This window comes from Crinia signifera, chromosome 2 (genome assembly GCF_055691185.1).
Source record: "Crinia signifera chromosome 2, ASM5569118v1, whole genome shotgun sequence".
Lineage (NCBI taxonomy): Eukaryota > Metazoa > Chordata > Amphibia > Anura > Myobatrachidae > Crinia > Crinia signifera.
The window spans coordinates 357,314,419-357,458,597 of NC_139218.1; the positions used below are offsets into that span (position 1 = coordinate 357,314,419).

A 144,179-nucleotide genomic window follows, 5' to 3' on the forward strand; every position below is an offset into this window, starting at 1 on the left:
GCGAGCTGCATGCTGAAATATACACAGGTCTTTGGAAGGAGTCCACTGGAACAGGAGTTAATAGCACAGCAAGAGTTTGATGCTGGTGGGTAACAGGAGTACAAGGAATCAACTGGAGCTGAAGGAGTTATGGCCCTCCATCTGTTGTGAGACTGCACATCCCAGCATGCCCTGCCACATATTTTATATAATGGATTGCTAAAACTGTGGCATGCTGGGATGTGTAGTTCCACAACAGATGTAGGGCCATGAGTTTGACACCACTGGGCTAATATTTCAGTTATAACCATTGAAGTCAAACATATCGGCTAGTTCCTCGTTAGTCAATGCCCTAGTTCCAACTCCAATAGCACTAATGAATCACAAGTGAGCCCTATATATTATTAATGGAAACTCAATGATTATCTTTTTATAATTAACTAAAGCCCAGATGCAAAAATCACAGGTAAATATAGGATATAGGATCAGTCTATCTAGTGTTTGGCCTGGCATTAATGAGATCCTGTCTAATTCTGGAAAAGATGATCTTTAAGAAACGATTTCAAGAGCACATTAATTTAGCTACTTAAACATTATGGGTATATCAAGTTAAACAAACCAAAACTCACTTAAATTGCTTACTGATACACAAAGCGGCCTCTAGAGTGGAGTTAAATTCTACTTCAAAGCTAATAAACTAGATAACATGCTGGCTTTCAGGTTGTTCAAGAAGGTTCAAGAAGGTTAAAATCTACTCTTCAGTTCCAACAAAATATCAACAGGGGAATATTATCTGTGATCTGGAGGTTGCTTAAGAGGGATTGTTTAAGTTTGTAAATGGTTGTATAAATGCCTTACAATAATGTTAAAGGTTTAAATATTTTTCTGTATAGTTTAACTATACATAAGTTAAACGAGGAAACACAATAAATACTTTGACAAAGATTACAGAGAAGAAAGTAATGCTACTCAACAAATCTTTAAAAAAAATCCCTGCACTGGCAGGTGAATATTTATTTTGGCCTAATTTAGGGATACTGAATTCAGTCAGGAAAAATAGATTTTTTACTATCACTTCAGATAGACACAAATAAATAATAAAACAACTATATAGCTGAAAATGAACATTTAATGTTTCTCTGCAGATGTAAAACATTCTCATTGTATATGTTTATAAAATATTAATAAAACAACAGAAATGTTTGAAAAACTGAAGAAACAGGAATTTACAAGCCAAATTAGCCGTAATCTAAATAAACAATTCCAAATCGACCCTAAAATTCCCTTATTTACGGGTCAGTTTTGTTGAAACTCGGCTACCGATTGGCTCATGGGTGGCCAATCACGCAGTCCAGGGGGAGGAACGGAGAAAGCTAACAAACATTCCGCTACTCCCGGTCCGCTGGCTTCACGTGCTGACTGGTTTTTATTTTACCTGTCCAGGATGCCTACATGGAACGAAGCTGACGATCCTTGCTGGAGGAGTCGGTAAGCATAATTTCCTTCCGCAAGTACACACACTTGGATTCTACTGGAGAAGGGGACATACCACCGGTGGACCAATAGGTAAGTATCGTGTGTGAATGATTGTAGCGTGTAATACATTTTAAATTTTCTTCTTCTAATTTTCTTCTGTGTGTGTGTGTATTATTTATCTATTTATTATGTTGCAGAACTACAAAATCCAGTGGGCCCATTAATGTTCCACATACAGTGCAGGATTGTTGGGACTTGTAGTTCCATAATATACCACAATAGTTTATACTATTTTTACACTTAAATCCTGGGGCATCGAGGACAGCTCCATGCTTCAGTAATTCTGGAGGTGGGACCCTTTCATTGGGAATGTCCCCACTTCTCCAGCCCAGTCAGGGGGCTTAATGCTTTGGCCGGGGGAAATAGTATAGTCTCCCCCGACTGTGGCATTACCCTGCTGACTGTTTGGGCCCAGTGCTGGTTCTCAAAATACGGTGGACCCCTACTCATTTAGTCCCTTGTATTTTGAGGACATGGACCGACACCTTGAGCTCTTTGGGTCCAGGGCTGGTTATAGCGTGGGGGTACGGGGACCCCACACCTTTTATTTGTTTTAATTTTTTTTTTTATTTTTTTTTTTTACAGTGACTTCCTATTAAGAGAGTTACCTGCCAGTCACCACCAGGTCAGGCAGTACCATTGGGAAGTGTTTCCTTCTTCTGGGAATCAGGGCCGGTGCCAGGTTCCTCAGCACCCTAGGCAAATCTATCTCCTGCTCTCCCCCCCCCCCCCCCTCACCTCAGCCAAGCCACGGGAGACCTCCCCCCTCGGAGGCTGCTGGAGCCCTCTCTCTCCCTCCTTCCTCCCCCCGGTGCTCAGAGTGGCTGTGGGAGCTCTCTACCCCCCCTGGCTCACCTGATCACAGCCCAAGCGCAGGAGCTCTCTCTCTCCCCCCCCCACCTCTGGTGCTCGGTGTGGCTGCTGGAGCCCACTTTCTCTCTCCCTTCTCTTCTTCCCCCCCCCACCCCGGCGCTCAGAGCGGCTACAGGAGCTCTCTCCCCCCACCCCCACCCCATGCTAACCTGATCACAGCCCAGCCGCAGGAGCCCTCTCTTCCCCCCCACCTCAGGTGCTTGGTGTGGCTGCGGGAGCCCTCTCTGCCCCCGGCTCACCTCGGCACAGTTCAGCAACAGGAGCCCTCTCTTCCCCCCACCTCAGGTGCTTGGTGTGGCTGCGGGAGCCCTCTCTGCCCCCGGCTCACCTCGGCACAGTTCAGCAACAGGAGCCCTCTCTGCCCCTGACGCTCAGCGGGAGCGGATCTTGTACAGGTAACGGGTATGCAGCGCACATGTCATTTTTTTTTTTAATCAGTGCCGCCCTTGCAATGCTGCCTCCCTAGGCAGGTGCCTAAAGCTGCCTAATGGTAGCTCCGGCACTGCTGGGAATGCCAAACTGGGATACAAACATTTGGTCACTGAAGTATTAATAGGAACAAGCTAGCGAAAGGATACAAGTTATCCATATGTGAACATGGGTGAGGTATCTGCTCAGACTGTACAATTGACATATGAATGTCTTGCTGCTAGTGTATATACAACTTTTATTATTGCTTTATATTTTGATATAATAAAATCCGAATCTGGTTCAATTGGTTGCTGCTGATGCTGTCCAAAGAACTGTTGATTCTATGGTCAGGGCCCCAATAAGTATTGGAAACTACTATGTACACTCAGGGGGGTATTCTGGTTGATTCGCAAGGCTGTAAATTCGCAGTCCACCAAACCCTGACTAGAGAATGGTGGTATGCCGGGCCACCATTCGCAGGGCTCGTACGTTCGCACAGCATGCAAATGGATGTTCAACATAAATATCCATTCACACGTCAGTGCGAACCTCCCACATCTTTCAATGGTCGCCGATCATCGTAAGATGTGGAACGTGCACGCATATGTAAAGTTGCTCTAAGCAACCCTTCATATGCGTGCACATTCAGGAGGAAGTAGGTGGGCAGCTGACATGCGGTGATCCGGTCTGTCACAGCTTCATTAGCATGAGAACACCCACCATTCTCATGGGAACACCCATGAAACGCTGGGTGTTCCCATATGCTCCTGGTATAAAGCCAATTAACTACAGGTGCATTGCAGAGCCCCATTGCAAGAGCAGTGGTCACCCATTGCAAGAGCAGTGGTCACTCTTGGATCCCACTGTGAGCCTTACAGATGCTAATTTACATACAGAGGCCCCTTTGGGGCTTGGAGCCCAGAGGCTGGAGCCTCCACTGCCTCTTGGAGTTACGCCGCTAATTCCTTGGGTCACTGATTATAACACACATAGCAGCATAATTAAAAAGACAAGTACATAAACTTTGGCCAATTATTAGTCAAAATAGATATCATCACGTTAGGTGTTTTGACAGGTACCTATAGGGCAGTGGTTTCCACACAGTTCACGTTTTCCAGGTCACCCGACAGGTGCACAGGTGTATTCATTACTCACTGACACATTTGAAAATATCCCCCAGTGGAACTAATTATTTTACTTGATTCTGTGAGGAGACCTGTAAAACATGCACCGTGTGGGGTCCTGAGAACTGAGTTTGAGAACCTGTGCCCTATGTTGCTTCAAATGCATCAATTGCATTACCTGTTGCTCTTTGGTTAGCTGTGAATTTTTTCTCATGCATTACTGGATACAAAAATCTTTATCAAACATTCTCTCACTTGTACCTTGAAATTTGCAATATACATGATTATTTGCCCTTGCATTAAGAATTATACTGTTAAAACATAACGCATGTTTAATGAGTGTATAGTGCTACATAGAAGTGCAATTCACTTTTCATTACAATGGGCCAGTACCGAACAACCAGTAGCAGCACACTTTCTGTCACACAAACACAATTTGGCATCACTCAGGTACCGGATCATCGATCATGTACCAACTCTTTTTGTTGTAAACCACATTAAGGGCCTTATTCTAGTTTTCTTTCTGACAAAATCCTTCTTAGATGGACAAAACCATGTGCACTGCAGGGGGGCAGATGTAAAATGTGCAGAGAGAATTAGATTTGGGTGAGTTATTTTGTTTCTGTGCAGGGTAAATACTGGCTGCTTTATTTTTACACTGCAATATAGATCTCACTTTGAAGTAATACCCCACCCAAATCTAACTCTCTTTGCACAAGTAACATCTGCCTCACTTGCAGTGCACATGGTTTTGTCCATCTAAGAAGGATTTTGTCAGAAAGAGTGAACTAGAATAAGGCCCTAAGTGACTTATTACTGTCATCAGTTATTTGTATGCTTGTGTCTCCGATGCCATTTAGGAAAGTTTTTATTTTATGTAAGTGCAGCACAGACACAAAACTATATATTGGAGAGGATTTGGCACCTGTCAGGCCTTTGATCAGCCATCCACTAGTTACAAAATGGCCACCATCAAACCCAACTGAGCAGCACTATGGTCAAGAGCATGCATGCCAAGGCCAAACAGTATTAGTTCCCTCAGTACACTGCACTGCACCCTACAACACTGACTTGTGCTCCCTTCTCCTGCTTCCCCATAGACACACATACCTTTGCACTCTGCATTGCTAGACTTAAAATAAATAAAAAAAAATGTTCCTAAATGACGGGGTGACCAATTATTCATTTGGGCCTCTGCAAACCCCCCCCCCCCCATTACCCTTGTGTGGATCTGGGGTGGGGGTATATTATTGTACGTATAATAACTCTATGCAAATACACTGAATGAAAACCAAACTTTAAATGTTGTTTTTTTTCTCAGACTCTTTTTTTTTTATTATTATTCTATGAAAGATCGGACCAAATTCCCCATGATAAAATCCGAAATAGTCAAGAAAATCCGAGAGGGGCCATTCCTTATTCATGACATTATGGGTGAAATTTAATAGGAGGAGAGATTCAGAAAGTGAGAGATTTGAGATTTGGTAAGAAATCTCCAGTTTTTTTGAAAGCGGCAATCATTTACACTGCAAACCCAGTTTGATTTTGCCTTGTAAATGATTGCCGCTTTAAAAAACCCTGGAGATTTCTTACCAAATCTCAAATCTCTCACTTTCTGAATCTCTCCTATTAAATTTCACCCGCTTTATGCACTCCAGTACTCAATTATATGTCTTCTATTCTGCTCTTTTGAGCTTCCAATTAAAATACTCCTTTTTTCATTGTTTTAAGCACCTTTTCCCTTCAAAGACTGTTGAAAACCAGTAGGAGATCTGAGCTATGAAGACAGATGTGGACAATTTAGCATACCTGCCTTGTCTATAGCATGTTACCCCACTACCAATGATTCTTCAGATCTTAAGATCTAAGAGCCTTGAATATATTTAAAAATGTAACGTCCATAGCAATTCACTGCAGTCAGGAAAGTTCCTGAACAGAGATGAAAGGGAGACAAAAACACGATCAATGCATTTTAGACGGTGCTCCCTTGTTTTCACTACAGTCATTTCTAACTCCATGAATGTGTAGCATCCAGGCAAATGGTTTCGTGCTCACACATTGTTCCTGCTGAGTGTGCACAACTTTTGCTTCACAAGGTTGAGATCTTACAGGTTAAACATAGCAATTTTAGCCTTTTCATGTGCATGCTTGGTCTAAACATCTAATTATTTGCCAGTGAGTTATTGCTGACTGTCACTGTGCTTCTAGAATTGGTTTTAGTGCAGAACACCCCCCACTGTTTTTGAAAGAGGAACTACGGTTTAATTAGGTATAGTGTAATAAAGTACAGCTATACAGCAGGATTTTGCATCCATTCAAGAGACAGAGATTATTAACGAAAGCAGTGCAGATATACACACGGATATTTAGGTACAAGCATACTGTTTTTCTGTTTGCAGCAGCCCTCTCAGCATATAGAGGATTAGGTGTGTGCTTCATAGATTATTATAGGGTGCGGATCCTTTCATTACAGCAAAAGTGAAGACTTCAGAAAGAAAAATGAAATTCGGAAATCCAGTAATGCCCAAGACACATCCTCAATTACATTAAATGATCCCTGAGCACTCACTTACAACGTGAGTGGGTGCAACATCCAGCCCCGTTACAGTGCTTCAATGAACCATGCATACCTCCCAACTGTCCCGCTTATCACGGAAATGTCCCATTTTTTTTAATGTTCTCACGTCCCTCCCGGGGCCGGCAGTGTCCCGCGGCGGGGTGTGTGTCAGCTGGGAGTTCCCCCCCCCCCCCCCCTGTGTGCATGTGCACAGCATCTATTCCTGCAGCTAGAGGGGCTGGGGGCATAGCCAGCAGCTCACGGAGCTGCTGGGCATGCCCCCACAGTGACAAAAAACGGGGCGTGGCCTCACAGCAGTATCGCGAGCACAGGCCATGCCCCCTAAAATTTGCCACACTCCTACGGGGCGCAAACTGTCCAGCCTGACTGCCTGCAAATGTTGGGAGGTATGCTCAATGTGCTGTTGTGGCCCCTCCCCCTGAGAAACTACTGTCATAATGCTGAGCCTCAGGGGGTGGGTGTAAGTGCCATGAATGGAGCAGCGAGGTACTGGCCAGAGGATCCCATGAATACTGCTGCAATGATACATAGTTCAGGGTGTGGTTACAGGAACCCTGATTGCCAGATGCAGGGTTGGAGGGTCTGTACCCTCTGCAATGTGCAACAGCACTGTGGCCCCGGGAGAACCGTAACTAGACATTTTAATGCTCTGTGCCAGAATAATGATTGTTCCCCCCCCCCCCCCCCCCTCTGTATTATAGAGATAGTGTGTGCCTAGGGTGGCTAATGCCAGAATCAGCAGGATCCTGGGATTTGTCTCTAAATTTGACAGGATTTGATTCCTGGGATTGGAGTTTCCAATCCTGGGATTTCGGGATTAGACTGCGCATGCACAGTATAATGCCAGGCAGCGTCTGAGCCCCTATTTAGACACTGCGTGGCAGCTCCCGATTCTGGCAGTGTGGCTCTGCGTAAGGTGGTTAGATGTATCAATATCGGGGAGCATCGCATAAGGTCCTGGGTCTACCTCCATTATGTCAGAAATCGTGGTGCGCATTCGCATCTGTGACCACGTCCGTATTCCTTACCCGCACGCTGGTGCATTCTAGGCCCCTGTCCTGCGCTGTCCCGGGGTATTCTCCATGGCAAGATCTGGGTGACATTACTTTGGAATCTGGTCAGTGTCCCACGCTACATGGGCTCCACCATGACACCTGCGGTCACATGACTGGATCTCCCAATGATACTCTGACCTGTGCACTGACCAATGTGATCAAAGTGTGCACAGGTACTTCCAGGAGTTAATTGATGTTGCGACTTGCAGCCAATCGCAGGCAAGCAGGAGGGGATATAGCTGAGGCCTAAGGCCCATCCTCCCCGCCTTGAACAACTAGTCTGATCCCTGTGTTCCTCCAAAAGTCAGCGTTCTAGACTTCAGGCTCCAGGTTCCTGTGCAATCTGCTACTAGCTCCCTGGTACTTCACCTGCCAGGTCACCTTCCAAGCTGCTTACCATCTTCAGCGGCCAAGGGAAGAGGATAGAGCACTCCAGCATCCTTCAGCAGAGTTTGCTACTGGTCCTTAAAGGGCCACTAACATCTTCGACTCTAGTCGACTCAGTCATCAACTCTACAGCCACCTGTGTCGGCTCCCAGGCTGTCCACAGCCCGTGCCGGCTCCCAGGCCCTCAACAGCCCGTGCCGACTCCCAGGCCCTCAACAGCCCGTGCCGGCTCCCAGGCCGTCCACTCCCCGTGTCGGCTCCCAGGCCATCGACATCTCACCGGCTCCCAAGCCATCGACTTCTCACCGGCTCCCAAGCCATCGACTTCTCACCGGCTCCCAGGCCAACGCAGTCCACTTACCAAGCTCCAAGTTTATCTGGTCCAAACTCCAAGCTCACTGGCACTAATCAATATCCATCTCCTGTGATTGGCCAGTTAGGTGTGGGAACTCAAAGGGCCGCAACCTCACCACCGAACCCAGCGGAGTCCAAAACTGTCAGAGGTGTTAGACTCTGATCAGAGTCTCATCAAATTCCCCACCTAGCTGTGTCTGCAGTGCCAGTGATATATGAACTGTCTTTACCTCAAACCCCCAGTGTTCTGGTTTCCAGCATCTACCACTGGCTCACTGCTGCCACAGACGGGAACACCAGAGACCCGAGCCCTGACACATTCTAAGATAGTGGTAGCCCATCATAGCCCATGGGCTGCAAACCGCACTGTTGGGGGGCAGTGGAATCAGCGGGTACTGTTTTTTTTTAACCCTAATATTTGCCGTCGGGATCAGGATTCCCCTTGCCAGGATTGTGACCAGATAGCAGACCCAGTTTAACTTGACAGGAAGCCAGCGTTTAGGGGCGGAAACATGGCGTGTCCTGTCCAGGGAGGCTTCCTGTGACAGCTGTCACCAAGGAGAGGAGGAGGGAGAGAATAAAGCCTCCCTGTATGGTCTGGGTATGTAGCATACCCTCCAACATGACCCATTGCATTCGGTACACAATGCTCTGTTTCTGGACGTCCCTGATAATGTAGGATTGTCATCACCTGTGTTGAAACACCCTTCTCATCAATTACCTAGTTCCACACAGGTGCTGGCAATCCTACATTATCAGGGAAGTCCAGGAGCAGAGCATTGGGTACTCTTTACCTAGAACGGCGACCATCGTATGCACTAAAAAACAGGTGCGATGCGATGCCCGCGATTTCCCATAGGGATCAATGTTAAAAGTCAGATTGGACGCGATTTTAGTGTTAAATGCCTCAATGCCCGTGATTTTTCCATAGGAAACAATGTTAAATTGGCCACAGAGCCCTAATAGTCCCCCTGAAGTCTGAAATGGCCCCCACAATTTTTAACGGCACCCCACGATCAACGTCAACCCGAAGCGTGGCGAGCGCAGCGAGCCAGCGAGGGGCGGCGGTACGCATCCTCCGACCTTTTCATACCCCCACTATCCACATCGGCGTGGAGTTGAGAATAGAATAGTGTGGCGAGCGCAGCGAGCCACCGAGCCCGAAGCGTGGCGAGGGGACGCGGATACCTTCACAGGTAAACGCGTCCCCTCGCGGGCTTCACAGGTGTCCGCGTCGCCACGGACACCTGTGAAGCCCGCGAGGGGTCGCGTATAACTGTGAAGGTATCCGCGTCCCCTCGCCACGCTTCGGGCTCGGTGGCTCGCTGCGCTCGCCACACTATTCTATTCTCAACTCCACGCCGACGTGGATAGTTGGGGTATGAAAAGGTCGGAGGACGCGTACCGCCGCCGCTCGCCACGCTTCGGGTTCACGTTGATCGTGGGGTGGCGTTAAAAATTGTGGGGGCCATTTAAGACTTCAGGGGGACTATTAGGGCTCTGTGGCCCATTTAACATTGTTTCCTATGTAAAAATCGCGGGCATTGAGGCATTTAACACTAAAATCGCGTCCAATCTGACTTTTAACATTGATCCCTATGGGAAAATCGCGGGCATCGCGTCGCACCCGTTTTTTATGTGCATGCGATGGCCGCGATTTTTTACCCCCGACGCTAATCGCGGGCGCCGTTCTAGGTAAAGAGTACCGAGCATTGTGTACCGAATGCAATGGGTCATGTTGGAGGGTGATGTAGCAAAAAAACGGAATGGTCCAAACCACACGGGGATGCTGTAATCTCCCCTTCCCCATGTCCCTGGTGAAAGCTATCACAGGAATCCCCCCCAGACATACTTGCATACCTGAGCCTCTCCATAAAGGGAAATGCTCTGTTCCTGGACTTTCCTGGTGTTTCACCTGCGGTGAAACACCTTTTTTATCAAGTACCCAGCTCACCACAGGTGATGGCAATCACACATTACAAGGGAAGTCCAGGAACAGAGGGAGAGGGTCAGGTAGGCAAGTACAAGCTTAGGAATGCATAATTTGATGTCCGGTCCGGTTTTTACTTGAGGTGCCCATACACTAGAAAGATTTATCTTCAGATCGGGCTGGTTGGAACAAAAACATGGTTATGGATAAGTGACAGTTTGTCAGTTTTCCAGCATTTCCAAGCAAATGGTCAACTGTCATTTGCTCTCATCCATAACCATGTTATTGTTCCAACCAGACAGATCTGCAGATATATCTGCGTGTGTATGGCCACCTTAAGTCTGCTCAGCCAGCACCTGCACATCATTACACCTGTTCCCAATAATTCGCAGCATTTCAACAGCTGATACAATTGTGAAATACTTACAGATGACAATAATATTAATATTTCAAATAAATCAATTTGCAATTAAAATGGGGATGCGGATACAGACTTTCATGGACAATTTTAAAAACAAATATGTGTTTGTGACAGTTATCCATGAGGGAGCAGAGAACCAGCTCCTCCTCCCCGGGCTGCTCATGTGTGCAAGCCGCAGCCCGCATCCATGACAACGCTCCAAACACAACAGCACAGTCCAGGAAAGGGACGCTGGTGCTCATTCCCCTGATAACAAGGAACCGGCGGAACACACAGACCCAGCAGCACACAACGACCACCGGTATTTATCTATCTGCGCCCGCCCGCACAGCATGAGAGCGCTGCCATCACCAGCTCCACTCCATCAGCTGTATCACCAACCCTGGGATATAGCCGTAGTGCATGGTGGGAGATGTAGTTCTGTCTGCATGCACTGAAAGTAGATTCGGCACGTACAGGACTACAAGCCCCAAGTGGCAACGCGGCAGAGAGCCTCCATCCTTATCCCATAGTAGTGCATTTATCCCTATTGTAGTGTATACACTGGATCAGCACACCGGAATCTGAAACTGCACACGGAGAAGGTGAGCCTGGGATCATCATAGTTATAAATAAACTAGAGACAATGGTTACAGTGGACCCTAGATCCCAGTTACTCCATGCAGTATGTACTGTTGTTACAAGGGGTTCAATGCTTGATTGTTAATTGTTTGATTTTGCATTATGTTTATTTTACAATTGGGTTTGTTTTGTTTTTATTATAATAACGTGGTAGGGTCTTAGCTGGAATAGTGCCCCATGACAGGTAAGAAGCGTTGCTGCCACTGGTTGTAGTTTAGCGAGTCCTTGCTTTGAATTGGACTCATAGCGCTGCAGGGTAGGAGGCAAAGGTGTAACTACCATAGGTGCAAGGGGTGCAGCTGCTATGGGGCCCAGAGCTTAAGGGGGCCCATCTTTACGGTTTTACATACATTTATCACCATCAGTTGCTAAATAGGGGGCCCTTACAAACTTTTGCTATGCGGCCCACAAATATCTAGGTACGCTTCTGGTAGGGGGCGCTGTTGGCAGGCCGGGACTACTTGTAGCTACCCTTCTGTTTGTGGCCCAGCATCTCTTGACCACTCCCATCTTCTTTCCCTAACCCTTCTGTTGCTAATACCTATGCAACATTAATTAACTTAACTTGATGGCTCTTTGTTATTCAGTCACACTGTCCTTTATGGCAATTCAAGATCCTGACATAGCCGGGATTCAAACTCATTGCATGTGATATTGCAGTCTGAATAAAGCGGAAGAAGAGCTCTGAAGTTAAGTGCATGGATGTAGTACAAAGAAATTTTGTATCCATGTTAATTTTCTTATGATGCTCTCTAAATGGATGTGTTTAATATATGACATACCTCCCAACATGACCCACTCCAGGAGGGACACAATGCTCTGCTTCTGGACTTGCCATCACCTGTGTTGAAACAGCTTTCTTATCAATCACCCTATTTTAATCAGGTGATGACAATCATAAATTAAGAGAGAAGTCCAGGAACAGAGCATTGTGTCCCTCCTGGAATGGGTCATGTTGGGAGGTATGATATGAGGGAAGGGGCATTATAGTATGGGCTTTTTCTGTTGGTCAATTGTCAAGCCCCTCCCCTACCGGACCACGCTCCTCATGTCCCTGTTTGAAAAATGGAGGGGGAGGGGCAGGGTCCAGTTACAATTCTCTTTCTGGCACAGGGCACCAAAAACAATGGTTTACTTTTTATTGATCTGCACATGTGCAGGATCTGTAATTATCTGTGTCTGCATCAAAATACCAGCCGTTTTCAGTAAACTGGGGGCTTTTAATGGCCAATGTTCAAGTAGATTATCAGAGCTGCGTCTCTGGACACAGCAGTGGATCCGAGAAGCCAAAAGGAGACCTCTATTTACACAAGATGCCTCTTGAGGTATTCGCATATTAACGCACAGCTGCTGCATACAAAAACACAGTGCATAAAGGTTTATCTCTGATGCAATCCAAGGGGCCTTGATAAAGCTACTCTGCGAAACGTATGTCGGTTAGCGGGTGCGTGAGCACAGTGGCACACTAATGTAAATTGTACTTTCATTTTTTGTTGTACAGACCAGCGCATGGCCCCACAGCCCTTATCAGGGAAGAGGTTGTCCAGGTATCACTGGCGTGTCTCTGACATCCTGGCAGGCTAATACACAGCCTGGTCAGGAGAATAACGTGTCTGCCTTACTATACCAATTTAGCCTACTACCCCGCACTTACTGATGCCCGGGCAGACGATTGTGCGACAAATGGGATTAGTAGCGCATATAAGCATAGGATATTTATTTTACACTAAATAGTCTGTGGCAGCTTAATGAAAACAGAGCTGAAATATTATCTGTATCATACCTAGTACATGCCGGGGCTTAACAGTAACGACCCGCGCAGAGCTCTGCATTAATTATTAGCTGCTATACATCCCGGACTGTGAATAGGCAACCATGTTCTAAACTTTTACTAATACCATTACTATATCCAGTGGTGTAACTATAGCACCGCAGCCCCTGCGACAGTGGGGAGGCACCGGGGAGGGGGGTCTGCGGGCGCTATTGTTGCTCCCCCCTCCTTTTGGGTGCAGCGGGGAGCGAGCAGGGGGGTCCGTGCGGCACGGGGGTACCTGCGGTCAGGGAGAGCCTGGAGGTCCCTGCGGCGCTGAGTATGACGTTGCCGGGGTCCCTGCAGTGACCTGGAAATAACGCGCTATCCGCCGTGCGGCAGCGCGGGAAGCGCTTCTGAGTTTGAAAACACTGGGCGCACGCTGATTGGCTGAATCTCTGATCTGATTTGAAGTCAGTGTTTTCAAAGTCAGAAGAGCTTCCCGTGCCGCCGGGCGGCAGATAGCACGTTGTTTCCGGGTCCCTGCAGGGACCCCGGCAATGTCATACTCAGCGCCACAGGGACCTCTCCCTGAACGCAGGTATCCCCCCGCCGCACGGACCCCCCTCCCAGCTACCCTGGGGGGTCTTGTCTTATCTGGGTAGGGCACCGAAATTGTCCCGGCGGGGGGGCGAAAATGTTTTTGTTATGCCAGTGTCTATATCTCTGATTACTGTAGAGTGGTGCCCAAGTGCCCACTTAAGTATCACTACATCAGTGTGTAATTGCAACATTGTTGTTAATTGAGGCAGCCAGTGATTCCTCTATAAAAAGGCAACATTGAAATCATATTGCCTCACCTCAGTATTATCACATGGGACTTAAGGAGCCCATACACGCTCCGTTTTGGGCGTACGTTTTGTACTTAAATAGTACACATCGCATCGCATGCAATGCGATGCAATGAAAAGTTAGTACAAAAAGTATGTGCAGCACATACTTTTTGTACTGTACGATGAGATGCGCGGGAGCACACATCTCAAAGTACAAAACGGAGCCGCCGCGATAGCAGCGTGTATGGGCTCCTTAAAAGTGAGACTCAGTTTTGTGTCGTGAAGTGTTAAGCTACATAGCTATTACTGTGAAATCACACATGCATTCAAACTGAGATAAAAAAGCCCACTTATAAAGACACTGGTTCAAACTCTTTATTAAGCATTTAAAGTGTAATCGAATGTGCCACCTGCTCGCCACCTTAAAATAATTTTTAATAATAACACTGTTCTTTTCTTTGTGTGTATCACTACATGTATGTTTTTTTTTTTATCACAGAATTTTATATATTTTTCAATAAAAGTAAATTTTTAACTAATCTCAGTTGCACCACAATTAGGACACTCCTTTTTTTTTCTCTCCAGTTTACGTTCATATTATGTTGTCCCTTGGTAGCACACCCTCATTCAATGGCCTTTATTCAGATCTGATCGCAGTACAAATTTGTTTGGAAAATGGGCAAAACCATGTGCACTGCAGGTGCCACTTGCTGCAGCAGCATCCTGGACCGACGCTCTCCACAGACCCTCGTCAGTACTGGCTCCCCCAAGCTGCCGCGGGGTCTACCTCACCATTGTTACGCCACTGCCTGTCATGTCCTAGGAAGGAGACAGGTCTGCCTGCAACCCCCACCGCTCATGTATTCCCCCCTGTATCCCCATAGGCCACCTGGCGCCCCCTTCCCCTCCATAAGGATGGAGCGGCCGACTTAACGGTACCTTAATGGCTCTTCCAACTATGTACTATCTGGGGTGTACCCGTCCCAACTTTGTAGGTATGCAACCACACCACTATTATTTTGGTACCACCTGGGGCATGCCCACCTCAACCTTGTAGGTAAACGACCACGCCCCTGCCATTTTGGGATCAGCTACCATCCGCACAGCACTTTCACCTGGCGCACAAGCCATTCACAGTCTTGCACAGGGCGGGTTTTCACTCTGGCGGGGCAGCAGCTATCTGATCACAGGGCTCTCGAAGATCGCAGAGCAGCGATCAGGTCTGAATAACCTCCAAACCCCTATGTGTATGCATGGCTAATGACCGCTATAGTGGCCAAGGGGTAACCTAGCTGGGCATATGAACCAGGTAAACAAATGGCATCCTGATATGGAATTCATATATATTTTTCTCTGCTTAAAAGATAGCTCACAGCAGTCATCCCTGTGACTTAAGGTGCCCATACACGTACCAATTATCCGGTACTTTTTGTGCTAAAATAGCATCGCATCGCATCGCATTCACAACGATGCTATTTTAGCACAAAAAGTACCGGGTTATCAGTACGTGTATGGGCACCTATAGGGCTGTAAGCTCCTGTAACAAGGGCAACAACAGAGAAGTCTGACTTCGGCCTCCTATGACTGCGGCTGTTCCTCTGTGAATGCAGACATTTTACTGACATGCTCAAGACACTCCCATACCACGCTCTTGAGACCGTTTTCTTTAAAGGCATAGGGGGAACGAGAGAGGCAGTGGGTAAGAGATTGAGCGTTATGAGTATGAGGAGGGGAGGCAGAGGGTGAGGAGGGGAGGCAGAGGGTAACGGAGATAGTGGGTGATTGGGAGAGGAAGTTAGTGACTGGGGATACAGAATGTGACATAGTGGGTGATGAGTGGCAGCAGTTGGTTACTGGGGAAGGAAGAGGGTGATGGGGAAGGCAGATGGTAATGTGGAGAGGCGGCAGTGGGTGACAGAGAGATAGTGGGTAATGGAGGTAGACAGGGTGACAGGGAGATAGGTAATATGGAGAGACAACACGTGATTGGGGACAGGAAGTGGGTGAATGATAGTGGTGAGGTGGCTTCCCTGCTGTAACCAGGACCTGAATGTGTAAATATAGGTTCTAGTGCAATGTACATGACTCTTTATATCAAAGGAATCTTACTCTACATTTAAAATGAGTCCTGTTTTTAATGTAAACATAAATAATACATTTTTATACAAAGTACGGATTTAATTAGTCATGTTTAAAAACAGTGTCATTTAAAGCCTAGATGAAATGTTGTACTGTGTCTTAATTACAACTATGTGCTAGAAACACCTTCATTGATGAATCTTAAACATTCCTGTCAGAATAGTAGACTATGCATTTAAATCCTATTTCCAAATATTGACGAATCAGAACGGATGACCATAGCTTTGTTGTGGATGTGGCCACTCCACTGAAACTACGGATGGATATAGGTGGGCTATCCACTGATGGTACCATTGATGGATAACCTCAGTGATGTGAAACCATTTGGAAAGCTACCATCATTGGTTTCACCCATCAGTAATCAACCCTCCTTCAGTGTGCAATGAGTTGCCGACCAATCAGAGCCTGTTGGTGGGGAATTGTGGGAATCAGGAGTGGCCCTTGGCTCCATGTCCCCACACTTTTAATAACAAATAACAATAATCTGTAGCTCTGTTTCATGAGTGGGAAGCCATCTGGTTCTCCCTTATTGATGGTAAAAAGTGGTTACCATTTGTTCATGGACCATCAAAGATGTCAAATGTAGTAGTAGTAGTAGTACGTTTATTTATAAGGTGCCGCAAAGTGTCCGCAGCGCCGTACATAGCAAACAAAAAACAAATGACAAGGTAACGTACAGGGTGTGTTGAAAAATACAGTATAAATAGGGGTATAGCTGGTAGAAATAAAATCAGCATCAGTTCAGAAGTAGGTGTCAAAATTGTCGAGGAGACTGAAGATGAAGTAGAGGAAGGGAAGAACAGGACAGGAGCGCTGGTGAGGTAAAGAGGTAGGGTGAGTACGTGAGGGAGGAGGACCCTACTCATAAGAGTTAACAGACTAAAAATAGGTGGGTGGACGAACGAAAAACAACAGGATAAGTAGGAACGGAGGGGAACGGAGGCAGGATAGGAGGATCAAAAGAGGTTAGACGGAGGGATAGGCTAGTCGAAAAAAGTGGGTTTTGAGGGAGCGCTTGAAGGAGGTAAGGGAATCAGAAAGCCCGATGGGTGGCGGGAGGTTGTTCCAGTGCAGGGGGGCAGCAACTATCATCAATAGTTGATTGCCATCATTAATGGTAGCACATTTTGCGTGCCCATGGAAATGCTTGGCGGATACCTACTGACGCAGGTGAGGTCCTGCCTGTTTGGGTTGGATGACGTCACATGATGTCAGCGCATGCCTTGAATTCGTACAACAATGTCCATCCTTAAAGCAAGTCCAGGCTTACGTTTATGTGCGAAGAGAGGAAATATCATTCAATGGTGGGTAACCATGCAATGCTTTCCAGTATGCGGCCGCATGTAAGCGCACACATCTGCGGAGATTCAGGCGGGGGTGTGCTTTGGAGAGGCCGCTCTACCTGCTTGCTAGGTAACGAATATATGCAGCCTAGCGTGCAGGCCTGAAATGCCCTCATTGTTCTTCGTGTTATTAGAGTTATAGAGTATTTTATAATGTGTCCATTTTTGTAACATTTTGATTCTTTTTCTTTTCTCCCTGTAGGTTCACAAGGATGAACCTGGCTGAGATCTGCGATAATGCTAAAAAAGGCAGAGAATACGCACTTCTGGGAAATTATGACTCATCGATGGTTTATTACCAGGGAGTCATTCAGCAAATTCAAAAGCACTTTCAGAGCATTAGGGATCCAGTGGTGAAGGTCAAGTGGCAGCAAGTGAGTGGTGTAATTTATACTAATCGCAGCACATTTATACCAAGTCCGACCTCATGCATTCAAATGGTTTAATAGTAAAATCCAGGTACTACAATTTCCACCCTGGTAAAATGACAACAGGCAAAGCAGCATGTTTACAGTTATACAGGTTTAGGGGGTATTAAAATCCCGGGTCAAGTTATAACCCGACAGCCACGACCCTGGCCCGTTTTCGTTTTGCTCAACCGCAAATCACCAGGCAGGATTGAATGTCCCGCCTGCCGGTCGGCAAAAAGGGGGCGTGACTGCGTAAACGGCTGTGGATTGTCGAGATCCAGCCATGATCGCGACAATTCAAGGCTGTTCTTGGCAAAACGGGCCGACGGCTTTTAAAGTTGGGCCCGTTCTGATGATCTGCCTCTTTAATGCAGTCAGGTAAGACTGCATTGAATAGGCACCTGCCGCTATTTCCACCATTGGAAATAGTGGCAGTGGCAGTGATTGAATACCCCCCCTATGTCTCCCATATCAAAAATGCTTAGTACCAGATGTGTTTTAAAGGAATCGGAATGATAGGCTGACAGTTAATAGGTCCACATTAACAAAAAGTCAACACAAGCAAAACATTGACATGTCATTGGTCGACACACAAAAATGTCGACATGGGGTTTTCACAATTTTTGGAGAGAATTTTCCATACAATTGGGAACAGTAAAGTGTTCCGAGCGTAGTGGTAGAGGCACCTTGCCAGAAGCTTCGTGAGCCATGCAAGGGTACGCGGTACACTAATTGGGGGTCCATGTACTCAGGTGTTGACATTGACACCGGAAAAAACTCATGTCCTTTTAATGATTCAACTTTTTGCTGTTGTCAACCTTTTGTCAATGTGGACCTTCTAATTTTGATATATTGACTGTCGCCCCTTCTTTCTCTCTGTGGGCGGGATGTTATAACATCTGCAGCCCAGCTCCGCCCCCCTTCGCCTACATAATTATCGCATATGCTCTAACATATGCAATAATTATGGCAAAGGACAGCTCTTGCGTTGAGTTGTCCTTTGCGATGGGAGACAGTGGGTCCCCCCTCCGACGGCTCCCCCATCCCTCCCTTACCCGGCGGGGCTGCTGCTGCTGTGCCGGGCTCCTCTCCTCCCTGCACCCTGAAGAGGATCATAGTGCAGGGAGGAGGAGGTCGGGATTCCGACAGTCATTACTCCGACGTCGGAATCCTGACTGCTGCCTCGTGGGGGTCCACGACCTCCATAGAGGGAGAATAAAATAGGTGCGCCCCCAAGCGTGGCGAGCACAGCGAGCCCGCAAGGGGCTTCATTGCGCTCCCCCCACTGTGCAGTCGGGATTCCGAAATCTGAGTAATGACTGTCGGAATCCTGACTGTCGGGCAAACATACCACACCCGATGCGGGGCGGCGGTGGGTCGCGGTAGAAGCCCATAGGCTTCTATAGGGCATCACCAGATTTTTCTGGCGATAACCCGGCGGGGGATTACCAAAATGCGGTAAAAACCCAGATAACAGGGTTTTTACCGCATTTTTAGTTTAGAGAATCTCTCCCTGTATGCTTTAAACAGAAAGGGAAGCCATGGAGATTTTCAGTATTGATTAGAATTGAGCCTGTTTAAGGCAACCAGCTGGGAGCATCCATTCATCCACATTCATTAGTTTTTTGTTTCTATCTACAAAAAATATATTCTGTGGCTTTCTGCAAAATGTGGCTACAAATGTTCTCCATAGCCATGAAAGCTTCTGTTTAAGGGCATAATCCTAACATTTCATCCCATATCAATGGATCTGTCTAACTCCGTTATTGCCAACGGGTAGAAATTAAAGTGCCTTTCACCTTCATAAGACCCACCCACTAACTAAAAACCAAACCCACTATGACACTCGCACCCAATCTGTACTTGGCCAAACATTTCCACCATGCTCAGACATTACACATCCACTATGCTCCTGATTCAGACCTGCTCGCTAAGCTGCATACCTGTATATCCGCTGCCTATTGAGGTGACATCAGCCGCCCACCCTGAGGATGCATGGGCATACCCGTAAAATGCTGGGCGGTCCCCCATGAGCAAAGGCCCCATCGTCAGTCGGGGTAACAAATTTGGACCTGATCATCAGTGATCTCATTAACACATGCAGGGCTAGGGCTGGATTAACAACCTATTGTTGTGTCACGATCCAGCAGCATTCAGAATCCCTGACAATACACTACTATCTCTGGTGGAATCCCATCCAAATACCCCTTACCAGCGACCCCCACCCCCTGGGTAAGCTCCCATTCCACCCTAAGCTTTATTGTAAGGCCATGCTAAGCTGTTCTGTCAGCGTCCATGTGTCCAGGTTACCTGCAGTTCCATTCCACCCACCATCAGGGGGTGCTGCAGTTCTGGGCCCAGACAGAAAGGGTGTCCGCCTCTACAAGCTATGATCAAATCTATGTATACTGTAGATGTGTCTGCTATTGCAATGAAGGAGGCAACATAATGACAATCTGAATAAACAAATACTAAGGAACACAAGGAAGCATCACGCTTAAAATAAGTCAGAGAAGGCAACATTATGGCAGGTATTCAATGCTGTTCGTGAGCGGCGACAGCAAGCAGAGCTTCCTGCTCGCTGTCACCACTCACCCTGACAGCATTCAACACAGCCTCCGCATCCGCCAATTCCCCCTCGCTCCGTTTTTTGAGCGAGGGGGAATTGGCGGATGCGGCTCCAGAAGCAGCGAGACCCGCGGCTAAAAACTGCGAGTTTTCTGCAGTAGCCGCGGGTCTCGCTGTTTTGGGGAATTCTCGCCGTCCTGTGACGGCGAGGATTTCCCCAGTACGTTGAATAGAGCGAGCGGCCGTCGCGGGGGTTAAACAGCGAGGATCGCTGGTTTTCCGCAATCCTCGCTGTTTAACCCCCTCGCCAGCCGCTCGCTGCGGCATTAAATACCCCTCAAAATGTGTGCAGCATCATGACAGACCGATTAGCACACTACAGGGCTACAGTATCTGTATTTATGAGAGGGAGGTGGCTGGGGTCAGTGGCGTAACTATACCACCGCAGACCCCACGGTGGCTTGGAGGTGCAGGGCAAGATTGGTGCCGAGGGGTCTGCAGAAGGTATTGTTACGGCCGCCGCCACTGCGTCTGGCGGTGCCGTGCTGGGACCTGCAGAGCCTTCTGTCTGCTGCAGTCCCGGCGCTCCTCTCGATAAAAAGTCACTTGCAAAATGGCCGCCCTCCTCAAAGCAGACGGTTATTAAGGATGCTAGAGGAGGCGGCGACCTCCTCTTGCATCCTAAATAATGGTCTGCTGTAAGACGGCAGCGATTTTCCATGTGACATTCTATCGGGATGAGCGCCGGGGCTGCAGACAGGAGGATCTGCTGCTCCTGTCGGGCCGGGAATGGACCGGGCAGCGGCCACCGAATAGCGCTGAAATTGTAGTGGCGGAGGGGCGCTGAAATCGAAGTTCCGCTACTGGCTGGGGTGTATGCCTGTGAGAGGGAGGTGGCTGGGGTGTATGCCTGCGAGGAGGGAGAGGTGACTACGGTATCTGTATATGTCTGCGAGGGGTGCCGGATGACTGCCCTACAGTCGGGATTTTGATGGCCAGTACTCCGACATCGGAATCCCGACTGTTTAAATGCCCAACAGTCGGGATCCCAACTGACAGGGGCTATTCTCCCTTGTGGGGGTCCACGACCCCCATAGAGGGAGAATAGAACCTGTGGCAAGCAAAGCTTCTTTGCGCTCACACCCCTATCGGAGGACCGGCAGCCGGGATTCCGATGTCAGGATACTGACCGTCAGTATCCCTATTGTCGAACCGCCATACCACAACCGTCTGCGAGGGGGAAGTGGCTGGGGTATGTTCCTGAGAGTGGGAGGTGGCTGGGGTATGTGTCTGCGAGGGGGAGGAGGCTGGGGTATATGTCTGCGAGGGGGAGGTGGCTGGGGTATTCAGACTGCTCATCCCACCTGCACGGACCAGTAGAGATGACGTCACTCCGTAGGCAGCACGGCTCCATTCAGCGTAGCGCCTAGGCAACAGCAGCGCTGTAAACAAAATGAGACCCCCTGAACATAGTGCTTAGGGGGTTATTTTGGTTCACTCTTTCTGACAAATTCCTTTTTAGATGGACAAAACCATGTGCACTGCAGGTGGGGCAGATGTTACTTGTGCAGAGAGAGTTAGATTTGGGTGGGGGTTTACTTCAAAGGGAGATCTATATTGCAGTGTAAAAATAAAGCAGTCACTATTTTCCCTGCACAGAAACAAAATAACTCGCCAAAATCTAATTCTCTCTGCACATTTTACATCTGCCCCCCTGCAGTGCACATGGTTTTGTCCATCTAAGAAGGATTTTGGCAGAGAGTGAACTAGAATAAGGCCCTTAATACAATAATATCAGTACAGTAGACAAACCTGTCGCTACTACAATTGCGACAGGTAAAGACATTCAAAATAGATATAGGTGTTACTAGAAAGCATATGTATATAAATATATATATGACAATCTATTCCATAACTTAAGTAAATTGGACGAATTCTACCTTTTTTTTTTCTCCAGCAGCAATAAATTGTACAGCAAACCGGGGTTTAATCACCTTATAGTATTTATTCCACAGCTGTCGTTTGTCACGTAGTCCGTCAGATCACTGTAATTCTCCCAGCAGCATGAGATTTGTGCACTGTTCTGGTGGGGGGTGGGAATGGCAGAGGATTGTGGGGGCAGTGCCCTGTACAATTGTACTAGTTACTAATAGTATGAGGCCTCTTTCACTCTGATACAGGGAGACTGTATAGTGGCAAATGCAACTTGGTAGCTGCTCAATAGTTTTCAGCTGCATGAAAGGAATAAAAAAGTATTGGCAATAAAACGTGAACACAACACGATAATAGAAAATGTCAAGGCAAATCGTGCATAAGTGTGTACAGCCAATTGCGCTTCTCCCGCGGGTCTCTTGCGATAACTTCCGTTCCACTCTACTGTACGACCAACCAGAAGATAGCGTGCAAGCTAAGGAATGCAGCATGATATCCTGCATTGTGCCAATCGTCAACTGCATGTTCAAAACCACACCCAAATCTATGCACAAGTAACATCTACCCCACCTGCAGTGCACATGGTTTTGTCCATTTGAGAAGGAATTTGCCAGAATTAGTGAACCAGAATAACCCCCTTTAGTCTTGTCTGATACTTGTGGTCTTTATCGATACATAATAGCGACCACTCTGGGTGGGTATAGGTCATTGGGTGGACCACTAAATGTCGACATGACTTAAGTCCACACAGGAAATAGGTTGATATGGACGGAAGGTCGACAATGGCTCGGTCCACAGTCAAAAGGTTGACGTGGGTTTTTCACTTTTTATTTTTGTCCCAAATGTCAACATGGTCACCGTATCAGTGCACTGTGTCCCCTCGCATGGCTTGCTGTGTCCTGATGCTTTGGGCACGGTGCTCTGCTCCATAGTGGATGGTAGGGTATGAAATACCACCTGTCGGCACATGTCTGCTCAAAAAAAAGTAAAAAAAAACATGTTGACATTTTGACTGTTGACCTAATGCTTGTGCCAAACTTCCATCCATGTTGACCTATTTCCTGTGTTGAGCTAAAGGTGCCCATACACTAGATTTATCTTCAGATCTGGCTGGTTGGAACAAAAACCTGGTTATGGATGAGTGACAGTTTGTCAGTTTTCCAGCTTTTCCAAGCAAATGGTCAACTGTCATTTGCTCTTATCCATAACCATGTTTTTGTTCCAACCAGCCAGATCTGAAGATAAATCTGCGTGTGTATGGCCACCTTTAGTCCTGTTGACCATCAGTGGTCAACCCAATGTATGTTGACCTTTTTCTTAAGTGTCAACCCAACGACCGTACACCCTCTGGGTCATGTAATTGCTTAGTGTTATGCTAAATGATAATAGTGGATACAAAAATATATCTAATTGAGAGGGAACTTACCAGGTTGAACTAGATGGACGCAAGTCTTTTTTCAGCCTTACCTACTATGGAGTCACCCTTAGTTCCTCCAAATGGCACAAACTCTAATCCCCATCTATGCCTCTCAGAATAGCAATGGCAGCTGCTCACTCAATTTAGTAATAGTTTTCTGGTACATGAAAGGGGAGGAATTATTGTAAACAAGAAAAAGAGAAATGTTTTCCCCATTTAACTCTATCAACCGCATATCGTCCACATATTCTGCTTCTGAAATAAATACACAGAGCACTTCTTGTTAATGGTGTTCTTTATGGCAAAAAGTCTTCTCTTGCGTTGCGAGCCATTGATGTTTGGCTTCCTCTATCTGGTCATAACATCCCTTCACTGACAGTAAATGTTCTATTTGCAGGATAATCTGTGAACCTGGGCATGTGAATAGCATAAATGACAAGTTCTCCATAGGTCATGTTTTGTGGATTTCTTTAATCATGCACTGATTAATCTATGTTGCTGGCACTGTTACTATTCATCCCTGCTTCCACATACTGGAATCCTCAATGTGACATGTTGGGAAACCCTAGTGGGATAAGATAAATCAGTAGGTGGTGAATATAATGTCACATTCAGGAGTTAGACCAGGGCCACACTTCTCAATAAGTCGTTTGTACAGCCGACTGCCGATCTATCGGCTGGACCATCAGCTCATGTATACAGCTGATATGTGTGTGAATGACAATCACAGACTTATCAGATGGATATTTTTGTTATCTATTTATTTATATGGTGCCACAAGGGTTCCGCAGCACCTAACAATACATAGATGAACAAAAAAATAAATAAAACCATTAAATAACGATTTACAATACAAGGCAATATAGGACAAGTACATGCTAAATAAAGATAGTTCTGTCAGGGGACAGGACACTGAAGCATTTTTTATTGACAGATATAGAAGTGAGTATAAACATATGTAAGGATGAGAGATGGTTGGGTTTAATGAAGTGGGTCTTGAGAGACCGGTTGATGGTTTTTTTTAGGGAGGTGCAGTGTCTGATAGGGAGAGGTAAAGAATTCCAGAGATAAGGAACACAACGGCCAAAATCTTGGAGGCAAGAATGGAAAGAAGTAACCCGTTGGCAGGAGAGGCGGGGTGCGTTTGTGGAATGAAGAGCGCAGGAGGGAGTTTTAAGAGACATAAGGTCAGATATGTAGGTGGGAGAGGAATGGGTGATGGCTTTGTAAGTTAGTGTGAGGAGCTTGAATTGTATTCTGAAGGGGAAGGGGATCCAGTGCAGGGCTTGTAAGAGAGGGGAGGTGGACATACTACATTTGGAAAGGAAGATAAGCCGGGAAGCAGCATTGAGCTTAGATAGGAGTGGAGAGAGGTGTTTGTCAGGAAGGCCAGAGAGGAAGAGATTCCAGTAGTCCACTCTAGAGATGACTAGTGAGTAGATGAGGGTCTTTGTAGCATCCTGGGTGAGAAAGGGTCTGATGCTGGAAATATTTTTAAAGGTGAAAACGACAGGTATGTGAGAGATGTTGAATGTGTGGTTTAAAGAAGAGGAAGGAGTCAACAATAATTCCAAGGCAGTGTACTTGGTGGCTGGAGGAGATAGTTGTTCCATCAATAGACAGTGAAATTGTGGGAGGTGAGGTAATGCAGGAGGGTGGGAAGATGATCAGCTTAGTCTGTTAAACATGTTAAGTTTAAGAAAGTGCTGGGACATCTCAGAAGAGATAGCAGAGAGACAGTTGGAAATACAAGTGAGGAGAGAGGTAAAGACATCAGGAGAGGTAAATTTGAATATTCTCAGCATATAGGTTGTATTGGAGAAAAGAGGAGGATAAAGAACAGGGCCTTGAGGGACACCTATGGTCAGTGGAAGGGCAGGAGAGGTGGAGACAGCAAAGGAGCTGTCAGAGAAATAGAAAGATAGTCAGAAGAGCGCAGTATCATGCATACCAAGGAAGTGAAGCATTTGGATAAGGAGAAGGTTGTCCACAGTGTTAAAAGCAGTGGAGAGGTAAATAAGAATAACCAGAGAGTAGTGGCCATTAAATTTGACAGCATGAAGATCATTGCAGACTTTTGTGAGGGCAGTTTCAGTAGAGTGGAGACAGAAGCCAGACTGGAATAGATCAAGCAGGGAGTGGGATGAAAGTAAAGCAGTTATAGACCATGCACTCAAAGAGTTTGTAGGCAAAAGGTAGGTGAGCGATTGGACAGTAGTTGGAAGGAGTGTTAAAGGGCATACACACGGGGCAATTTAAGCCCTATTTTTAAGTGATCTGACTAGATTGCTTAGAAATTAAGCATGGATCGCTCCGTGTGTACACCCTATCGCAGAGGATCTCAAACTGTGGGTCCTGACCCCAAAGTGGGTCCCAACCTGCTCAGCATGGGGTCACGACTCCATGTTGCTGACCATCAGGCTGATGACTTTTCTAATCTCAGTCGGTGATTCAAGGAGTCTGAAAAATCTGTTGAATTGTCTGTTATTTTAGACTCCTCGCATTATTTTGTGCTTTCACAGTATGAGGGCCATCTTCAGATACAGAGGAAAAGTTAAAGTTGGTGAAATGGATGGAGAAAGGTGGTTAGAGAAAGGAGGGGGCAGGTTATTGTGGGTCTGTTGATGTAATGTCCTGCTATATTGTATGGTTTGGATGTGAAATATGTTGCAAAGTCAAGGGCAGATAGTGAGGAAGGGGGATGAAGAGGTAGACAGGGGTAGTTGATGGTGAAAAAGATGCCAGGGGTTAGAAGATTGAGATGAGGTTCTTGAAGTATGACTGTTTGGAGCCAAAAAGGGCAGCACTGTATGATGAGAACATAAATTGGAAATGGAGGAAGTCTGCGTAAGAGCGTGATTTCCTCCACTGCCGCACAGCAGTATGTGAACATTTTTGCAAATATTTGGTGTGCCAGGGTTGAGGTGTTGATCTGCGAGGGTGAATGATTGTCGTTGGAGTCCTATCCCAGAGGAGCTTTCAATCTACATTTCTATTTGCATGTACAAACACATGTGCACTAGAGTTAGTTTTTGTCAGGAGCCAATTAATCTATCAGTATATTTTTGGATTGTGGAAGAAAACCCACGCAGACATGCGGAGGGCATAGATGCTTCACTCAGTTAAAACTTATTGGGAATCGAATCCAAGACCTCAGTTAGGTAAGGCAGCATTACTTACCACTATCCAGCTGTGCTACCACTTGGTGTTTATCGCCTTCAAATATATTAATATACCTTACCACAGGGCTATTTTTCTGCAGGCTCCAGCAGGAACTGTGGCCCTTATTCTAGTTCACTCTTTCTGACAAAAGATTTCGTAGATGGACAAAACCATGTGCACTGCAGGTGATGCAGGTCTAAAACCCCACCCAAATCTAATTATCTCTGCACAAGTAACACCTGCCCCACCTGCAATGCACATGGTTTTGTCCATCTAAGAAATATTTTGTCAGAGTGAACTAGAATAAGGGCCACAGTTCCTGCTGGAGCCTGCAGAAAAATAGCCCTGCCTTACCAGGAGATGATAATATGGATTATTTTTTGGATTATACTTTTTCTAACTTTAATGAATAGTAAACCATTCATGTACATCCTGCCTACCTACCGGTCTCTTAAGGGCTAGTGACCTTACTGAGCAACTCTATTGGTACTGAATGTATAGGCTGCAATTCTATTAATAATGATTCAATCCAACAATGGTGTACTCTACTTTGTTGAGGAAACAAATGCATCTATTGTGGGCCAAATTATATAAAGTGTCTACATAGAGCAGCTGTCCATTGAATGGATGTGTACTGTATTATAATGTTACTTCATGGACTCCGGGAGTAAAGCTTGATGGAGTTGATCCATTCTTATTTCCAACAGAGCTACAGCTTGACTGACAAGCTTGGCTGCGGTCTTTTCAGCGATACCTGACACCGGACCCATTCATGGGCCCTCTCCCATGAAACAAAGCAGATCTAATCTTTATGCAAAAACAAATTTCAATGTCTTTATTGTTTTGCAGGTGTGCCAAGAGTTAGTGGAAGAATATGAGCAAATGAAAACCATTGTAAACACATTAGAATCCTTTAAAATTGAAAAGCCTGCAGACTTCCCTGTGGCTTTCCAAGATGAACCAGTCAAGGACCCCGCAGTTTGGCCTCCACCGGTTCCAGCAGAGCACAGGTGCGTATATAATAGTCTAGCACTCTGTATCTGCTGCAGATCTCTGTTGTTGTCCGACATCTGTTAGGCCGTACTTAACAAATTTGTCTGGGTGATTATCATCTGCAAATCCAGATTTATTTACTCACTTCTCTGGCTTGGCCGCATCGGGCAGCCCCTACACCCCAGCTCTGCAGTTACAGTGTAGCTGTGGCTCTGCCTACCAAGTGTTCCAATCACTAGCTTTGCCATTTCTGAGACACTCCATCCTCACATGTCTGCCACCAGAATCTGTGATCAGGCAGCCCAGTACCAGTTGGCAGCTGCGACTCTGCCACCAGTGTCCTGATCATTTCATCTGCCACTCTTCCAAGCATCACCTTGACAGCAGCAGTGATGGGAGATCCTCGGGATTGCCCACCCACTGCTGCTGGTTTGCTGTGGACGTGATGTCGCCTGGCACCTGCTGTAATTACATGGTTTCTATTTTTCCCCTTAAGTAAAGACTTCCTTGTGCTGGTCCTGGACTTCATATTGGATACCTCAGCCTATGCCCCCCCCCCCCCCAGTCCTCCCCATCCCGCCCACCGTTCTGCCATGGCTGGGCCTTCATTCTGCTCCCCCATTTTCATTAGTCCATCCCACCTCACCTTCCGCAGCTCCCATACTTACATTGGCAGACAGTGTTCCCCTCTTAGGTCGTAATTGGAGCCATTGGTGTAGTCATTTTTTGAAAATGTAAAAAATGTTTTTGGACACTGCAATTCTGTTTACCGAAGATGCAAAAAAAAAAAAAAATACATTAAAAAAAGTGTGCCAGAAGGCAAACGAAACAAGATTCCCAAGGTGATACATAGGGATGACCGGCGGTCAGAATAACAGAGCTGGCATCCTGGAGGAGGGAATCCTGGCAGCCTAACCCTAACCTTCCCCCTCTGCAGCCTAGCCTTAGGTCCCTCCACTAGTGTCTAATCCTAAACCCCCCCCCACCCCCTTCTCCAGCCTGACGTAAACCCGCCCTGGCACTTATGTTCAGCATGCCGGCATTCAGGATTCTGGCACCGGCATCTTAACTGATGCACCGGTCTCCCGATGGTAGTCGGGTGTCGGTATAGTGAACGCCAGCATCCAGAACTCTGGGATGCTGAACTCATCCATTCCCAAGGAGAAACAGGCAGGACATAAAGTAATGAGGTTAAATGTGGACCACTGCTTGCATGAAGGTCTGCACTTTAGGTGTAGACCTTCATGAACTTTATGCACCTGCCAATGCCGTCACTGACCATTTCACTGGTTACACAATTGTTTAGCTTAATCTAGATTTCAGTTAACGGTTTAGTGCCTGCTCCACATCCATTCTTTCTCACCAGAGTGTTCCAGTGTCCCCAGATGAGATGAAAGTTGAATCTTAAAATTTGGTACCGTGGCTCATTATTCATACTACACATTCATCTGGCTTTTTTTTTTATTGTGGTGAATTAAAAAGGGTGTTGGTATCACCCTATAAGGCATGCATAGACCTTTTGCCTATCATTGATTACCTGCATTATTTCCTGTGATTCCATTAGCTTGTATTGTATGTCAAAGGGCCATTTGATTTGTTTGACCTTGTAATAAATACCTTGGGGAAAATGTAATAGAATGAGCGATTCAGAAAGTGAGAGATTTGGTAAGAAATTTCTAGTTTTTTTTAAAATGGCAATCATTTACACTGCAAAACCAGTTTAAGTTTGTAGTGTAAATGATTGCCGCTTTAAAAAAATCTGGAGATTTCTTACCAAATCTCTCACTTTCTGAATCTTTCATCCTAGTAAATTTCACCCCATAAGTCAGTGTAATGCTAATGGTGCCCAAACACCTATGCGATGTGATATCGCAATGCGATGTCCCATTGCATCGTTCGCATCTTGTGGTGCTAAAGTGTGGTTTTTCCAGCAACCGATATCCTATGCCAACTGCGATGCCACATCAGTTGCTGGAAGAGGGCTGGTGGTGGAGTGCAGCACTGTGACGGAACGCTGGCGGCGGCAGGGCTCAGCGGCAGAATTTGATTTTTTTTTTTTTTTTTTAAACACTGGGTGGCACTCTGGCAGAGAGAGCTCTCAGCCAATCAAAGGCCTCACATTTAGACGGCCGCTTATTGTCTGAGAGAGCTCTCTCTCAGCCAATCAGAGGGCCGGCTAGTGTTAAACTGTTTTTTTTTTTTTTTTTAAGTGAACACGTGATCGCTCATAAAATCCGATACATATTATGTGCAGCACATCATATTTTTCAATGCGACTGGCAGGCCTGCGCCATTGCATTGGGGGACCCATTCAACCTGCAAACAATCCTTTGATGCGTCGCACAGATGCGGTAGAAATCGCCCTAGTGTATGAGCATCCTAACACTGTGCAAGCATTGTGAAGTTTGTCTTGCTTTCCCAGCTATATATTATCAAGAACAAACTGAATTTGTTGGTTTGTTGAGATCAATCCTTTTATTTTTCGAGTTTCTTCTCAGATAATTCAATTTTCTCAGTAGGCCTGCTGCGTGGGATACATTTATGGCTTGTCTCTCAATAAACCTGTTAATTCTCCGAATGTATGATACAGAATATTTCCATTGTCTGTGGTGTGATGCTTCCTATTCTTGCAATCTGCCACTTTTCATTTAAAAGTAATGTGTTTCAAATCTAATACCAGAGTCTGTTCTAAAGACATAATTTGTCTAGCACTGACTTAAAGACGGGGGAAGAATGTTACGGTTTAGAACAATCCGTCAAACGTATATATAGAATTTATTTTATAGACTTCTAAACTCAAGTATATCTTTATATTCTAGTGATTTTCTTTCTTTTTTTTTTTTTCCTCTGAAAGTGGATGTAGAATCGATTCCATGCAAAACTTTTTATTATATCGTTGTGCTGTAGAATTTTGCGTTTTTTTATGTCTTTTTCTACAGCAATTCACTTTTAAAGGCAATAAAGGAAATGTTTGTTATAGCATCATCTAACATTATCTGCATGCTTGTTTGAAGTAGTTGACTTAAATATTGTAGCTAGGGATTGAAAAAGTGAAAGCGTTACACAATGTTACAGTTTTATAGCTTCTGAATGTACAATGTGGTCTTCACGCGTCAAGCTGGGTCTGTAGGATAGGTTTGAAAAATGGAAAAGGCTGTATCTTTGGGCTCCGTTTTGGCTTCTTCTGTAGAGGGGAGTGTAAAGACCCTCTTTACAGTTAAAACGGACCAAAAGAAATTGGAGAGCAGTGCTGGGTTTCACTGAGGATATGGAACTAATGGTGTGTACACACGGGGCGATTTTTGCTAATGTCGCTGAGCGACCATATTACCCGCAATGGGAGTGTGCACCGGCGATATACCGTTTTTTCCCCGTAATGATCGCTGGTTGCAGGAACATGCTCCTGCGACCAGCTGATTTCCACTGCCAGGCTCCCCCGGCAGTTTCTTTTTCATCAGAGACCATCTCTGGTCGCTGATGCAAACGGGATACTGAGCAATATATCGCCCCGTGTGTACACAGCTTTATACATATATTTTGTAAACAATATTTATTATTTTAAAAAAATAACATAATATGTTGAGCTCAATTAGACACAAAAATAACCTAAAATAATTAGCAATAATTATACTTGATTCTGAGGTATCATTTGCATAGCTATGCAGAGATCTTGTTTGTGACCAAGGGTGAGTTTAAAAATGGGCCTATGAGATTGTGCTGATAACAAACTTTTCCGGTATGATTCCCAGCTCGGGAAGTGATATTTACCCTGAAGATAGTTTTTAGTCCGTATATAAGTAAATAGCACTTTACAGAGCACGCAACGGAGACTGCAAGGTCCAGATCCACAATGGTGGCGCTGCTGACCTAGAACAAAGTCAGGGTACTTGAAAAGGCTCAAGGCATTACAGTAGGCGGAACACCTTCCCCAGGAGCAGTAATCAGGATAACTAACACCTTCCTCAGGACACTGTTCCTGAGGAAGGTGTTAGTCCAGAAATACTGAAACACGTTGAGTCTTTTCAAGTACCCCGACCAGCACCACCAACATTGTGGATCTAGTCCCTGATGTCTCCATTGCTTGCTTTGCAAAGTGCTATTTGCTTATATACGGACTATTCCAGGCTGACTGAAAACTATCTGCAGGGTAAATATCACTTCCCGAACTGGGTATTATACTGGAAATGTTTCTTATCGGCAAAATCTCATAGGTCCATCTTTAAATTCATTATACCAAAGACTGGAAACAACTTTGGTCACAAACTAGATCATGCGCTGCATAGCTATGCAAATCATATCTCAGAATCAAGTATAAATATTCCTAATTATTTTATGTTATTTTAGTGTCACACCACATATAAGGCTGGCCAGTATTTGAATTCTGTATTGAGCATCTGTTGATGGGAGTTAAATAAAGTTGTTGACCTTGGGGTGTATTAAGCAGGGAAGACCATTAGAAAAGTTACCCACATAATAACTATTGGTCAACCTTTTCACAACTTGATGCATCTCCCCCCTATGTTTCTTGATGACAGCACTTGGTACTTATGTATTAGTTTGGTGCCCTCTAAGCTATTTGCTTAGTGGGCTATTCTGCGTAAGGAAATCGCATTGCATGTCCAGTTTTAGTGTCCCACGATGCGTGCGATGCGATATCACTAACTAATTTATTCACTGCTATTTTTCCCGGTCTTATCGCATCACATGGCATTGTAGCTCACGCATTGTATGACACTAAAACTGGAAATGCGATATTACTAACTAATGTATTCACTGCTATTTTTGGCGGGCTTATCGCATCGCATTGTACCTCACAATGCGATGCGATCTTACTAAGTAATGTATTCGCTGCCCAAAATCGCATGTGATTGCATGCGATTTTGTATGGGGTGATGGCATTAAATGTAGTGCCAATTGTAAGTACCCCCCCACTATCCACACCACCCCATAGCTACCACCCCACTATCCACACCACCCCATAGCGTTGCAAGCGCAGCGTTGCCCCACTATCCACGCCACCCCGAAGCGTGGCGAGCGCGTCCTCCCGACCTTTTCATACCCCCACTTTCCATGTCGGCGTGCAGTTGATGTTATATAGCGCTGCGAGCCACCGAGCCCAGCGCGGCGAGCGAAAGCATGTAAAGTAATCCGCGTCCCCTCGCTGGACTCTCTGCGCTCACCACGCTTCGAGCTCGGTGGCTTGCGGCACTCGCCACACTATATAAATTCAACTCCACGCCGACGTGGATAGTGGGGGTATCAAAAGGTCGGGAGGACGCGTTCCGCCGCGCCTCAGGGGGCTCGCTGCGCTTGACACGCTTCGGGGTGGGGTGGTTTTAGGAACACATTCACAGCAGTCCTACAACACATCTGAGACAGTAATGTGGACACATGTTAACGTCAAACTGTAAATTTAGTCAGAAATGATTAAGATAAAGAATAATGAATAAATAACAATAGCAAAGATAATGATGACATATAGCAATAATCACAAGCACATACAGAACAGGCCAAAGGGTTTGCTGCAGCCACACTTCTCCTTCACATGAACTCGTGCAGGTATGAGATCAAGTGCTGCCTTGCAGTGCCTCTGTTTTTTGTTCCTCCACTTGGCGGACCCCCACATCCTTTCGATATTCTGGGTGTGTACCCCAGATTAAGGGTCCACAAAATTGTGTTTGTGGTTTACCCTGCAGTGTTCATAGCCGGCCTCTTCTCATTCCTCCATCTTATAGGCCCTCCAGCAGTCTCTGTAAATAATCGATACGGGGGCAACATGCGCTGTAATGGCAGCCATAAGTGTGGTGGCATCTCTCCTGTCGATGGCTGTGAGGAAGCAGGCCCCCGTCTCCCTGCAGATGCCACCGAACACCCATTGCTGTGGCAACCTCCCCACGGCATATTTTTTTTTGGAGAACAGGGTCTCATCGACCTCCACCACAAGTCCCGGTCCTCCAATTTGTGTCTGGGGCTGTGAAAGAAGATTGACGGTGCAAGCCTCCCTCATAAGGGCATTATACTGCACCGTCGTCTTAATGGACATCCCCAACTCTCTTTCACAGTAGGCGACACTGGTAAGTTCCTGTGCCCAGGAGTAAAGAAAGCGTATGAGCGTGACGAATGGCAGCCAGCAACCAGGGTACCAAAGGCCTGCTCACACTGTCACCTTTCTGCGACAAGACTTTATATGGCACCGCCACTGACCTTCTCTCACTGCAAGCTTCATGGGATGCACATTTACGCAAGTTTGCGTAACCAGCTGCAAATTTTTGCGCTGCAAAAATACCAACGCCTCCTCCTCTGATGTCGGTAGACTGAATAGAGACATCTGCTGACCTGCTGCCATGCTGCTGTTGACACAAGTCACTGAAACAGTGGAAGAGCTCTGGGTAGCATCCATCACTGACACTGTTTTACCTCAGAGTGAGGGACCAGGAGCACTTACACAACTTCTGACTGACTACGCTATTTACTTAGCTTAAGTTTATTCACAAACCATAGTTACGGTAATTTATAGCCATACATCATTACTATATGCATATAAAGTACTGGGATTGCATCGCATTGCACTAAAACGGGACATGAGGTGCAATGCGACGCGATTTCCTTCCGCAAGCGTACATAGCTAAATTGGGCGCCCAACTAATACAGAAGTACCCAGCACTTTTTTGTTTTTCACAAGACAAAATTGATTTGACTTTGAAGCAGCTCCAGTTTAAGCTTAAACTGAAGTCATTGAGGAAAACGGACAGAAGAGGAATACTGTGGAGTTTTCCTGGTCCAATGGTCAGATGTGCCTCATAACTGTGCTCCATCTAAGTCAGTGGTCAGGGAACAGAGGTAAATTACCCCAAATGGGGTAAAAATTTAATTCTTGGGTGTAATGGACGGTCGCACTGTTGAGACACAGCCTGGCATGTATATGAATATATATGCATGCCTGGCTGTGTCTCGGCAGCGCGGACGTCTGTTACACCAAGGAATTTACTTTCCTTGCATATAGAATCTGTAGACTGTGTGTGTTACTGTACTATAGTGTACAAGGACCTGCAGTGCATCAGGCCTGTATGTATAACACACTTCCCTGTGTGATGCTATAGCTACGCCATCTTGGAAGCACTCAGTCTGTACTGCCGCTGCGGCACTGAGTTTCTTTGCCCGCTTATAGGCTCCTGTAAAGTATACCCATCTGTATCATAGGGAAAAAAATGTGCACAGACTGTCACAATATCATCTTGAAATACTGACACTAATAGTTGTCTGGAAGTCACATTATCAATGGCTATACCACACACAACCCTGGCAGCCACTGATGGTGATGATGATTACCATGTATGGCTGTGTGTGGTACAAATGTTGTACCACACACAGCCATACATGGCAATCATCATCCTCAGCAATGGCTGCCAGGCTGTGTACCGCAGTCCTCCGACCTTTTCATACCCCCACTATCCACGTCGGCGTGGAGTTGATTTTAAAAAGTGTGGCAAGCGCGGCGAGCCACCAAGCCCGAAGCGTGGCGAGCGGACGCAGAATACATGTTAAGTAATTTGCGTCCGCTCGCTGCGCTCGCCACACTACCTAAATTCAACTCCACGCCAACGTGGATAGTGGGGGTATGAAAAGGTCGGAGGATGCGTACCGCCGCCCCTCGCCGGCTCGCTTCAGGTTGGCGTTGATAGTGGGGGTGGTGTTGAGAATGGGGGTGCATTTCACATTGTAAGCACCCATCGGTGCTTGTACAATTAAAAATCGTATTGCATCCCATGCTGCAATATTGCATGCAATGCGATGGTGTACGATGGAAATCTGGGGCGCCGTGCTAGGAAACAAGTACCATTAACATTTTGGAATTGTAGGTTCAACCTCAGTGTCTCCAATCTCATTATTTGCATTGTAACTGCTACATCCCTATCCTGAACTTGAGTTCTCATCTTCTGATCTTATCTTTGCCCACAAATAGACTACATGTATGGCCAACCCTGTGAACCCCTACAATAACACTTGTGGCTAAATGTAATGACCTCGTAGTTCTGGAGGTGTGGGACTTGTGTGAGTCTGCTCTTTTTATTTTTTAAAAGCAACATTTACCAGGTGAAACTTGAGATGAGCGGGTTCGGTTCCTATAGATCTGAACCCCCCCCCAAACTTACCTGATCTGCGGCCGGCTCAACCTTTCAGATGTCATCAACCCGGCTTATTTTATATGCATCAATTTTTACATCCATCCTTTTTACCCGTTTTATCTGTCATACATTGTTTAGAAAACCTGTGGCAGAAAAGAGAACTTTCCAAGGAGTTCAAAAGTTGTGTATTAATATTATTATTTTAATAATCATTAATATACCTATAATATAGTGCCACAAGGGATCCGCATTGCCCAGTTACAGATCATAAACAAGTAAACAAACAAAAACACGGTGACTTGCGGTTCAAGACCGTATTGGACAAGTACAGGGTATATAAACATTTCTTCATTAACAGACGTTACTAAAACAAGTACAGGTTGAGTATCCATTATCCAAAATGCTTGGGCCCAGAAGCATTTTGGATTAGGGGTTATTCCGGATTTCTGAATATTTTTATTTTTGCATACTCGCCTGGTCCCCTGGTGGTCCTCCGATGTCCATGGTGTCCCATGGCATCCACACCAACCGTCGGATTAATCTTCAGCGGTATTCCTGGTCCTAAGGATGCATGGCACAATAATCTGATGGCTGCTGTGGACACCGGGAGACGAGGCGAGTATGAAAAAGGTGGTGGGGGGGAGGGAATCTTGAAATATTCCGAAAACCATAGGTTTTGGGACATCCGGATAAGGGATAATCAACCTATATTCGGGTGGCATAAAACCAAGGGATTTGCTGCTATCAAAGGAAGCATGGTGATGTACAAGTAAGAGAAGGAAGGGCACATGAGTAAATCAGGTCACGCTGTGACCGCTTATGAGCAGTTCTGCATCCTCTACCTACCCAGTCAGTATTATACTATTTATGTATCCTGCATTGGGCTAAATAATGTTACTCACCGGAGTCCCGAGTATTGTCATTGTGAACTGCAGTCTGGCCTTGTATACCAAGCTCCAAAAAGCACAGTTTCTTTAGAGCTTGTTCAGTACTAACCGCTTGACTCATTTAGTGTATGTCTCGCCTTTTTCTTATCTTCAGGGCTCCTCCTCAAGTCAGACGACCCAACAGAGAGGTAAAACCTTTAAGGAAAGAATCTCCAGCAATCCAACCTCATGCACCGGTTGGCAGAGCCCATCCCATCTCGAAAAACGACAAGCCCTCAAACCGGGACAGGGAAGTCCGAGGAAGGGCTAAAGATGACAAGGTAGGGATTTTCTGGGACTAAAAACACCATTTATTATTATTATTATTATTATTATTTTATTTTATAGCAGTTCATAGCACACATGGCAAAATCGGGAAGCTTTATTATGATATGCAAACCATAATAATGATATGATATATTGAAATGTTTTAATGAGTGCCCAAAGTAATGGGGGGATAAATAGAATTTCCCACATAGTTATTGTAGCCCTTTGTGTAAATGAGATCACATGAAGCCGTAATAGTTAATTTGTGGAATATTATTTAGTATTGCTCATTGTCAAAGCCCAGCAAGCAGTTTGTTGATTATAATATTTTATTTAGTTATGTTCTAGATGACACAAGTTATACTGTACTTATTCTCACCATTCTATTCCTTTAAAACGTGACACCCATTGATTACACAGATTATGTGGCTGGCTGATTTTCACACTCACATTTCACCACATTTTAGGCAGTTAAAGCAGAGGTTCTCAAACTGTGTGCCTAAGGTGCTGAGGGGCACCTGCAGTGTTGCGTTGGGTTTATGGTCCCAGACCAAATCAAATTATTTATGGTCAAAGAGATAGGCAAAACCAGTGTCATTGGCTGCCAACCATAAAACATGTGGACAGTTGGAACTGTGCTCTGCCAAATAGCTGACCCTAAGGATGACAGATAGGCACAATTTATTTAATTTGATATTTGTTTCCAAATTTATGAATTAAAAATACTTTTATTCTAAAGGTGCCATGAAAATCTGTTGAAGGTAAAATGAATAATCGTTAAAAACTATGACCCAGTACATCCGATATGCCGGCGTTCAGCATGCCAGCGGTCCAAAGACCAACCCCGGTATCCCGATATGGAGAATCCCAAAGGGTCTAAGTTCCTTAACTTGAAATAGCCTGACCCTTACCCTCCCTGCAAGTTTCTAACTCTAACTCCTGCTGCCCGCTTCCTAGCCTAACTTTCCCCCACAGCATAACCCTAACCCACCGAAACCTAAAGCTCCCTCCACGCAGCCTAACCCTGACCCCACGAAACCTAACACTCCCCCCCCCACAGCCTAACCCTGACCTGTCCCCCCCCCACCCACAACCTATCCATAAGTCACCGAACTAGTGCCCTAACCCCCCCAATCCCTAGTCCGACTCTAACCTGCCCCATATACTAACCGAACAGGATGCAGGTTGTCTGTATTCCAGCATCTTCACCGTGTTCCTTTCGAGGCTCTGGTGATGATTTTCTGTCGGCAGTCAGTACTAATTGCAATAATATTTAAAAAGTCTAATTGTATGTCAGAGTTAGCCATGATTTGTACTGTTTCAAGAGATCATGGCTTTCTGAGATAAAAGTACAGGTCCCTTGTAGACCAATCACGGGTCATGTGGCACGTTAGTGGTGGGGTTAATGACAAGTTATCTGGTTTGCAAACTATAGTCAATGAATCGCCACACTCAGTGGCAGAGAGGCAGAATTATTTCCCCCTTTTCTTGGTGCAAGGGTCATTGGGCTTAGCCTTGCCCCCTATTGCGCAATTTAGAACTATGTCTCCTATCCAGATGACCATCGAAGGTTCAGACGATCAATGTGTTCCCTACAATGGCTTCATGCCTCATGCAGCATCAATGGAGACCATTGACCGTTAACCATTCCCCAGGCCGTGATAGAACACTAAATGCATCAGCAAGCTCTGCCCACCTCTGTATATATTAATTAGCGTGGACATAACAGGGAGGTAACATTCCTGCCATGTGATGTTCAATGAAGTGAAGAGTTTAATGATACAATTAGACCAATCACTGTTTTGGTGACGGGCCAAATTATCAGGACCCACCAACATCTTATTTTCCTACCGCACCTCTGCATCTGTAAGTGTGTGTTTCAGCGGTCATGATTGCTATGGTCATACCTACTGACTGTCCCGATTTGCTCGTTTATCCAAACTTGTGTCTAGTGGGGTGTTGTGTTTCACATGAGTAAGTACTTGTGGTAATTCAAAGGTATTGTGCTAAACATACCCCAAGGTGTGGGCGTACTCATTGCGATGTGAACACGCCTTACCTCCCCCAACATCTACTTTCTAAGGTGGCACAACCATATCCGGATTTATGAAAGGCCTACGCTATAGTTAATGTTACAGAAGTGATAAACCGAAATTAGCATAATGCCGTGTGATAGCAGGGAAGGGCCCAATATTGACCCATTTGCCACCTTTTAAAGCTGCATTTTTGGGAACAGTACAGTGTTTTACTCTCAAAACCGCTTCTTCCTCACCACCATTTTACCAAGCATATGTTGTTAATATTTCACTAAATGGGTAATCCTTGTAGTAGGTATGATTGGACTGGCTGCGGATTCTTTTTTTTTTTTTTTTCAGCGTCTATTTATAATTACAGCCGTGAAACTCTAAGTATGTTTGCTATGGTGTTTTTTTTTTTTTTTTCTGTGTGAAGTAAAAAAAGTAATTATTTCCCCATGCATACGAGAGTATTGTAAAAATAAAACAGCCAGACTGCAGCTTGTGTGGATTTCTCTCCTAGGGGTTTCAAGGGCTGCTCATTAGCGTGTGTGACTGGCATGCAGGCAGAGTGATTGAACAGCAGGTTTGCCTAGCAACCAACCACAAGTGTCAGCAGAAGTGTTGCAGACATCGCTTGCTGCTCGGATAATTTTTAGATCCTGCATAAAGGAATCTATCCTTAGGGGTTTGCTTATCGCCTTATTAATGTCTTGGCAAATATAGGTATTATTTAACTTGTTGTTTCCTCTAGGGATAAGTAGTAGATGTCTCTCTGTAAAAAAAAAAAAAAAAAAAACACACACACAACGAAAAAAAAGGTCTAATGTGAAAATAAGTCCCAAAGCTATGCATAAAAATACAGCAGAGACTTCATTATGCAGAAATATTCTTATTCAGTCGAGGCTCTTATGTGAGCAGGAGTGTTGTAATTCTTCAGCCTGGGTAATTTCCAGTATGCAGTCCTGTGTCATCTGCAGTCCATTAATCTGCACAGCGCACACACACGGACATGTCACAATAGGGTACAGACGGGGCAAATTGCTTAACTGCAGTCCTGCTGTGGATACATAGCCAGCATGTACTGATTATACTGTAGGCATTAACACTATAGTGACGGTATCTGGTATAGAAAGAAATGAGACTGCAATGAGGTAACGATTTCTGTGCAAGAGGGCTATAAGTAAAACGTAATGGCTGCATAGGCATGGAGGAGATTAAACATGATAGCTGGGTGTGACCTTAGAGGTCATGTGACATGGAGAGCCTATGGCTGTCTTGAATTTGGGTTGTTGGCTCTGTTCATTACTCTGGGAGTAGGAGGAGTCTTCCTCTTCTTCCAGAGAATTTTCAGTGAGTACACACAGATTTTCCTGCTCTTCAATTTAGGCCCTGTTAACTTAAATTTCCCCTCTCTAGTTTATCTCCCCCATAGCTTTAAGCTTATCATGTCCCGTTCTGCCCCCAGCCGCTCAAGGCGTGCTGTTAGGCCGCCCGCCCGTTTTGCAGAGGTCCTGGGTGCTGTGGGGTCGACTGCGCACTCACCTGAGGCGGACAGCCCCACTTCGCGTGCGGTTGGGAGCTCTGGAGGGGGGCGTCGGGCCAGTGCGGCTGCTGCTGCGGTTCCCTCATCCCCTTCTATAGAGCCCCCGGCTAGCCGCGGGAGGAGAGCGTCGCGCGGCGGGCGTACGGGTTCAGGAAACGCCCGCCGCGGCCTAGTGTTATTGCAGCAGAGCTTCCCCCACGCGTTCAGCGAGCCCGGGCGCAGGTCTGAGCAGCCCAGCACCTCGGCCGGGCGTACGGGGAGAGGCCGTGCGACGGGGGCTGCGGCGCGGCGAGTGCCCGGTGGTGACGGCATCTCGCCGCGCGGGCAGCCTTCCAGGCGCGGCAGAGCAGCATCACGCGGTGGGCGCAGGTCTGCTGACGGCGCCCGCCGCGCTGCTCACGGGACAGGGGGCGCGGGCGATGTAAGGGATGGGAGTCGCGCTGCTGCCGCTGATGAGGCTGCTCCCACCAATCGGCGGCCATTACGCAGCGCAGCACATTCACCTGACATGGCGGCCGGGCCTAGTCGCCCCAGAGGCCGGAGCGGGGCCGCAACAAGGGCCAGCGCAAGGGCTGGGGATAGCTCAAGGGAGCGGGGCAGGCTCATGGATCCTTCCCCTGATCCGGAGACTCCCCAATACGGCTATAGGCCATCCTGGGAGAGTCACAGTCAGGATGAGGCAGAGGTGACACAGTCCCCCACTAGAGTAAGGGTCAGGAGTGGGGCTAGTGCGAATAGGAGGCCAAGGAGTAATAGCAGGGACGGTTACTCAGCAGGGGAGGCCGGCAGCACACGCAGGCCAGCATTTGATCCGGACTTATTATCTGCTGCTTTGTCCTCAATGGCTGGGGCATTAGCTCCCTTAGTTGAAGTGGATTCTGAGGGGGCTGATTCACCTGGGTCTGCCAGTCGCAGATCATCTGCTAGGGGCCATTCTATCCCGGGTTGTGCGGAATTTGTCAGGGCTTTTAGAAATATCAGCCCTTCAGGGCACGGTTCCCAGCCAAGGTCTCCTCGCAGGCATGATGTTAACACCTCTTCCAGTGTGCGCAGGTCTGGCCGGGGCAGGGCCGGAGGGCCCTCCCGGTCTGTGTCTGTTGTTTCCTCAGATCCCGGTGAACGTGGAGCTGACCCTGTGGACGAAAGGGAGGCGGATTTGACTGATGACACGGATGACGACACCTGGGCGGCGCAGCCTGAGTCGACAGGTGAGGAAAATACTGATGATGCGGCTGGTTCAGTGCCATACTCATCCACAGTGGGGTCTGGATCTAGCCGTTTTTCCTCTTCCTCCTCCTCCTCATCGGCTGGTGGGTCAGATGTAGGTAGTGCTAAGAAGGCGCGCAAGCAGGCGGCCAAATACGCTAAAAAGGAGGCGGGTCGTCAGGCCCTCAGTCGCAAGCGTAAGCGGGCCACATCAATTTCGAAGAGAGAGCGCAAGCGCCGCAATTTGCCAGGGGTAGTGCACTGCGACTACACCGCTGTACTTAGGGGTCTTAGGGAAAGCTGTAGGTCAAAAATACAAAAAGGGGAATTTGTGGACTTGTTCAGTTTAACTGACGAGTCCAAGAAAGCCTACAAGGCTGCTAAGGCTAAGGGAGGCATAGGGGCGGAAGCCTTCCGCTCCTATGATAACTGGCTAGCGGGATTCTGTGTGTTCTCCGCATGTTACCTGGAAGATAGGCCAAGGGAACACATGAATGTAATTCGATACATTCACATGGTCCATGAGATGAGGCGCACGTACGGTGGGGTAGCGTGGAGGACATACGATGAGCAGTTCCGGCGCAAGCAGGACTGCTTACATGTCATAGATTTCGGGTGTAAGGACGTAGAAGTCTGGATGGCACTCACCAGGACTCCCGTGGAGGCGGTGGAGAACACGCGGGCTATTGCCGCTCCAACTCCCGCCGCAGCGGTGACCCAGCGTCCCACGGCGAGTGACACTGCCGGGCCGAAGCGTTTCCCTGCGGCCGGTAGGTCTTTTACACCGGGTGCTGCAAAGGGAAAGTGTTATGGCTTTAACAACTCCTTCTGCAATCAGGGGCAGCGGTGCCGTTACAAGCACGTCTGCATAAACTGCTCAGGGAATCACCCGGCATTTAACTGCTTTCGAGGGGGCCGCCCCTCTCGAGGGGCGGTTGCCTCGGCAGCAGCAAGGCCTGCCACGTCAGGCAACCCTAGATAGGGCCTACACTCCGGTAAGGGTGGAAGCCATGTCACCATGGCTCCGACACTACCCGGACAGAGATTCCGCGGATTTTCTTTTGCAAGGTTTTACAGAGGGTTTTCACCTCCCTATTCGGGGTGAAGTTGTTGGGGGAAAGTTTAAAAATCTTCAGTCTGCTCGCGCCTTGTCCTCAGTTTTAAAGGACAAGGTTGATGCCGAGCTGCGTTTAGGTCGCATGGCCGGGCCCTTCCCTGCTTCTCCCCTGCCCGATCTAATTCTATCCCCCGTTGGGGTAGTGCCCAAGAAAGTTCCTGGTAAGTACAGACTTATCCAGCACCTTTCTTATCCAGCAGGCTCGTCAGTAAATGATGCCATCCCTGAGGAATTTTGTTCTGTGACCTATCAGTCGTTTGATGACGCACTGGAGATGGTCCGGGCCAATGATGCGGGGGCACTGATGGCGAAGGTGGACATCGAGTCGGCCTTTCGTCTCATGCCCCTGCACCCCGATGCCTTTAGGTACATGGGCTTTCGCATAGGGGAGGAATACTTCATTGACAAATGTTTGCCGATGGGGTGCTCCGTATCCTGTGCATTTTTCGAGAAGTTCAGTAGCTTTTTGCATTGGTGCGTGGAGAGGTCATCCGGGTTGAGCGGGATCGCTCACTACCTGGATGATTTCCTTTGCGTTGGCCCAGCAGGTTCCGAAAACTGTGCAGTGTTGTTAGAGACGGTTCGTTCTGTCTTCTCGCAATTCGGGGTGCCTATTGCGGAAGACAAAACAGAGGGCCCTATGACCTGCCTGTCTTTCCTGGGGATCCAGATAGACACAGTTTTGGGACAGTGCTGTTTACCTGTCGAGAAAGTCACCAAGCTGAGAGAAGTCATTGATGCATGCCGTGATTCCCGTAAAATTACGTTGCGACAGGCCCAATCCCTGCTAGGACAGCTTAACTTCGCCTGTAGGGTCATTCCAATGGGTAGGCTGTTCTGTAGGAAGTTAGAAAGGGCAACCTCTGGAGTAGCCAGAACTCACCATCTAGTGCGGCTATCTGCGGAGATCAGGCGCGACCTAGCCGTATGGGCTACCTTCTTAGAGGACTTCAACGGCATTCGCATCTGGCTGGCTCCCGCGATTGACAGCTGCTCACTGCAGCTATTCACCGACGCTGCTGGCGCAACAGGGTTTGGGTGCTTCTTGGGGGGTAGTTGGTGCGCGCAGGCATGGCCCCCTTCGTGGTTCACTAAAGGCCTCACGAAGGACATGTTGCTCCTTGAACTGTTTCCCATTATGGTGGCGATTGAAGTCTGGGGCGCGCAGCTTGCTAATCGCAGTGTACTCTTTTGGTGCGACAACTACAGCACAGTACATGCGATTAACAACCAAAAGGCAAAATCACCTTTAGTTCTGAGGGTGCTGTCGCAGCTCTTCCTGCAATGTCTACGTTTTAACATCCTCTTTAGGGCTAGGCATGTCCCGGGCACAGAGAATGGAGTAGCTGACGCGCTTTCACGATTTCAGTGGGATCGTTTTAGGGAACTGGCTCCTTATGCTGACGTTGTTGGGGTCTCGTGCCCGGCTTATATTTGGCAGGTCATCAGCCCGGACTGGAGGGGCTAGCGGAATTATCGGTAGCGCCGGCTACTCTTAGAACATACCGCCAGGCTTGGTCGGAGTGGGAGGCTTTTTCCGGAGGGGCAGCACAGCCAGGTACGCGGGGCAGTAAACTATTCCTATCTTTTGTCTGGCGTCTTTACAAGACAGGGAAATCTAGAGCTGTTGCAGCGCGTTACCTGGCAGGAATATCATTTTTTGCGCAGCTGAAAGGGAAACAGGATTTTGCAAAAGGCTTCTTGGTGCGTAGGGCTTTGAAAGGTTGGGCTCGCATTGCTCCTGTAGCTCCCGATTGCAGGCGTCCCATTAGCTTCCCTCTTTTGTTATCCTTGTTGGAAAAAATTAGTTTGTTTGCAGACTCCGAGTTTGAGACCCTTCTGTTCAGTTTAGCCTTTTCCATGGCGTTTCATGGAGCTTTTAGAATATTAGAGTTGGTGGCGGCATCGAAAGTTAAGGCTGCCGCGCTGTTATATACAGACATTCGCATAGATGCAGGGTCGCTTTGGTGCAGGATTAGGCGATCCAAGACCGACCAGGCAGCGAGAGGGACGTGGGTGCACATAGCCTCTGTCATACCCAAATCAGCATGTCCGGTAGCAATGGCTGAACGCTATACGCTAGTGCGACCAACAGGGGCTGCCTCTTGGTTGGTGCACTACGATGGATCTCCCCTGACCAGATACCAATTTGCATGGATGCTCAGGAAATGCTTGGATGAGCTGGGTTTGTCACCAGAGGAATTTGGCACCCACTCCTTTAGAATTGGAGCTGCCACATCTGCTGCCAGCGCTGGTCAGTCGGTTAGGGAAATTAAGAGGCTAGGGCGTTGGCGCTCTGCAGCATACAGAAAGTATATTAGGCCTCACCTACTGCCCTGAACGGTCTATGCATATATGGGTTCCAGCTGTGTGGTTGTACTCCTATGTTACCCCTGCCCGATTGTTTCCTACTCGGGGATTAGCCACACTCTGTTGTTGGGCCAGTGTCCGGAGTTTTCACGCTTTTTTACCTGATCTGACGGACTGAATTCGGCTATATCTAATTCGGCTAATTCGGCTCCAATTAAGAGTCCCTCAGCAGGTCCAGACGTTTTTTCCTCCGGCCGAGTAATTCCTTGTTTTCCAAATTCCCTTCCAAACCCATTCCTCCCCTTGTTTGTGGCTTCCCTTCTGTGTCCAGGAGTGGCTTCAATTGGTATTGAAGCATCAAAGCACCAAATTGTGCTGCAACCACCAAATTCCTTTTTTCTTTTGGCAGACCCTTCCAAAACTAGTGAATTAACGCTCCGGTATCCTAGAGACAGGCGCTAACTGATATCAAACATCTCCTTCTTTATAGGTGTGGGCTCCGATGCACGCAGAATATGGATAGTTGGGCACTCCTTTGTACATTGGGCGGCCAGGTTGATAGAGTCAGGCAAGGGACCCGCATGTGATTTTGGTCATTTGGTGAGGTGGATGGGCGTGAGAGGAATGTCCTGGCGCGAGCTAAAGGCATTCTTGGTGATGAAGGTAAAGAGGTTCGGTGTGCCGGACATATTGGTGTTACACCTTGGGGGTAACGATCTTGGGAAAATGTCCCAATTGCAGTTGCGGGCCCTGATTATAGATGACCTGGCTGCCATTAAGGGTGCCTGGCCTGGATGCACCCTGATCTGGTCCTTTGTGGTCCCCCGGTTATGTTGGAGAGGTGCAAGAGACTGTAGGGCCATAGACGAGGCCAGGAAGAAATTGAATTCAGCTGTAGCTAAATGGGTGATTGAAGCAGGCGGAGCTGTGGTACCACACGAGCGTATAAGGTTTAGGCATCATCAGCTATTTAGGCCGGACGGGATTCATTTAGTTGAGGGGGGTCTGTATTGGTTCATCGAGGACTTGCTAGCGGTTGTAGGTTTAGTCCTGGGATAGGTGGCGGGCGGGTGCCTCTTGCTAGAGACCCCGCGTTGGCGGGAAAGAGCGGCAAGTTATTGATTCAAGAGGTTTATCAAGTTATGTTATTGCGTATTCGGTCATGTTGCGGTGCGCTCGCCTCTCATTTGGCTTAGGCCTCGCTAGATTACCCGACCGGGGATGGCGAACCCACTCAGAGGAGTGGGCAGCCAGTGCTGTAGGTTGAGTGGATACCGCTTTTATATGTTAGACCGATTATGCATGGGTGTTGGGTGGAGCTTAGTTAAAAGCCGCTCTTTTCTGGGCCACCTTTAAAATTAAAATACAAAAAATAAAATAAAAATTAAATATAAATAAACAAACAAAAATAATAAATAAAAATTAGCATAAAAAATTCTTTGAAATAAAATTCAGCTAACAACTGTTCTGCCAAATTCAAGTCTCCGTGTCTTTATTTATTATAGATGTATAAGTATTATATAGAGCATGATTGGGGTCACACATCTGCTATTACAATGTTTAGTAAAACGTAATGGCTGCATAGGCATGGAGGAGATTAAACATGATAGCTGGGTGTGACCTTAGAGGTCATGTGACATGGAGAGCCTATGGCTGTCTTGAATTTGGGTTGTTGGCTCTGTTCATTACTCTGGGAGTAGGAGGAGTCTTCCTCTTCTTCCAGAGAATTTTCCCCGCCCTCCCTTCCCTAAAAATTATTGTCTAGAGGGTTTGGGTTAGTAGTTTAATTGCGTTAGCTGTTAGGCGGGAAAGAGCGGCAAGTTATTGATTCAAGAGGTTTATCAAGTTATGTTATTGCGTATTCGGTCATGTTGCGGTGCGCTCGCCTCTCATTTGGCTTAGGCCTCGCTAGATTACCCGACCGGGGATGGCGAACCCACTCAGAGGAGTGGGCAGCCAGTGCTGTAGGTTGAGTGGATACCGCTTTTATATGTTAGACCGATTATGCATGGGTGTTGGGTGGAGCTTAGTTAAAAGCCGCTCTTTTCTGGGCCACCTTTAAAATTAAAATACAAAAAATAAAATAAAAATTAAATATAAATAAACAAACAAAAATAATAAATAAAAATTAGCATAAAAAATTCTTTGAAATAAAATTCAGCTAACAACTGTTCTGCCAAATTCAAGTCTCCGTGTCTTTATTTATTATAGATGTATAAGTATTATATAGAGCATGATTGGGGTCACACATCTGCTATTACAATGTTTAATGCCTCAAAGACAGATTGCCATGCACGATTTCATATAGGATCAATATTTTTATTTCACCTTGTGTTTCCCCCCCCCCCCCAATGTAAATATTATGTAATATCATTAAAAATAGGAATTTACCATTGGGAAGATTACTGTAAATTTGAAAATCATAATGGGGCAAAATAGTTTATTAAACGCAGGTTTATTTACTAAGCTTTGGAGAGGATTCTGGTCTTGAGAGCTTACAATGTTGAGGAATGGAGATAAAGTTGAGGAATGACGTATAGGGGATAATTTTTAATTGTTCCCATATTTTTTTTTTTATTGAACAGTAAAATTGAGACTTTACTGTGATTTTTTTTTTTTAAACAGTGAATTACCCCCTCATTTTACCAAGTAAAACATTTCCTGTTTTCACACAAAAACACACAGGATCCGGGGTAAGTTCTCGCTGATGCCAAAAAGGAGCCGTTACCAGGATTTTGTTTAGAATGCCCACAAAACATCTCTGATAATGGGGCAGATGTATTAAGCCTGGTGAAGAGATAAACTGGAGATAAAGTGGAAGGAGATAATGCACCAGCCAATCAGATCCCAACTGTCATATTTCAAACACAGCTGATTGGCTGGTGCGTTATCTCTTCCATGTTATCTCCACTTTATCTCCAGTTTATCTCTTCTCCAGGCTTAATACATCTACCCCAATGCCAGCTATCGGGGACAAATTAATTCCCCCTCCGCAAGGGATCTTTTAGCAATGGTATTTTACTGTGACTAATTGAAGTACCCCCTTATTTAGGGACAGATTGGTATCTGTAGTTAGTGCATGTGTGTAAGGGGTCAGTTGGTAAGCAAGCTATAGGGAATAGTTGGGTTTTCCATGAGCTGATAACGGAACAGGAAATATTATTGTAGACTGTAAGCTCCTTGGAGCAGGGCCCTCTTCCCTTCTGTTCTCACAGCCCACTTCTCTCACACATTTATTACAGCTCTGTTACCCACCTACCATCTATACCCGCATCTCTTCTCACTTCATTGATTTTTACCACTGACAACCCGCCCCCGGTAACATGCAGTCTGCTTCTCTTCTTCTGTTACTGTTCTGTTTAGTCCTGTGTATTATTGGGACCTATGTAAGGTACTGCAAACCATTTGTGGCATCTTAAAATAATGGTAGAAAGTGATGCTTACAAGCGGGGATGGGAGAGGTATGTGAAAGGTTGCTTGAAGTGTTTGGATATGAAGGTGAGATTCAGGAAGGGGTGATTAGAGCTGTGTGGATGAGGATTTTGAAGTGTACTTATTGTCAGAAATGTACGCTGTAATGCCTACTACACATTATACCACATACTGTAATGCCCATTACATATTCTACCACATGCCGTAATGCCCATTACACATTATACCACACACCTTAATGCCTATTACGTATTATGCTACATAAGTGCCTCTTACCTACATGCTTTTTGTCAGGGGTCATTCTGGTTGCCAGAGGTTTCTTACTCAATGCCATGGGGATTACATGCTTGTTGCCGGGGGGATTTCATGCTCGTTGCCATGGGGGGATTACATGGTCATTGCCCAGGGCACGGTAGGTGCACAAATCCCAGACTTTTGTGCTGTGCCATCGGGCCACAGTACAGATGGCATAGCCGGCATCCGTGATACAAATGCAGTACAGGTGACCACGGCAGCGGGACCACATAGATAGTACAGGCATACAGCAGTGGCAGGGCACAGATGGTGTACATCACTGCCACAGCAGCCATGCTCTGCCTGTGGGGTCCCTCAGAATCCACGGGGCCTGTCACAGTTGTCCCCCTAGATCCCCCCCCTGTTGCTAAGACTGGTCCCACTTATCTTTGTCGCACAGACCCTGATGTAAACTGTGTTTGAAACCAGCCATTATAGCACTTGTTCATTGTAATGACTGGTGTGGTGGTACATCCAGTGTCACCTCTCCCAACAGGAGCATATTGAAGGTCAGGCATGTCCAAACTATGGACCTCCAGCTGTTGTGAAACTACAAGTCCCATCATGCCTTGCCACAGTTTTGCTATTAGGGAATGCTAAAACTATGGCAAGGTATGCTGGGATGTGTAGTTTCACAACAGCTGGAGCGCCATAGTTTGGAAATGCCTTTTCTAGGTCCAAGGTTATTCATTCCTGATTGCATGGCTGCAAATTTGTATGTGCAATCGAACGACTGAGTATGGCTCATAGTACGCATGTGCAAGGCCATCTTCCAATGAAATTCACCTGTCGCTCAATATAAATCATATAGTGACTTCTGAGACTAATGGTGTAGATTTTTTAGTCCAGTGCAATAAAATACATAATTGTGCTACCGTAAGAATTGTCATGCGCGCAGCAACTATCTCCATTTTTCTAGAAGTTATTTGATTTGAGAGATTTGTGCCAGAGATTCATAACGGGAGATTCAGCATGGGAGATTTCAAATCTGTCACAACTGTCACAGAAAGTGACGTAAAAAACTGCACTTCATCACAAAAATTTAGTGGCCATATATCCGTCGCCAAATACGTATGGAGTGGCAGCATTGCACGGATCAGTGGGATCCATGCAATGCTGTCCAGTGTAAAATATTGAAAGAATGGGCCAGTCCTGGTGCAAAAAATACAGGGGACAAAATGAGTAGGGGGCCCCCATATTTTGGCAACCAGCACCGGGCCCAAACAGCCAACAGGGTAATGTCACAGCCAGGGGAAACTTTTTATGCAAGTTCCCCTGTTCAAAGCATTCATCCATGCGGCTGGTCAGGCCGGGCAGGGACCCTGGGGTAGTGGGAACCCCCCCCATGAAGGATTCCCCCTCCCCCTCCAGGATACCCCTTGCCCGGCCTGAAGCCTGGGGCTGTCCCCGGTGCCCCAGGGCAGTGGGCACCAGGCTGATTGTAGCATCAAAAATATAATATACATTGTTGTGGAACTACAAGTCCCAGTAAGCCTGCACCGCATTCTGGGACATGGAGAACCACAAGTCCCAGCATGCAGAGCAATATTATGCTGCAGGAAAAGTTGGTGAAGACCCAGAGAAGGCAGTTGTATTACTGCAGTGTCTCAGTTGTCGGCTCCGGATGGGGTCAGAGCGGTCCCCCCCCCCCCCCCCCTTCCTCCCTTGTGTCCCACTGCTGGCAGTGCTGCGCAGCAGCAATCAAAAGAATCCACCGGAGCGTCTGCCAGGAGGGAGTGGCTGGGCAGAAGCAGCACTCATCACAGGGACCTTCACCTGGCCGCTGCCGGGAACCTTCACCCCGCTGCCGCTGGGAACCTTCACCCCACTGACGCTGCCGAAGTGCCTGGTAAGCCCAAAAGCGCAGGGGGCAAAGTGGCACCTGGCAAGCCATCCTGCCCCTCAACATCATGCCCAGCAGCAGGCGGCTTTAATCGCTCAGAAGGCCGGCCGCCACACAAGCAGAGATGTGTGGGCTTCTGAGCGACTATAACCAGCAGGGCTGTTATAAACCGCTGCCCCACGTGGCCGCGCTTTCCTATCGCTGTGTGGACTACACACACAGCGATGGCCACTTTCTGAGCGATTTTGGAAAATTATGTAAAATCACTCAGAAAGTGGCTGAATATCATTCTGTGTGTAGGGCCCTTTAGATTCCATATGTTAAAGTTCACAAATAAGCATGCTATTGGAAGTTTCGTCACTGATATTTCACCAAATTTTATAGTCTCTAGCCGTATGCAAGCCCATTCTTGTGGGTGCTAACTGGACGGTTCCTGGGAGTGTCAGGGAAAATGCAGGCCTGTCCAGGTGTTGGAAGGGAAGTCATGTGACTGCACACAGTGGAAAAATCATTGATGGTGAACAGCTTGTGTATGGATTTGCTGCTAATTAGCAGCCCAGTGATCAGGTCTGAATAACCCCGGTAGTCCTTTTTTATTTTGAGTAAAGGGGGGGTACTGTTTTGTGTAACCCTTGCTTGGAAAACAAAGGGGATGCATTTTTTTTTATTGTGTCTGTGTAAATATTGGAATGCAAATCAAGACAAATAAAAATATGCAGATTTTCATTTAGCTGTCAATCAACTCCAAACACACAATGCTTTTTTAATTTGCTAGTGTTAATTGGCTTGTAATATTCGTTTATGTGGCAATGCTCTTGTATTTCAGCCGGGTGGCGCCTGGAGCTTTCTGTCTCTTTGTTTTTCTGCGTTCATAGATGGCCAGATGCAGGTTCTCCAGCTGCTTTTGAGCAAATCAAGTGTAAAAGGCACTTGACATTAGAGTATACTTGTCTTCTAGCTGCAAGTGCCCAAGTACCGCAGTGGGGTGGAAAGCAGTTCATGTACTACCAGTCACTGAAGGAGCGAAGACTTTAACTCTTCCATATCTTTTGTCACATCTTACTGTATCTACTGATTCAGTTCAATCTGACTAAACGCTGGACCGGTCATAATTTATTGAATAAAAAGAAATATACTATATTGTTGACAACAAAGACTGATTAAATAAAGATTTAGCGCGACATACTGTAGATAGTGTTCAATCTATTTTTTTAGGGCAAGGTGTTGACCACCAGGCAGGGTGCTGACCACCGGGCAGGGCACTCTTTCAATCGGACGGGCACATTTTATATTACATTAGAAACAAGAAATAACATAGAAAATTGCACACTGCACTAGGCTTCCCCCCATTAAACATTGTCATACTCTGCTATGCCCATTACATATTCTGTCGTAATGACAGTTACACATTATGGCGCACACTGTAATGCCTCTTACACATTATACCAACCAGCATAATGCCCATTACACATTATGGCACACACCAAACGTTCTCAGTGGCATGTCAGCGCGGTGGAGGGCAGTGTAAGGGTGCACAGTGCCACCCACAAAAAGGGCAGGGTGCATTTTGAGGTTTTAAACACGGGCAGGGTGCGGCACCCTGCAAAAGAAGCTTAGAGGGAACACTAATCGATACAGTGCAGCATAACTGGTTGTCACAGTCACACTGGGTGTGTACACCTGATATTTCCGTGAATTACATAGTTTAGAGACCTATCCGGTCGGCCCTGGGGCACAGCAGATGTCGGTATGTCCATTGACCATGGTGTTACAACTGGGCAGGAAAATTCATATGCATATGTACAGAAAGACTCAATTATTGTAGATCAGGCATGTCCAAACTATGGCCCTCCAGCTGTTGTGAAACTACACATCCCAGCATTCCTTGCTATAGTTTTAGCATTCCATAATACCAAAACTGTGGCATGGCATGACGGTCAAAATCCCGAATGGCTCATAATACCGACAAGGTCAAAATCCTGACATTTAAAATCCCGACAAGGACAAAATCCTGACATTTAAAATCCCGACAAGGACAAAATCCTGACATTTAAAATCCCGACAAGGACAAAATGCCGACATATAGAAAGTACAGGTGAAATAGTAAACATGACTTTGTGTTGACAGGTCGCGAAGTCGACATGTTTTCTGACGCGACATGTCCTACCAGCGAGCGATGTGAGGGTCTGCGGTTCACTTCCAACTGTGTCCATGTCGACCTCGTGACCTGTCAACACAAAGTCATGTTGACTGTTTCACCTGTACATTCTATTTGTCTGTATTTTGTCCTTGTCTGTATTTTGTCCTTGTCTGTATTTTGACCTTGTCGGGATTTTGACCTTGTCGGGATTTTGACTGTCGGGATTTCATACCGAATCCGCTGGAGGACCATAGTTTGGACATGCCTGTTGTAGAGTAAACATTAACAACACTTCCCTTGTTGATGACATATTGGGCCTGATTCAGACCTGCTTGCTAGGGTGCATATATTTGCTGCTTAGTGAGCTGTTAAACGCCGCCCCGCCAACACATGCCCCCTCACCGAGCGAATCCCTGCGCTAGCATGCGTGCGCACGTGTAAGCTTACACATCTGCTCACCAGCAAATGATTTTTCCTCCCTTCGTGGATAAAATGAAGCCTGGTACTTGTGAGTTATCCGGGCGTCCGATTTTTTGATTGTATGCCTTAAGTTAAGGCATACAATCAGATGCGATGCGATGCGATATCGCATCGCATCGCATCGCATGCGACCATCGGATGCGATGACCCGATTTTTCCATAGGAATCAATGTTAAAATGATTCCTATGGAAAAAGGGGTCCTTTTCATACCCCTACTATCCAAGTGGGCATGGAGTTGGATATAAACCTGTGGCGAGCGTAGCGAGCCACCGAGCCCGAAGCGTGGCGAGCGAAGCGAGCCCCGCGAGGGGCCGGTATTCCGTGGCCCCTCGCGGGGCTCGCTACGCTCGCCACGCTTCGGGCTCGGTGGCTCGCTACGCTCGCCACAGGTTTATATCCAACTCCATGCCCACTTGGATAGTAGGGGTATGAAAAGGACCCTTTTTCCCATTGAATTCCATGTTAAAATGGACTCAGTCCATTTTAACATTGATTCCTATGGAAAAATCGGGTCATCGCATCGCATCGCATCCGATGGTCGCATGCGATGCGATGCGATGTCCTGATCCGACCCGATTTAAAAATCGGACGCCCGGATAACTCACAAGTACCTGAAGCCTATACTTTTTATCCTGAACTGAGATGGGGCGGGCACTGACGTCATGTGACATCAACCGCCAGCCCCTTGCAAACATGGACACGCATGATTGCAGGGGTACGCCAAATGTTTCTATGAGCACGCCAATAAATAAAACAATGGGCAGCCCCCTACGTCCACCCTTTGCCGGTGCATATTATAAAAGGACATTAGAGAAAGAGACCTAGTAAAAGACCGGAGAAGCATATTTATTAACAGCGAAAGAGCTGCACTGCAGGTGGGGCAGATTTGTGTGAGTTATTTTGTTTCTGTGCAGTGTAAATACTGGCTGCATTATTTTTACACTGCAATTTAGATTTCAGTTTCAACACACCCCACCCAAGTTTAACTCTTTCTGCACATGTTACATCTGCCCCACCTGCAGTGCACATGGTTTTGCCCATTTTCAAAACAAATTTGTACTGCGATCAGATCTGAATAAGGGCCCATGTGTGGGTCTGCAAGGGTTGGCTCACACCATGCGTAGTCTGCAAGGGCTGCTCACAACATGGGGGTTATTCTGGTTGACACGCAAAGCTACTTAATTAGCAACTTTGCCCTACTGTCCCCTTCCCCGTACGCATGCAAATTGATGTTTTGAATATACATCCATTCACAGCGTTGCTTGTGGGGACAAAATCATTCAATGGTCTCCGACCAGCAAATGATTTTGGAAGTGTTTGCAGACCTAAGACGCCTCTGTGGTGTCTTAGGTTGGCCGGCGCCTGTGCGGCAAGCAGCCGGGCAGCTAACATCCGTTAACATCAGCTGCCCGCAACCCACACCTGCGTCATCGGGAAATTACCATGGGAACGCCCATGAAACGCTGGGTGTTGCCATGGGTGCAGCTCATCGCTGTCGCCCCATGCCCCCCCACCCGCATTGCTGCATGCGAATGGGATGTCCAACAAGCCCTTCGCCATGCCAGCTTGCACCAAGTGTACGTCTGTGGGGGCAGCCTCAGGCACATGTACATCAGCAAGGGCTTGTTTAACGAAGCAGGAATTTTATTATTATTGTTGTGGGCCAGTTTAATTCTCCACATCCAAAGTTCATGCTTATAACAATGAAAATGGGAATCTTCTTTATATGTACATATGTACTGCAAATAGACAGCCGTGGTGGCAATATATGTTATAGCTGAAAAGCTAATGAATAAAGTATTGTAGGGGTCCTTACACACAGCCAATTAGAAGCAACTACATAGTGTGGCAGATTATCCTCATTTTCACAAGCCTTTCTCTAACTGCAAGAGCTGAGCCTCCTAAGGATGTATATTTATATTTCATATATGTCACCATGACCTTCCTATACTGCTGTACTTGGCAGCCCTTGTGTCACATCTCCAGCTGTAAATGTTAAGCAGTTTGGAATTGCATATCATGCATAAAGAAATTGGCATAAATCCCTAAGGAGGCTCTGTATACTACTTACTATAGCCTCCATCGTGGTCGCATGATCTCCTGATACCTGCAGCTTTTAAATACCCAATGTTCTAGCTATTGGTGCACCATAGATAATGCAGCACTATAGGCTAGCCAAATGTAAGTGTTCCTGGCCTTCAGAAACTAAGGTAACTGTCACCTACACTGTACTACAAAGTGTATCTAACACTCTATTGCAGCTAGGCATGGTCCTTTGGGACTAAATAGTCTATAAAAAGAGGACCTATGATTAGATAAGATTGTTTGTTTTTTCTTTACTAACATTATGAAATGTCCCGTCACCTTCGCAACCCTTCCTGCCTGACATTGTATGATCTCTCCATGGATATGGGCTGAGTATAGTTCTCCTGTAGTCCTGAGAGTAGACCAGTCTCCTGAATCTTTAAACTTCCCCAGACTGCTCAATCTATGAGCACAATGAAATGATTTGTGGTAAATAATGTCATTGTGGCTCTTCTTCCAGGATGGGAATCGTTAGGCAGGCATTTCCAAACTATGGCCCTCCAGCTGTTGTGAAACTACAAGTCCCACCATGCCTTGCCACAGTTTTGCTATTAGGGAATGCTAAAACTATGGCAAGGCATGCTGGGAGGTGTAGTTTCACAACAGATGGAGGGCCACAGTTTGGACATGCCTGGTCTACAGTGTCTATATTGACCGTCAATAGGTTGACCACTATTGGTTGACAGGCTGAAACTCCACACAAGCGTTAGGTCAAAAGGTCAATGTGAGTTTTTCATGTTGTTATTGGTGTCCATGCTGACATAGGTGAACATGGATACCATATCAGTGTCCCTGCACATGGCTTGCTATGCTCGCCACGGGCACGGTACCTCCCTTTGCTCGGCACACTTATAGGCTTCCTCTCTGCCCACTGGTGGGTGTAAGAACGCATGGAATGCTGAGGTTCTCATAGGTCCTTATTCTGGTTCACTCGCAAAGGCAAATTCCTTCTCAAATGGACAAAACCATGTGCAGTGCAGGTGGGGCAGAAGTTACTTGTGCAGAGAGAATTAGATTTGGATGGGGTGTTACTTCAAAGTGAGATATACAGTATATTGCAGTGTAAAAATAAAGCAGTTCGAATTTTCCCTGCACACAAACAAAAAAACGCACCCAAATCTAATTCTCTGCACATGTTACATCTGCCCCACCCACCCCCCGCGGTACACATTGGTTTTGTCCTTTGCGAGTGAACCAGAATAACCCCCATTGGGTATAGTTTTCCTTTTTTCTGCAGGTTCCTGGGCAGGCAGCAGCGAGAATCCTAACAGAGAGCCCAGTGAACTGCAAACTAAACATACTTTTCCACTTTGTACAAGGCAGAACAATAGCTATCAATCTTCAGACAGCCTGGACTACATCTAGATGACCTATTCCAAAAAACTTGCTGAGCTGCTTATTGTTTTTCTATACACTCTGATGATGAGTAAGATATAGTCGAGGCGTATCTCCTCAATCTATATTAGACACATTTTCTGTAAGCTACGGTCGCTAGATGGCAGCCAGGAAATAGCTTTTTTAAAAGTATCCACACGAGAGCGTCCGTGTAATTCCTGCTTGGGAGGACAGGGAAGAGATAAGTTCTTCTTTCTGGTACTTTCATAATGCTGTGTTGACAGGGCTGTAGGAGATAATGGTTTCTGTGCAAACTAATGGCTGGCGCTGGGCCTCTCTCATTATCATCTGTGGCACATTCCAACAAAAAAGTAACTTTGCTGCTTCCTGACTCATTGTTTTTATACCATATGATATTTGTAGTTAGTTGTATACGAGTCTCCGCAGAAATCTCATAAGCCTAAGCTTTGACACTATGCTCAGTGACAGTGACATCTGCTAAGCTGGGGAGAGATATGGTTGCAGCGCATAGATGCCTACCCTCCTGCATTCTGCAGGAGACTCCCTGAAATAACAGCAATCTCCCCCACTCCCTCATTAGTCTAGCAATCTCCCTAATTTCACCTAGCCCACATTACACTTACATTTTTTGGGGGAAAAAAGGAATGAGAGATAGATACATTTACATTGAATCATCAGCACCATTTCCCAGCACTTTACCAAGTATAGAAGCTCTAACTAACTGCTTTGGGGCTCGCATCTCAAAGTACAAAACAGATCCGCCGCGAACGGACCGTGTATGGGGACCTATAGTCATTTAAAAAGATTCCTCTCAGATATAGCAGTACACACCCACGTTTCTAGCTGCCACGTTCACAATCTCTTTTCACAGTCTCTCCATATATGGAACTAGACGCGCCCTTTGGGAGAAGCATGACACGCCTCCACAATGGGGTACTGTGTAAAATTCTACTACCAACTATAATCTCCCTGAAACTAGTTTTCAAAAGTAGGCAAGTATGTTGCAGCGGCAGCCTGTCCTCTCTCCTTTTTTTCCCCACAGGGATGTGGCCACGCCCCCTCCATTTTTCCAGTGCCCCTGTATGTAGTACATGGTAATTGGTCCCATCTATGGTTTGGTTTATAAAAGACCAGTAACCTAAGCTGGTAGAAAGAAGAAATGTGTGCTTCCTGGGGTGCACAGACAGGCGCTATCAAGGGTGCTTCACTAAGAGCTCCCACTTAAAAAGGGGTTGTCAGCCCCAATAGACCAAAGCAAAAAAGAAGATGAAGTGGCGCTGGTTTGATGAAAAGGTATATAAACGTTTAATAACAATTAAAATTTATAAGTACAATTGCACAATATGAAAAAAAAAAAAATGAAAAATCAAATAAATAAAAACAAATAAATTGTTAAATCTGGACCGGAGGCTGAATTGGTCGATTAATTGTTAGAACCAGTTCCATTGAATGAAGGGGTGTAACAGTGAATGAAGAAAGTCAAGATGCCCACTGGGCTGAAAGTTACCACACGATATCTCAGATGGTCCAATCCCAGATGCGATTGCGAGGGTGTCCTCAATTAATTGCGGTGGTGGGGCCACAATGGGCAATGACTCGATGATGATGGGGGCTAAGATTTGTATATAGCCAGGTTTTTCCCACTTCGCTAGAGGTCCCAACTTTGCGGCTGATACAGAGCAGGTGTCCTCAAGGTTGGTAGACTTGGATGACAAAGAGTATAAGTGGCCAACCTCAATTCCTGCACTCGCTGTGCACAAGATGTCTGGCTGGGATGGTGACCGATGGTTGTAGAGTTGATGAGGATGAAACCGTTTCACTGTCGTGGGGTAACAGGCTGAGAGAGCGTGGGTGACAAAATGACAATGGTGATCCAGATGGGCAGGGGAAAGGGGGGGGGGGATTCAATGGGCAACAGCTGATCCGGTCCAGGGGTACTCCAAACGCGTTTCACTGCTTGAGGGGTGCAGCTTTTTCAAAGGTGGAGTGGGTACTATTAGCCATGGGGTTTTTATACACATGGACAAATGATTGAAGCATAACACCTGTGGTGTGATTTACAAACTGCATCATATGTATAAAAAATGCATATCAACAGAAGGCAAGCGATAGTAATACATTTTAAGTGGTTAATGCAGAGCAAAGATGTCAAAAATGAGTGTTGCAAAGTGTAGTTTCAAGTGATAATTAAATTGACAGGAGAATTGAATGAAAACGATAGTTAGCCAATCAGTTTAGGAGATACTAAATTTAGCATATTATTGTAAGCGTTTGTCATGGTGATCGGCAGCTAGTCCAATCAATAGTCTTAGCCGTCCGGTCACATGACCATAAACAACGTGTTGCCGGGACCCGGAAGTGTGGGGATCCTGCGTGCGATTCAAGCCTCATTTCAGCGTGTTGGGCCTCGTTCTAATACAATACAAGGATTGGTCATATTCTAAGTGCGTCGGATCTCGCTCTGCTTGTAAGCCAGAGTGTGTAACCATAATCGACATATAGATAGAAAATCACTGGAATTAGTGGACATAATCAGCGTGCTAAATATTAAGTAAAAACGGGGTCATTAGTAAAGCAAAAAATGTTTTACTCCTATATAGATGTGGAGGCAGTTATTTTTATGTATATATGCACATATATATATATATATATATATATATATATATATATATATATATATATATATATATATATATATATATATATATATATATATATATATATATATATATAGATCAAGCATATTGCATGTAATCCGATGGAGAAACAGCCTGAATTTGTATATAGGTTGTCATGGTAATCATTAGGGTCACAATGCATAGTGAACAACAAAAAGAAAGTTGTATTGTATGTATACATGCACACGGTATCAATTAGATAAAAAACCATATGTATATACAGAAACGTATAATTCTATTATACTACATCAAAAAATACCTTGGAAAAAAGAAATAAATAAAAAATAATAAATTAAATATTTATATAGAAATAAACAAAAGAAGTAAAAATCCTAGTAGATATAGTATTCCATATATATTATGGTAACAGTGGTTCAGTAATGGTAGCCCTAAAACGGTCTAATAGGGGACCCTGCGTAAGTCGCATAGGTTTCAGATCAGTATGGAATATCAATAGAGTATAAAACCTGATATATAACTGTAAGCCCAGGGTCGATGAGGTATGTATCTAATGCTAAAGAGAGAGAAGGTATATAATTGATGGCATGAAACACATTGGGTCTGTATCTAATATCTTATAACTTAGATCATGAGGAACCCGGAAAGGTCAATATTTGAAGCCGATGGAAGCTCAATCAAATAACACTATTGAGCTCCACGGCTTCATTTAAGGCTTAAATACCGTAATACCTGTTGTACTTTATGTCATACACCATAATGCCCATTACACATTATGCCGCACACGTGATGCCCATTACACATTAATCCACACATTGGGGGTTATTCTAGTTCATTCTTTCTGACAAAATCCTTCTTAGATGGACAAAACCATGTGCACTGCGGGTGGGGCAGATGTAACTTGTGCAGAGAGATTTAGATTTGGGTGGGGTTTTTCTTCAAAGTGAGATCTATATTGCAGTGTAAAATAAAGCAGTCAGTATTTTCCCTGCACAGAAACAAAATAACTCACCCAAATCTAATTCTATCTGCACATGTTACATCTGCCCCCCTGCAGTGCACATGGTTTTGTCCATCTAAGAAGGATTTTGTCAGAAAGAATGAACTAGAATAAACCCCAAAATTATGCCCATTGCACATTATGCCCCACACTAATGCCCATTATGCCACAGACCATAATGCCAGCAGTACTTCTGCTTATACATATGATGCCCCAGCAGTGCCCCTCACCCAATGCCCCAGCAGTGCCCCTCACACAATGCCCCAGCAGTGCCCCTCACACAATGCCCCAGCAGTGCCCCTCACACACAATGCCCCAGCAGTGCCCCTCACACACAATGCCCCCAGTAATGCCCCACACACAATGCCCCCAGTAATGCCTGCAGCTTTGCCAGGTCCCCTACTCCCACCAGCTGTACCTCCTCAACCTGCAGCTTTGCCGGTTCACCTGCTTCCACCATCCATGCCTCCTCCTGCAGTTTCGCCGGGTCCCCTCCGCCAGCTGTGCCTCCTCCTCCTGCAGTTCCTGCGCCAGGTCCCCTGCTCCCGCCAGCTGCGTTGCCTCCTCCCGCAGCTTCGCCGGGTCCCAGCTCCCACCAGACGTGCCTCCTCCTCCCTCAGCCACGCAGGATCCACTCCTCTGCCCTGCCTGCAGCCAATGAAAATCGGGTAGGCGGCACCTCCCTCGGCAGCATTTTCTTTTACTTTAAAAAAAAAATTCTGTGCATGGCGGTCAGGGGGCCACTGAGATCAGCTCCGCGGGCCATGGGTTGAAGACCCCTGATTTAAGCCATTCGGGAAGAGAGAGTCCATCCGGTACATCCAATGGACCTCTTTCCTTCATAGAGATTTGAAGCGTTCTCCGCCCCTTGTTATTGGAATGGATTCAACTCCTGTTAAGGTTAAGGAACCAGGATCTCCATTGTGTACATCGGCAAAATGTCGTGAGACACTATGTGTGGACATCTTGTTTAGAATGTTACGCCTGTAACCTAAACAGCTGGTGACAGTATTGTGCTCTGCTTTTTAAACACTAACGGCCCATACACATGTTGCGACTTGTATTTGGCGGTGTGTGCTTGTCGATCTTGGGTAGTCGACTTCCCTTGGACTTCCCAATGGCTAGATCGTCCATACATACATGGCGATATGTGCTGAGCGATCTTTGATGACCAGTGTTCTTTATGCACACGGATAGGTGATCTATCAAGATTTTGCTTGCACATGCTAAAGATCTGAGTGGGCGATGGTGACGCGCGGGACCTTTTATCGATTTGGCTATGGGGCGTACACACGGAGCGATTTTATTCTGAATTTCTATAGATTTCTTAGAAAATATTGCCCCGTGAATGGGATGTGAGTTCTATCGAAGATGGTTTGTTGCCTGTAGCAACCAATCAGATTGTACCTTTTACCTTCTAGAAGGTGCTAAATAAATAAGTAGAATCTGATTGGTTGCTAAATTACAGCAGTACAGCAGCTTCAAAAATTAAAATAGACAATGTTGCCCATATTAACCAATCAGATTCTGTTCATCATTTTCTAGGATCAGTAGAGAAATAATCGCAACAGACGGAGCCACACTCATTAGAGCGGCTTCCGACGCTGTGCGAGGTGCTGGTGCGCCCCATTTGCAGCATTTGATGAGCGAGCGTGAGACGCTCGCACGTCCTTGAGCCTTCGATCAGCGCTACAGATGACCATGGACCCATCTGTAGCAACTCATTGGTTGCTACTAGCAACAAAACCTCTTTTTTTTTTTTGAACCTTTAGTAAATATACCAGTAAGGGGAAGATTAATTGGCTTTCCTTCCAGTCCCATGCCTCCCACTAGTCTCAATTTTTGGACCTTAAAATAAGTATGTCCTGTACTGAGTTTGGATAAAGCTTCATGAAAATGTGGGTGTAGTTGGGCCATATTTGCCTTTTGTTGGGCAGATTGAATACTCATTTTGCAAATCCAACCCACTTCACCAGAGAAGTGTATGATAAGAGGGGGATTTTCTGCAAGACAGCCAAGGTAACTGCCCTAGGGCCTAGCAGGTTCCAAGGGGCCCCATAAAAATATCCTGGCCGTACAAAACATTCCCAGAGGTGCATTGCGTGACCATAGCATTATGTCTTGACGTCCTATGGATCTGCCCACTAGGGATGCCAATCCTGGGGGCATTTGATCCCGGGATTGGCATCCCTAGCTGCAGCACAGCATCACACGTGTCTCATACCCACCCCCACACCGGCCGACCCGCATATTTACTTACATTAGCGGGCGGCCGGCCGGGAGTGGAGTGGGTTCTGAGGTGCACGGTGCCTCCAGGCTCGTGCACCTCCTTCTTAGCAGGCAGGCCAGGGAACGAAGAGGCAGGCCAGAAAGGAGGCATGCGGGCGGGCGTGCGGAGGAGGAGAGTGGAAGGGGGTGGGCACAGGAGACGGCTGCGGCAGAGTGGGCGGTGTGGCCTGTGCAGGGTGACCTCTACTGTCACCAGGCCGCATGCAGGAGTCAGGATTCGGGAACAGCCGGGCAGCGTCTGAGCGAGTGCTCAGACGCTGCCCGGCATTAGACTGCGCATGCGCAGTCTAATCCTGAAATCCTGGGATTGGAGTATTAAAATCTCCAGTGTGCCCCCAGATCTAGAGATGCCCAAACCAGTTTACAGCCACCATCAGTTCAACTATTATTTACTGTCTCTTCTTTTCATGTAAAGGGCAATGCTTTTTATTTTTGTTACCTGTTGGGACCAGTGTGATTGTTTTTTTTCTATGGGTGCCAATAGGTGTTTTTTTTTTCATGTGTTTTGTCCTGTGGGGATCTCATGGTGTGCCTTGTCAAATTTAAAATCTTATTTAGTGTGCCGCAAGGTAAAAAGGTTGAAAATCACTGTCTAGAGCCTGACTTGTACACAATGCCGATGTTCATGCAGCTGAGCATATATCGGTAGACTCTGCATGCGCCAAGGTAATCTAACGATGCCACTCAGCTGCAAAAATATAGTGCTATGGATTGTTGGCGTGAGGAGGACCCCAAACCAGTATCTTGTCTAGGGCCCCATGAGGTTTAAAGCCACCTCTGTGTAAGATATATCATTCCAATCTGCATCGGTACCATATGTCGCACAATATACAGTATCTTGTGCCTAGCTTCAAATTACTTAATAGTTAGCACATGTACAGTATTACTGTTTTACACGTTTTCCTATTAGCTAATTTATAAAATACCTTTAAATGTTAGGTGTAATTTTTTTTTATTTTTTTTATATAGTAAGTTCAGATTAGAAGGGTCCTAACATTTTGCATGAGAACATAACTGACATTTAAAAAAAATAGATTTCCTCTAACTGGTCCTGGCCTTTCCCAAAGATTCCTGGTCCTAACATTGCAGGAGCCTTCTTGGGATAATGCCCAAGGGCCCTCATTCTTTTTAACCCGCAAAGCTGCAAATTTCATCTAAATGCAACCTGTCGCAGCATTCACGCATGTGAATGGATGTTTTGCATAAACATTCACAGAATGCATGCAGGGCAGAAATGATTCAATGGTCACCAACCATCGAATGATTTCCCTAGTGCTCTGGTTTCCTAGATCTGCGGCGCCCCTGTACGGGAAGAGGGTAGGCAGCTGACATCCTGCCCGCCCCTGGCACCCTCCCTCAGCGAATTTCCATGGGAACGCCCAGTGGTTTCATGCGAACGCCAATGAAACACTGGGCATTCCTATGGGCGCTGCACGTGACCACCAACCCATGCCCTCCGCCTACACTGCCGCGTGCGAACGGGCCAGCAAATAATCAGTTCACCGCGCCTGCTTGCACAAAGAGGCTGCACATGCGCATAAATGCTTATGCGCTTGCTCAGTCTCCTAACATTGCTCCTCTGTGCGAACGTGCAGGGGAGCGAATGATTTAGAATGAGGGCCAAGGTCAGATAGCTTTTGTTTTTATTTGTAGTTTTCTGAACTTTTGGGATAATGGCTCCCGGATATGTGGTCCCATACCTGAATGTGAAACCTTTATTAAAGTTGTGCTCAACCTTCTTCTACACTATAGGGGCGGAAAAATCAGCAGGATGCAGGAGGAGAGGGGGAACTTAAGAAGTTTGATGGAGCCGGATATGACAAGGATCTCGTGGATGCTTTAGAGCGAGACATTATCTCCAGGAATCCCAATGTACATTGGTATGTTTCTAACCTGATTTGATATATATTTGTAATTTCAGAATCCTATATATTACTCATTTTAAATAATATTTCTAGTTAGACAGCTACCAAAAGTCTGGCTGCATCAGTGATTCGTTGATGACCTATTTCTTCTGCTCATACAAAGACGACCATCTACAGCAGGGGTAGCCAACTCCAGTCCTCGAGAGCTACCAACGGTTCACAATAGACAAGCAATATACTGTTAAGGTGCTGAATAGGGTCAGCCAATACACTAAAACCAGGTATTATCAGCCTGGTAACATAAGATATACAGTAAAAACAGGGTTTTTAGTGTGGCGCCCCTCAAGTGGGAACGATGGTTGTATTATTAAAAAAAGAGAGACCATACCGTCTCCTCGTGGTACAATCATGTCCATTAGGGGCGATGAAAATGTGATATGTGAAGTTCACAATGTTCAGTTGAAAACCAGACCATAAAAAGAGAAGATACACAAACAAAAAATAGTCTCAGTCTCCGTGATGTCACACGCTCTCAAAATGATGTTGGGAGATATATGGGGTCCTTCTATGTACCCGGGTGTCTTCTTTAATTGTTTAGGGAACACCTCGTGTGGTCAAGTGGAGGGCCTGCTCACATGTATGCTTACATATGCATCTCGGGTGGTAAACCTATCAAGGTATCTTTTCTTGAAACACCACAAATTCTCCTGTATGAACGATCTGGCTCCCAAATCTCAGTCATTGTGTACAAGTCAGGCTCTAGACAGTGATTTTCAACCTTTTTACCTTGCGGCGCACTAAATAAGATTTTAAAATTGCCAAAGCACACCATGAGATCCCCACAGGACAAAACACATGAAAAAAAAAAAAACCTATTGGCCCCCATAGAAAAAAACAATCACACTGGTCCCAACAGGTAACAAAAATAAAAAGCATTGCCCTTTACATGAAAAGAAGAGACAGTAAATAATAGTTGAACTGATGGTGGCTGTAAACTGGTTTGGGCATCTCTAGATCTGGGGGCACACTGGAGATTTTAATACTCCAATCCCAGGATTTCGGGATTAGACTGCGCATGCGCAGTCTAATGCCGGGCAGCATCTGAGCACTCGCTCAGACGCTGCCCGGCTGTTCCCGAATCCTGACTCCTGCATGCGGCCTGCGTAGCGTGACAGTAGAGGTCACCCTGCACAGGCCACACCGCCCACTCTGCCGCAGCCATCTCCTGTGCCCACCCCCTTCCACTCTCCTCCTCCGCACGCCCGCCCGCATGCCTCCTTTCTGGCCTGCCTGCTAAGAAGGAGGTGCACGAGCCTGGAGGCACCGTGCACCTCAGAACCCACTCCCGGCCGGCCGCCCGCTAATGTAAGTAAATATGCGGGTCGGCCGGTGTGGGGGTGGGTATGAGACACGTGTGATGCAGCTAGGGATGCCAATCCCGGGATCAAATGCCCCCAGGATTGGCATCCCTAGTTGGCAGATCCATATGACGTCAAGACATAATGCGGTGGTCACGCAATGCACCTCTGGGAATGTTTTGTACGGCCAGGATATCTTTATGGGGCCCCTTGGAACCTGCTAGGCCCTAGGGCAGTTGCCTTGCAGAAAATCCCCCTCTGATCATACACTTCTCTGGTGAAGTGGGTTGGATTTGCAAAATGAGTATTCAATCTGCCCAACAAAAGGCAAATATGGCCCAACTACACCCACATTTTCATGAAGCTTTATCCAAACTCAGTACAGACCATACTTATTTTAAGGTCCAAAAATTGAGACTAGTGGGAGGCATGGGACTGGAAGGAAAGCCAATTAATCTTCCCCTTACTGGTATATTTACTAAAGGTTAAAAAAAAAAGAGGTTTTGTTGCTAGTAGCAACCAATGAGTTGCTACAGATGGGTCCATGGTCATCTGTAGCGCTGATCGAAGGCTCAAGGACGTGCGAGCGTCTCACGCTCGCTCATCAAATGCTACAAATGGGGAGCACCAACATCTCGCACAGTGCCGGAAGCTGCTCTAATGAGTGTAGCTCCGTCTGTTGCGATTATTTCTCTACTGATCCTAGAAAATGATGAACAGAATCTAATTGGTTACTATGGGCAACATTGCCTATTTTAATTTTTGAAGCTGCTGTACTGCTGTAATTTAGCAACCAATCAGATTCTACTTATTTATTTAGCATCTTCTAGAACAGGGGTGTCAAACTCAAATTCAACGGGGGCCGCATCAGCAGTTTGGTCACCCTCAAAGGGCCGGTTGTATCTGTAGGTCCCCCTGTATAATTATAATGCCATGACACCACAGGCTGCTCCCCCTGTATAATAATAATGCCATGACACCACAGACTGCTCCCCCTGTATAATATAATAAAAGTAACACCATGACACATAAATGATTATACAGGAGGAGCAGCCTGTGGTGTCATGGCATTATTATTATTATTATTATACACGGGGACACCTCAGGAAACAGCAGATATATATATTTTTTTTATTGTGAGTGTGATCCTCATCCTCACTTACTGTTTCTCCGTCTGTCCTGCAGCTGCTGCGGCTTCCAGCTTTTCTTCACTGCTTGCTGCGGGCACACTGTCCCCGACTCCCGGTCCAGCTTCCCTGCCTGCTCCTACTTCTCTACAGACGCATGGGCGGGCAGCGTCAACATCATGACGTCCCCACCCAGTGTCTGTCACTGCCGGGCATCAGAGGGAACAGGCGGCCGGGCCCTCCTCCACGTAGCCGTGGAGGCCGGCGGCCATGTTTCTGTAGCCGCATACATATGTGCCTACAGGAACATGGCCGCCGACAGTGGAGGAACAGGTAAGGCGGCCGCGGTGGGGTGGGTGAGAGGAGGTGGCCTAGGCAGGAGCTGGGACACACTGCCCTGCGTGCTATCTCCTCGCGCGGGCCACATGACGAGGTCTGGCGGGCCAGATTTGGCCCGCAGGCCTTGTGTTTGACACCCGTGTTCTAGAAGGTAAAAGGTAGAATCTGATTGGTTGCTACAGGCAACAAACCATCTTCAATAGAACTCACATCCCATTCACGGGGCAATATTTTCTAAGAAATCTATAGAAATTCAGAATAAAATCGCTCCGTGTGTACGCCCCATAGCCAAATCGATAAAAGGTCCCGCGCGTCACCATCGCCCACTCAGATCTTTAGCATGTGCAAGCAAAATCTTGATAGATCACCTAGCGTGTGCATAAAGAACACTGGTCAGCACAGATCACTCAGCACATATCGCCATGTATGTATGGACGATCTAGCCATTGGGAAGCCCAAGGGAAGTCGACTACCCAAGATCGACAAGCACACACCGCCAAACACAAGTCGCAACATGTGTATGGGCCTTTAGTGTTTAAAATGCAGCGCACAATACTGTCACCAGCTGTTTAGGTTACAGGCGTAACATTCTATATGACAAGGATCTCGTGGATGCTTTAGAGCGAGACATTATCTCCAGGAATCCCAATGTACATTGGTATGTTTCTAACCTGATTTGATATATATTTGTAATTTCAGAATCCTATATATTACTCATTTTAAATAATATTTCTAGTTAGACAGCTACCAAAAGTCTGGCTGCATCAGTGATTCGTTGATGACCTATTTCTTCTGCTCATACAAAGACGACCATCTACAGCAGGGGTAGCCAACTCCAGTCCTCGAGAGCTACCAACGGTTCACAATAGACAAGCAATATACTGTTAAGGTGCTGAATAGGGTCAGCCAATACACTAAAACCAGGTATTATCAGCCTGGTAACATAAGATATACAGTAAAAACAGGGTTTTTAGTGTGGCGCCCCTCAAGTGGGAACGATGGTTGTATTATTAAAAAAAGAGAGACCATACCGTCTCCTCGTGGTACAATCATGTCCATTAGGGGCGATGAAAATGTGATATGTGAAGTTCACAATGTTCAGTTGAAAACCAGACCATAAAAAGAGAAGATACACAAACAAAAAATAGTCTCAGTCTCCGTGATGTCACACGCTCTCAAAATGATGTTGGGAGATATATGGGGTCCTTCTATGTACCCGGGTGTCTTCTTTAATTGTTTAGGGAACACCTCGTGTGGTCAAGTGGAGGGCCTGCTCACATGTATGCTTACATATGCATCTCGGGTGGTAAACCTATCAAGGTATCTTTTCTTGAAACACCACAAATTCTCCTGTATGAACGATCTGGCTCCCAAATCTCAGTCGGGGGTGTAGTTTATCACAATCATGAAAAAGAAATGATTTTTCAAGATGGTTTTAGTAGGCATTCATACCCACATATATATTCTAGTAGTGAACCAGGGGAATGAATAGGGTCCTTTCTAAAACCCAAAGTGTTGTCCTTATTTGAATTAGGGGTCACCTCGTGCAGGCAGTACGTCTCTTAGCTTACATGTATGCTTACATATGCAAACAAGGGAAACACTTATCACGGTATCTTTTTACGATATCACATTCATTCTCATCCACCTCCAGAAAATGTGCTTACGTGTATGCTCACTTAAGTAGGAATGTGGATCCTCTCATCAAGGTATCTTTCATATCTCAAATAGAGGGGATGTCCATCCAATATAATATCCAAAAAACAAGTCTTTCTCTGACATGCAGCAGGGACCACTGGAATCACATCGGGTATTAGAGCTGGGAATGCTGGGAGCTAGGCACTTCTTAATATTAATTAGGGGATACTGGCTCCTCCCCTCTAAGACCCACAATCCCCCAGTGAGAAAATTGTGCCAGGGAGTTAGGTCACAGTTTTTCTGCTCCTGCACTTTTTTCAAGCTTTTTGGCTAGATATATTTTTTTACAAGTACTTTTTGCTTGGTAGTAGTTGTGAATCCCTTCCCCACCTATTGAAAGGTGTGGGTCCGGGTATTCAGCGCCCCTGGAGATCCAGGTCGTCAGTCAGGACCTCGCTAAAGGTGCCTGCCTGCACGAGTTCCGTGCTCCTGCCGCCCCTCCAGCAAAGGGGACGCCAGTCACGAAGTGGAAGCCTCCGGTGGTGAGTAGGCGCTGAGCGCTCTTTCCACACGCCGTCCCCTGCTCCCCGTCTGCCGCGCTGTACGCGGTTCTCTGCAGCGCTGTGAGGCGCCGCCATCTTGACAGCGGCGCGTCCTCGTGTACAGGTCTCACGCGGCAGAACTAAGTGCCGGTGCCGTTACACGGAGGAGCGCTAGCAAGCGGGTGGCTCTGGGCGCTGTCAGGTCTGCACACGCTGGCTAGGTAAGAGGGAGAGGGGACACGCTGTTCAATGAGGCGGGCATGGCGCGGCCATTACGCAGATACACAGTAAGGCTGACTCTTTCCTGTTCACAGGTGACTGCAGCTTAGAAGGCTCTGAAAGAGGTTTATCACTGACACAGTGTTTTGCGCTGTATTGGTCTTGGTGTAACAGGGCTCATTCTCCTCCAGGTCTCACGGAACCCTGAGGTTTTTGGCTTGTGAGAGGTGTATCTGTACTCAGTGTGTGTGTGTAAGATCCTGTATCGCACGCTGTATTGGACCGGGTGAGCAGGGATCATGACGGGCAAGTCCAAAGCCTCTCAGAAGGTTTTCGCTTGTACTGTTTGTACAGCAAAGTTTTCTCAATACACAGCTGAGGGTAATGCCACTGTTTGTCAGTCATGTTCAGGTGCTGAATCTGCATCACTGGCGGGGTCTCAGGCGCCCCAGTGGGCTTCAACCTTAGTGGGTACTATGTCAAAACTCACTTCTGAGTTGGCGCTGGCTCGCAGAGCTGAGCCTTCATGGGCTACAGCCCTAGCAAGGTCTGTGGAGGGGTTAGCTAGCTCCATGAACAGACCAGAGAGGCCTTCCACATCCAGCAATAAGCGACCTTATCAGGCTATTATTGTGGAGGATGATTTAGAGGAGGAACAGGATCCATTTCAGGAAATGGAGGATGGTGAATGGGAAGAGGTTCAGGATGTCATTCCTGAGGGAGAACCGACTCCTTTAGGGATAGAGGCTCTTATTATGGCGGTAAAGGAGGTTCTTCGTTTACCAGAGGATCCCAGACCAGAGCCGCAGGAATTTGATCTGTTTGGTGGGGTTCAGAAAACATCAGTAGTCTTTCCCTGTCCAAATCAGGATCAGCTTGTGGCAGCATGGAAGAACCCGGACAAACGGTTCCAGATTCCCAGACGTTTTATTTCTCTGTATCCCTTTGAGCCAGCCGCCCTAAGCAAGTGGGAGACTCCGCCTCCGGTGGACACCTCAGTTTCCCGGCTGTCCAAAAAGACGACACTGCCAGTCCCGGGGGCTTCGGCCTTGAAGGATCCCTCTGATAGAAAGATGGAGGCTACTCTCAAGGCCATTTATGTAGCAGCAGGGACTCAACTCAGACCGGCAATAGTTTCGGCCTGGGTAAATAGGGCAAATGTCAAATGGGCGGAGTTAATCATCGAGGGATTGGAGGCAGGTATGCCTATGGATGAGATACGCTGCTTAGCGGAACACATTAGGGAGTCTGCTATGTTCTTAGGAGAGGCGGCTAAGGATGTATCCTTGATCTCTTCTAGAATCTCAGCAAGCGCCATTTCTGCGCGGCGAGCCCTCTGGCTTCGCTCTTGGCAGGCGGACGCGGAATCTAAGAGGGCTGTGGAGGGTCTTCCCTTTTCTGGGGACATCCTCTTCGGTCCTGAATTAGATAAATGGATCTCACAGGCGACGGGGGGGAAGTCGGCTTTCCTACCGTCTGCAGCTCCTCCCCCTCCTAGGCGACAGTTCGCAGGTCCGTCTTTTCAGTCCTTTCGGACTCAGCGCCCTTTCCGGGGCAGAGGAAGAGGCTTCCAGTCATCCAGAGGTTCCGGAGCCAGAGCCCGTCCTCAGGCTGCTCCAAGAGTCCAGGAACCTAAGCCCCAGCAGAAGCCGGTGGCATGACGGTTTACCAGCTTCCGTCAGCAGTTTACCGGTAGGTGCCCGTCTGTTGGCCTTCGGAACCCAATGGTTCTCCCTTTCGGGGGATCCTTGGGTTCGCAGGGTAGTTTCAGAGGGGTACCGTATTCAGTTCGATGCCACTCCTCCGGTACGGTTCTTCACAACGGCTCTACCAACATCTCAGGAAAAGAGAACGAGCCTGCTAGAGGCCATTCGGATCTTGCTGGAGGCTCAGGTCATCATGCCGGTCCCAGCAGCTCAGAGGAACACAGGGTACTACTCGACCCTCTTTGTAGTTCCCAAGCCGGATGGGTCAGTCAGGCCCATTCTCAACCTAAAGCCTTTGAATCTGTTAGTCTCATATCAACCATTCAAGATGGAATCAATCCACTCAGTGATTGCTTCATTGGAACCAGGGGAGTACATGATATCCTTGGATATCAAGGATGCTTACCTACACATCCCGATTTGGAGCTCTCACCAGGCCTTTCTCCGTTTTGCCATAGGTCGGGATCATTTTCAGTTCAGGGCTCTGCCCTTCGGATTATCGTCAGCACCCAGAGTATTCACAAAGACTCTATCAGTAGCCATCGCATACCTCAGATGTCAGGGGGTGACAATAATCCCCTATTTGGACGATCTCCTAATCAAGGCTCCAACGAGGGAGCTACTGGAGAGTCATGCAAGGTTAACTACTCAGACGCTCACCAGCCTGGGGTGGATAATGAATTTCAAGAAATCCTCTCTAGTCCCATCCAGGAGAATCTTGTTCCTAGGTCTTTGGCTAGACACAGAGGCTCTGAGGGTCTTCCTGCCGGAAGACAAGGTCCAGGCGATTTTGCTCCTAGTTCAGAGGATCTTACTTCCACAGAGGATCAGCCTCCATCTGTGCACGCAGCTTCTGGGGAAGATGGTGGCAGCCTTCCCAGCTCTGACGTGGGGACGTTTCCACTCAAGACCGTTTCAGTGGGATCTTCTCAGAAAGGGTGCGGGCTCGCACCTGAATCTTCACAGAAGGATCCACTTGTCGGCCGAGGCGAGACATTCACTACTGTGGTGGCGACACAGAAGGAACTTGATAGAGGGTCGTCTGTTTGCAGTCCAGGACTGGATTGTCTTGATGACGGACGCAAGCCTCCGCGGCTGGGGTGCCGTAGTGCTTCACCTCTGTCTCCAGGGCAGGTGGGACCTGCAGGAGAGTCGCTTGTCCATCAATGTGTTGGAGATCAGAGCCATATACAATGCTCTGCTGGAGGCTCAGGAGTTTCTTCAGGGTCAACACATAAAGATAAGGTCGGACAATGCCACGGCAGTCGCCTATGTGAACAGGCAGGGCGGCACGAGAAGCAGCATGGCCATGAAGGAAGTAAGGAAGATTCTTCAGTGGGCGGAACGGTCAGGAGTAATTCTGCTGGCGGTATTCCTTCCAGGCCGGGAAAATCTAGAGGCCGATTTCCTCAGCAGGGAGGACCTACACCCAGGCGAGTGGTCTCTCAACCCCGAGGTGTTTCGGGAGCTCACCGACAGGTGGGGAGTTCCCGAGGTGGACCTGATGGCGTCTCGGAAGAACCACCAGCTACCAGCATACGTGGCACGTACAAGAGACCCTCAGGCCATAGCGGCAGACGCTCTGTCAACTCCGTGGGAGTTCAGCTTCGTCTACCTGTTCCCTCCACTTCCACTTCTGGGCCAGGTACTGAAGAGACTCAAAAGGGAACCAGTGCAGGCTATTCTCATAGCGCCCTGGTGGCCTCGCAGAACGTGGTTCTCAGACATCCAGAGGTTACTGGCAGACGAGCCAGTTCGATTGCCCCTCAGACCGGATCTGCTCCTTCAAGGACCCTTCTTTCATCAGAATCTGCCACAGCTACATTTGACGGCGTGGCTGTTGAGACCGAGGTCTTGCGGGAGAGGGGAATTCCAAGAGCGGTAATCCCTACGATGTTAAGGGCCCGAAAGCCGGCCTCAGCAGCGCATTATCACAGAATATGGCGCTCCTATGCGGGCTGGTGCGAGTTTAAGGGCTGGCCATTCCGAGTCTTCAAATTGTCCTGCCTTCTATTGTTCTTACAGAGAGGGTTGGACGGGGGTCTGAGACTGGGTTCTCTTAAGGTCCAGGTCTCAGCCTTGTCTGTCCTTTTTCAGAAGAGATTAGCCCTCATGCCTGAGGTACAGACATTTTTTCAGGGGGTTCTTCGAGTCCAGCCTCCCTTCGTACCTCCCACAGCTCCTTGGGATCTGGATTTGGTACTAGCCTTCTTGAGGTCTGAGACCTTTGAGCCACTGAACAGAGTGGAACTGAAGTTCTTGTGCTGGAAAACAGTAGTTTTGCTAGCCCTTGCCTCAGCTCGCCGGGTTTCGGAGCTGAGTGCTCTGTCCTGTAAGCCTCCTTATTTAATTTTCCACGAGGACAGAGCAGAACTGCGTACTCAGGCCGGGTTCCTTCCGAAGGTGGTATCTTCATACCACATTAACCAGCCTATTGTGGTTCCGGCCTTCCAGGGAGATTCTCCGGAACAATCCTCTTTGGATGTGGTCAGGGCTCTTCGGATTTACGTCAAGAGAACCAGGTCTATACGCAAATCAGATTCCTTATTTGTACTCTATGACGCTTTCCGCAGGGGGTGGCCTGCGTCAAAACAGACAATCGCACGATGGATCAAGTGGACGATCCGTAGTGCTTATCTTCATGCGGGACAGGTGCCTCCTGTCTCCTTGACGGCGCACTCTACCAGATCGGTGAGTACGTCGTGGGCCGCTGAGAGAGGGGCTTCTATCTCTCAGCTTTGCAGAGCGGCCACTTGGTCGTCTCAGAACACGTTTGTAAGGTTTTACCAGTTCGATACCTTTGCAGCTTCGGCTTCAACTTTTGGTCGTCTGGTTCTACAGAATCCTCAGCACTCTCCCTCCCGGGGCTTGGTCTTTGGAACCTCCCCGATGTGATTCCAGTGGTCCCTGCTGCATGTCAGAGAAAAGAGGATTTTGGTACTTACCGGTAAATCCATTTCTCTGAGATCAGCAGGGACCACTGGACACCCGCCCGGCTGTTGGATTCTGCCTGTTGTGGTTGCTGTTGCGGCCCGGTCCGGTACCTGCGTGTTGTATGTATGGTTATGTTGTTTATGGTTTTCTGTAACCCTTTCCTCTGGTGGGCCAATTTCCTCACTGGGGGATTGTGGGTCTTAGAGGGGAGGAGCCAGTATCCCCTAATTAATATTAAGAAGTGCCTAGCTCCCAGCATTCCCAGCTCTAATACCCGATGTGATTCCAGTGGTCCCTGCTGATCTCAGAGAAATGGATTTACCGGTAAGTACCAAAATCCTCTTTTTTATTCTCCAAACAACACACGACAGAAAAAATATGCAAAAGTCTGTAAAAAGCTGATCTTTTTAAAGCCTCCTTTTCTCCTCACTTTGTCACTGGGAGTAAGATGGAAAAAACCCGGGGTGACTCACCAGATCAAAGTTGGGGTGTCAAGGAAGGCAAGAAAAGTTGTACAGCAAATGGCCAGGAGGTACCGCACCAACGCGTTTCGACCCGTTGGTCTTTTTCAAGGTGGTACCTCTAACCTCCATTAGGCCTTTTTATACACATCTAAAAGAAAACTCCTCCCCTTCCTCTCCCTCGCAATTGGTGGATTGTCAATTTCATCAAAAACATCACAATACATTTATATCCATACACATAATATATTATATACGGTTTGTATAACAGACATCCATAGAATCAATCCATTAAAATCAATAAAAAACGTATTGTAAACCTTTTAGTGCTGCTGGTGGTTTGGATCGCAAACAGGAAGTCCTGAAGACCACCCCGGGAGCTGTATAGTTTGATAAAACACCCCCGCTATGGTCACATTTATTCTGTCTTATGCAGGTTCCAGGTGACCCGCACTCGGTTCACGTTTTCCATGTCTCCTCACAGAATCACAAGTGAAGTAATCAGTTCCACCTGTGGATCTTTTAAAATGTGTCGGTCAGTAATGAGTGCACCTGTGCACCTGCGAGGTGAGCTGGAAACCGTGCACTGTTGGTAGCTCTCGAGTTGGCTGCCCCTGATCTACAGCATAGTGAGCTCTCATGTAATCACCATGGTTAACGAGATACATAATGCTTGGGCCTCCTAAGACACCCCCCCCCCCCATGGTGAAGCCGCAAGATGCCCAAGACAAAGTATCCCGATGGCTGACCGCCAATGCCTAGGTCAACACTCAATGAGTCAACACTGGATTGTCAATACAAACAAAGACGACATTGACAAAAGGTTGGCACAAGAAAAGGCTGACATGAGTTTTTCACAAGTTTTTTCACGAGTCGTGCTCCAATTCCATGAAAAGTGGAAAACATGTGTCGACCGTTTCATGTGTCAGGTTTTATTCCATGTCTACCTTTTCTTCTGTTGACCTTTTGTCAATGTCAAAATTGTGCATGTCAACATTTTGCTGTCAGGCCTAGAAAAGATACCTTTACGTGAGAGAACTACATTCCGCCATTGTGAGTTGGGGTACGATAACACCAAAAGATACCTTGATAGGCTTTATTCGCCCATGTTTGATGTGAGTTGGGTACGCATCACGACTCTTTAAAGTGGATCTGGTGGAAAGGAAACCAGCACTATTTCCTTTAATCATGGGTAATACTTTTTACCAAAGACTTTTGCTTTTTAGAATTGTATTCTATTAAAAGAAGAGCCCATCATTCAATTATGTGTGTTTTTGCATTGTTAATTGTACTAGACCATTGTCATATAACTAAATACCTGCGTCATCCATATATGTTTTTGACATTATTTGCATGAACTGTTACACAGAGTAATAAGATTAAAAACTAACTGAAATAGGCGGGAGATTATGTTGTGGCTGAGAGACTTTTATATTGTGGTCAGTGCCAATAGATGATGGTAGACACGCCTGATTGGTGGTGTTAGACGTACCCAATGGGTGTTGTTAGCCATGCACAATAGGTGGTGCACCCCCTAATAAAATGTGCTGCGCACGCCTATGCTCATGACTGTCAACCAAGACATTATCTGTGAGCTGTACCACACCCCAAGACTCATTGGCCATGCCTCCACCATGAACCCAAATTTCTCTTGTTAACTCTGGTCATCACCATACCTATCACAATGATATCCTCCTGTATCATAATTGATCAGGTAAATAGAAAACTGCAAGAATGCAAATCAAATAAATACAGCTCAACTGTGAAAATGTCTGAAAATGTGATCCGTATATCTTATAGTTTGACCGCATTTATCGTTGGTATGGGAGTAAGCATTCTCCTAGTCAACCAATATTAAGGTGCATTATCTCTTTTCTGTTAAGAATTATATACTGAGCGCTGCACAGTGCAGGGATACAAGACTTCTGACAAAGCCATGCTAAATTGTGGTGTCCTCCCCCTTCTATACTGTAGGAACGTTTGGATCAGATTTATTAAGTGTATCCAGTTATAATGCACCAGCCAATCAGGTTTTTCCTATCACTGTTCTCATACCAAGTGAAGCCAGATGCAGTCTGTGAGACTGCACTGGCTTCACTGTGACTGGCAGCGACTACCTATTGGAAGTCAGACCTGCCAGTCACCCAAGGCAGTCCCATTGGGAGGTGTTCCCTCCCCCAGGGTTGCCTCTTTGGCTTCTATGGGCTGCAGCCGAAGCAGCCCATAGAATCAGGGGCATGCGCAGTACCTAGGTCAGTCAGTACTGCGCATGCGCCAGTCTTGGTGCCTGTCCTCTGTATTGTACAGGTGCTGGGACAGTGGTTTCACTTTTATGGGCTGCTGCCGAAGTAGCTAGAAGCAGGGGCATGCGCATGTGTAGTACCGAGGTCAGTACTGCACATGGGCCAGTCTACCTGTCATCATTGTACAGGGGACGGGGCTGCAGCGCATACTAAGACTGGCCGGGAGCAGTGGCGGAAGCTGTAAGGTAGAAGTAGGCAGTGCTCCTAGCTGTCAAGTTGGGTTTGAAAAAATGACAGTTAGGATCTGATAGGCTGCTGCATTATCACTGAACACTTTATCACTTCACCAGGCTTGATAAATCTTCCTTTTTGTCCATATGGACTAGGGGCCTTATTCTGGTTCACTCAAAGAGGCAAATTCCTTCTCAAATGGACAAAACCATGTGCACTGCAAGGGGGGGGGGGGGCAGATGTAACTTGTGCAGAAAGAATTAGATTCGGGTGAATTTTGTTTCTGTGCAGGGAAAATACTGAATGCTTTTATTTCTACACTATTTCTATAATATAGATCTCACTTTGAAGAAAAAGCCCACCCAAATCTTATTCAATCTGCACATGTTCTATATTCCCCACCTGCAGTGCACATGGTTTTATCCATTTGAGAAGGAATTTGCCTCTGAGAGTGAACCAGAATAAGGCCCTAAATACTCACAATACTGAGCTTAGCATCGCCCATTGTCTGGCTCAGCAGAGAATGGGTAAAACTTAAACTCCTGTTTCAAGTGAGACACATTTATTAATTTCACGGTATGTGATGATTTCTTAGGACCCAGCTCCCCCCTCCCTCTGTCAATCTTCTTTCCTTAGCTGGTTATCAGGAGTCATCCAAGCTTACTTGTTCCCCGTGGTTTATGTGCTGGCGTAAGACAAGTGTCCCTGACTCGTTATTATATCTGTCCGAACAGAAAGCCAATGAATGTACCATGTCTGGGTGCATCCTACAAATCGGGTATTTAGAACAGCAGATGCAGTGATGCAGGCAGATCCACGCTCCTTATAAATATACTTTTGGAAATTGTTTCTGGCTTAAGTGATTAGTGGCTAAGCCTGTCAAATCCCACACCTACCTGGGAGCTTCTGCTTCAAAAATACAGAAAAATAGTAGCGCTGGACAATATCTGATAAAAAATATACAAAATTTAATGAACACAATAAAAAAAAATATAATAAAAAAGCACAAGAATTTAGATAGAATAATAATGCATATGCAATAACCTGGCACCTATTAGAATAATGAATATGTCCATTCCTAGTACACCGCCATAAATGGATCCAATTTTGTCCAGAATGCAAGGTAGGTATAGTTACCGCAGGGTAGTGTCCGACAGGAAGATGTTTTAATCCTGGATGAGGAAGAGCAAAAGCTGGAATCTTCAAATGGTCGGTTTAAAGTCCCGAATATTGATGCGGCAATTGAAGTGGCAAAAAGATGATCTCTTCTGGAGGCGGCTGGTCTGGACCAAATAGTGATGATATTTAGCTGGAAAAGGTGCCAGGGGGTCTGCTCCTGACGCGTTTCGCTGTATCAGAGTACAGCTTTATCAAAGGAGCTTCTGCTTCAGCCTGGACATATAGTGAGGTATTCAGAACAAAACTACATTTCTAGGCTGATTTGTGAGCCAGAAATATAATGATTTGTGTTTCAGGAAATTTCTTGTTATTATACAGTAAGTGAAAGCTTATGAGAAGACCTAATAAATAATGCTGGAAATTCCCTCCCGTGGACTCATAGAGCAGGCCATAGGCTAATTTCCTGCATATAGGGCCTTATTCTAGTTCACTCTTAGAGGCAAATTCCTTCTCAAACGGACAAAACCATGTGCACTGCAGGTGGGGCAGATATAACATGTGCAGAGAGAGTTAGATTTCACGCGAATATCACATCGCATTGCATCGCATACCACTAAATAAGGGATGTGATGCGATGGGCGCCGTGATAATACACAAGTACCATATTGTCTATACTGTTACAGTATTTCTTTCTTTCTCTTACTTTCTTTTTCTTTCTTTCTTTTTCTTCTATTTCTTTTTTTCTTTCTTTTTCTTTCGCTTTTTCTTTCTTTCTTTCTTTTTCTTTCGCTTTTTCTTTCTTTTTCTTTTTTTGGTTTTCTTTCGTTTCTCTCACTCACTCTCACTCTTTCTCTCTCTCTCTCTCTCTCTCTCTCTCTCTCTCTCATATTAGGGAAGACATTGCTGATTTGGAGGAAGCAAAGAAATTACTGAGAGAAGCTGTAGTCCTTCCTATGTGGATGCCTGACTTCTTCAAGGGAATCAGGAGACCCTGGAGGGTAAAAATAAACTTTTTTTTTTATTATTATTATTATTTCACATGTGTAAATATGCAGTAAATACACTCAAGTATGTCTAGGGTGCAGGTATACCTGCTTTGAGACTTAAAGTTAATTCTTCCTGCCATGTTATCCTATTTGCAGATGAATAGTGCAGTCACCTTTTAGATATCTGCCAAACTTTGTGGTCAAGACTCTGCTGAAGACGAGTAAACGTTTCTGGTCTTCCACCAGAAGGCAGCAAATAGAAAACTAAAACACAATGATTGCAAACTGGCATATCAATTGGAGTTCTTTTCTAAACACCAGGAAGAAAATGAACCTATGTTAGGTGTCACTATATTGTTTTATGAACCTGTAATGCATAAAAGAATATAAACTGTGTGCATTATTCTCATTATCAGGGTGTCCTAATGGTCGGACCTCCTGGTACAGGCAAGACCATGTTGGCTAAAGCTGTAGCCACGGAATGTGGGACTACGTTTTTCAATGTTTCTTCATCAACATTGACCTCCAAGTACAGGGGAGAGTCTGAAAAGTTGGTTCGCTTATTGTTTGAAATGGTAAGTTTTTATTTGTTATTCATTGTGTGCAGAGGATGTTTCATTGGGTTTACAAACTCCTGGAAATCATGATCTTGGCAGAAAGCATACCAACAGTGGAATCCCGATAGATTATGATAAGTGTTATTACCCTACCCCATAATTCAACCCTTAACCCAACCCTCCTGATTAGCCCAAACTGCCCTCACCCCTACATGTGGTCATACACTGCTGTGACTTTTCACAGATTCTACATGCAGCACTTGGATTGGATTGGAGTGGATCCAAAATGCATTTTACAGTCTTTGCCCGATATCCCACGTTTTCTCGGCCTGATGTTTGGATCACTGAAGTGGGTGGTTTTAGGTTGTTGGCCATTGCAGAATTCTGAAACGGAATGTTGTCAGTAGTTGTCTATGTGTTATTTGGAATCATTTGATCATCGTTCTGTGTAACATCTCTCACCTCAGGCAAGGTTTTATGCACCAACTACCATTTTTATTGATGAAATCGACTCAATCTGCAGCCGGAGGGGAACTTCCGATGAACACGAGGCCAGTCGAAGAGTCAAGTCAGAGCTACTTATTCAGATGGATGGTACTATATCCTGTTGTCTTTACTGCATGCCATTTTAGAGTGTAGGGCATTCTAATGGGGCCCACACATGGGGAGATGTGCTGCGAGAGCGCTCTGAGCGGACTAGATTGCTCAGCAGACAGCGCTGCATAGAGATGTGCCGCTGAGCCATCTCTCAGGGCCAGTGTTCTCGGTGAGATTGCTTAAAAAATACCCAGAATTCACCATGTGTGATGGCCCCATTAGTCTGTGGCATGTTCCTAACAGTACTGCTCTCCATCTTGTACTCGTTACATTTACTACCCAGTGTGCCAGTCAGACATGGAAGACGTTACTGTAAGCACAGAGCTTACATTTGTAGTGCCACCTCATCCATCTATCTCCATCATCATCCTCATAATTCATTAAAAACTCACATTGACCATCACAGACAAAAAAAACACACACATTGGCCCCCACAGAAATAAATAAATAAAATACACTTGAATTGCGCTGGTCCCCAACAGAAGACTGAAAATAGAGAGAGGGTTACTGTATATGAGCAGCCGGGTGCTTGGTGTCACCCGTAGCGTTACTAGTACATGTGTAGTATGCACAGGATCACGTAACATGATGTCCCCACACACATACCCTTTCATATCGCTAAGCCGAGTCGGACCCAGGATCCAATCCCTGGTCCAGCACTTTCACATTAAACCCGGGTTGCCCGATATGCAGAGGGTGTAACCCTTCTTATAATCCGGGACAAATTGCCAGGTTGGTCGGTTATAAGCGGTGGTGCTTTCACTCCGCACCTCGGCCTGTGTCCATACGTCACCAACCCGGCACTAACCCGGATTTGAGGTGCGATGTGAGAGGGGTATTAGTGACACCAACCTCCTGAAATGACCACTACTCAGACCAGTGTTTCCACATGCAGATTTCCTGGTAATGAATAAAACACTGAAAGTGGAAACACTGGCTCAGTAATACATAACAACTCTCCCCGTACTCTGGTTGCTCCGGGCAATTTCTAGCCCACTTTCTCACTCTTCTTGTGTGAAACACAATCCCCAGTATCACGAGTGAAATACGTGGATCTTTTAAAATGTGTCAGTGAGTAATGATTACTCCTGTGCACCTGCTGGGTGAGCTGTTTATGAACCTGGGGACCGAGTATGAGAACCACTAATTTATAACGTAATAGAGGCGGAACGAATTAGTATGCAAGAGAAAAGTGAAAATGATCCAGTAGATCACAGATGTTGATTATGGTTCCATCCAGTCGTTTTCAGCTGTATCTGCCACCAAATGATGACACATTGGCCCTTATTCAGGTTGACTCGCAAGTCTGACAATCTTGCCCCCCCCCCTGCGTGATGCCATTACCCCCAGGCATGTGAATGGATGATTTGCATAATCGGAGACAAAATGCTGCCTGCCCCCCGCACCCGCGTCATCGGGGAATTACCATGAAAACGTCCAGCGTTTTCATGGGAACGCCTATGAAACGCTGGGCGTTCCATAAGCGAATCCCCCAGCCCACAAGCCCACGCCCGCACTAAGCTGTGCAGGCGCCCGTGAATAATCTATTCACCGTGGCCACTCGCAAACAGCGGCTGCACATGTGCATAACTGACTATGCGCAGTCCCAAAACATCGCTCCCCTGCGCGAACACGCAGGGGAGCGAATCAACCTGAATAAGAGCCATTGTCTGACGTTGGATGCGCTAAAAAAGACACGTGGGGATCCGTCCTCCATAACGCAGCACCGGGGGTCCTCATGGTTAGCAGTTTGCTAATGCCCCATAGCAAATAAATCCCGTGGGTCAACTTTCCATTGCGGACCATTACATAGTGTTCCGTGGAACGCTAATACAATTGACGGATCCTTTTCTCTGCTCGGCTGGGTTCTCTTTCTTTCAGTTCAGAGTCGTTTTTGGGCGTCTCAAAAGAAAATATTAAATAGGACTGAGACATCATTGATGATTTTGGAGCAGACCTAATCACCTAGCGGCCATTCTGCTTGCTAAATGACAGCCTTTTATACGAGCCCTCAATCAGGAACGCTGTGAGTGCTTTTCTTTTAATAACTTTTCATCCCCTTTAGTTTGAGAGCAACAGAGACAGTTATATAAATAACCTGTCTCCCTCTGCTGAGCAATGTACAACAGGAGTTACATTATGAATAGCCCTCCAGCATCAGACTTCAGAACCGCCATGTACAGATGCCATTTGAGAAATTGCCTGGGACAGTCTTATGAACATATACTCGGATGAGCTGGCGGAGCAGCACGATGAAAGCGGTGCTTGTATGATTGATTGCAAGTGATCTCGGGATTCTTAGAACTGTAGAGGAAAGCGGTGGTTTTAATAAAGATCACAGTTTCTCCGCTGTCAGCAGCCTTTGTGTGTTTACTTCTGGTAACTTCATAATATGTCTTTTAATGCCGCAGGTGTTGGAGGCGCCCTAGAAAATGATGATCCTTTAAAAATGGTGATGGTCTTGGCTGCCACCAATTTCCCATGGGATATCGATGAAGCTCTGCGGAGAAGATTAGAAAAAAGGATCTATATACCCTTACCTACAGGTACTGCGATCACAATTCATCTAATACAGGGAGCTCGGGAACTAAGGACCTTATTCTGGTTGACTCGCAAGGCTGTGAAATTCGCAGCCTTGTGTCTGCACATGCGCAGAAATGCACTCTGTGCGAATGCATGGAGGACCGAATCAATTCGAATAAGGTCCTAAATCCAAATATAAAAAGGTGTACAAATGTGTCAGCAGCTCCTTTTTGGAATGAAACTAGTGGCGTGCCTACGCTGCAACGCCATCGCTATCGATACTCTTTTTGAGTATTTTTCACTATTAGTTTATTAAGGCCCTCATTCAGCATTGATCGTATATGCCAAAAGGTACCTTTTTATGATGTCTGGCCAGACAGAACTTTTTAATGTTTCAATGCACTACTACTTATTGGCAGAAGACCACGCGCTGTACTACATACGGACAGTAAACCTAACTGTACCTGACTGTACTAACAACAAAGCTCTAACTAAATATGTCCCCAGTAGACTAATCCAGTCAGAAGTGTTGGCTTAATTAACACTCTAATCTAACTACCAGGGACGATATTATCCAAGAACTGTGCCAGACAAATTAATATTATGCTAACAGGAGTCTATTCCAATTAGCACTCAAGCTGTGTACATATGGTGCAATATCGCTGGCAATATGGTCACTGAGCGGCCATATTGCCAGCAGTTGGTGCTGCAGCGATAAATCGCCAGGTGCGGGCTCCCGTGTTCAACCTCCAAATGATCGCTGGTCCTGCGATCAGCTGTTTCCCTCTGCAGCTCCCCCGCAGAGTCTCCTGTTCATCAGTGACCATCTCCGGTCGCTGATGAAAAGGAGACACTGAACAATATATTGCACCGTGTGTACACAGCATAACTTTTTTATTATGTTTTTATTGTGTATTTTTTTTCATTGTTATATGTGTGCCATGCCTGTTAGGGATGGGATATAAAATATTTTGTATGTTAAAATAATTCTGCGTTCCCTTGCGCAGTGATCTCTTTTCTTGTTTTATGTAAGTTGGTTTTATGGCCTGCCTGATTGACATCCATAGCATCCAGTGAGCATCATGGGAAATTATCGTTCAGAAAGAGTATGGGGGAGATTCTCTAAGCTAAAAATGCTGTAAGCATCCCCCTCTGGGTTACCGCGAAAAATCTGGCGATGCCCCATAGAAGCCAATGGGCTTCTATCGCAACCCTCCGCCGCCCCCCGCCGACCCCCTGCCGCCCCGCATCGCCCTCTCCCCCCTCACCTGTGTCCGGGCAGCACAGCGCAGTGCTGCCCGGACCTGTGACCTCCTCCCTGCACTGATCCTCTTCCGGGTGCAGGGAGGAGGAGAGCCCGGCGCAGCAGCAGCAGCGCCGGGTGTGGGAGGGAGGGGAGAGCCGCCGGGATCTGCTGGGACCCGGCGACTCTCACCGCAAAGGACAGCTCTTAACGCAAGAGCTGTCCTTTGCCTAAATTATCGCATATGTTACAGCATATGCGATAATCAAATATGCGATGGGCGGCGAAGGGGGGCGGAGATTCTTAGAGAATCTCCCCCAATGTGCTTTAACTACATTCATACTGTAGTTCAAATTCACAGGCCAGTGCCTGAAAGCAGGCATTTAATCTCAGCATTCCAGCTTTCTTTCTGGTTACATATCTGCTTATTCGTATGCCTACGGTTCTCTGATTTTGTTTATTACTATTGCTTTTCTAGCAGCAAATAAATGATCTGTGTCAGCATGCAAACTTGTATTTGACCTATAATGAGAATTATACCAGTGGTGACTATGAAACCATTTATTGATATCTGTCAATGTCTCACTTATTTTCTTACGTTGTGTAATTTTTTTTACACCACTAATATGTGTTGGGGATGGGTTATTATAGCAGGCCTTGCCAGCCTGTGGTTCTCCAGCTGTTGTGAAATGACACATCGTAGCACGTCTTGCCACAGCTTTAGCATTCTCTAATAGCAAAACTGTAGCAAGGTATGCTGGGACTTGTAGTTTCACAAACACTGGAGAGCCAGAAGGTTGGCCAGGCCTGGGATATTGGGTAGATACCCATTTATATAAATTTCTGACTTTTGGGACTTCGACACCAACTATAGCTCAAAGTGAAAGAAGGGGATGTTCCATGTCCCCACAGAGACCGTAAACCTGTTTTATAGCATTTGCTGCCTAATTCTGACCCGCGCGCAGGGGTTAAAGGGAGGGGGAACGTGGTGGAACTGAGTTCCACCTCCTCTAATGGAGAGGTGGAACATTTTTACCTCCACATTGGCCCTGCACAGTAATTCTCACAGAATAGCATTCTAGTTTGCAGGGGGATGCCAAAAACCCTACCCCTGGCCCTGTCTCTGCCTACCGGGGGGAGGGAAGGGGCGGTAATTAGGTGGCATAGAGAAATGAGTCTCCCCCCCCCCCACCTCTGCATGACCACTTTTAGCCTTGCGTAATTTCAGTTGCAGCTGCATCTAACAATTTTTCACAAATAGCTGATGAACCATGGGGCTGCATGCTCATCCAGTATAGACCAGGTATGTCCAAACTAGTCCCATCATGCCTTGCTACAGTTTTTCTATAAGGGAATGCTAAAACTATGGCAAGGCATGCTGGGATGTGTAGTTTTACAACAGCTGGAGGGCCACAGTTTGTCCATGCCTGGTATAGATTTTCTGGGAGAAGGGTTGCAGCTCCTGCAGTTCAAGAAGGTTCTGCCACACCAGTTGTACTGCCCTGACCTTGCGACCGGCGACTTTCACCTCTTCCCGAAGATGAGCACCTTAAGGGTCAACATTTTTAATTCTGACGACGAGGTGAAAGCTGACGTTCGGTTCTGGTGTCGACAACAACCACCAGCTTTCTTCCCCCTGACTGATTGCCCGACTCGTCAAGCATTGGCGCACATGCGTGGAAAGGAATAGGGACTATGTTGAAAAGTGAACAGCGCATTACATAGAGGGTAAACTGAGTGATCATACAAAAAAAGTGTTCAAATTTGTTCACATATAAAAAACTTATAGCCATGGAGACATTACTTTTCAATCTAGCCTCATACATATATTCCAACACAGAACACAGTAGTGCACACAGGGGGGGTTTCTGAGTACTCAGAAGAGGGGGATGCCAGCGCAGCTACAGAGAGGGGTGGGGGGGAGCCAGCACCACTGCATTGCTCTGGCTGGGTAGGGGGAAAGGCCAGTGCAATTCCCCAGCAGATGAAAAAGGTTGAGGGAAGCAGGACCACTGAACTCCCAACTAGACCAGCTACCATCACCACAAGCTATGTGAGGAAGACATCAAAGTTAAGGTGAGATAATATGAGGGCTGGGGAAGGGGGAATGGCTACTGCTGAGTGCTGGGGAGGAGATGGGGAGTGCTGCCAGCTGCCACTGAGGGATGGGGTACTGCTACTGGGAGGTGGGGTGGGGGGGTGCTACTACTGAGGGTTGGGGAGTGGGGTGCTGCTACTTATGGGCTGGTTAATGGGGAGTACTGCCACTGAGGGCTGGGGAGGAGGAGTGCTACCTCTGCGGGCTGGTGAGGGGAGGTGCTGCCTCTGAGGGCTGGGGAAGGGGTCGGTGCTGCTTCTGAGTGCTTGGGAGGGGGGACTAGTCACTTAGAGCTAGGCTGCAGAGGTGGAAGATTAGGTTAGGCTGTTGGGAGAAGAGGTTTGGATTAGGCTGCGGATGGAGGTTAGATTTAGGCAGCAGGGTGCAGGGGGTTAAGTACTATCGGGGTACAACCTGAAGAAAATACTTTCCATGTATTGAAACATTTCTGTGGTGGTTATACAGTATATAAAAATGTATTTACAAAAAGGCTGGAGTGCTGCAATTCTTGGATTCTATATTTTCTGGCTTAAGTCATTTGTGGGCACCCGCCGAGTTGGATTACAAAAGTGGTTGTGCTGGACTAACCTGTTATAACCTATATATACACAAGAGGTGCGCTAGCTTTAGACTTTACATATAATAGTCTACACCTGATCCGGTGTCAGTCTTTTTGCACTCATAACTTCCAAGACCACAGCTTCCAACTGATAAAGAGAATCTGGGATCCAAGCAGGATTAAGATAAATCTATTGAAAAATGTAGAAGGAAGCGCTTTATATTGCAATATTGTTATAATAAAAGGCATACATTCGCTTATGGATAAAAAGCACAGATGGATAACGTCTCGTACCACACTATTCCTCAGTATGGGCTTAAGTACCACATGGTTTAAAATCAATATAGACCCCCGGTCACTGTCAGTATCCTGTCATGCGTGTCTGGAGTTCCACTGAAGCGTCTGTGTCCAATGCACGGGCCAAGCGCTCTCCCTCCCCTGACAGGCGGCCGGCTGGTGTTAGTGTCTGATGCGACACGCCCAAACGCGTTTCGTCAAGGACGTCCTCATATAATTATATACATAGATAGATAGGTAGATAGATACTCACATGCATTCTGAACACACCCCCCCCCCCCCTACCATAAAATTCATGCATTTGCCCCTGGACATGTACGTTTTTCAATGCATTAAAATGTCTACTTGAAAGTATGAAGTAAAACCTTAAAACTCAGACTTTCCGAAAGCTAGCCCTGACATTATTGCATTTCCTGATCACAAACGTTGATACATCTGTAATTCCTTTTAAACATTTACAAGCGCCATCAGGAAACTTCAAGATAAATATCATCCTGGAATCACTGGGAGCTGACACAAAGACAGTTAAAAGTTTGTCTCCATACTTCTTTGTTCTGCAGGGAAGAACTTAAGTTGCAGATTCTTTCACTTGAAGGCTCAGATCATTGTAATTCACTGATAGCCGGTCTCGGTGACTGTGCTGTCTAGACTCGAGCTGAATCAAAATGCAACAGCCTCATCTCACCTCACCTCATTACTGTCTCATCACGTGCCGGGAAGTTTTGTGTCTGCCTGAGATACAAGCAGACAATAACGTGAGGACCGGCGTTCCTGGTTACATTTACTGTGACATTGTTTTTGTTTTGTTTCGTAGAGCAACCTGTTGATCTCGCAGCACTTTAATCAGCATTGGACTTGGTCACAATGGTTGGTTTATACAAGCCCTGCTATTACATTGAACAATCCAGGCAAATGTCATTACTGGAGATGTTATTAATCCTCCTTCCAGTGGCGTAACTAGCGGTAGGCAGCCCCAGCGGTGGCGGGGGGGGGGGGGGGGGAGCCGGGGCCACAGGGGCGTACCCCAGCAGCAGCCCGCAGGCTGTTTGTCCCCTGCAGCTACCATCCCCAGGTATAGGCAGTCCTGCGCTGTCACATCTCTGAGTGACAGCGCAGTTAGCCCCTCAGCGCTCCGTTAACAGCCAATTGTAGCGCTGCTTGTGGGGGGGGGGGGGGTCCCAGCGCTATAGTGTGCTGTGCCCGGCCGCGCTGTGTAACTAGGATCAGCGTCCCTCCTGTGACTGAGGAGAGCCCCGGCGCTATATTTGCTGCTGCTCTGAGGAGACGGAGTCCGCGCTGTATCATTATGCCGGGGGAGCTGAGGAGACGGAGCCCGCTGTGACATTATGCTGGGGGAGCTGTCAATCACCGCCCGACGGTGTCCGTGTCTCCACATAGCGCCTGCAGCGCTATTTCATTGCCTGCCTAATAGAACCCTCCTGCTCCAGACTGCATGGCTGTGCAGACTTCAAGCCAGCAGAGAGACCTCTGCAGGAGCAGATAAGTATAATAACTGCACCAATACACCTGCACCAAGTTTGCGTGTGAGTGTGTACACCTACCCCCCCTGCAGCCTATAACCCTAACCATACACACACACCACAGCCTATCACCCTAACCATACACACACACCGCTGCCTATAACCCTAACCATACACACACACCGCAGCCTATAACCCTAACCATACACACACACCGCAGCCTATAACCCTAACCATACACACACACACACACACCGCAGCCTAAAACCCTAACCATACACACACACACACCGCAGCCTATGACCCTAACCATACACACACACACACCGCAGCCTATAACCCTACACAAACACCGCAGCCTATAACCCTAACCATACACACACACACCGTAGCCTATAACCCTACACAAACACCGCAGCCTATAACCCTAACCATACACATACACACCGCAGTCTATAACCCTAACCATACACACACACACACCGCAGCCTATAACCCTAACCATACACACACACACACACACACCGCAGCCTATAACCCTAACCATACACACACACCGCAGCCTATAACCCTAACCATACACATACACACCGCAGTCTATAACCCTAACCATACACATACACACCGCAGCCTATAACCCTAACCATACACACACACACACCGCAGCCTATAACCCTAACCATACACACACACACCGCAGCCTATAACCCTAACTACACACACACACACACCGCAGCCTATAACCCTAACCATACACACACACACAACGCAGCCTATAACCCTAACCATACACATACACACCGCAGTCTATAACCCTAACCATACACACACACACCGCAGCCTATAACCCTAACCATACACACACACACAACGCAGCCTATAACCCTAACCATACACACACACACACCGCAGCCTATAACCCTAACCATACACACACACACACACACCGCAGCCTATAACCCTAACCATACACACACACACCGCAGCCTATAACACTAACCATACATGCACACAACGCATCCCACAACCCTAACCTTACACACACACCGCAGCCTATAACATTAACCATACATGCACACCACGCATCCCACAACCCTAACCTTACACACACACCGCAGCCTATAACATTAACCATACATGCACACCACGCATCCCACAACCCTAACCTTACACACACACACACACCGCAGCCTATAACACTAACCTTACACACACACACACCGCAGCCTATAACACTAACCATACACCCACCCCGCAACCTATAACCCTAACCATAGAGTGTATAGTGTAAGGTACATTATGGTGTGGGGTGGAAGTGGGAGTGGAATTACAGTGTGTATCATATAGTTTAAGTGACATTAAGATGTATTGCCTAATGTATAAGGGACAGTACGTGGGGGGGCACCTGAAAATATTTTGGCTGTGGGGAGCAAAATTTATAGTTACGCCACTGCCTCCTTCCCATAATATTCCTCCAGTTCAAGGGCATTTAACTACCAGACTGTAGTAGAAGTATAAATTACAGGATCTTTACGCACATTTTGCACCGGGGACAATTACATGCACTGTGCAGGCTGCATATAAAGTGGGTGCTTGTCCAGTGCAGACTCCGCTCAGATATAAAGTTATTACGGTTTCCTGGAAAATGATGTCACTGGATCAGATTTATTCATACACGCATTTTATACACCATATGCAGGTTTTAGCTGACCTATATAAAAGTGATTTAAGAGGTATGGCTTGTGGAAATAAATTACTGCCATACTGTACATCCTCATTGATAAAGATCATTGGAATCTATCTTTTTTTTTTCCAGGCATTAAAACTTTTAAGAAATATTGAAATAGATAAATATTGAATCATGGTTTTAAATAGACATATACCAGATGCTGTAGCCAGGCATTAAGGGCTTACGTAACCTCATCCCCAGAAGCTGGACGCACAAGGGAATTACACTGGTCAGTTTGGTTGCTGTAGAACCATGTTTGCAGACAAGAGTAACATAGTAAGTAAGACTTATGTCCATCAGGTTCAACCTGTAATTAATACGTTTTAGGGGGGTATTCAACATTGGTCGATGTTTTCGACATTAATAGGACAAATTTGCATTCGCCTGTTCAATGACAGGGCCATTCCTCTGACCGTTGGGAAAAAATCTTTCAGTCCAAAAACACGGGGATCAGTGAATTAATCGCCAATCCCTGTGTTATTTGTCAGAAACGGACACTAATTTGTCAATTTAGCGTCCGTTTCCAACAATTCTTCTCCGCCTATAAATATTATTGCATCTTGGAGGGGGGAGGCAGGCATTTTACCAGGTAGCCTGTCAGCTGTGGCCTCTGCTGCAGAGTGCTGACATCACTGGGTACAAGTGACATCACTGACAGACCCTCCAGCATGATCACTTCCATACAATACAAAAATCCTGCTCCTGGGCTTCACTGTTAGTAAATAATTGCTGTCACCTTTGTTGAACTAGTTAATTGATCAGAAAGGTTTCAACACAGGTCACTGCAATTGTAAATGATGTTGGAAGTCCAGGTACCTGAAAAAGGGTCATGTAGCAAGGTGTGCACTGATGTATATCTCTCCTATCCATCCATAGGAATCAGTGACATCCCTGCGTTTGGCCTACTTCATCTGTTTCAGCCCCTTCTATTCACTGGGTAACAGTGACGTTACAGAGGTGTTTAATTAGCATTTATTCATTCATCAGCTTCTGTAATCAACTGCTGCATTTGAGGACACGGCATTGGATCACTTGTGTGAACATCAGGGGCAGAGTTCGGCGGCAGTGCGGGATGCTGGCCAAAGTCTGACCTTTTTTTTTTTTAAGGGGCAATCGCTGGTTTTGCCTTTTTAAATGATTGCTGCTTTAAAATAAATTCAGAGTTTGGTGGGCATCCTGCAATGGTACAGAACTCTGGTGGCATTACATTCTGCTCCTGCTGTCTGTGTAACCCTCACTGATTTTACAGAGGTGTTTTATTATCATTTATTCACTAGCACTAGCAACCCAAAGCATAACTGCAGATCTCTAATCCCATTTGTTCACTAAGAATGATGTATTCCATTTCTATATATGCTTAGGAACCAGTGATCTCACTCAGGTACTTCAAGACTATGGAACTTATTCTGGTCTGTTCGCAGCCAGCGTTCCTTTGCACAGGTGCCGATGTTTGGCTTATACACAGCCACATTTCTGCCCATATGCATATGCCAGGTGCTTGCGGCCACGGCAAACAGACTGCTGGGTGCACGCACCCAAGGCTGCTGCCGGGGGGCTTGGGGTGTCGGTGGATAGTCGCGCCCATGGGAACTCCCAACATTTTATGGGCGTTCCCAGTTCCCATGTAAAAGCTGGGCGTTCCCATGGTAATTGGGCTGTAACGTCGATATATAGTTCCCAAAATGTGCCAATGGTTTATAATATATTGGCAGGATGGATATTCATGAATACTGTCTGAGCCCTCCATGATGCCTCAGAGCAGTGGTTCTCAAATTCGGTCCTCAGGACCCCACACAGTTCACGTTTTTCAGGTCACGCCAAAGGTGCATTCATTACTCACTGGCACATTTTAAAAGATCCACAGGTGGGGCTAATTATTTCAATCGATTCTGTGAGGAGACCTGCAAAACCTGCACTGTGTGGGGTCCTGAGGACAAACTTTGAGAACTTGTGCCTTAGAGATATAAAAACAGATCAGAACCACTTGTCCCATTTAGTCTGCCCCTTTTTTTTACCTTGTAATAAACTCAAAACTTTATTGATTGGCTGGATGAGCTGTACCAGCAGAATACTCAGGGGCCTGGCGAGGATTGGATGGAGGGCGTGCTGTACAAGCAGGATACTCATGGGCATGGGGAGGAATTGGTGGATGGTGTTGTGTTCCAGCCGGATACTCTTGAAAATGATGTGGCAATGGTGGTTGATGTAACACACTGTGTGCCGCCATGCTTCCTTGGGCTGGGGTGTAAAAATTGGGTTGGCATCTGCTATACATTTCATAACTACCCTCAAAAGAATAATGTGGTGGATGGGGCTGTGCATAGCCTTGTGTTCTACAGAAAAGGCGATTTTCACGATTTATACGCTCATGCATACCAACAATTGCGGAAATTAAAGTGTTCTGTAGATCACGCTCATTGTCCATAAATCACTGAAGGGGAGCATCTTCGTGCGCTTGCATTGATACATCCATTTCCTTCAGATGATCCATCATTACGGTGGTCATGGCCTTTGTGGCTTGCTCCATTTTGGTGGCCCGCTTCCTCCGTTGTGGAACATTGTAAACTATGGGAAGAACAAACACAATACATTAGTACAGTAGCCTACAAAGTTGATGTTTCAACACCTTACAAAAGTACATTGTTGGTGACCATACAATAGGAACCCACCATAAGGACTGCATACCGTGTTGAGGATGGTAAGGGGGGGGGGCTGTGGCCCAATTCACATTCATAGCTGTTAGCAATGTTGCTGACCGGGATGATGTTTGTGTTCATTTTTACAAAATACATCAATCACAAAGCAGTGTGGTCCCATACGTGCTTGAGGCATTGAGGCCTATTCCCTCCTGCACAATAGCTACATGCTGCAATATTTCCTATGTTTTTAAACTGTGGATTGTGTTATATAGGTATGTGGAAATGTAATACAAAAACTTACTGTAACTGCGGACGTGTATTATCGGTTTGCTGCGTCGATTCATGGCCAGCACTACTCCCTTCAACACGGTGCCCTGTTCCGGACGCAGATGGGGATGGTGATGGTGGTAGCTGGCCACACGGTGGTGATGAAGCTTCACCCAGTGTGGAAGTCTGCGAGACAACTGTTGTTTCAAGACCTTCATCTTGGACTGAGCAGGCATCCATTTCACTATCTATGGCCTCCATATCAATAGGTGTTGCTGCTGCTGGTGCTGCTTCTGCATCATTATCTTCACACTCACTTGCAGCACTGGCAGCAAAAGTGCTGGAGGAGGACAGTGATATGGGGTTTGCAAGTGCAGAGTTCCCAAATATGACATTGCACTGGTCATAAAATGCCCAGTCAATGCGGGCCCCACCACTATTCCTCCTATTTCGGTCATGGACCTTACTGTACTGCTTCCGCAGGGCTTTCAGTTTGTTTACTACCTGCTGCTGCGTTTTGATGATGCCACGGGCAGACAGGATTTTCGCGATATTGTAGTACACTGTGGAGTCCTTCACTGTGCCGGTCACTTGCTTTTTAATCTCCTCCTCTCACAGCCAGCAGCTCCAGCACTTCATCATCCCTCCAGTGCGCCATTTCTCCCTTCCTCTGTGTAGCATTTAATGGACGTCACATATCACATGATTACATCCCCAATGAGCTTTGTTTTTGGCATCATGTGAGAAAAACACAGGTCTGTGTCGTTCACACTGCCGTACACCCGTGTATTACCCTGGAAAAACCCTGCAAAAAACCCGTGTCGAATTCCCGGGCCATAACACCCGGAAATTTCTAAAAGATACTTTCACACTGAAACGAGACACGGGAATTTTCCGCATGCCCCGGAAAAAAAACTGGGTTTTTGCGGCAGTGAGAACGGGGTAGGTACTCTTTACCTAGCACGGCGGCCATCGCATGCACCAAAAAAACGGGTGCGACGCGATGCCCGCGATTTCCCATAGGGAACAATGTTAAAAGTGTCAATGGACGCGATTTTAGTGTTCAATGCCTCAATGCCTGCGATTTTTCCATAGGAAACAATGTTAAATGGGCCACGGAGCCCAAATAGTCCCCCTGAAGTCTGAAATGGCCCCCACAATTGTTAACACCACCCCACGATCAACGTGAACACGAAGCGTGGCGAGCGCAGCGAGCCCGCGAGGGGCGGCGGTACGCGTCCTCCGACCTTTTCATACCCCCACTATCCACGTCGGTGTGGAGTTGAGAATAGAATAGTGTGGCGAGCGCAGCGAGCCGCGAGGGGACGCGGATACCTTCACAGGTAAACGCGTCCCTTCGCGGGCTTCACAGGTATCCGCTGCGCTCGCCACGCTTCGGGCTCGGTGGCTCGCTGCGCTCGCCACACTATTCTATTCTCAACTCCACGCCGACGTGGATAGTGGGGGTATGAAAAGGTCAGAGGACGCGTACCGCCGCCCCTCGCGGGCTCGCTGCGCTCGCCACGCTTCGGGTTCACGTTGATCGTGGGGTGGCGTTAACAATTGTGGGGGCCATTTCTGACTTCAGGGGGACTATTAGGGCTCTGTGGCCCATTTAACATTGTTTCCTATGGAAAAATCGCGGGCATTGAGGCATTGAACACAAAAATCGCGTCCATTGACACTTTTAACATTGATCCCTATGGGAAATCGCGATTTTTTACCCCCGATCACCGCGATGGACATCGTGGGGCCGTTCTAGGTAAAGAGTACCACGGGGTATTATTAAACAAATGAAAGTACCAAATTAACTTTGTCATTACTCACTTTCCAAAGCGTTGTCCTGTTCCGCCAGCATCAGGATCTGGACTCCTTCAGCATTGGTGTGTGCAAGTATGTGTATGTTCGCCTTGGTGTGTGTGATCTCCTTCTCTGGAGGCAGCAACTGGGAGAACTACATCTCTCAGCAGTCCCCTCCCCAGCCAGCAGCGGGCTTAACCAATAGTATTTTTATGTAACTTTGATAATTCATTCTTAGATATGTTCATAGTTAATACATATTTAAGGCACCATAAAACAAACAAGGTTGATGAAGAAAAAACATTGGGGGTTATTCTAGTTCATTCTTTCTGACAAAATCCTTCTTAGATGGACAAAACCATGTGCACTGCAGGTGGGGCAGATGTAACTTGTGCAGAGAGAAATAGATTTGGGTGGGGTTTTTCTTCAAAGTGAGATCTATATTGCAGTGTAAAATAAAGCAGTCAGTATTTTCCCTGCACAGAAACAAAATAACTCACCCAAATCTAATTCTATCTGCACATGTTACATCTGCCCCCCTGCAGTGCACATGGTTTTGTTCATCTAAGAAGGATTTTGTCAGAAAGAATGAACTAGAATAAACCCCATTGTGAGAAAAGGGTAGAGCAGCCCCTGCTTGTGATGACTTTCAATCTAGAGTAGTGATTCCCAAAGTGGGTGGCACTGCCCCCTGGGGTGTGCTGGATTGCTCTAGGTGGGGCATGAGATCTAAGTGGGTGAAATTTGTGAGTGGAGATGCCAGTGAGGGGCATAATTAGTGACTGCATTAAAGGGACTATTCGAAACCGGTCTCATTAATAGTTTAGGCATGAGACTGTCCAATCAGGTGAAAATCAATATCTGTTTGTCCTTTCATGCTGGGCAGTCACCCGGTCTGATGGTATCTTGCTTCAGCCTGAATTTGTCCTGGTTATGGTGGCTTTAAGGGCATTGTGGTCCAGTATTTGGGAATATCCAATGAAGGCTCCTAGAGTTGGCTATGAGTCTTGTGTGGTATCTGGTGGCACTGCTTTTACATGTATATATTATGTAGTGCTCATCGTTGCTGCTATGTATATTTTGTATATTGGTTATTATATGTATAATATGTGGTTGGCATGTTATTGATATAACCTTCTAGTACAGTGTATTTACTTCTAATAGTAAATACTGGGCATGGTGTCTGGTATTTCGTACATTAATTGCTCTGTATGATTAATAAATAATGGTAATATGTAGATTGTAAGCTTGCGAGCAGGGCCCTCATACCTTTGACTGTCTGTAAATACCCAGTTTGTTGTATCACTGCCTCCTATTGTAAAGCGCAATGTATATATTCTGCGCTATATAAGAAACAATAATTGAATATCACCCTTGTATGTATTATTTTTTTTAAATTCTATGAAATATTTGTCCACATTCTGTCAGATTATCCAATTATGTTGTCATGTTGATTTAAGAACAGAAACTGATTAATGTTAACATTTATGTAGTGCCAGCATATTCTGCAGTGCTTTACATTTTGGAAAAGACAGTAATAATAACAGACTGGTTATTAACACACAGGCCCTGTGAAAGATTTCTATTAGCACTAGGTCCTGCAGGGTGTTGTGGTATTAAAACATCAGTGGACTTTAGAGATGTGAACAAAAGTAGATAGTGTTTAAAGTAAGGTAATATCCAGAGATGTGAGCATTAGAAGGTGTTTACAGTACTGTAATATCCAGGGATGTGAGCAGAAGTAAGCAGTGTTTACAGTACTGTAATATCCAGAGATGAGAGCACATATAGTCTGTGTTTAAAGTAACTTAATATCCAGAGATATGAGCAGAAGTAAGCAGTATTTACAGAACTGTAATATTCAGAGCTGTAAGTGATGTATACAGTACCGTGATATTCAGAGATGTAAGCAGTGTTTACAATACTGTAATAATCAGAGCTGTGAGCAATGTTTACAATACTGTCATATTCAGAGATGTGAGCAGAAGTAGTGTTTGCAGCAGTGGAAATCCACAGATATGAGCAGAAGTAGTGTTTAAAATACTGTCATATCCAGAGATGTGAGCAGATGTGGTGTTTACAGTATTGTCATATCCAGAGATGTGAGCAGAAGTAAGCAGTGTTTTACCGTACTGGGATATCCAGAAATGTGAGCAGAAGTAAGCAGTGTTTTACCGTTCTGGGATATCCAGAGATGTGAGCAGAAGTAAGCAGTGTTTACAGTACTGTAATATTCAGAGCTGCAAGCGATGTTTACAGTACTGTCATATCCAGAGAAGCACTGTAAGCAGTGATTAAAGTAACCGAATATCCATATATGTGAGCAGAAGTAAGCGGTATTTACAGTACTGTAATAGTCAGAGCTATAAGCGATGTTTACAGTATCAGGATCAGTGTTCCCTCTAAGCTGTGCGCGCCTGCGCGCTCACACACCTCGAAAAACGTGCGCACAGACATTACAACAGAGCGCACAAAGCAACAGTGGTCTCTTTTTGCAGTTGTGGACTCAATTAATGTGTGTTTCACCCATTAACTACATTGTGTGCTGTGTTTAGAATATTTAAATGTTTAATATAATTTTGAAGTAAAGTTAACACAAATGCTGAACGTCATTTTCCAGTTATATATAACTGACGCACGAAAATTTAAATTTCCTTCCAAAGTTGCACAGCCAAATTCTTTAGCCGCACACAGCCTTCGTAACATTAGAGGGAACATTGATCAGGATATCAAGAGATGTAAGCAGAAATAAGCAGTGTTATGAGCAGAAGTAAGCAATGTTTACAGTACCGTAATATCAAGAAGTAAGCAGTGTAGAGGAGTTAATGCAAAAAAGAAAGAAAGTATATGCATTGTGAACATACAATAAACTATAATTAATTTTCATAAAAAATGTGGATCATTTGTCTTGAGTAGTGACTTCAATGGATGAAGGAGGGGGGGGGGGGGTGATTGGGAGGGTGAAGGAGCTACAAGATTTTTATGGAACCATAGGGACAGGGAAGAGGTGTTCTGCAGTCTATACTGTACATTCCAATGCTGATGACCCTATTAAATGCATCTTATTAATAAGTCTTGTTTGTTGCAGTCTCAGCTGCCTTCATTATTTGACATTTTATTTCTGTGCAAGTCACATGATATTTGATGACAGAATATAACATTAATATTTGAGTCTGAAAAAAGCTGTGTTCATAAAGTCCGTCCCAAATTAGAAGTGCTTCAAAAATCAATGAATGAAAAGCTAATTCTTTCTTCCTCTGTCACAGCCACCGGAAGAGCTGAGCTGCTGAAGATAAACCTAAAAGAAGTTGAGCTGGAACCTGAAGTGAACCTTGAGGACATTGCTGGGAAGATTGAGGGGTATTCTGGGGCCGATATAACGAATGTCTGCAGGTACATTATTAAAGCTTCTGATGCTTGTTGAACTTTTGTAGAAGTCATGTTTCTGTGCAGCGGGTTCATTTTTCCTAATTAAAGTGTTTGGGTTTTTCATTAAATAAAAGAAATAAGTTTTTTAAGGGTTATTTTGGAGCCTGAAAAAGATGTTCTACATCCATATTTCAAATGTTCCTCTTTATCATCCTCACTTATACCTGAACACATACCTACATATTCCTCACTTACACCCAGTCACACACACACACACACACACACACACATATCTTCCTCACTCACCCCTAGCAACACATTCACAGATCTTCCTCACTCACCCCTAGACACATGCAGACATCTTCCTCACTCACCCCTAGACACATACAGACATCTTCCTCACTCACCCCTAGATACATACAGACATCTTCCTCACTCACCCCTAGACACATACAGACCTCTTCCTCACTCACCCCTAGATACATACAGACATCTTCCTCACTCACCCCTAGACACATACAGACATCTTCCTCACTCACCCCTAGACATATACACAGATCTTCCTCACTCACCCCTAGACACATACACAGAACTTCCTCACTCACCCCTAGACACATACACAGATCTTCCTCACTCACCCCTAGATACATACAGACATCTTCCTCACTCACCCCTAGACACATACAGACATCTTCCACACTCACCCCTAGACACATACAGACATCTTCCTCACTCACCCCTAGACACATACAGACATCTTCCTCACTCACCCCTAGATACATACAGACATCTTCCTCACTCACCCCTAGACACATACAGACATCTTCCTCACTCACCCCTAGACACATACAGACATCTTCCTCACTCACCCCTAGACACATACAGACATCTTCCTCACTCACCCCTAGACACATACAGACATCTTCCTCACTCACCCCTAGACACATACACAGATCTTCCTCACTCACCCCTAGACACATATACAGATCTTCCTCACTCACCCCTAGACACATACACAGATCTTCCTCACTCACCCCTAGACACATACAGACATCTTCCTCACTCACCCCTAGACACATACACAGATCTTCCTCACTCACCCCTAGATACATACAGACATCTTCCTCACTCACCTTCTGTTCCGACAACACACCTAAAGTTTCACTTTTTAGATGAAAATAACGAAACGTTCATTAATATACTTACATAGTAAATAAGAGTACGAGCTTGTCCCAGTGTAAAGTTACTGACTTTGGCGGGAGAAAAAAAATCCCTGATAACTGACCCGTTGTCATGGTCACAATTGTGAATATTGTGTGTTTTCACCTGAAAGTGTTTTTTTGCGGGGAAAGAAAGCAGATGTAACATGCAAAGAGAGTTAAAGTTCAGTTTTATACAAACCACTTGTGATTGATGTCCACTATTATTAGACTGTTAAATTGGGTCAGTAAGCACATACAAAGGAAATAAAGTATTGCTGATCAATCCTGCCTAGTAATTATCACACTGATTGGCATATACTGTATGTACTACTGGACACCACTGATAGAATAATGCTGCTTTCCCACTGCAGACCCGTTTTAAGTACTGGTATTTTTAAACGGTATTTAAAACGGTATTAGCATTCCCACTGCAGCAGATTACCGTTTTAAATACCGTTTAAGTACCATTCCTATTGCAGTGAACCGTTTAAAATACACTCCAGTCGAGCACCCAGAAGGACACGGACACTTGCCTGTCTTCTCAACATCCAGTGTGCTGCGCTGTGCAATCCCAGTCAGTGACACTGACCAGCCGACCCCCTGTAACATCGGGCAACCCACAGGCTTCAGCACCGCTTGCATAGCAACCGGAGCTCCATAGCGCTGTTCGCTCCCGGTGACGTCATCACTTAGTGCCCCGGGAGTTCGTGCACGCTGTGTCTGAGCTCCGGCGCCCTGCAGCACTGCTTACAGCCGCCTGTCAGCAACTTCAGCCCGGCTGTAAGGGAGCACACACCAGGCACCACCCTGTACCATTGAAGGAAAGCACTGTGCACTGCGGGAGAGTCCGGGACGCCAGCTCCCCGCACCACAGCACTCCTCATCATCCTCCCTCCTACTGAGCACCTCAGAGACCATGAGCGCAGAGCATAATAATGAGCCGCTCATTACATATGCGCATATGTAATGAGCGGCTTATTATTATGCACGGCGCTCATGACACATGCCAAGTGGGAACTTACTAGTTCTCATAGGCTCAGGGACTGGCTGGAGTTTAAATACAGTTTAAAAGGCATTCCCACTGCCTTAAAAACGGTATTTAACCGTGTAGGACTCTGCTTTTAAAACGGGTTGAAATACCGGTTATCTTTAACCGGTATTTTAACTCTGGCACTTTCCCACTGCAGCCTTAAACGGTAATTTGCGCTGAAAACTCGGCAAATTACCGTTTTATACCTGCAGTGGGAAAGGGGCATAACTCTCAATAGCATATCCAGTAGACTTTGTTATTATTTGCAATACACACAATTTGTCTGATTTTATAATTCTGGCTTGACAGTTGTGGTGTCAAATTTTTGCATAGCATATGGGTGTTGTATGTCTTGTCAACAGTGACCATGTTGACATTCAGTATGTCTTCATGGATATGTCGACATGATGAACTGTCGACAAACCATCCCTAGTTTAATAGTCGTCTCTTACCATTTCTTATTGGCAGCTCCAGCTTCTCAGTAGACCTGTAATACTCTTGCACAGGGGTGGGCATTATGCCACCCTCCGGCTGTAGATGGACTACACATGCCAGCATGCCTTGCATCAGTTTCAACATGGCCAAATAGCAACTAAGCAAGGCATGCTGGGATGTCTAGTTCATCAACATCTGGTGGGCCTCTTATTGACCACCCCTGCTCTTGCATTCTAATGAGTATCTCTTCCCCAGTGCCAAATTGCCCAGCTTGCTCTTCTGGCACATGCTCCCAGCATAGGGGATGCAAAACTATTGGTACTCTTTACTTAGAACGGCGCCCACAATTTTGATCGTGGGCATCGTTAGTAAAAAATCTCGGGCATCTCGGGCATTGAATGCACTAAAAAATCGGGTGCGATGCGACCGACGAGATGCCCGCGATTTCCCATAGAGAACAATGTTAAATGTCTCAATTGACCCAATTTTCCTGTTCAATGCCTCAATTGACCCGATTTTTCCATAGGAAACAATGTTAAATGGGCCACAGAGGCCAAATAGGCACCCTGAAGTGTATAATGGCCACCCGAATTGTTAACGCCACCCCACGATCAACGTCAACCCGAAGCGTGGCGAGCGCAGCGAGCCCGCGTGGGGCGGCGGTACGCGTCCTACGACCTTTTCATACCCCCACTATCCACGTCGGCGTGGAGTCGAGAATAGAAAGTGTGGCGAGCGCAGCGAGCCACCGAGCCCGAAGCGTGGCGAGCGCACGCGGACAGCTGTGAAGCCCGCGAGGGGACGCGGATACCTGTGAATGTATCCGCGTCCCCTCGCGGGGCTCGCTGCGCTCGCCACGCTTTGGGCTCGGTGGCTCGCTGCGCTCGCCACACTTTCTATTCTCGACTCCACGCCGACGTGGATAGTGGGGGTATGAAAAGGTCGTAGGACGCGTACCGCCGCCCCTCGCGGGCTCGCTGCGCTCGCCACGCTTCGGGTTGGCGTTGATCGTGGAGTGGCGTTAACAATTCGGGTGGCTTTTATACACTTCAGGGTGCCTTTTTGGCCTCTGTGGCCCATTTAACATTGTTTCCTATGGAAAAATTGGGTCAATTGAGGCATTGAACAGGAAAATCGGGTCAATTGAGACATTTAACATTGTTCCCTATGGGAAATCTCGGGCATCTCGTCGGTCGCATCGCACCCGATTTTTTAGTGCATTCAATGCCCGAGATGGCCATGATGGGCGCCCTTCTAAGTAAAGAGTACCAAACTATTTTTCAGACCAATTCATGTTTAAAATAAACTGCCACAATTAAAGATAATAAACAGAAGTATTTCAAATAGTGCACCTAAATAACAGAGCATAATGCATTGTTTACTGAACTTACTGTAGCATTCAGTAAAGAGATGGACTATAGAAGACACAGAGGTGCACTATTCTATTAAGGACAAACAAAATGGATTTACCTTAATTTTTTTGCCCCAAGTTTTTTTTCTTGGTCACTTCAATTACAGAGCATACTCTCCAAAAAAATAATAATAAAAAAAACACTTTTGGGTGAAAACACAATATTTACAACGGTGACCATGAAAAGGGGTCAGTTATCAGGGATTATTTCTCCCGCAAAAGTCAGTAACTTTGCACTAGGACAAGCTCGTACTTTACTATGCTAAAGTATATTAATGAACCACTCACATAATATAACTAGATTGGAGCTTCTTTATACGTTTCGTTATTTTCATCTAAAAAGCAAAACTTTAGGTGTCTTGCCGGAACTGAAGATATTGACTTAGAGCAAAACACTTTTGCAAGTTTCTTATTTAGGTCAAGTCACAACTAGCTGATTTTGAATATCTCGATTTCAACTTTTTCACTCCGTCCTAATACACACATCTTCCTCACGTACTCTTAAGCTGTGTACACACGGGGGCGATAGGGGTTATAATCGCTAGGAATATGGTCGCAGGCGACCATATTGCCAATGATGGGAGTGTGTCTAGGCGATAAATCGCCGGGTGCGCGCTCTCGTTTTCAGCCCCTTTCTAATCGCTGGTCGCAGGAGCTTGCTCCTGCGACCAGCTAATTACCTCTGCAGCTCCCCCGGCAGAGGTTCCTTTTCATCAGCGACCATCTCTGGTCGCTGATGAAAAGGAGAAACTGAGCAATATATTGCTAGCAATATATCTCCCCCCCCCCCCCCCGTGTACGCACCATTAGACACATGCACATCTTCCTTTACGTACACCCAAATCACACTCTTCATTTTCCCCACTTACCCCTAGACCTAAGCGGGTGATAAAGTTAAATGCATCGGTTGGAGGAAGGTAACAATAGAACAGGGACTCCCATAGGATGTTCAGCATGTTAAGTGACTGCACAGGGAACAGAGCAGAATGTGAACCAGCAGAGGAAATGCAGTGTAAATCAGTGAGGTACAAGTAAAGGTCCATACACACTGGGCGACTATGCCCAGCGTGTATGGACAGAGATGATGTCAATCATCGCTGCGGGGATACACACTGAGCGGCTTTCCCCCTGCCTGGAGCCGACGGAGTTGGGAGGGCAGCTTTGCATAGCGCAGAGCTATGCAAAGCCGTCCTCAATGCCGCTCATCTGCTGGTATAACCAGCAGATGAACGGCTTTCCCGACGATGATGCGGGAGCGTGCAGCAGCGCTCACCGCTGGGGCATACACACTGGGTGGCTTTGAGCTGAAAGCCGCTCAAACAGGCAGTTTTGAGCGGCTTTCAGCTCAAAGTCGCCCAGTGTGTATGGGCATTAAGGCAGTACAAGAGATATAACAATGCAGAGCATTACAGTCTGATGGTGTCTGTACATTAGTATTGGACACATGACAGCAGAAGACAAAATGGCAGCATTGCCAATGTATGTTTATAAAAGAAAATCCACGCTCTTCACTTGCTAACTGGAGTTTTATTGAATGTGATGGGTGACAACTTAATGAAAGAGCCCAACGCCATTGAAATGACAGACGCAGGAACATATGTTTCACTTGAAATTGTCAGCAATATTAATATAATATATTATTACTCTGTAATTATAGTCCTATATGTGATGTCTGGATATGTGTCTCTGCTATCCTGATGTCTTCATGCTGAAGTGGTAACAAAAACACCATGGAAGCACATAATGTTTCTCCAGATTCTACGCTCATCTGTCTTCTTCCTTTTTTTTCTAAAGCTGCAATCTCATTGGGTAATACCGTGACCTTTCATACATAATTTTGCTGCCTGTTAGCTGTCTTATGCAAATCTAGCTGTACAATTAATCAACAGCTCGGCTTACTAGAACTGTAATTACAATTTTTTATCTATAGGGGAAACTCTGGGTCCGATTCAGGTCTGTTAGTACAGGTCTGAATTCGGCCCATCTCCGACGTTTTGGGTCTGTGCATTAGGGTGGCCCTGCCTGCTTGGGGTGGGCGGATGATGTCACAGGATGTCAGCGCCCGCCCCAAATTCTTCGGGAAGTGGACATATGAAAAGTAAGTCCAGACCCAAAACTGGGTGGAACACAAGCAGGACCTGGGTAGTGTTTGGTGTAAATGGCCCCAGCACCGTGCAGCAGCAGCGCTGCTAATCCCGGACGCAGGGGCAGCAATGCCCAGAAGTCTGCATGATGCCACACAAACTTTGCCTCTTCCCTCCTAGAAAAAGGAGAAGACATGCCTCTGTTTCTAAGAATGCAGCTCTACCTCCGCTACCTGCCCACCCTCTCATTGCCACTGCCTGTCAGACATATGAAGAGGGCAACTATGGGCAAAAATGCATGCACAGAAGGGTCCTTGTGCAGCCCCAGATTACCAATATTCGGGAATCTGCCAGAGCCAGGGCTGCAGATGGGGGTGGGGGGAGCGGGTTATAATTACTTGGGCCCCGACTTGCTGGAGGGGCCAGACAGGGGCCCTGGTCTGACCCCCTCCGTCCCTCCCGGCCGGCAGCAGCAGCACACATGTACAGCATGTGCTGTGCTGACAGCAGCTGTGCTGTGCTGACAGCAGCTGTGCTGTGCTGACAGCGTGAGAGCTCATGCTGAGCCTTCTGTCAGCACAGCACATGCTGAAGGTGTGTGCTGCTGCTGCTGAAGGGTTGGGGGATAATAACACCCCCCCCCCCCCTCGACTTTAGAGGGGTTTTTCCACTGTCCCCGTAATAATTTTGGGGGCGTGGCCTAATCGCGTGAGGTGGCCACGCCTCCTGCGATTAGGCCATGCCCCCAATTTTACCGGTGCATTCCTCTTGGCGGCCCTGGACAGAGCGCCCCACATATGCTTAACTTGGAATTAGTCTGCTGGTTTGAGTGCGAAGCCTGGATTCCTTCAGTGTGCATAAAGAAAAAATTGTGTTTTCTAAGTCGAACTTCATGATGAAGCTCTAGTATGCAAAACAACCTGTTTGGACGGTCTGGAGAGGTTTCTGACTTTTTAAATATGAAACGCCAAGTTAAACACTGTTATGTATGATATTTTTCAGGGATGCATCCATGATGGCTATGCGTCGGCGGATCCAGGGCTTAGCCCCAGAACAGATCCGAGCTTTGTCCAAGGATGAGCTACAAATGCCTGTGACAATGATGGATTTTGAATTGGCGCTTAAGAAAGTCTCAAAATCTGTTTCTGCTACGGACTTAGAAAAGTATGAAAAGTGGATGGGCGAATTCGGCTCAGCTTAGTCATATTTCATGTGTTCAGTCTTCTACCTTGGTAAATACTGTATATTTTAAATTGTATGGTTCTCTGGAAATAAATTCCTTAATGTTACAGACTCGTTTCCACTCTGTTCCAATGGTATCAATAAACCAATGTTCTAATCCTTTCCCATTACACTCAAAGTTAGAATTTCCTTTTATGTACCAGGGAATAACAAACTTAAGGTGCATACACACGGGCTAAAATCGCCGCTGAGCGACCATATTGCCAGCGATTGGAGTGTGCACTGGCGATAAATCGGCGGGTGCGCGCTCCCGTTTTTAGCCCCCTTATTATTGCTGGTTGCAGGAGGTTGCTCCTGCGACCAGCTGATTCCCTCTGCAGCTCCCCCAGCAGAGGTTCCCTTTCACCAGCGACCATCTCTGGTGGCTGATGAAAAGGAGACACTGAGCAATATATTGCTAAGCAATATATCGCTACCGTGTGTACACAGCTTTAGTTTCTACATGACTTAAAATGACCCAATCAAGGTGTTCGTACCTAAAATTACCTATTGTATATTGGCTGTAAATGCATAAAAAGTTCTACTTCAGTGATAGATTTATTAAGCTTGGTGAATCGATAAAGTTTTTATCACCGGCTAATCAGCTCCTACCTGTCATTTTTCAAACCAAGCCTGTAACTTCACAGGTAGGAGCTGATTGGCCGTTGATATAAAACAGACAAATTATCACTTCACCAAGCTTAATAAATCTACCCCTCAGTTACTTAAGTTAAAGAATTAAGGTTAAATGTACTGAAATAAGTAATTTTTACACACACACATATATATATATATATATATATATATATATATATATATATATATATATATATATATATATATATATATATATATATATATATATATATATATATATATATATATATATATACATACACACACCAGTGGTTCTCAAACTAGGTCCTCATGACCTAACTCAGTTCAAATTTTCCTTTTCCCTGAAGCGGAGACGGACAGGGTTCACGTCCCCCGCCGCCTGGAAACTGGGACGCACGTGTGTGAGAGACACTCGCGCGTCCCAGTCAGATGGAGCTACATCTTGCCAGCGGGGGCATTCTGAGCAGGACACAAACATAATGATATCATGCATAGTTATGTTTTATTTTCATACAACGTACAGTATATATTCCTAAGTGGAACAAAACCTATACAATCCTAAAACATGGATGCAGGGGTCGACGGGTTCCGGAGGGGGGGTAGATTGATGGGTTCCCGGGGGGGTTGTTTGATCGGTGCTGATGGGTTCCGGGGGGGGGGGGGGGGGGGGGGTATGACGGGGGGTGCTGCCGGGGGGGGGGGCTGGGGGGTGCTAACGGGTAGGAGCCATTCACTTACCAGGCTGCTCCTCTCCAGTGGCAGCAGGGGTCCAGGGAGGACAGCACGGTTCCGGCAGGGGAGGACAGCACGCTCCGGCAGGGGAGGACAGCATGGCTTCGGCAGGGGAGGACAGCACGGCTGTCGGCAGGGAAGGACAGCACGGCTGTCGGCAGGGGAGGACAGCACGGCTGTCGGCAGGGGAGGACAGCACGGCTGTCGGCAGGGGAGGACAGCACGGCTGTCGGCAGGGGAGGACAGCACGGCTCCCGGCAGGGGAGGACAGACCGGCTCCCGGCAAGGGAGGACAGCTCTGATAGCAGGAGCGGGGTGGAGACAGTGCTGGGCACCACAACTCTAGGCTGCAGGAACTCTAGGCTGACAGTGTCGATCACCGCAAAGAACAATGGGAGGACGAGGAGCTGCTGCATTGGGCATGGGCTGCTGCATTGGGCATGGGAAGTAGCTCTCCTCTAGGACCACCGGCCGCTGCCATCTTTACCACTGGCAGCCTTCCCTGTCACCCTCCTGCGGTTAGCAGCTGAAGCCCAGCCATGGGAGACAGCGGCGGCCCGGTCAGGGGGGAAATCCGGACCGGCCCACCGGGAAATGGCCCGGTTTCCCGGTGGCCCAATCTGCCCCTGCATGGATGGAAATAACTTTTAGTCATAAAATTCTGGGACCTTGTTTGTGCTGTTTTTACTGAAAATGAAAAGCATTACATGAGACATTATACAGTAACATTACACGGTTACCTTGAAAATACAGAAAGAAAATCCAGCAATAAATGGTATGGAATTAAATGTATAAAACTGCTGTTACTTAATAGAAAAGGAGTTTTTTTTTCTTTTTAGGCACATTTTCCTGGCCTATTTCCTCCATAGGTGACCCTTATGAAATGGAACTTTGCCTTATATCCCTTACTGAATGCTCTTCATTCACTATAGGCCTATTCAGCCTGGATCGTTAATTAGAGAAAAAGATCAAAAAGTCTCTGCACAGAAAGAAAGAATAACCAGCTACTTGTGAATGCATCACAATGGCGAAGCATTCACAGATCCATATACAGAAGCCTAAACTTTAAAGACTATTGTCCGTCTAAGTAAGTCTAAAGCCCCATACACACTAGGCAATAGTGTGAACAATGTTGCTCAGAATGGTCCTTCATATCGATATTCTTCATAACATTATCTAGTCTGTACACTCAATATTGTTAACGATGCACAAAGTCTTCCAAACATGCAGGTCAATTTGGCAATATAGCCAAGCAACCTGCATGTTTCGCGGGCCCTGGTGACGTCACTGAATGATAACAATATTGGCCACTCGCGGCCTATATGGTTAACGATATCGCCGCGCCCCCCGTCGTGTAGTGTATATGGGGCTTAAGGCTTCCACTAATCTGCTAAAGAACCAGGCTGGAAGTGGTCATCGCTGACCTCTGAGATCCACCCAGTTAAATGCCTAGGCACGCCTGCATTTTCACAAACACACCCAATAAACGTTTCCGCCCTTAAATACTGGCTTCCTGTTAATCAAAATGCGACTGCTATGCATACGAATAATTAGGAATGTGCATGTGAATGCAAACGCTATGCACGCAGAGTTGTTCGATAATTGACCGTACTGTGAATTCTCTAAATAGCGCGGGTAATGCTGAATTGTTTGCATAATAAAAAGAGAATGCATTTTAGAGTAATGGACCTGGTATCTCTTTTAAAGGTCACTAGTCCCAATGAACAGTCATTGTGTGTGCTGATCCTGTGTATTTATGGGAGTGTAACCTAAAAATTGCTTGATGTGCTACAGTCATGTCATTGGTTCCAAGTGAGTTGATAGGCAGTAGCAATAATGAGCTCAATGGTACCTAAAGAATGATTTGGCTGATTTCTTAAGAATAATTGTTTTCACCACAAAATTTGTCTGTTCTGGTGGACGGTTAATGTGTAATCAGCTGATGCTCTTCACAATAATAGACACATTTCTACGATCACTTAATTCATTATATAAAATCATAATGGATCTATTTTCCTACTTTTACACTGATTATATTAAAACCTGGTGTCAGTCAGTGTTCTCCTAGTCGACTAGTAAGGCCAACAGAGGTGACCGCATATATATCGAAGGGACTTGATAAGGATCTATCAACATTTTAAACTTTAACACCCTCACTGCTAACCTTTCCTACAACAGAGACCAAGTACTTATCTTTCAGGACTTCTCCGCTTTGGTAGCAGCAAAACGTAAAGAGTTCACACCTGTCTGCAAACATCTCATCAACGCTAACATCAAGTTCTCCCTGTTATACCCGGCCCGTCTGCGTGTGTTCGTAGACGGAAAACCAATCTTCTTTGACACCCTGGAAGAGGCAAAATCCCATTTTTCCATCCCTGACACTTGAACATGCTCAGCCTTCCTTTCACAGGCTCTCCTCTATTGGTTATACCCAACCTTTTTATCTCTTGCTGGGCAGTGGTGAAGTTGAGACAATCTCTCTCCTTCCCCCTTTTTTCTCGATGCACACTGCGAACTCGAGGTTAACACTGCATATACCACCTTTCACTGTTTAATACTATTTACTCAATAATGGCTGTATTGTGTGAGCGCTTAAGATAATGTTCTAGGTTCAGACGACCATTGGGCCCTTTTGAAATTAGTTATTAATGTTATACTTGACAGTTTGTATGTTACTAGTAATTTTTGCCCGCTCTCAGTAGCGCACGCAGGGGGGGTTTCTGAGTACCCAGAAACCCCCCCAGGAGTCTAAGGGCCCGAGGCTTAAAGCTGAGGGTCCCCTCTTTCCAAGGGTACAAGAATTTTAAAAATTGGCCCTTGGGAACCGGAGATATCTGACTTCAAAGCAGTGGTCCCCATCCAAGCCTGTTAATTGCTCTTCCCAGTCAGATATTTCAGGTTCTGTCTGGCTTAGAGTTTTTCTGAGGGTATATTTCAAAAGCTGGGACTCTCCCCCTTTGACGGACACTAGAAGCTTGTCTCTACTGTTTCCAGAACCAGAGATATAAGCCTTCCAGCAGCTGGTTACTGCTCCAGCTCCACACACCTGGTATGTAGTTTTATATGCTCGTTGGCAGATTGCTCTGCCTCCTGAACTTTGATCCCCTAGTCCCCAATATCATTTGGTAGGTGGGATCCTCTAGTTTTTAATTCCATTAAAATCTAAGAAATCTATTTCTGGGAACTGGAGATATCTGCAGTCAAGCAAGCTGTCCTCCCACCAGAAAATTATGAATAATAAGCCCACTCCACTATACACCCCTCCTCTGCATATTAAACATCCTCTACCACCCTGGAAGTTATGTATCAGGGCCTCTTCATTCAGCCCAATGCCCCCTTCTCCCACCATCTGTTCAGTAAAGGGGCAATTAGTGGAAATTACTGATCCAGGCCATACATGCTGAGCGGTTGATATAATACCCCCCACCACCTGGGGGACATTAAAGCTTTCCCCACCCCTACCGCTGGAGGATCGGTAGGTGCCCCAATACTTTGCTATGCCCAGGGGTCTACACTGCTGTTGACGCCCCTGTATGTATGTATGTATGTATGTATGTATGTATGTATGTATGTATGTATGTATATATATATATATATATATTTTTTTTTTTTTTATTATTATTTATATACATTTGGTCTATCTATAATACTTTAACTGACCCGGCATATACTGGGTCACCTAAGTGTCCATCTCCGTGCTTTGCTCCGCCCCTCTGGAAACCCCCTTATGAAAATCCTGCGTTTGCCACTGGCTCTGCACCCAGGCGCATCCCCTCTGTGGGATTCCCCCCCTTTGCTCGCTGGGACAAAGGGGGACTCCCTATAACATGTTTATTTTTCTTTATGATCCCGCCTACAGGAGTTGGTTAGCATAACTGACCAGCTTCCCCCATCTACCTCTTCTGGGAGAGACATCCCTCTTCTCTCATTCAATATCTTATCTTGGAATGTAGAGGGCCTCAACCACCCAGTGAAACGTAGAAAAGTTCTCTCACATCTGCAACGAATGTCCCCACATATTGTCTTTCTGCAAGAGACCCATTGGGTAGAGGGCGCACAACCAACACTCAGGGCTCCCTGGCTCGGGGAATATGTCTCCGCTCCCTTCACTACTAAAACCAGGGGCGTTGCCATTTTATTCAGTAACAACTTACAATATTCCATAGCTAGGAAATTCATTGACCCGGAGGGCAGATTTATCCGTCTAGATGCGCTTATTGACAATGTCACCTATACTATGCTCAATGTGTACGCTCCTACGGGCCCCAATGATTCTTTCTTTGCCTTACTTTTACAGAAATTACTCTCCTGGGGCCATACCAATCTTATCTTTGGAGGTGACCTTAACACAGTTGTCGACCCATCCATGGACAGGTCTGGGGTGAGTACAAACCGGCCTCCAGCCCTCTCTCACCTTCTTTCTCCTCTATGCTCTCAGCTCACTCTAATTGACCCCTGGCGCATTTTCCACCCCTTACAGAGAGACTATTCATTCTACTCCCATCCTCATTCGACACATTCTCGAATTGATTACCTATTTATCTCAGACCACCTTCTCCCTAAGGTAACACACACTTCCATTTATGACATCATTATCTCTGACCATGCCCCCATTTTATTATCCATCCGACTATCACTACCCCAAACATTTACCAGATGTTGGCGGTTTCCGTCTCACCTCTTCCACTCCAATGACTTCCTCCTACACCTAAAACATTCCTGGTTAAACTACAACACTGATAACTCAGCTCACGTAGAAAACCCTCCACTATTCTGGAACGCCTCTAAGGCGGTGCTCAGAGGCCATATCATGTCCTATGTTCAATCTACGCGTAAAAAATTTGCTCTTCGTCTAAAAGAGTTAAGTAAAACCTTGACTGAGACTTATAGAACCTATAAGCAATCTGACACCCCTGCTAACAAAGAAGCGTATCTTGCTTCCAAACTGATTTATGACACCTATCTTACAGAACAGGCCCAGACCAAACACAATTTTTTTAGAAACAAACTGCATAGATTTGGGAACAAATCTGGTAAGCTTTTGGCTAAATTGATTAAGGGGCCACATTCTCGCACATGGGTAAACACTATTAAACAATCGGGAACATACATTACTGATCCCAACGACATATGTACCGAGTTCATGAACTTCTACAAGTCCTTATACTCGGCGGGCCCTGATAACGTAGCTGAAAGCGATTCCTTCTTGAAGACAGCTAATTTACCCACACTCTCACAGGAGGAAAGGGATATGCTAGATAGCCCCATTACGGAGGAAGAAGTATGTACCACGATCAAGTCCCTCTCTAACGGCAAAAGTCCAGGCCCAGACGGATTCGGAGCTGAATTCTATAAATTGCTACGCTCTGAGATCTCCCCAATCCTGACCCTTCTTTTCAACCACATCCTGACCTCCAAAACACTACCGCCCAACTTTAATGAAGCCAAAATCATAGTCCTCCCGAAGCCTGGAAGGAACCCCTCCCTGGTCGGCTCCTATCGCCCTATTTCCCTCCTGAATCAGGACTTTAAAATCTTAACAAAATTAATGGCCAACCGTCTACAGAAGTGTCTACCACATTTAATTTCACCTGCCCAGCTCGGCTTTGTTAAGGGGAGACAGTCAGTGGTGGGCATTCGCGCAGCTATTGCCGCAATAACCCATACCCGGCTCCACCAAACCCATGATAATATCCTCCTTAACTTAGATGCCGAAAAAGCCTTTGACCAGATAGCTTGGCCTCATATTCACAGGACATTGGCTAGTCAACTATTTGGAGAATCCTTCAGGGCTTTCATCACATCTATATACACAGACCCTAAGGCCCAAGTATTGGTTAACAATGTTGCCTCTCCCACCTTCTCCCTTGAAAGAGGGACACGCCAGGGATGCCCCCTCTCCTCACTACTTTTCAACTTGGCACTTGAACCACTCATCCGCCACATCACTTCATCATCTCATATCCAGGGCATAAACATAGGCACCAGAGAGATACGGGTAGTGGCATTCGCGGACGATATCCTCCTTTTCCTTTCCAACCCTAAACACTCGGTCCCCTTCCTTATTGATACAATCAATAGCTTCTCCTCCTTTGCTGGCTTTTCAATTAATCTCCAAAAATCTGAAGCTCTCGCCATTTTCGGTCAGGCACGCAATGGATGGTCCACACCTTTCCCCTTTAAATGGGCCACCTCCTCCATCACTTACTTAGGCATTATTCTTCCCCCACACCCACATACCCTATATACACATAACATAGCTCCAGTTATTCAAAAAATTAAAATGGAACTTACCTTATGGCAAAATTTACCTCTTAATTTCGTAGGCCGCTGTAACCTTTTTAAGATGGCTAGTTTTCCTAAACTTTTATATATTCTACAGATGACCCCAGTCTTGCTCACCAAATCTGACCTGTCTTCCCTTAATGCTATGATATCCAAGTTTATCTGGAACTCCAAGAAACCTAGAATTAGCCTTTCCAAGCTAACGCAAACTACTCAGAGAGGTGGAGTCAACCTACCTAATATCAAATATTACAACTTGGCATGTATCCTTCGTTTTGCTGTAGATTGGATTGCTAATACTAACATATTTACGGATGTTTCTTTAGACTCCCAGCTCTCCCATCCCCTCTCCCTTAGTTATATTCTACACGCTAAACCATCCCACCTAAAGTCAGTTCAATACGATAACCCTCTTCTATCTTCCACGATTTATGCATGGAGATGTGCTAGGAAATCATTACACCTACAGTGTTACCTCTCCTTATCTCTACCACTTGTGGGCAATTTGGAGTTCCAGAATGGCGAAACCACCTCTCCCTTCACCACCTGGCGCTCTTATGGCATTCTGTCATTACGACACCTACTAAACACCCAACATATCCCGTTAACCTTTGATGAAGCTGTCTCACGTTACCACCTGTTGCCGCACCATAAATTTGCATACTGGTGTTTTTTTTAGCGAGCACTAACTACTGGGTGAGTTTTTTAGGGGGAGAAAAAACACCACGGGGCCGGGCAGTGCTGCTGAGCACTATGTAAGCTCCTGCCCAACCCTGCCCCTGGCAACCCGCCTCTGCCCCTGGCAACGCTGCGTGTCACAACCCGGAGCCGCAGACTGTAACACAACGGGGGGGGCGGGGAGAGGAGAAGGCGTGGCCGGACAGCGCTGAAGCTAGCTGATTTTTAGTTATCCGCTCAGTGGCACTAAGCAGAGGCCTTGTGCGTGAACCCCTTTGTCTTTTTTGTCTAGTGGGGACTGACTACCCCCACAATATTGAGCAGCTGCTATACTAGAAACACAGCTACTATCCAGGAGCGCCTGATTATTCCTTGTGAATAATTTCCTCTAGGCACTGAAGCATAGCCTGGAAAATTCTCGGGATTACCACTGAAGGGGTTAAACCTGGGTCACCCATTGTGGACAGGGTGACCCAGGTTTACAACCGGGTCAAATCAGGCTTACCATATATACTCAAGTATAAGTCGACCCGAATATAAGCCGAGGCACCTAATTTTACCACAAAAAACTGGGAAAACTTATTGACTCGAGTATAAGCCTAGGGTGGGAAATGCCGCAGCTACTGGTAAATTTGACACATCAGTAGGTTAAATGTTTCTGAATATTTATTTCACAGAAACACAGTAAACAAGCTAGCTCTTTCAGTGGAAAAGAGGGTCAACCAAAATAATTGGAGATTTATTAAGCTTGGTGTAGTGATAATGTGGCTGGTACTTTATCACCGACCAATCAGCGCCTAACGCTCATATTTCAAACCCAGCCTGTAACTTGGCAGTTAGTAGCTGATTGGCTGGTGAAAAATTACCAGCCACCTTTTCAGTTCACTGGGCTTTATAAATCTGCCCCTGTGGACAGTCTGCTATATTTTATTTTCTTGGACACAAATCTTTATTTAAAATAAACTTACTTTTTAAATATACCCCTGCACTTAAGGTAAGGAAGGTGGCTGGCTGCACTGGCACACTTCACGGAGTCACGAGCAACAAATCTCAGACTCCGCAAAGGCCCATGGGAAGAGCTGCTCTCTCTGGGCATGCTCAGCAGCACTCCTTAAGGACCGGCAGCCATCTTTGACAGTGGCAGCCAGCCTCCTCGCATCCACTGTAAGTACAGGCTGGATGCTGCACAGAATAAATATGATAGTGTGGTACTGTATTGCGTGGTCAGCTCAGTCATATGCTGAGCCTCTGCAGCGTGAGGGAGCGCTGGAGCCGGTACCTTCAGAGGGACAGGCGGCAGGACGCTGCACATAATATGCTGGTGTCACGCTGGAGCGGGTACATGCAGAGGGACAGGCGGCTGGACGCTGCGCAGAATACATATGCTGGAATGACGATGCAGCCGACCGCTGGCAGAGCTCACATACTGTAGCTACGGCAAACTGGATTACAAGCACAGTGTGCAGATACGCGCTGCGCGGCCAGTCTGCACACTGTGCTTGTAATCCGGTTTGCCGTAGCTACAGTATGTGAGCTCTGCCAGCGGTCGGCCGCATCGTCATTCCAGCATATGTATTCTGCGCAGCGTCCAGCCGCCTGTCCCTCTGCATGTACCCGCTCCAGCGTTACACCAGCATATTTAATATGTGCAGCGTCCTGCCGCCTGTCCCTCTGAAGGTACCCGCTCCCTCGCTGCAGAGGCTCAGCATATGTCTGAGCTGACCGCGCAATACCACAGCCTGTTTTCTGCCTTAACCCACCACGGTCTGTGACCCTCAGCCGGCCCCTAGGCATTCCAGATGCCCCAGGCAAATGCCTGCCCAGACCCACACTCGAGTATAAGCCGAGTAGGGCTTTTTCAGCCAAAAAAAAGGGCTAAAAAACTCGGCTTATACTCGAGTATATACGGTATAAGGTCTGGTGCTTTCACACCGCACCTCAACCTGCAAAAACCCGATGTGATGTGAAATTATTATAAAATCTACTATATAAATCACCAGAATCCGATCAGTTTTTATATTATGTTGTATTATTATTTACATATATGTAGATAACTGTTATCTCTAATTAAACAAGTCTTTGATTTCTGTACATTTTCTCATAGTACTTGACATCTAGCCATTTCTTCCTTTTTGAATGGATGTGTCCTTGATATTTGTATATGTATAAGCAAATGTAGCATCATAACTTTGCAACCTAAACGCAATAAAATCCTATTTAGCTACATAATTATATAACAGTTGATGTGTACAATAATCCATTATGCAATATGAGAATCTACAGCAAAGATAAAGCAATAATTCAATTTGCTCTGCTAAAATCCTGCCAGTTGCAAAGATGCTACAAGTGTAATTAGATTTCCTGTATGTTTGGTAAACTCGTTGCCACTAATCCAATTATGAAAACATTCATACAAAACTGAAGATGATGTTCCCTGCTCAAAGTAAACATTATTTAGCTGTGGCTAAACTTGAAGGCATTTGTAGTTTTGGTGAAAGGTAAGAAAGTGTTGGGTATGTATAAAGTGCCATAATAAAATCCCGTCAGAATTATTAGTGATCGTTTTCTGATATTTGAGTAATTAACCACTTTCTGAACTCTATACCAGGAAACCAAGCATATTATGTTATTAATCTAAATGGCTCTGGAAAGATAATAAGAAAAATATTTGGTCAGTCCCTTTCAATTACAATAATACGTTTCTGCTTATAGTCATTTAGTCAGCATAAGCAGTTCTGATATTGGTATAAATAGCATATTTATATATAGCACAGTGGAACCGCAATATTTCTTGAAATGCAACCTACCACGTCATTTGGAACTGATGACATAGGCTGCATTCTTATTCCGATCAGTTCATTAGGAACCAGTGACATCACTCAAATTGCAGCATATCAATTTATTCTAAACTAGTGACATCATAGCAGATTGCAGACCATTAATTCATTAGGAACTAGTAACATCACAGAGAATGCAACAATTGAAATGCACAAGCACAAAAGGGCAGATTTGAGTAATTGTGGCAGACCAGGAAGGGTGGCAGCAGAAATCCACATCAAGTCCACCCTCTGCACCAGTAACAAGCAGTACTTGAATAATAATCAGGCACTGACTTTAGGAGCTAATAGTGCCTATACACTTAAGCGATTGGATGCAATGCAACATTGCAATGCGATGTCCGATCGCATCCAATCGCATTTTGTGGTGCCCAGTGTGTTTTGTTCCAGCACCCGATATTGCATGTCATCTGCGATGCCACATCAGGTGCTGGAAGAGGGGTAATGACGGAAAAAAAATCTCAGGCGCTTTGAGAAACTCACAGTATGACCAGTACTCCAGCTGCCACCGCCAGGAGGGATGCCCACCTCCAACAGATTTGAAAATAGAAAGTAAAAGTGGGGCGCTTAGGGCACTGTGGAACAATGAATGAATCAGTTTGTAATTTAAAAAAATATTATTATAGATTAAACAAAGAATATGCAAATCAATAAAAAGACACTCTGACATACACCATAAAACATAAAGACTACATTCACTTTCCAGGGAGTGATAATAGACCCTCTGTGTATGGGAGACTGTTATAGGCAGTTCCTGCAGGTAATAGGCCAAATATAATCAGCCTTTGGTAATTGTTGGAGTTTTCCAATAGTCCTCCTCTCTGGGGGATTAGGAGGTCCAACTTTCCCAATAATGCAGAAAATTTAATACACAAGTGGGCTTGTGTATTAAACCCTTCAGTGGTGGGTTTTCTTTTAGGGAACCCTCCTCAGTGGGCGAGTTTTTTATGGGGAGCACTCCCTAAAAAAAAACTGCCACTGTCTCCCCTGGGTCTGGGCAGCGACGCTGAACCGTCAATCAGCCGCTGCCTGGACCTGTGCCCCGGCTCCCCGTCCCTACATGCTGTAACAGCTGGGGGGTGGGGTGAGCTGGGGGCACGGCAGAGGGGAGGGAGCCGGGCAGCGCTGAAGCTGCCTAAGTTCAGCGATGAACTCAGCAGCGCTGCCCGGTGCTAATCACTGGCAATTTTCCGGGCTTGCCAGCCTGGACATTAAGGTATAGCCCGGAAAATTCTCGGGATTGCCAGTGAAGGGGTTAAATCTTCTGCATTATTGGGACAGGACAATTACCAGCGTTGTGAAGGAGCACTGGCGATGGTGGAGCTCAGCAGCCCAAAACCACATGCGATCGCTCATGCAATTCGATAAATATTATGTGCAGTACATAATATTTTATCATGCGACCAGCGGGCCCAGCAAAGAAATCACATCGGGGGACCCATTATTCATGCATACAATCCTTCAATATATCACACAGATGCGGTCGAAATTGAAAGATTGTTTGCAATATTAAGGGCTACATAAAGCCAAGCAGGAAGTCTTGCAGCTAATTGAATCTACCCCGCAGTGTTTTAAGTCCCTCAGTGATGTAACTGATACCTAGTGAATTTATAGTCCACATTACCATGTACAGTATATTGGTTTATTCCTCAAAGTTACTTCCACCATTGCGAGTAGGTGGCAAGGTACCATCTACATTCGCTAGTGCAATCGTATTGGACATTTAGAAGTTTTTTTTTATTTGGGATTTAAGAGTAATAACTGTTTTATGAGATTTAATATTTATTAACCCTTTGAGTGCCAAGTGAATTTGTCAAAATAGGTGGGAAAAGTGCCAAGAACGTTTTTCTCATCATAATGACCTGTAAAGTTTACCTTATATAGGAAATATAATCTTTTTTTACAAAAACATTTTTTATTTGAATTTATATAACAACTGTGAGCGACGCCAGCATTTTTAGTGGATATTTTGCACATCTCTCACATGCAAATGGTTATATAAAGGAGAATTTTGCTTTTTGCAGATTAGTAGACAATAAAAAGTACTATTTGACGTAAATTAACAATAAAAGCTCATTGTTATTGTATATTGTGTTTCCCTTTTTTCCCTTTTGGAAACAATGACACATACAAAATGCCCCTATTTATCATAAACCTTGTGCTCTCTCTAAGCCAGTGGCATCCCTAGGCTAGCTGTACTTAGCCTGATGGCTTTCTCTAATTCTCATTCTCTTGTATGAAAGTATGTAGCTGAAAATGACTGTCTGATTAAATGTGAATAGCTGATTTCGTGCCCAGTAGTTCAGCAACTTACAAATTAAATATGGCAATCACTGCTGATTTTCCTTGACCTTCGCCACAATTATGAAATGTAATTTACAATGTTATGATAAAGCAAATGAGTCTAGGTAAAGCTGTCAGTTGTGGTTTGCAGGAATGCTTAATTACATCTGCTGAATCTCAGCCTGTCTGTGTTCTAGTGTTGACTGTACGCGCATTGACGTGGCATTAACCAAATTATTGTCACATACAGTGATGGACATACAGTACTGTAATGGGCTTGTTAGTGTTTTTTTTTTCAATCAAGACAATGTACAGTACAGTATTACTTTACGTTTGTTAAGTACAGGACTGCTATTGTTGTATCCGTATTTCTAGACCAAATGGATCACTGTACTTCTATTTGTTTCAGATCAGGGGTCGAAGTGGAAATTTAGAAGTGGGGGTATGCAAAAGACAAGTATGTAATTATGCGCTCGGGGGAAGGGGCATGGCTACTTTAAAACGGGGCGTGGTCACTTAAAAAGGGGCTTGTCCTTAAGTGTAGTGTAGTGCCCTCCTTCATACATACTACACACACTGCCGCCCTCATTCATACATATTACACACACTGCCACCCTCATTCATACTACACACACTGATGCTCTCACTCACATACATACACTGCTTCCATACATCCCACCCCACCACATGTCAAGGCACACTGAGACCACTACCTGATCTCCTCTGACTCCAGTGGCTGCAGACCGGGCTGTTGCTGATGTCCCCTGGCTCCTGGAACCGCAGTCCCTGCTGCTGCTACAGTTCAAGCAGTCTCCCACTCCCAGTGTCCGGCCAGTCGTATCCCAGCTGTACACCCACCAGTGGGTGTATGCTCTGGGGCCCGCAGGGTGTTTGATGGCTGCTGCTGGATGGGGAGCGTTGGATGAGCAGCCGGCTCCTCTCTGCCCCTTCCAGTTGGAGGAGGCAGACACCCCAAACAGCGCAGGAAGAAGTGTGCTCCATGCTGTAGCCGGAGGCAACAGCGTGGCGTGCATAAGAGGCCGCGTCCTGGCATGTGCCCACCCAAGTTGCATCCCATGTGGGTGATCTCAGTATGTTCGCGTGACAGGACATGGCATCCCATGTGGGTGATCTCAGTATGTTCGTGTGACAGGACATGGCATCCGATGTGGGTGATCTCAGTATGTTCGCATGACAGGACGTGGCATCCGATATGGGTGATCTCAGTATGTTCGTGTGACAGGACATGGCATCCGATGTGGGTGATCTCAGTATGTTCGTGTGACAGGACATGGCATCCGATGTGGGTGATCTCAGTATGTTCGTGTGACAGGACGTGGCATCCGATATGGGTGATCTCAGTATGTTCGCGTGACAGGACGTGGCATCCGATGCGGGTGATCTCAGTATGTTCGTGTGACAGGACGTGGCATCCGATATGGGTGATCTCAGTATGTTCGTGTGACAGGACATGGCATCCGATATGGGTGATCTCAGTATGTTCGCGTGACAGGACATGGCATCCGATATGGGTGATCTCAGTATGTTCGTGTGACAGGACGTGGCATCCGATATGGGTGATCTCAGTATGTTCGTGTGACAGGACATGGCATCCGATGTGGGTGATCTCAGTATGTTCGTGTGACAGGACATGGCATCCGATGTGGGTGATCTCAGTATGTTCGCGTGACAGGACGTGGCATCCGATGCGGGTGATCTCAGTATGTTCGTGTGACAGGACGTGGCATCCGATATGGGTGATCTCAGTATGTTCGTGTGACAGGACATGGCATCCGATATGGGTGATCTCAGTATGTTCGTGTGACAGGACATGGCATCCGATGTGGGTGATCTCAGTATGTTCGTGTGACAGGACGTGGCATCCGATATGGGTGATCTCAGTATGTTCGCGTGACAGGACATGGCATCCGATATGGGTGATCTCAGTATGTTCGTGTGACAGGACGTGGCATCCGATATGGGTGATCTCAGTATGTTCGTGTGACAGGACATGGCATCCGATGTGGGTGATCTCAGTATGTTCGTGTGACAGGACATGGCATCCGATGTGGGTGATCTCAGTATGTTCGCGTGACAGGACGTGGCATCCGATGCGGGTGATCTCAGTATGTTCGCGTGACAGGACGTGGCATCCCATGTGGGTGATCTCAGTATGTTCGTGTGACAGGACGTGGCATCCGATATGGGTGATCTCAGTATGTTCGTGTGACAGGACATGGCATCCGATATGGGTGATCTCAGTATGTTCGCGTGACAGGACATGGCATCCGATATGGGTGATCTCAGTATGTTCGTGTGACAGGACGTGGCATCCGATATGGGTGATCTCAGTATGTTCGTGTGACAGGACGTGGCATCCGATGTGGGTGATCTCAGTATGTTCGTGTGACAGGACATGGCATCCGATATGGGTGATCTCAGTATGTTCGCGTGACAGGACATGGCATCCCATGTGGGTGATCTCAGTATGTTCGTGTGACAGGACATGGCATCCGATGTGGGTGATCTCAGTATGTTCGTGTGACAGGACGTGGCATCCGATATGGGTGATCTCAGTATGTTCGTGAGACAGGACGTGGCATCCGATGTGGGTGATCTCTGCATGTTTACATGTTTGTGAGACTGGACGTGGCATCCGTTGTGGGTGAACAGGCTGAAGAGAAAATGGCCCAGTCAGTGGGTAAAGGGGGGAAAACTTTTTTTAGGTATAGAAGTAAAAGGAGAAAAACAAAAAGTGGAATAATTAGACTGAAGACAGAGATTGGAAGTTTTCTTGAGGGGGACAATGTAATAGCAGATAATATTAATAATTATTTCTGCTCAGTATTCACTGCTGAAAGAGAGGGGAGCTGGTAAAACCAATAACATAATTATTCAACCAGTCACTAGCTACTGGAGTAATCCCAGAGGACTGGAAAGCAGCGAATGTAGTCCCACTGCACAAAAGTGGAAGCAAGGAAGAGGTAAGCAACTATCGACCAGTGAGCCTTACATCAGTAGTAGGGAAATTGATGGAAACACTCTTAAAACAAAGAGTTGTAGAATATCTCAAAACCAGCAATTTACAGGATCCAAAACAGCATGGGTTTACTGGGGGAAGATCATGTCAAACAAATCTTATTGACTTTTTTGACTGGATGACTAAAGTAATAGAACAAGGTGGGGCTGTAGATGTAGCTTATCTAGACTTTAGTTAAGCTTTTGACACTGTCCCACATCGCAGACTGTTAAATAAACTTGAAAGCTTGGGATTGGATTTTAAGATAGTTGAATGGATAAGAGCGTGGTTGCAGGACAGAAAACAGAGAGTTGTAGTAAACGGAGTACAGTCAAAGGAGGGAAAGGTTACAAGTGGAGTACCCCAGGGATCTGTACTTGGACCGGTGCTTTTTAATCTTTATTGGTGATATTGCGAATGGAATTGAGGGTAAAATGTGCCTTTTTGCAGATGACACAAAGGTATGCAACAGGGTATACACACCAGGAGGGGTAAAACAAATGATTGAGGATCTAGGTAGATTAGAGACATGGTCAAGAGCATGGCAACTACAGTTTAATGCCAAAAAAAGGAAAATCATGCACTTGGGTCTCAGAAATCCAAAGACTAAATATAGTATAAATGGCACTATAATGGAAACTACTGAGGAAGAGAGGGATCTAGGTGTCACTATTTCAGGGGACTTAAAAGCAGGTAGGCAATGTAACAAAGCAATGAAGAAGGCAAGTAGGATGCTTGGTTGCATAGGGAGAGGTATCAGCAGTAGAAAGAAAGAAGTAATAATGCCACTATATAGGTCATTGGTACGCCCTCATCAATAGTATTGTGTTCAGTTCTGGAGGCCATATCTCCAAAAGGATATAAATACATTAGAGACTGTACAAAGAAGGGCAACTAAAATGGTGCATGGCCTACATCACAAAACGTACCAGGAAAGACTAAAAGATCTTCATATGTATACTTTGGAGCAGAGAAGGGAAAGGGGGGACATGATAGAAACTTTCAAATATATCAAGGGCTTTAACAAGGTACAGGTGGGAGACATTCTTCACAGGAAGAGGAGCAGCAGAACACGAGGACATGCACTGACACTAGAGGGAGGAAGATTCAGGGGAAATGTGAGGAAGAATTACTTCACAGAAAGAGTAGTAGATAAGTGGAATAGCCTCCCAACAGAGGTGGTAGACGCAAATACAGTAGAACAATGTAAACATACTTGGGATAGGCATATTGATATCCTTACAAAAAAATAAGGATCAAATATGGTTTGAGGTAACATGTTTAAAAAAAAGGGGCAGACTAGATGGGCCAAGTGGTTCTTATCTGCCGTCAAATTCTATGTTTCTATGTTTGTGAGACAGGACGTGGCATCCGATGTGGGTGATCTCTGCATGTTTGTCAGACAGGATGTGACTTTTATTTCTGAACGGGAGAGAAATCATCCGATGGTCGGCGACCGTAAAATGATTTTGGTCCCCTTCGGCCACAAGCGAGGGGATATGTTCTCGGACACATCCCCTCACATACTACCAAGGGGATGCTGAGGCTGAGGAGGGCGGCAGACGTTTGGCTGGGCGGTATTAAGCCTCTCGCTAATCAGAGAACGGTAGTGAATCAGGCCAGGGGCGTAACTAGACATTCATAGGCCCCATAGCAAAAGTTTGTAAGGGCCCCCTTTTTAGCAACTGATGGTGATAAATATATGTAAAACATATTACTTAAACAGCAAAGATGGGCCCCCTGCAGCTCTGGGCCCCATAGCAACTGCACCTCTTGCATCTATGGTAGTTACGCCCTTGAATCAGGCCCATAGTACATCATTCCCTGCCCCAGTGGAGCTTACACTCTATATTCCCTACCACATGTACATGCACACATTTATTCTAGGGTTAATTTTGTTGAGAGCCAATTAACCTACCAGTATATTTTTGGATTGTGGGAGGAAATGTGTTCAATGTGAATCAATGTTCAACCTTGTTCTCTACCGGTCGACCCGGGTAAATTGCACTGGGTGTGTTTCCACTGCACATATCCCGGGTTGCCTCACGTTCATTGCAATAACCCGGGATATTTGGGAAGTGTAAAAGTGGTATTAGTGCATACCTGGGTAAAGGAAAGAGCAGGCAACAGTGAGTTATTTTATATTTGCATATATTATGTGATTCTACCTTATACTACATCACTTCTTGTGCCTTTTAAATGTAATACCGTTCCAACACTCAGGGCTCCCTGGCTCGGGGAATATGTCTCCGCTCCCTTCACTACTAAAACCAGGGGCGTTGCCATTTTATTCAGTAACAACTTACAATATTCCATAGCTAGGAAATTCATTGACCCGGAGGGCAGATTTATCCGTCTAGATGCGCTTATTGACAATGTCACCTATACTATGCTCAATGTGTACGCTCCTACGGGCCCCAATGATTCTTTCTTTGCCTTACTTTTACAGAAATTACTCTCCTGGGGCCATACCAATCTTATCTTTGGAGGTGACCTTAACACAGTTGTCGACCCATCCATGGACAGGTCTGGGGTGAGTACAAACCGGCCTCCAGCCCTCTCTCACCTTCTTTCTCCTCTATGCTCTCAGCTCACTCTAATTGACCCCTGGCGCATTTTCCACCCCTTACAGAGAGACTATTCATTCTACTCCCATCCTCATTCGACACATTCTCGAATTGATTACCTATTTATCTCAGACCACCTTCTCCCTAAGGTAACACACACTTCCATTTATGACATCATTATCTCTGACCATGCCCCCATTTTATTATCCATCCGACTATCACTACCCCAAACATTTACCAGATGTTGGCGGTTTCCGTCTCACCTCTTCCACTCCAATGACTTCCTCCTACACCTAAAACATTCCTGGTTAAACTACAACACTGATAACTCAGCTCACGTAGAAAACCCTCCACTATTCTGGAACGCCTCTAAGGCGGTGCTCAGAGGCCATATCATGTCCTATGTTCAATCTACGCGTAAAAAATTTGCTCTTCGTCTAAAAGAGTTAAGTAAAACCTTGACTGAGACTTATAGAACCTATAAGCAATCTGACACCCCTGCTAACAAAGAAGCGTATCTTGCTTCCAAACTGATTTATGACACCTATCTTACAGAACAGGCCCAGACCAAACACAATTTTTTTAGAAACAAACTGCATAGATTTGGGAACAAATCTGGTAAGCTTTTGGCTAAATTGATTAAGGGGCCACATTCTCGCACATGGGTAAACACTATTAAACAATCGGGAACATACATTACTGATCCCAACGACATATGTACCGAGTTCATGAACTTCTACAAGTCCTTATACTCGGCGGGCCCTGATAACGTAGCTGAAAGCGATTCCTTCTTGAAGACAGCTAATTTACCCACACTCTCACAGGAGGAAAGGGATATGCTAGATAGCCCCATTACGGAGGAAGAAGTATGTACCACGATCAAGTCCCTCTCTAACGGCAAAAGTCCAGGCCCAGACGGATTCGGAGCTGAATTCTATAAATTGCTACGCTCTGAGATCTCCCCAATCCTGACCCTTCTTTTCAACCACATCCTGACCTCCAAAACACTACCGCCCAACTTTAATGAAGCCAAAATCATAGTCCTCCCGAAGCCTGGAAGGAACCCCTCCCTGGTCGGCTCCTATCGCCCTATTTCCCTCCTGAATCAGGACTTTAAAATCTTAACAAAATTAATGGCCAACCGTCTACAGAAGTGTCTACCACATTTAATTTCACCTGCCCAGCTCGGCTTTGTTAAGGGGAGACAGTCAGTGGTGGGCATTCGCGCAGCTATTGCCGCAATAACCCATACCCGGCTCCACCAAACCCATGATAATATCCTCCTTAACTTAGATGCCGAAAAAGCCTTTGACCAGATAGCTTGGCCTCATATTCACAGGACATTGGCTAGTCAACTATTTGGAGAATCCTTCAGGGCTTTCATCACATCTATATACACAGACCCTAAGGCCCAAGTATTGGTTAACAATGTTGCCTCTCCCACCTTCTCCCTTGAAAGAGGGACACGCCAGGGATGCCCCCTCTCCCCACTACTTTTCAACTTGGCACTTGAACCACTCATCCGCCACATCACTTCATCATCTCATATCCAGGGCATAAACATAGGCACCAGAGAGATACGGGTAGTGGCATTCGCGGACGATATCCTCCTTTTCCTTTCCAACCCTAAACACTCGGTCCCCTTCCTTATTGATACAATCAATAGCTTCTCCTCCTTTGCTGGCTTTTCAATTAATCTCCAAAAATCTGAAGCTCTCGCCATTTTCGGTCAGGCACGCAATGGATGGTCCACACCTTTCCCCTTTAAATGGGCCACCTCCTCCATCACTTACTTAGGCATTATTCTTCCCCCACACCCACATACCCTATATACACATAACATAGCTCCAGTTATTCAAAAAATTAAAATGGAACTTACCTTATGGCAAAATTTACCTCTTAATTTCGTAGGCCGCTGTAACCTTTTTAAGATGGCTAGTTTTCCTAAACTTTTATATATTCTACAGATGACCCCAGTCTTGCTCACCAAATCTGACCTGTCTTCCCTTAATGCTATGATATCCAAGTTTATCTGGAACTCCAAGAAACCTAGAATTAGCCTTTCCAAGCTAACGCAAACTACTCAGAGAGGTGGAGTCAACCTACCTAATATCAAATATTACAACTTGGCATGTATCCTTCGTTTTGCTGTAGATTGGATTGCTAATACTAACATATTTACGGATGTTTCTTTAGACTCCCAGCTCTCCCATCCCCTCTCCCTTAGTTATATTCTACACGCTAAACCATCCCACCTAAAGTCAGTTCAATACGATAACCCTCTTCTATCTTCCACGATTTATGCATGGAGATGTGCTAGGAAATCATTACACCTACAGTGTTACCTCTCCTTATCTCTACCACTTGTGGGCAATTTGGAGTTCCAGAATGGCGAAACCACCTCTCCCTTCACCACCTGGCGCTCTTATGGCATTCTGTCATTACGACACCTACTAAACACCCAACATATCCCGTTAACCTTTGATGAAGCTGTCTCACGTTACCACCTGTTGCCGCACCATAAATTTGCATACTGGTGTTTTTTTTAGCGAGCACTAACTACTGGGTGAGTTTTTTAGGGGGAGAAAAAACACCACGGGGCCGGGCAGTGCTGCTGAGCACTATGTAAGCTCCTGCCCAACCCTGCCCCTGGCAACCCGCCTCTGCCCCTGGCAACGCTGCGTGTCACAACCCGGAGCCGCAGACTGTAACACAACGGGGGGGGCGGGGAGAGGAGAAGGCGTGGCCGGACAGCGCTGAAGCTAGCTGATTTTTAGTTATCCGCTCAGTGGCACTAAGCAGAGGCCTTGTGCGTGAACCCCTTTGTCTTTTTTGTCTAGTGGGGACTGACTACCCCCACAATATTGAGCAGCTGCTATACTAGAAACACAGCTACTATCCAGGAGCGCCTGATTATTCCTTGTGAATAATTTCCTCTAGGCACTGAAGCATAGCCTGGAAAATTCTCGGGATTACCACTGAAGGGGTTAAACCTGGGTCACCCATTGTGGACAGGGTGACCCAGGTTTACAACCGGGTCAAATCAGGCTTACCATATATACTCAAGTATAAGTCGACCCGAATATAAGCCGAGGCACCTAATTTTACCACAAAAAACTGGGAAAACTTATTGACTCGAGTATAAGCCTAGGGTGGGAAATGCCGCAGCTACTGGTAAATTTGACACATCAGTAGGTTAAATGTTTCTGAATATTTATTTCACAGAAACACAGTAAACAAGCTAGCTCTTTCAGTGGAAAAGAGGGTCAACCAAAATAATTGGAGATTTATTAAGCTTGGTGTAGTGATAATGTGGCTGGTACTTTATCACCGACCAATCAGCGCCTAACGCTCATATTTCAAACCCAGCCTGTAACTTGGCAGTTAGTAGCTGATTGGCTGGTGAAAAATTACCAGCCACCTTTTCAGTTCACTGGGCTTTATAAATCTGCCCCTGTGGACAGTCTGCTATATTTTATTTTCTTGGACACAAATCTTTATTTAAAATAAACTTACTTTTTAAATATACCCCTGCACTTAAGGTAAGGAAGGTGGCTGGCTGCACTGGCACACTTCACGGAGTCACGAGCAACAAATCTCAGACTCCGCAAAGGCCCATGGGAAGAGCTGCTCTCTCTGGGCATGCTCAGCAGCACTCCTTAAGGACCGGCAGCCATCTTTGACAGTGGCAGCCAGCCTCCTCGCATCCACTGTAAGTACAGGCTGGATGCTGCACAGAATAAATATGATAGTGTGGTACTGTATTGCGTGGTCAGCTCAGTCATATGCTGAGCCTCTGCAGCGTGAGGGAGCGCTGGAGCCGGTACCTTCAGAGGGACAGGCGGCAGGACGCTGCACATAATATGCTGGTGTCACGCTGGAGCGGGTACATGCAGAGGGACAGGCGGCTGGACGCTGCGCAGAATACATATGCTGGAATGACGATGCAGCCGACCGCTGGCAGAGCTCACATACTGTAGCTACGGCAAACTGGATTACAAGCACAGTGTGCAGATACGCGCTGCGCGGCCAGTCTGCACACTGTGCTTGTAATCCGGTTTGCCGTAGCTACAGTATGTGAGCTCTGCCAGCGGTCGGCCGCATCGTCATTCCAGCATATGTATTCTGCGCAGCGTCCAGCCGCCTGTCCCTCTGCATGTACCCGCTCCAGCGTTACACCAGCATATTTAATATGTGCAGCGTCCTGCCGCCTGTCCCTCTGAAGGTACCCGCTCCCTCGCTGCAGAGGCTCAGCATATGTCTGAGCTGACCGCGCAATACCACAGCCTGTTTTCTGCCTTAACCCACCACGGTCTGTGACCCTCAGCCGGCCCCTAGGCATTCCAGATGCCCCAGGCAAATGCCTGCCCAGACCCACACTCGAGTATAAGCCGAGTAGGGCTTTTTCAGCCAAAAAAAAGGGCTAAAAAACTCGGCTTATACTCGAGTATATACGGTATAAGGTCTGGTGCTTTCACACCGCACCTCAACCTGCAAAAACCCGATGTGATGTGAAATTATTATAAAATCTACTATATAAATCACCAGAATCCGATCAGTTTTTATATTATGTTGTATTATTATTTACATATATGTAGATAACTGTTATCTCTAATTAAACAAGTCTTTGATTTCTGTACATTTTCTCATAGTACTTGACATCTAGCCATTTCTTCCTTTTTGAATGGATGTGTCCTTGATATTTGTATATGTATAAGCAAATGTAGCATCATAACTTTGCAACCTAAACGCAATAAAATCCTATTTAGCTACATAATTATATAACAGTTGATGTGTACAATAATCCATTATGCAATATGAGAATCTACAGCAAAGATAAAGCAATAATTCAATTTGCTCTGCTAAAATCCTGCCAGTTGCAAAGATGCTACAAGTGTAATTAGATTTCCTGTATGTTTGGTAAACTCGTTGCCACTAATCCAATTATGAAAACATTCATACAAAACTGAAGATGATGTTCCCTGCTCAAAGTAAACATTATTTAGCTGTGGCTAAACTTGAAGGCATTTGTAGTTTTGGTGAAAGGTAAGAAAGTGTTGGGTATGTATAAAGTGCCATAATAAAATCCCGTCAGAATTATTAGTGATCGTTTTCTGATATTTGAGTAATTAACCACTTTCTGAACTCTATACCAGGAAACCAAGCATATTATGTTATTAATCTAAATGGCTCTGGAAAGATAATAAGAAAAATATTTGGTCAGTCCCTTTCAATTACAATAATACGTTTCTGCTTATAGTCATTTAGTCAGCATAAGCAGTTCTGATATTGGTATAAATAGCATATTTATATATAGCACAGTGGAACCGCAATATTTCTTGAAATGCAACCTACCACGTCATTTGGAACTGATGACATAGGCTGCATTCTTATTCCGATCAGTTCATTAGGAACCAGTGACATCACTCAAATTGCAGCATATCAATTTATTCTAAACTAGTGACATCATAGCAGATTGCAGACCATTAATTCATTAGGAACTAGTAACATCACAGAGAATGCAACAATTGAAATGCACAAGCACAAAAGGGCAGATTTGAGTAATTGTGGCAGACCAGGAAGGGTGGCAGCAGAAATCCACATCAAGTCCACCCTCTGCACCAGTAACAAGCAGTACTTGAATAATAATCAGGCACTGACTTTAGGAGCTAATAGTGCCTATACACTTAAGCGATTGGATGCAATGCAACATTGCAATGCGATGTCCGATCGCATCCAATCGCATTTTGTGGTGCCCAGTGTGTTTTGTTCCAGCACCCGATATTGCATGTCATCTGCGATGCCACATCAGGTGCTGGAAGAGGGGTAATGACGGAAAAAAAATCTCAGGCGCTTTGAGAAACTCACAGTATGACCAGTACTCCAGCTGCCACCGCCAGGAGGGATGCCCACCTCCAACAGATTTGAAAATAGAAAGTAAAAGTGGGGCGCTTAGGGCACTGTGGAACAATGAATGAATCAGTTTGTAATTTAAAAAAATATTATTATAGATTAAACAAAGAATATGCAAATCAATAAAAAGACACTCTGACATACACCATAAAACATAAAGACTACATTCACTTTCCAGGGAGTGATAATAGACCCTCTGTGTATGGGAGACTGTTATAGGCAGTTCCTGCAGGTAATAGGCCAAATATAATCAGCCTTTGGTAATTGTTGGAGTTTTCCAATAGTCCTCCTCTCTGGGGGATTAGGAGGTCCAACTTTCCCAATAATGCAGAAAATTTAATACACAAGTGGGCTTGTGTATTAAACCCTTCAGTGGTGGGTTTTCTTTTAGGGAACCCTCCTCAGTGGGCGAGTTTTTTATGGGGAGCACTCCCTAAAAAAAAACTGCCACTGTCTCCCCTGGGTCTGGGCAGCGACGCTGAACCGTCAATCAGCCGCTGCCTGGACCTGTGCCCCGGCTCCCCGTCCCTACATGCTGTAACAGCTGGGGGGTGGGGTGAGCTGGGGGCACGGCAGAGGGGAGGGAGCCGGGCAGCGCTGAAGCTGCCTAAGTTCAGCGATGAACTCAGCAGCGCTGCCCGGTGCTAATCACTGGCAATTTTCCGGGCTTGCCAGCCTGGACATTAAGGTATAGCCCGGAAAATTCTCGGGATTGCCAGTGAAGGGGTTAAATCTTCTGCATTATTGGGACAGGACAATTACCAGCGTTGTGAAGGAGCACTGGCGATGGTGGAGCTCAGCAGCCCAAAACCACATGCGATCGCTCATGCAATTCGATAAATATTATGTGCAGTACATAATATTTTATCATGCGACCAGCGGGCCCAGCAAAGAAATCACATCGGGGGACCCATTATTCATGCATACAATCCTTCAATATATCACACAGATGCGGTCGAAATTGAAAGATTGTTTGCAATATTAAGGGCTACATAAAGCCAAGCAGGAAGTCTTGCAGCTAATTGAATCTACCCCGCAGTGTTTTAAGTCCCTCAGTGATGTAACTGATACCTAGTGAATTTATAGTCCACATTACCATGTACAGTATATTGGTTTATTCCTCAAAGTTACTTCCACCATTGCGAGTAGGTGGCAAGGTACCATCTACATTCGCTAGTGCAATCGTATTGGACATTTAGAAGTTTTTTTTTATTTGGGATTTAAGAGTAATAACTGTTTTATGAGATTTAATATTTATTAACCCTTTGAGTGCCAAGTGAATTTGTCAAAATAGGTGGGAAAAGTGCCAAGAACGTTTTTCTCATCATAATGACCTGTAAAGTTTACCTTATATAGGAAATATAATCTTTTTTTACAAAAACATTTTTTATTTGAATTTATATAACAACTGTGAGCGACGCCAGCATTTTTAGTGGATATTTTGCACATCTCTCACATGCAAATGGTTATATAAAGGAGAATTTTGCTTTTTGCAGATTAGTAGACAATAAAAAGTACTATTTGACGTAAATTAACAATAAAAGCTCATTGTTATTGTATATTGTGTTTCCCTTTTTTCCCTTTTGGAAACAATGACACATACAAAATGCCCCTATTTATCATAAACCTTGTGCTCTCTCTAAGCCAGTGGCATCCCTAGGCTAGCTGTACTTAGCCTGATGGCTTTCTCTAATTCTCATTCTCTTGTATGAAAGTATGTAGCTGAAAATGACTGTCTGATTAAATGTGAATAGCTGATTTCGTGCCCAGTAGTTCAGCAACTTACAAATTAAATATGGCAATCACTGCTGATTTTCCTTGACCTTCGCCACAATTATGAAATGTAATTTACAATGTTATGATAAAGCAAATGAGTCTAGGTAAAGCTGTCAGTTGTGGTTTGCAGGAATGCTTAATTACATCTGCTGAATCTCAGCCTGTCTGTGTTCTAGTGTTGACTGTACGCGCATTGACGTGGCATTAACCAAATTATTGTCACATACAGTGATGGACATACAGTACTGTAATGGGCTTGTTAGTGTTTTTTTTTTCAATCAAGACAATGTACAGTACAGTATTACTTTACGTTTGTTAAGTACAGGACTGCTATTGTTGTATCCGTATTTCTAGACCAAATGGATCACTGTACTTCTATTTGTTTCAGATCAGGGGTCGAAGTGGAAATTTAGAAGTGGGGGTATGCAAAAGACAAGTATGTAATTATGCGCTCGGGGGAAGGGGCATGGCTACTTTAAAACGGGGCGTGGTCACTTAAAAAGGGGCTTGTCCTTAAGTGTAGTGTAGTGCCCTCCTTCATACATACTACACACACTGCCGCCCTCATTCATACATATTACACACACTGCCACCCTCATTCATACTACACACACTGATGCTCTCACTCACATACATACACTGCTTCCATACATCCCACCCCACCACATGTCAAGGCACACTGAGACCACTACCTGATCTCCTCTGACTCCAGTGGCTGCAGACCGGGCTGTTGCTGATGTCCCCTGGCTCCTGGAACCGCAGTCCCTGCTGCTGCTACAGTTCAAGCAGTCTCCCACTCCCAGTGTCCGGCCAGTCGTATCCCAGCTGTACACCCACCAGTGGGTGTATGCTCTGGGGCCCGCAGGGTGTTTGATGGCTGCTGCTGGATGGGGAGCGTTGGATGAGCAGCCGGCTCCTCTCTGCCCCTTCCAGTTGGAGGAGGCAGACACCCCAAACAGCGCAGGAAGAAGTGTGCTCCATGCTGTAGCCGGAGGCAACAGCGTGGCGTGCATAAGAGGCCGCGTCCTGGCATGTGCCCACCCAAGTTGCATCCCATGTGGGTGATCTCAGTATGTTCGCGTGACAGGACATGGCATCCCATGTGGGTGATCTCAGTATGTTCGTGTGACAGGACATGGCATCCCATGTGGGTGATCTCAGTATGTTCGTGTGACAGGACGTGGCATCCGATGTGGGTGATCTCAGTATGTTCGCATGACAGGACGTGGCATCCGATATGGGTGATCTCAGTATGTTCGTGTGACAGGACATGGCATCCGATGTGGGTGATCTCAGTATGTTCGTGTGACAGGACATGGCATCCGATGTGGGTGATCTCAGTATGTTCGTGTGACAGGACGTGGCATCCGATATGGGTGATCTCAGTATGTTCGCGTGACAGGACGTGGCATCCGATGCGGGTGATCTCAGTATGTTCGTGTGACAGGACGTGGCATCCGATATGGGTGATCTCAGTATGTTCGTGTGACAGGACATGGCATCCGATATGGGTGATCTCAGTATGTTCGCGTGACAGGACATGGCATCCGATATGGGTGATCTCAGTATGTTCGTGTGACAGGACGTGGCATCCGATATGGGTGATCTCAGTATGTTCGTGTGACAGGACATGGCATCCGATGTGGGTGATCTCAGTATGTTCGTGTGACAGGACATGGCATCCGATGTGGGTGATCTCAGTATGTTCGCGTGACAGGACGTGGCATCCGATGCGGGTGATCTCAGTATGTTCGTGTGACAGGACGTGGCATCCGATATGGGTGATCTCAGTATGTTCGTGTGACAGGACATGGCATCCGATATGGGTGATCTCAGTATGTTCGTGTGACAGGACATGGCATCCGATGTGGGTGATCTCAGTATGTTCGTGTGACAGGACGTGGCATCCGATATGGGTGATCTCAGTATGTTCGCGTGACAGGACATGGCATCCGATATGGGTGATCTCAGTATGTTCGTGTGACAGGACGTGGCATCCGATATGGGTGATCTCAGTATGTTCGTGTGACAGGACATGGCATCCGATGTGGGTGATCTCAGTATGTTCGTGTGACAGGACATGGCATCCGATGTGGGTGATCTCAGTATGTTCGCGTGACAGGACGTGGCATCCGATGCGGGTGATCTCAGTATGTTCGCGTGACAGGACGTGGCATCCCATGTGGGTGATCTCAGTATGTTCGTGTGACAGGACGTGGCATCCGATATGGGTGATCTCAGTATGTTCGTGTGACAGGACATGGCATCCGATATGGGTGATCTCAGTATGTTCGCGTGACAGGACATGGCATCCGATATGGGTGATCTCAGTATGTTCGTGTGACAGGACGTGGCATCCGATATGGGTGATCTCAGTATGTTCGTGTGACAGGACGTGGCATCCGATGTGGGTGATCTCAGTATGTTCGTGTGACAGGACATGGCATCCGATATGGGTGATCTCAGTATGTTCGCGTGACAGGACATGGCATCCCATGTGGGTGATCTCAGTATGTTCGTGTGACAGGACATGGCATCCGATGTGGGTGATCTCAGTATGTTCGTGTGACAGGACGTGGCATCCGATATGGGTGATCTCAGTATGTTCGTGAGACAGGACGTGGCATCCGATGTGGGTGATCTCTGCATGTTTACATGTTTGTGAGACTGGACGTGGCATCCGTTGTGGGTGAACAGGCTGAAGAGAAAATGGCCCAGTCAGTGGGTAAAGGGGGGAAAACTTTTTTTAGGTATAGAAGTGAAAGGAGAAAAACAAAAAGTGGAATAATTAGACTGAAGACAGAGATTGGAAGTTTTCTTGAGGGGGACAATGTAATAGCAGATAATATTAATAATTATTTCTGCTCAGTATTCACTGCTGAAAGAGAGGGGAGCTGGTAAAACCAATAACATAATTATTCAACCAGTCACTAGCTACTGGAGTAATCCCAGAGGACTGGAAAGCAGCGAATGTAGTCCCACTGCACAAAAGTGGAAGCAAGGAAGAGGTAAGCAACTATCGACCAGTGAGCCTTACATCAGTAGTAGGGAAATTGATGGAAACACTCTTAAAACAAAGAGTTGTAGAATATCTCAAAACCAGCAATTTACAGGATCCAAAACAGCATGGGTTTACTGGGGGAAGATCATGTCAAACAAATCTTATTGACTTTTTTGACTGGATGACTAAAGTAATAGAACAAGGTGGGGCTGTAGATGTAGCTTATCTAGACTTTAGTTAAGCTTTTGACACTGTCCCACATCGCAGACTGTTAAATAAACTTGAAAGCTTGGGATTGGATTTTAAGATAGTTGAATGGATAAGAGCGTGGTTGCAGGACAGAAAACAGAGAGTTGTAGTAAACGGAGTACAGTCAAAGGAGGGAAAGGTTACAAGTGGAGTACCCCAGGGATCTGTACTTGGACCGGTGCTTTTTAATCTTTATTGGTGATATTGCGAATGGAATTGAGGGTAAAATGTGCCTTTTTGCAGATGACACAAAGGTATGCAACAGGGTATACACACCAGGAGGGGTAAAACAAATGATTGAGGATCTAGGTAGATTAGAGACATGGTCAAGAGCATGGCAACTACAGTTTAATGCCAAAAAAAGGAAAATCATGCACTTGGGTCTCAGAAATCCAAAGACTAAATATAGTATAAATGGCACTATAATGGAAACTACTGAGGAAGAGAGGGATCTAGGTGTCACTATTTCAGGGGACTTAAAAGCAGGTAGGCAATGTAACAAAGCAATGAAGAAGGCAAGTAGGATGCTTGGTTGCATAGGGAGAGGTATCAGCAGTAGAAAGAAAGAAGTAATAATGCCACTATATAGGTCATTGGTACGCCCTCATCAATAGTATTGTGTTCAGTTCTGGAGGCCATATCTCCAAAAGGATATAAATACATTAGAGACTGTACAAAGAAGGGCAACTAAAATGGTGCATGGCCTACATCACAAAACGTACCAGGAAAGACTAAAAGATCTTCATATGTATACTTTGGAGCAGAGAAGGGAAAGGGGGGACATGATAGAAACTTTCAAATATATCAAGGGCTTTAACAAGGTACAGGTGGGAGACATTCTTCACAGGAAGAGGAGCAGCAGAACACGAGGACATGCACTGACACTAGAGGGAGGAAGATTCAGGGGAAATGTGAGGAAGAATTACTTCACAGAAAGAGTAGTAGATAAGTGGAATAGCCTCCCAACAGAGGTGGTAGACGCAAATACAGTAGAACAATGTAAACATACTTGGGATAGGCATATTGATATCCTTACAAAAAAATAAGGATCAAATATGGTTTGAGGTAACATGTTTAAAAAAAAGGGGCAGACTAGATGGGCCAAGTGGTTCTTATCTGCCGTCAAATTCTATGTTTCTATGTTTGTGAGACAGGACGTGGCATCCGATGTGGGTGATCTCTGCATGTTTGTCAGACAGGATGTGACTTTTATTTCTGAACGGGAGAGAAATCATCCGATGGTCGGCGACCGTAAAATGATTTTGGTCCCCTTCGGCCACAAGCGAGGGGATATGTTCTCGGACACATCCCCTCACATACTACCAAGGGGATGCTGAGGCTGAGGAGGGCGGCAGACGTTTGGCTGGGCGGTATTAAGCCTCTCGCTAATCAGAGAACGGTAGTGAATCAGGCCAGGGGCGTAACTAGACATTCATAGGCCCCATAGCAAAAGTTTGTAAGGGCCCCCTTTTTAGCAACTGATGGTGATAAATATATGTAAAACATATTACTTAAACAGCAAAGATGGGCCCCCTGCAGCTCTGGGCCCCATAGCAACTGCACCTCTTGCATCTATGGTAGTTACGCCCTTGAATCAGGCCCATAGTACATCATTCCCTGCCCCAGTGGAGCTTACACTCTATATTCCCTACCACATGTACATGCACACATTTATTCTAGGGTTAATTTTGTTGAGAGCCAATTAACCTACCAGTATATTTTTGGATTGTGGGAGGAAATGTGTTCAATGTGAATCAATGTTCAACCTTGTTCTCTACCGGTCGACCCGGGTAAATTGCACTGGGTGTGTTTCCACTGCACATATCCCGGGTTGCCTCACGTTCATTGCAATAACCCGGGATATTTGGGAAGTGTAAAAGTGGTATTAGTGCATACCTGGGTAAAGGAAAGAGCAGGCAACAGTGAGTTATTTTATATTTGCATATATTATGTGATTCTACCTTATACTACATCACTTCTTGTGCCTTTTAAATGTAATACCGTTCCATAAAATCTGAATTGCCATTAACTTTATTATGGGAATGTTTGCAATGCCCTCTGGTGTGTCATACCGTGAAATGCTGGGATGTCATTTATCAGAATTGAAAGGAAATATTATAATCAAATCACAGCTCGATGTTTCCAAAGGCTTCCAGCGTGATTTAGCAGCATTGTAATTCCGAGGATGGCACATTGCAGGACAAACTCAATAGATGGGAATCGTTTCTAACGGCGAGATTGCAAGTTGTCATTTAGGTGGATTTTGTAGCGGACGTGAGCTTATTGCTATGGTCCCCGCATCCTTGGTCAGTCTTCCGGTCTTATTGTAATTATTGCATGTTTTTAAGCTGTGGTTTATTATTTTCAACTCGTTTCTACCATCCAGCGTCCTAGGTACAGCATATTAAATGCATGTAACTGGAAACAAGACACGCAGGGGTACATTTACAAAGATGAGAGTTCTATTGAGCCATAGCGACCAATCAGATAATGGGGGAAATTCTCTAACCTGTTACGCAGCGGTCAGCCGTCTTTTACGGCGCCTCTGTGTCTTCTTCATATGTTCAGTCCCTCGGCGGTATAGTGTGTGTCTCTGCACTTCCGCATTCTTTGTTTCATCAGAGCGCACTTCTTTCCCCATTGATTTGTATTGGGTAGGCGCGCGCACCGTATGCTGTAAGCCCCGCCGCGGTAATCTGAGCAGTGTTCTAACTCGCCTCTTCAGGCTAGCAAAGACACACAGACACAGCCAGGACCGAGGAGCCGTGGATGTGCTGCCTCAGACAGACCACCTCACGTGACAGGCAGCGTCAGGAAGAAGCAAGTGCACATGTCCGCCCAGAGCTCCGGCCCGGTGCATGCGCAGAGCTGAAAAAAGACCCCCAAAAAAACATCTCGCCGCAGCACTCTGTAACGCTAACTGCAAGAGTTAAGCTAAAGGACAGAGCATATGGAGAAAAGGGGAGACATAACGCGGCGATGCAAAAGCGGTAAATACCTGGAAATTAGCAGGACTCGCAGCGATTGTTAGAGAATCTCCCCCTGTATCTATTATGTTTTAGAAGGTGCAAAATAAATAAGAAGTAGATCTGATTGGTTGCTATAGACAACAGCTCATCTTCGATATGTGATCATTCTGGTTCTATTGCTCCCCCATGTGTTCGCAAGGGGAGCGATGTTTTGTTTCTGCGCATAGTGATTTATGTGCATGTGCAGGCTCTCTTGGTGAACGTAATCGGCGATTTGCATAGTCGCAGGTCCATTTGCACAGAGCAGTGCGGGCAGAGGGCCTGGGCGTTCCCATGGGATTGCGGGTAGGAGGAGGCAGAGGCGTAACTAGTACTTTGTGGGCCCCATAGCAACATCTTGAACGGGCCCCCTCCCACCATTTTCTCTACATTGACCTTTAGGCGGGAAAATGAGAGAGTATGGGAGAATGAGAGACATGCAGTGCACTGTGAATAGCGCTAGGAGGAAGCTCCCGGGGATATTTAAATCAGCGCGCTGTTATGTGGGAGAATGCCGGTACTCGCTGGTGTTTAGTGCAAGTACTAGCATTCTGCCGCAATGCTGTTTGAGCCACGTTAGGGCACAAAACAGCATTGCACAGATATTTTTGTCAGATTTTTGCTCACACCACTTCTGGGTTACGAGCAAAAATACACCACTTAGGCATAACAGCATGCTGATTTGAATAGCTCCTCGGAGCGCTCTCACTGTGCTATTCAAGGTGCGCTGAATAAAATTGACCCCAAAGAGGTTGTCTGGGTAAGATTGAGAGCAAAAGAGAAAGGAGCAATAAAGAGAGGGAGAGAGGGGTGGTCAGGGAAAGAGAGAGGGCTTCATGGCACAAGAGGGAATGAGAGAAAAAGGATGTCAGAGAGAGAAGGGGAAAGGAGCAAGAGAGGGATGGGTGCAAGCAGGAATGAAAGAGAATGTCGGAGGGTGGGAGAGAGAAAAAGGGGAGAAAGAGTGAGAGTGTCAGGGAGAGACCGTGAGTGAGAGAGCAAGCTTGTCAAGGGGAGAGAGAGCATCAGTTAGACTGTCAGAGTGAGTGATTGAGAGGAAGGAAAGAGAGAGAGAGAGAGAGAGAGGGGGAGGGGAAGTGTGGGGAAAGAGGTGGGGCGGAGAATGAGAGAGGAAATAGAGGAGGAGAGGGGTAACAGGAGGAGAGGGAGACATAGAGGAGGAGATGGCAGAAGAGGTGGAGAGGGGGATAGAGGAGGAGAGGTGGTAGAAGAGGAAAGGGGGGATAGAGGAGGAGAGGGGTGGCACAGGAGGAGAGGGACAGATAGAGGAGAAGATGGGGGTAGAGGTGGAGAGGGTAGAGGTGGAAAGGGTAGGGGAGGAGAGGAGGGTAGAAGAGGAAAGGGAGTTGAGGCAGAGAGAGAAATAGAGACGGAGGGGTGGTAGAAGTGGGGAGGGGGAGTAGAGGTGGAGAGTGGGTAGAGGCGCAGAGGGGTAGTAGAGAAGTGGGGAGAAGGGAGAGCATGTTTGTGATGTAGTCATTTTAACCCTCCTAATCCTCACATACTAGCTGCACTTGTGGTCTCCTGCTGCAGGTAACCTGTGCTGGGACTTCAAGTGTAGATAACCAGCGCGGACTCGGAGTCTCCTTCTTCTGCTCACCCCTTCCTCCGCTTACCCGGGCCGGATTACCTTCTCTCACCAGGCGCAGGATCAGCTTCTCTCACCGGGCGCAGGATCAGCTAGCTTCTCTTTCCAGACGCAGGATCTCTTTTCTCCTCTCTCCCGACGTTGTTTCTCCTTTCTCCGCTTACACGGCGCTGGGGCTCCTACTCCTGCAACTAACCAGTGCCGTGTCTCCTTCCTCCGCTCTCCCTGGTCACCAGGTCACCTACTTCCGCTTACCCAGCGTGGGGTTTAAACCCAGTCACCAGGTCTAGCAGTGCTGCAGGCACTTCAGTTGCGCCGCGGAAGGAGGGCACTGTATAGCGGCGCAACCATTCTCCGCAAGTCAGTATTTAAACAGAAACCAATGAAAAGGGTGCAGGGGAATGCCTGCTGTGACCCCGGGCCCACCAAGCCACCGGGCCCCATAGCAACTGCATCCCCTGCACCCTCTATAGTTACGCCACTGGGAGGAGGTGTGCCGGAGGCGCCCTGACTTTGGCCGGAATGCAGGCTCCTCTGACTTATATGTGCGTGCCCTGGAGAAATCATTCAACAGTTTCGACCATTGAATGATTTCTGCTGCTGCGGCACATGCGAGGGGATGTGTCTTCATGACACATCCCCTCCCATGGCTGCGAGGGGATTCAGCGGCGATTTGGCAGCGGGGCAGGTCCTTTGGGACTCGGTAAGCTGCGAGCTTCGTAGCTTACCGTCCTTAGTAAATTTACCCCGCAGTGTCAAAAAAATATTATACTGATTATAGTTTTTTATTATTATTCATTTATTATTTTATTTTTAATTTGGGGGCTCCTAGCAACTGAGAACCTATGGCAGGTACTCTTGTGAGCACAACCAGGACTCTCCCCTCTGCCCTGTAATGGATAGTCCTGCCGTACAACTGAAAGGAAGAGGCATACCTCCCTACTGACCAAACTTTTGCGGGACCGTCCCGTTTTTTCGAATGGTCCCACCCATGTCCGGCAGTGTCTCCGGGTGGGGGGGGGGGGTCAGCAGACAATAGATGCTGTGCGCATGGCGTCTATGCAAGGCAGGCAAGGGGGGCAGGGCATGGCCAGCAGCTCACAGAGCTCTGCCCATATCCCCAATGTGTCGAAATGGTACCCCCAAGGTGTCAAAAGGAGAAGTCGCAGTAGTGAATGGGGGGTTTAGATTTGGGTGGGGTGTGTTCAAACTGAAATCTAAATTACATTGTAAAAATAAAACTGTGTAACATTTGTGGACTCCCTCTAGGTGGACTAACATTATAAAAGAACCAAGCGTCCACTTTATTCTAGCCCCAGACCAGAGTCACCCTTCAGACATGACACACAACTCTTGCTGGGATTGCATGATATATATCGTGTGCAAAAGGACCGCATATGATATATTGAATATGATCCAGCTGCCGGGTCCCTTGCTGGGATATCGCATGCGATGCTAGCATACGATACCTTGCACTGTGCACAAGTGTATGGGGGTCTTATGTACTTACGCAGAATAAACTGTTTTGCCCCTTCCATAGATACAGTATACACTACTGCCTATTTTATATATGTGCATGTATGTATATAAATATCTGTGCTGTTGTTATTTATTTGAGTGTTTTTTAAATGTCATTTTATAAACCAATACAATACTTTTTTAAATGAGGTTGTTCTGCCATACTGATTACAGTAGATTATATAAAGGCACTATTTTAATTGTGTGAAGCCTTGCTCCTGTCAGATTTCTCTTGTTTTCTAGACATTAGGGGCAGTGGGCCTGGTCCCCTAACAGTAGCAGCTGCTGTTTGTTTATACATTGCCTGCACCAGCACCATGTGATTTCCTTTGGAATTGTTGTTTTCCAGGTCGTTGCCTGAACGGTACTTGTTTACTAGCAGGGTGCCCAGATTTATTACGTACGCAAACGTAGTGAAATCGCATTGCATCACATATAGTAGTAGCATGCGATGCGATTTTCCCGTTCCCGCTTCTATTTAAGTAAATTAGTTATTAGTTAACACATGTCGTAATTACTGTGTCAGCTGTATGAATGTGCAGGTGTGAATGTGTTCCTAAAACACCATCACACTATCCACACCAACCTGAAGTGTGGCGAGCGCAACGCCTCCTCCGATCTTTTCATACCCCCACTATCCATGTCGGCCGCCAAGCCCGAAGCGTGGGAGCGCAGTATATCCCACTATATAGAATCAATTTCATATCCCACTATATAGAATCAACTCCACGCCGACGTGGATAGTGGGGGTATGAAAAGGTCACAATATTTTATTCACAACCGCATAGAGCAGGCGTGGAGAAGGGTGAAGATTGGCTCATCAGCCGGTGTTTTTTTTAAAATACGTCTTTATGACCTGACAGAGGGGGGAAAGCAGAGACAAGAGAAGATTTAAAGCTGGGAACACATTAGATGATTCAATATTGTCAATGATTTCTAATGAGCTTCCTGGAACTTCCGGACAAACGATACAGCGCATACATATTGTGCAATCTTGCAAAAATTATTGTTAGTGGCCACATGCATGAGTATGCTGTCATTAATAATACATACAAATCTTCCTGCATGTTCAAAAGATTAGTAATAGCGATACTCAGCAGGAACGATCATCGGTAACAGGAGAGAGCATACCGTCATTCAGAAAGTAGTGCCCCTTATTCACATTACGTCACTCAGCAGTGCCCTTATTCATGTTATGCTACACAGAAGTACTCCTTATACATGTATGCCACACAGTGCAGGGCTGTGGTGGAGCCACATTAGAGGTGGTGGAACCCAGTTCCACCTCGTCCCCCCCCCCCACACACACACACACACTTTAACCCCTATTCACATTCATTACAAAGTTGTCAAATCTGTACGCAGCTTTAGAGACATGTAGGCTGTGGTGATCTGAAATTCAGCACTGTAAAGATTATGCTGAAGTAAGTACAATACGATGAGGGGATAAGTAGACATGGAAAAAATAGGAAGTTTTGCAGAGTTTTATTCATGTAAATAATCCACTGACACTTTTTATAGTGATTAACTTCAGCTGAAAATTGACACATTCTATTAACTATTGTATAAGGAATTTTAAACCATTAACTGCATTTTTCAAGGGAGTATTATTTAGCATTTTCAAAAGGAATTATCCATCTATATAAAAGTGTAGCTTTTGTTCCTTCATTTTAGGTTTACTAAAGTATATGAAAAAACATCTGTTAGTTTTACATATAAGTTACTAAGGGGTAAATGTATGAAGCTTGGAGAAATGGTATTTATCCCCATAAAGAACGCTATGTTCAAGATGATAATGCTCCAGCCAATCAGCTCCTAATGCTTAATTTACATATTGGAGCTGATTGGCTGGTGCATTATCACCTTGTACATACCACTTCTCCAAGCGCCA

General features: G+C 46.0%; 1 protein-coding gene across 2 annotated transcripts; it reads left to right on the forward strand.

Moving 5' to 3' along the window:
- Positions 1 to 10,782: 10,782 nt before the first annotated feature.
- Positions 10,783 to 106,263, forward strand: KATNAL1 (katanin catalytic subunit A1 like 1). 2 transcript variants are annotated; one of them, XM_083169847.1, is made up of 11 exons: positions 10,783 to 10,949; positions 17,537 to 17,708; positions 27,673 to 27,833; positions 36,984 to 37,149; positions 64,638 to 64,765; positions 79,560 to 79,665; positions 80,070 to 80,228; positions 80,678 to 80,804; positions 83,219 to 83,353; positions 98,710 to 98,836; positions 105,977 to 106,263. In XM_083169847.1, the coding sequence occupies exons 2-11, from the start codon at positions 17,547 to 17,549 to the stop codon at positions 106,173 to 106,175; spliced, it is 1,470 nt and encodes a 489-aa protein (XP_083025973.1). In that variant the 5' UTR covers positions 10,783 to 10,949; positions 17,537 to 17,546; the 3' UTR covers positions 106,176 to 106,263. The 2 variants fall into 2 exon arrangements, with proteins under 2 accessions (XP_083025973.1, XP_083025972.1); XM_083169846.1 differs by having other exon boundaries at positions 10,784 to 11,232.
- Positions 106,264 to 144,179: the final 37,916 nt, after the last annotated feature.

Coding starts and splice junctions, on each gene's coding strand:
- KATNAL1 (XM_083169847.1), top strand. CDS start 17,547: ATGAACCTGGCTGAGATCTGCGATAATGCTAAAAAAGGCAGAGAATAC. Junction 37,150..64,637: donor GAAGGGCTAAAGATGACAAG/GTAGGGATTTTC, acceptor TCTACACTATAG/GGGCGGAAAAATCAGCAGGA. Junction 83,354..98,709: donor CTATATACCCTTACCTACAG/GTACTGCGATCA, acceptor CCTCTGTCACAG/CCACCGGAAGAGCTGAGCTG.